Source organism: Eptatretus burgeri, chromosome 18, assembly GCF_056783735.1.
Source record: "Eptatretus burgeri isolate ZD-2024b chromosome 18, Ebu_testis_v1, whole genome shotgun sequence".
In the NCBI taxonomy this organism is placed as follows: domain Eukaryota; kingdom Metazoa; phylum Chordata; class Myxini; order Myxiniformes; family Myxinidae; genus Eptatretus; species Eptatretus burgeri.
This window is the reverse complement of record NC_140978.1, coordinates 12680350-12800349: the sequence shown is the minus strand read 5'-3', so window position 1 is coordinate 12800349 and position 120000 is coordinate 12680350. Positions and strand designations below refer to the sequence as shown.

The 120000-nt window shown below is 44.2% G+C and overlaps 2 protein-coding genes across 2 annotated transcripts; both read right to left on the bottom strand.

Moving 5' to 3' along the window:
• Positions 1-14901: 14901 nt before the first annotated feature.
• On the bottom strand, positions 14902-20029 carry LOC147008629 (uncharacterized). Its single transcript, XM_085863735.1, has 3 exons — positions 17217-20029; positions 16921-17121; positions 14902-16825 (listed from the first exon to the last, which is right to left on the bottom strand). The coding sequence occupies exons 1-3, from the start codon at positions 17316-17318 to the stop codon at positions 16676-16678; spliced, it is 453 nt and encodes a 150-aa protein (XP_085719861.1). The 5' UTR covers positions 17319-20029; the 3' UTR covers positions 14902-16675.
• A 2711-nt stretch (positions 20030-22740) lies between these two features.
• Positions 22741-76681, bottom strand: LOC147008628 (phosphatidylinositol-3,5-bisphosphate 3-phosphatase MTMR8-like). The gene is made up of 14 exons (XM_085864486.1): positions 76356-76681; positions 70033-70167; positions 65331-65493; positions 61506-61663; positions 59119-59247; positions 47062-47202; positions 45201-45333; positions 44913-45022; positions 38866-38991; positions 34386-34435; positions 34058-34258; positions 30028-30162; positions 28407-28518; positions 22741-25934 (listed from the first exon to the last, which is right to left on the bottom strand). Exons 1-14 carry the CDS (start codon positions 76377-76379, stop codon positions 25767-25769), a joined length of 1785 nt encoding a protein of 594 aa, XP_085720612.1. The 5' UTR covers positions 76380-76681; the 3' UTR covers positions 22741-25766.
• Positions 76682-120000: the final 43319 nt, after the last annotated feature.

Below are 120000 nucleotides of genomic sequence, written 5' to 3'. Positions count from 1 at the left end.
ACACACTGCAAAAATGCATTTAATCGTACAAGCCAAGCTGTTCTCGAAATTGACGAAAACCAATTTCAAGACGACTGCCGTGGCAGCCACACTGAAAATCGCAGCGCGCCCGTTTTCGAAAGGATCCTTCCTCTAGGCAACCCCAAAACACCCTGCAAAAATGGATTTCATCGGACCAGGCGTTCTCCTCGAAATCGACGGAAACCAATTTCAAGATGGCTGCCATGGAGGCCACATTGAAAATCGCAGCGTGCCCAATTTCGAAAGGAACCTTCCGCTACTCAACCCCAACACACCCTGCAAAAATGGATTTCATCGGATAAGGCGTTCTCCACGAAATCGACGGAAACCAATTTCAAGATGGCTGCCATGGAGGCCACATTGAAAATCGCAGCGTGCCCAATTTCGAAAGGAACCTTCCGCTACTCAACCCCAACACACCCTGCAAAAATGGATTTCATCGGATAAGGCGTTCTCCACGAAATCGACGGAAACCAATTTCAAGATGGCTGCCATGGAGGCCACATTGAAAATCGCAGCGCGCCCATTTTCGGAAGCACCCTTCCTCTACTCAACCCCAACATACCCTGCAAAAATGGATTCAATCGGACAAGGCGTTCTCCTCGAAATTGACGGAAACCAAAAGTTAACAGACAGACGCCCGCCCTGACGGACGCCCGGACAACGCCTATGACGACATTTCCCCTTAGCCAACGGGCTGAGGGGTAAAAAGGACTCTGTTGCAGTTTCAGTCTGAAGAGTTACTTTGCCAGTTCAAATTAGACCAAAGAAACTTGATTTCGATGGCTCCAAGAACACTTTGGAAATCCATGGACTGAAATGTATCTGACATTTTCCCAGTCCATTCTGAAAAAGTTTATCGACACCAATAATATTTTTCAACTCGAGGAACAGAAAATTAATTGCGTCAAGATGGAGTTGATGTTTCTGCACTGCTTGCTGGAGTCGTTTTCTGAAGGTGGAAGCTTATCATGGAATTGGTTAAGGAAATTGTGCGTACTGTATAACTTTCCATGTCAACCTCTGCCAAGGGGGGGGGGGGCACCGGGAGACTCGGCACAAGAGTGAGGGGAAGAGCGTTCATCGCCTCCCAAGGGGCGGAGCGATGAACGCCTTCAGGGGCGGAGTTTTAGATTCCTCCCAAGGGGGGAGGGGCAGAGCTTTGCCTGGAGAGAAGATGGAGGAGCCTGATCGTGCAGTTGGACGTCTGAGATGAAGTAGAACGTCAAGGTCTGAGGTAAAGTAGAACGTTGAAGCCTGAGGTAAAGTAGAATGTCAAAGCCTGAGGTAAAGTAGAATGTCGAGGTCTGAGGTAAAGTAGAACGTCGAGGTCTGAGGTAAAGTAGAACGTTGAAGCCTGAGGTAAAGTAGAACGTCGAAGCCTGAGGTAAAGTAGTACGTCGAGGTCTGAGATAAAGTAAAACGTTAGTAGGGTGAATATACTGATTCTGGCTCGCTTTTCTCCATGTAAGTGAATGGGGGATGTTCAGCGATTCATATTTTTTTCCCCTAAAAATAAACCCCCTTTTTATCCCAAGGTATATTTATTTGTCTCCCCTTTTAACCTAGGGGCACTCTTTTCAAATAACCAATGTAATAAGATAAAGATTTGTTCAAGTAGTAAGGTAGTAATGTGATTTGTTAAAGGTGATTCTAAAGAAATATCTGAAACATGTCAGCCTCGGGGCACTCTTTTTCAAATAACCGATGCATATTGTTTAGCTCACTCATTGAACCTATAAAGATTTGTTCATTCTCAAATTCCTTTGATAGTTTAATTTTCTTTGCACAATAATCCCCATCTAAATATTTAAAAATAAAACATTTGAATCTTTATATTTTTTGAGATACCCTTTTGTGTCATTATGAAATGATAAACTTCTCTTAATGCTCTTGTTTGACCACCTCCTGAGCCACATATCATTTTGAGATTATAGTAAATTGTTTTTCCATTGTTCAATTGATAATAACCATCAAAGTTTTCAGTCCATTCAAGGATAGTTATTTTTTCTTTACATCCTCTAACTTACTCGTTTTTAATTTGATTTGCTTATTTGTTTTATTTACCTTTGTTTTAGTTATTTTTTCAATAAGACTTATTTGATATTTTTCACATTCATTATGTTTTCAATTTATAAACCAAGACTGAGATTTTCTCCACTATTATATTTAGTTTGATTAATACTTTGTTTGACCATTTATATATTGTGAAAAAACATGGCGGTAACCCTTAAAAACCTTAACCCACCTTCCCATCGTTAAAACACAATCTATTCTATACCCTCTATTATACAATATCCATATGGAACACAAACTATTCCATTATCTAAAATAAATCTCTTATCATCAAAGGCTCCTAGTGCCTTTTTATTTACTTCTTCACTATATATCTTATGTTTATAACTTCTTATTGTATTCATTTTCCTATATTCTTCTTTCCTATTCATCAAACAATTATAATAATTTCTAAAAGTTATTGATTTCTTTATTACATATTTCTTTATTCCCTTTAACCTCTTATCAATCTGATCACCATAGTTATAAGCATATGCCTTTGCTCTCAATCCAATAAACTCACTCATTACTTTTCCACCCAACTCATCCTTAAAATTATCAAAAACCTTTTCATTCTTTTTTGAAAATAACTCACTCTTCTTACGAAAATTACTTGTATCATATACTCCAATATTTTTCTTCATATCTTTATAAACATCATCAGTTTTTATATCTAGGATAAAACTATCAGTGTCCATATACAACAATGAAACATTTTCACCATCCTCTTTCTTTAAGCCATTACACAAATAATCATACATCAATATCTTTGATAAGTCACGAACTGCTGTTCCAATATAAATTGGTTTATCCATTACAATACTTTCCTTTTCCATATGAATAGCAGAAAAGTTCTCTGAAAAAACCTCTTCTCTCTTAAAACTTGGTTTATTTATCAATCTACAAGCTTCTTTCCAAGATATTGCAAATCTAATGTTTTGCCTGTTTCTAACATTCTCCATTGTCTTTCCAAAGATAGCATTATTCATCAATTTATAGAATTCCCCTTCAAATTTTACTTTTGTATTTGTTCTCATATCTGTATTGAATTTAATATACTTTTTCATCCAAGGACTTTGTTTAAATTTTAAAACACTATGAATTTTAGCTACTCTCAATCCTTCTCTCAAAAACTGTTTCAAGCTTCTCTGATGCAAAACATATCCCTCTTTATCATAGAATGTTGTTAATAACTTTTCTGTTGATTTGCCTTTAATATTAAAACTTTTATGATAATCACTTAACCATTCTTTCTTTGGGGTTTCTTTCTCACATGCAAAAGGAAGGTCTTTATGCTTATTATGAAGATCACTCGGGTACCTCAAATCAACTTCAAAATAATAACCTTCTTCTTCCTCATTCAATTCCTCTTGAGAAGAAATAACAATATTCATCAAGGCCTTTTCATAATCCTTTTCTTCCACCCACTCAAATTTACCATAAGGCAGAGATTGAGACATTGCCCATCCACACAAATTATTAGCATCAAAATACATCAAATAATTACAATCTTTTTCACTATCATAATTTGGAAGATATTTATTATTTGCTTTAGCATATCTTTTTGAACATACTTGTGATATTCCACCTCTCTTAGACTTCTCAATCATCAAAAGCATATCTACATCACTACATCATCAAAAGCATATCTACATCCAAGCTAAACCAGGAGCTGTGAAATAGTGGGCAGGATCTAATCCATCACAATTTTTATGATGACAGAGTGATCTAAAAGCTTCAAACACATCAGCTAACAATAAAACATCTGTTTTTAGATACAAATCATGATATTCTCCATGGTTCTTTATCTTAAATATTTTCCAAATTTCTTGTGCGTGTTTATATTCCTTATCACTTATCTCTTCTTCATAAAGGTTATTATAGAAACTTTCTTTTGAAGGAAGTTTTATTTCTTTAAATGTCATAAATGAATCCATATAATCACAAGGATAAATTCCCTTACTTGTAAGAATTTTCTCTTGACTTGAATTTCCTCTCTAGTTAGAATTCCCTCTTTAATTAGAACTTCATCTTTAATCAGAATTTCCTCTTTAGTTGGAATTTCATTCATTGTTTGAATTTTCTTCATAATTAGAATTTCATCTACATTTAGAATTTCTTCATTAATTTCCTCATTAATTACAATTTCCTCTTTATTTTGAATTCGCTCTTTAATCTGAATTTCCTCTTTAGTTAGAATTTCCTCTTTTGGAAAGAATGAATTAAGATTTGGAAAAGACCCCGTGGAGCTTAGATTTGATGCTCGGTCGGCTAGTGGTGTTCCCATAAACTTGCAAGAATCTAGAAACCTAATACGAGTTAAAGGTTTTGTGAATATCATTTTTGTAAATGAAATATACTTTTGACTTGTGTTTGTTATGGCAGAAATATGCCTTGGTGTTTTTGAAAGTTCATTTATAAATAGATGTGTATCATAGTTGGTGCTGTTGTGAAGAAAGACTGGAATAAAAGAAGGGAATTTATAATTAAGATTACAACAGAAATGAGCGGGCCTCTATATTTATCGGTACAATGACAATGATCCCTAACTTTAGACTCCTCAATTTCCTCCTCACAAATATGACAGATATTGTTCTTTCTAAATTCTAATTTTTCTTCTTCGGTTAATTTCATCGGTTCATTTGTTTCTTTCATTAATTTAGTTAGTCTTATACAATCCTTTTCTAATCGTTTACAAACTTGTGAAGCTTTTTTTCCACTGTAATGTTCAAGTTTATTATACTTTTCTCCAACAGATGATTTGATATAATAACAGAAACCACAAGGAATATGTTTTTGATATTTATTTGTATATGATTCTGTTGGATTAGGAGAAGCAGTATTTATCTTTTTTACGATACATTCAAAATCAGCGTATATCACAAATGGTTGCATGATAGATTTATTATAATCTTCAAAAAAATCTTTTCACCAGGTTTAGGCATTGTAATTACAGCTGATTTATGATTACTACAATATTTTGAATGTTGTTCGAATCGTTCTTTTGTATGAAATGAATTAAGACATCGCTTACAAGGATATATTTTGTTTGCTGTTCTGAATACCTGAGAATAATCTTGATAAATTATTGATGTATGTATAATGTGAATTCCTTCCAACACTAAAATATAAAAGATAAATGTGTGTTTCATCATTTTTATAGTTGTTTGAAATTTTTAATATTTGAACTTTGTTTGTATCCATTATTCCACATATATTAATATAAAGATTTTTCTTTTTCTCAAACTTAGGAATATCTGTTAGTGGCATTGGGAATTTAAAATCTTTAATGTCCAAGGTATTCTCATATTTCAAATATTGTGTTACTCTTTCTGAATTACAATTTGGTGGATGCAAGTGAGCAAGAACAGACCAGAGAAAACATTTATTATCATTGTTCTTAATATTAACAACTGCCTTCTTTAGTTTTATTTCTTTTGGAAATTCAATACAAGAAAAAGCTTTAAGAGGGTTTGATTTTAGAATGTGTATATCTAAAAATATTATTTTTAAAATATTAAATCCACTTCCTCCCACTGTATTATCAACATCCCCCTTTTGTCTTGATAGTTCTTCATAAACCCCTCTATTCAAAAAATCTTGAAATGATGTTATAAAATGAAGATCTGTTCTCATATAAGGAGTTTGTTCTTCATCTTGTCTTTTCATATTCATTTTCACTCTCACATAAAACTTTGGAGTTTTCATTTCTTTTAATGTCTTTTTAATAACTTTGTCAACATCAGGTTTCACTATTTCAATTGATTCAGCTATTAATGATGGACCGGGTTCTCCAAATTGAAAAATCCTTATTTTTATATGCCCTTTAAAAATCAGTGTTTTCAATATAACATTCTCCCTTTACTTTAAACTCATTTTTCTTGTGTTTTTGTGATTGAAGGTAATTCTTATAACTACTCTTCAAAACATCCTTTTATCAGATATCACAATGTTTTCTTTCCAACTCAAGAGGAGATATTTGATGAAATAGATTAAATGCGTGTTTGTTGGTGCAAAGGTGTTTTTTATAATGTTTATATTCGTGATTACAAACATCGCAGTACGTTGTATTCACCATATTTATACAATAAAACTTTGCATAAACTAAAATTTTCTTGATGAAAATTTCGTTTAATTTATAGGTGAATCTGTGCTTAAAACCATTTTATCCTCCAACTTTTTTCACTTAATAAATACAATGTTTCAAGACACAAAAGACAAGTTTCAATCAATCTCTTCATTTGTAAAAGATACTGAGAAATATGTCAAGGATGTAAAATTGAACAAAGATAAATATAACAACTATTGGATAACAACAATTATGGTAAATAATGAGTTCTTCAATTTCTTTCAGTGGAAGGGCTTTTAGTATACCTGGAAGAACATCAATTAAAGTATCTCTAACAAAAGTTTCTCCTCTCCTTCTGGTAATATATTCAAAAGTAGAAAAAGCTATGAAACAAGAAAAAGTATCAAAAAATAAAAACCTTATGGATGAAGCTTTCGAAAGAAAAGATAAGACCATCTGTAATATGCAAGGAGAAATTTGTATTTTTTTCAACAACCCTAAAGATGTAAATCCTGATGAAATAAAAGATGTTAATATATCAGGTTTATGACATTTCGTTCAATAGTAGTTAAGGATCATTCTTAAATTACCTTTAATATAAAAAATGTTGTAGTTGAATCTGGTAATGAAAAAAAGTATATAGATATCAATGGTAATGTTGTCTACTAATTAAATATGAGTCAATATTCAACTGAAGATTTTGAAGATTATGAAAGTATAGATGATTCCGAACATGAATTTTAGTTTAAGTAAAGTTTTACGAAATAAATATGCAAGACTTCCCTGATTCTCCATATGACAAATTTGAGAATTGTCCTGCGTGTGAAAGACGTGGATTAAACACAGTCAAAAGCCTATAAACAATGTATATTCTGTGATTATCTTCTAATTAATGATAATAAAAATATAAAAAGGAAAATAATTCTTTTAGATTTACACCAAAAATGAATTACTTTACAAAATTGATTAGAGAAATGAATGTAAAGTATGAGGGTGATAACACACCTTTCCTTACAAGGGAAGAAACTGAATGTATTAGAGAAATGTTCAAAGGATTGTTGTTATATATTATTCATTGATGTGATTTTCAGGGAAATATCAACACAAGATATTTCATTAATAAAATAATGGATTATCTTGAAATTAAACCTGAACTTAGGCTAAAATATAGAGTTGCTAAAAAAGCAAATAATAAATTAAATAACCTGTTTTCCAAATATATAAATGAATGATTTTTCACCCATTTTGGAAAATAAGATAAAATTTAACAGTCATGAAAATCTTCCAAATTCATTAAGATGTCTCATAGTTGGTTCAAGCGGATGCGGAAAAACCTGCTTACTTTTGAAGATGCTCCTGACTCCCAACTTTTTAGATGATTTTCACAAATTTTCACAAAGTCGAGTTTATAACCAGAGTATCAACTACTCTCACAAGGTTTTAATGCTGGTCTTCAAAAAGAAGATATAATCGGTTTATTTAAACTTCAAAAAAACCTAAATGATTATAACATTGAAGATATAATACAACTATTTTGTGATACACAGAGATGTAAAAAGAAATCAAAACCGATAACTTGTATTCTTAGTGATAATACGGATGATATACTGTCTCCCCAAGATTTAGATAAATCAAAAAAGAACCTCGTTATCTTTGATGATTGTGTTTATGAGAGAAACCAAACGGTAATGGAAAGCTCCTACACAAGAGGGAGACATTCTTCTTGTAATTGTATTTATCTGAGTCAATCATACTTTCAACTTCCTCGTCGTTCCATCAGAAACAATGCTAATACTTTTATTTCATTCAAGTTAAATTCAATAGATATAAAGTTTTTGGAGAGATAATTGTTCTACATTATGTAGTAAAAAGGAATTTGTGGATTACATTAAGCACACGACTGAAAAATATAAATATATTGTTGTGAAAAAAGATGAGATATTAAATGATATTTTCCAATAAATAAATGGATGCGAAAGAAAGAGCAAGAAGATTTAAGGAACATCAAGAGTTGGTTTCAAAAGTTGTAAAACAACAGGAAGACATAAAGAAGAAACGCAGACAGAAACTAACAGGTGAAGAAGCATTTGAAAGAAAACAAGATAAATTTTTTAAACCAATTTTAAAAACTTCCAAAGAAAAAATTGTAGATGTTTCCACAGCTCCCACAATAGAATACACTCCTAAAAAACTTCAAATGATAAAAGATTTCAGTCAAATGACGGAGGAACAATTGGAGCATATAGGGGAATTGGAATATGATGCTGAAGGATTATTTCAACAACTGGAAGAGATTAATCACCCCCCTGCTTTTATTGTGAATGCTCTTCAAAACAATGAATATTCAGCAGAATCAAAAACCAAAGCAGGACTCATTCCAACAGAACAACCAGCAATATTTCATCTTGCTCAAGAAAAGGTATTGATATTTAATGATGAATTAAGGTTCTTGGGATCTGCTCAACCCCCTGTTAAACTAACCCCCAGATTAATGTTTCTTCTCACAAAAGATGGAAGACAAGCTTCAACTGTGAGGAATGAATCAAAGCATTTTGATAAACCATTGGATAAGGAAAATCATGAGGATAGAGAATATATTGATCTGCTGAACTCTGTTCATAAGAGTGAGTCTTTCTGGTAAACGTAGCAAGAAGGAGAAGGAGAAACACATTATTCAGGCTTTAAGTATCCTTGGTTCAGGTATTCGTTTTCTTCCAAATGACCCATCGCAATTAGTTAATGGACTGTTATTGTTGTTAGGTAGTAATAAGGCTGGAAATAACAATTGTTTTAATGAAGCATCAGCCATTTTCGATCAGTTGATGAACATGAAAATAATTAATAAATCTCAATATAAATACATTTTATCTCATATTAAATAAGATGAGAAGCACAATCCTGAGTTTTAATTTCACAACGAGCGACCACACATCTCCATTCCCATACCCAGTACAACTTGACGCAACAAAAGAATATGAGGCATCTTTATTGTCCATGGAAACTTATAATACCTCATTTAATATAACTGCGAAAAATGACAAATTTAGTTATAATCCGGGAAGTGGATACAAAACCATAACAGTCTCACCCGGAGCATATGAGAATTCTCAATTATCTTCCGAAATTGCTCGTCTTATGAAAGAACAGAGTGATGAACCAAAAAATATTGTTATAGACATTCAAAAACAGACTTCAAAATCAACGATAAACTTAAAAATAACTACAAGGTTGATTTCACAATAGATAATTCATTTAGAGAGTTATTGTGTTTCTCCTCAAAAAAGTTTGAAACTAATAGGACGTTTTACAGTGATAATATCATTCAAATATCCTCAGGAATAAATTCGATATTAATTCACTGTGATTTGATTGATGGTGCTTATAATGATGGAATAAAAACAAATACAATATTTTCATTCAGCGCATACTCAACCCTAATTGGTTATAAATTCAATATGGAACCCAAAAATTTGGTTTATCTCCTTGTGTCAGGAAAAACCAGACAAATAGTAAATTTTAGGATAACCGACCAAGATAATAGTATGATTTATTTTAATGGAGAAGTTATATCCATCAGAATTCACCTACGTGAAGTTTTCCAATAAATAAATACGATGGTTATTGTGAGGAAACACGAGTTGGGAAAATATAAAATAATTACAGGGGATGGGATGTTCCTTTCCCCATACTACAAGGGTGAAGGTATGTATCTTGGTCGAGGATATTATAAACCTAAGGGTCAAAGGGGTGTCGGGCATCAATTTAGAGGAGATGGGATAATTGGGTATCGGTTCAACTATTCTAAAACATAATGACCTAATCGGTTCAACTGCTTCTGCTGTGGGAAATGTAGCAGGTGCTATAAAGAGCATAAAAGATGCCCAAAAGGAATCTCATAAATTACAAGCAATTAAAGAAATTAAGAAAGGCAAAACTCAGTTGTCCCCCCAAGAACGACAGAAAATAATTCACATACTTGTGTCAGGGTTTCAAAAGTTTTAACATCTTTTTTCCTGAATAAATACAAGAATGGAAGCAATTGATAGTATCTATGATTTGCATGATACTATTATCATCTCAAACTCCACTAAAAAAGAAGATTACTTCAAGGTAAATGCAATAACTGGAACAGACTGGAACGCAAATGGAACAAAAAGTTTTGAAATAAATAATCAACAAACTTATTTGAATCTATCCGAAAGTTTCTTGTTGTGTAAATTTACATTCACTAAGGCTGGGAATAACACAAACACTACACTCGTAAATGATTTCTTCTGGAAAATGTTTGATAGCGTTCGTTTGTACATTGGAACACAAGAAGTTGAAGCGGTTGATTATGTCTCTGCTGTATCTGAAATGATGAAATTTACACTCTATACATTCAGTGATAGAATGGGAAAGGGGTCTGTCGAAGGTTTTATTCCTGATATGTGAACGGGAACAACCACAGACCCTGGATATATTCAAAGGAAAGGAGCGTATAATGATGATACAAAAGCAGTCAATAGTTTTACTGTGGCAGTTCCTCTTAAAGGTATATTTGTATTTTGTGATCATGATAAAGTTCTGTATGGTCTTAAAATTAGATTTCAACTGCAAAGGAATGATCATGAAAATAGATTACTTTTTGCTCTTGGTCGTGCTTTTGGTGATCAGAATAAATTTGTAATTGACGACATGAGTTAGTATCTTAGTGAATATACTCCTAATCTTAAAACAGAAGAGATGTTGAAAAGAAGACTTAACTCAAAGAAACCACTCAGTGTATCATACCTCAAAAGAATATGTCAATACGTTAAACTAAACCAAACCACTGACACGTGGAATTTGGGTGTTCTGGAAGGAAAGCCACGATATCTGTGGATCATTTTTTAAAAACCAGATGGTGATACTGCGACTGATAAGCATAATGCATTATCACAATAATGTGATAATGCTAAGGTGAAACAACTTCATGTTTCTCTAAATGGAACATTTTATCCACGAGATAAATTGGAAATTAATTGGGAAAAAAATGATTATGCTGAAGCATACAAGTCTTACCAAAAGGTGTCTGAAAGTAATGGAAATAAAGAACCTATTTTGGATATGACAGCATTTAAAAGTTTGAATACAATCTATGCATTTGAGCTGAGCGCTCAAAAGGAAACTATAAAGTCTAATCACGTGGATACTCCCCTATACATTGAAAGAGGAGAGAGTGAAGAAGTTGATACATATTGTTTGCTTTTGGAAGAAACAGAATTGCAGATTAATACAGATAATGGTGTTATGATTGGTCTCACATAATTTTTTGTTCAATAAATGAGTGGCAAAGTACCAACTGGGGTATATGTTAATCAAATCAATCTTCATAAACTATCATCTTGTGTTCAAAATCAAAAGCCTTGTACGATTAACGTTAATACAATTCAGAGAAAAGGAGCAGTAAGAATTGATGTTTTGCTCACAAGAGAACAGGTTAAAATATTGAACAATACTGGCTCACTTAAAATTAAAATGACAAAAACAATGTTGAAAAAATATTCAATAAGAGATGAGTGGAGGATTTCTTCCATTTCTAATTCCTTTATTTGCTGGTTTAAGTGCAGTTGGAGCATTGACGGGTGGTATTTCAACGGCGGTGAAAACTGCCAACGAAAGGAAGGCTCAACTCGGGCTCAAAAAGAATTGGAAAGACATAACAAAGAGTTGCAGAAACAAATTAGTGGAAGTGGTGTAATTGTAGATTTTGCTGAAAAACTTGAAAGTCTGCCTGATAAAGCGAGATTGTTAGTTGGAGATATGCTTTCTTCTATCGCACAAGCAGGTGTAAAATTAACTAAAAGAGGTAATGGATTATATCTTTCTAATAAATAAATGAGCATTGATGAGTGGTTTAAAGAATTTGGAAAGAATACAACATCAAATTTACAACTTGTCAAATATTGTAAGAAATTAAAAAGTCATAATGTGGTTATTTGTATGAGATTTGAATTAACAAACGTGCTGAAACATACAAAGAATATTATTATGAACTTAGAAGATAATAATGGGAACGGTTCTCATTGGGTTTGTATTTTTAATAGTCAAGACAAATATTATTTTGATAGTTTTGGTCTTCATCACCTGTTGAAGTCATAAAGTTCTTACAGAATGGTGTTTATCAAACATTTCAAGTCCAAGAATTAAATTCCAAGTGTTGTGGTCAATTATGTCTATATGTGTTATTTCAACTCAACAAAAATAATTTTTTATGACATTATTTTTAATCTAATATAAATGACTAATGTTGGTAAAGACGGTTCTATCATTGGTGTATCCCCAGAACTGGATATTGATTAATCAAATTATTACACAAAGGCACAGGCTGAACAACATAAATATAGTATAACCAAAAATATTAATATGAAAAATGCTTATGAATTAAAAAATTATCCAAGCCCGACTGACGCGAATGGGTGAGATTAAGTGATTTATCGCAATATATATCCTTAAATAAACGGCCGTGTATTCCAAAGATACAGAAGTGTTGATTTTATCTCCAGGTCATACAGAATTCACAGTTCGAATTAAAATAAATTTTTATAAAGAAGGGCATATCGTTTGTATGAGAATAGAACAATGGGGGCATGGTATGAATGATTTAGGGTATAATTGGTCATTTATAATTGACCTAAAAGACCTGGAACAATTAAATCAGTCTCGTAAGGAAGAATATTATCCACTTGGTATAGAGAATGAGTTTTGTGGAGCCACGATTAGTAAACAACAAATAAAAGAATTTAAAAAGAGTAAATATATTAATGGTTTTGCCCTCGTTTATATCATGAAAACAGAAAAAAACAAGATTATATATAATAAGTCAGGAAATACAAAATGATTTGACTATGGGAAGATGCGGAGGTGTTTCATGTCATAATATTATTCTAACAGATATTTCTAATACATAAATGACGGCAAGGCTTCAAGAAAATTATCATTTCTGTGTCCAATATACCTTCATGAAAAGGGTATTCGGTATTTTAATAAATATGTTCTACAACATAAGAAGAGGTATTTTCAATAAAAGATTGGCATTATGCTGATGTTGGTAAACCAACAACTTTGGATTTAATTAGAATGTTAAATAATGAAAAAATTATAAAGTTAAGAAAACGTAAGGCTCTTTGAGAAATTCAAAAGAAATTTTATTGGTTTCCTGTTGTAAAAAAAATTATTTTGGATACAGGAATAACAAGAAATCCTGATTAATATATGTGTGATATTCTATGGGGTGTAAGTGATTCAAGGATAGTAAGGGACGAGGAAGGAGTTGAAGAGAGAGAAGAGGAGGAAAAGGAGAAGAGAGATAAGGAGGAGAGGGAGAAGGATGAGGAGAGGGAGAAGGAGGAGAGGTAGAAGAGAGAGAAGGAGGAGAGGGAGAAGGAGGAGAGGGAGAAGAGAGAGAAGGAGGAGAGAGAAGAAAGAGAAGGAGGAGAGGGAGGAGAGGGAGGAAAGAGCGAGAATGAATAAATATGAAAATATGGAAACCAGTGAGATTAGAAAAAGATTGGTGGTATTACAGAAAATAACTCAACCCACCGAGGAAGAAAACAAAGAATTGACAAGTCTATTAGCAATATTTTCAACAAGACTGTTTTCAAGGACAAGATATCGATTTTAATTAAAGTTTTTCATTTTTTTCTTAAATAAATGGAGGAGAGAGTAAAGATGTTTTTAAGGATTATTTATGTTTTAAAAATTAAGATTCAAATGTGAATGTTGGAAAGTAAAAAGGTTTTCGCACTCTGTATGAATTTTTCTCAGAAATAAATGAGTTATTGTCTCAAATGTAAAAATAAAACTAATACTAAAAATATTTCATATTTTAAAATTAAAAATAACAGGGTTATACAAAAAGGTATATGTTCGGTGTGTGGTTCAAAAAAACATCAATTTATCTCCAAACACAAACTCGGAGGAGATATACAAAAGTTTTTATCAGGAAGTAAATTTACAACTACTGGAATAACAGGGGAATTACATCTACCAGGGTATTCTTTCTGTGGTCCAGGCACAAACTTGGATGAAAGATTAGATGAGGCAGACAATCCTAAATCATGGAGTAAGCCCATCAATAGGGTTGATGAAGTGTGCATGAGACATGATATTGATTATGGGAATACCACAACTTTGGAAGAAAAGCATGAAGCCGATATAGAAATGTTGTATAATTTGTCTCTGATACAAAATCCAACCTTGAGAGAAAAAGTTGATAGGTTCATCGTGAAGAAGATGATCAGTGCTAAATTGAAACTTAGACTTGGAAATTCAAAAAAACTTATAGGTTCTAATGATGTCATTAAGATTGAAGAGCAATGAGCTGATGAAGTACATAAACCAATATTCACAACATTTCAGAGAAGGAAGGTTTATTCCAAGGAAGTTGATTATATCTGGTCCGCTGATTTGATTGAACTCAATAATGATAAGGGGTGCAAGTATGCTTTAACCGTTATCGATTTGAGGAGTAGATATGCGTGGGTTATCCCTTTAAAAAACAAAACAGGTCATACTCTTATGTTAGCCTTTCAACAGATATTTAATAAAAGTAAGAGAAAACCTAAAAAAATGTGGACTGATGAGGGTAGAGAGTTTTATAAGACATTTACGAATTTTCTAAAAAATAACAGTATTACATTATACAGTACCTTTAATGAAGGAAAGGCCGTTGTTATTGAACGTTTTAATCGTACCTTAAAAGAAAGACTATATAAAAAATTTACACAACTCGGTTCACAACAATGGTCATTTTTTATTCAGGATATTGTGGATAAGTATAATGACACGATTCACACGTCAACGAATATGAAACCATCAGAAACATTTACAAAATTAAAATATGAAAAGAGATTAATGTCAGAAAACCTAAGTTCAAAGTTGGTGATATCGTAAGAATATATAGATGGAAATCTCATTTTGAAAAGGGTTATACTAAACGATGGATGAACGAACTTTTTAAAATTGTTGATGTAATAGATACGGTTCCTTGGACTTATAAGATATATGATTTAGAAGGGGAAGATATTTTAGGTTCATTTTATTCACAGGAATTACAAAAGACAAAACTAAGCAGACAATACCCATGGGAGCATTGGGTTGGCGCTTCACTCCCTCCTACTATATCTCCAAACACAAACCTTTGTGGACACTCCAAACACAAACCGTATACACCTTTGTGGACACTCGAGGGCCAAGTCCGAGGTGTATAACAGTATATAATGTGTGTCAAGGGGGGACGTTCTTAGATCTGTGAACCCAAAATACAGAATCCTCAAATGAATAGTCAAGGCTTAACTTTTGTGTGTGTGTGTGTGTGTGTGTGCGTGTGTGTGTGTGTGTGTGTAATGGGAGCAATGGGTTGTCGCTTCACTCCCTCCTTCTATACACCGTTGAGGACACTCGAGGGCCAAGTCCGAGGTGTATAACAGGTGGCATCTGCCGTATATAATGTGTGTCAAGGGGGGATGTTCTTAGATCTGTGAACCCAAAACACAGAATCCTCAAATGAATAGTCAAGGCTTAACTTGTGTGTGTGTGTGTGTGTGTGTGTGTGTGTGTGTGTGTGTGTGTGTGTGTGTGTGTGTGTGTGTGTGTGTGTGTGTGTGTGTGTGTGTGTGTGTGTGTGTGTGTGTGTGTGTGTGTGTGTGTGTGTGTGTGTGTGTGTGTGTGTGTGTGTGTGTGTGTGTGTGTGTGTGTGTGTGTGTGCATCCCAATCCTCACATTCAAAATCTCAACCCCAACCCTCACATTCAAAATCTCAACCTCAACCCTCACATTCAAAATCACAACCCCAACCCTCATTGAAAATCTCAACTCCAACCCTCACATTCAAAATCCCAACCTTCACCCCAACCCTCACATTCAAAATCTCAACCCCCACCCCAACCCTTGCCCAACACAATGTCTTTTTTTTCAATACGTATTTCAACAATATATATTTTTTATGTTTTTTTTTTTTTCTCTTCTTCCAATTCTGTCTTTTAAGACTTTCAGGTTTGATGAAGTAGAAAGGTAGAGTTAGAACCTTCCTGCACTTTCTTCCCAGAACTAACAATATATTTTTTATGTTTTTTTTTCTCTTCTTCCAATTCTGTCTTTAAAAGCTTTCAGGTTTGATGAAGTAGAAAGGGGGAGTAAGAACTTTCTTGATATTGCTCTCATCAAGCACCATCCAACAAAGAACTACATCGATAGGTTTCGATCCCAAAGAGTGGTAGCATTTCAAGTCTCCAAAATAAGCCCAACTTTACAAGTCTCCAAGGTATAACCACATTCCTGTTGCGTTTCCAAGATACGTATCACATTGTGAGTTATCAAGCCAGAACCCACATTTCAAGTCTCCAAGGTAGTTATTTAAACCATCAAGGCAGAACTCATTTACTGATTTTTTTTTTAATTTGTGGGTCTCCAAGGTAAAACTTGTATTCTGGCTCATCAAGGTATAACTTGTTCAGTGGGTATTGTCTTGATAACTCACAATGAGTACTATTGCTGTAAAACTCTTTTTCAGGATTTTGCTGGTCTCCAAGGTATAACTTTGGTTGGACCCTCAAGGTCGAGCTCGTTCTGTGGGTCTTGGTCACTCACAAGGTCTTCAACCGAGCCAACAATTTCACCCCAAGTTGTGGCAAAATTGGTATTTTCAGATACAATTTCCTGTGAGAGAAAATAATAATGTATTAATTAAGTGATTTAATTATTAAATGAGTCAATGCTTAATTCAAATTGAAAATAGGAAGATAAAATCTTACCTCAATAGATAAGAGGTTTGAATCCAGTTCATCAACTTGAAGGTTTTGTTCTATACAAGTAGTTGAGCTCCAAGGAATGCCAAAATCATCCCACTCAAGGTCAAGCTCGTTCTGTGGGTCTTGGTCTCTCAAAAGGTCTTCAACCAAGCCAAAAATTTCACCCCAAGTTGTGGCAAAATCGGTATTTTCAGATACTATTTCCTGTGAGAGAAAATAATAATGTATTAATTAAGTTATTTAATTATTAAATGAGTCTATGCTTAAATCAAACTGAAAATAGGAAAATAAAATCTTACCTCAATAGATAAGAGGTTTGAATCCAGTTCATCAACTTGAAGGTTTAGTTCCATACAAGTAGTAGAACTCCAAGGAACCCCAAAATCAGTACAGCACTCCATTGTCAGAATTTTTTTTTAAATGGAGTCTGGGTTGAACCTTTTATAGAGAAAGACTGGTTGCTATGGTTTCCTTTTTCAAAATGGAGAATTGTTTGAAAATTGCCTGGGCAAGCCCAGACAAGCCTTTGTTGGGAAATTTTTCAAAACCATAACATTCTAGAATTTTCTGGTGATTTCTTTGTGAGTCAGAGATGAACTGGAAATTATGTTAGAGTAGGCGGGGCTTAGTAAAAGTCGGCGTGGCTTATAAAATACCTCATGAAAAGTGGGCGGGGCTTATCGAAAGTGGTGGTGGCTTATGCAAAAAATAATCTGAGGCTCAGGAGGTGGTCAAACAAGAGCATTAAGACTAGTTTATCATTTCATAATGGCACAAAAGGGGTATCTTAAAAAATATAAAGATTCAAATGTTTTATTTTTAAATATTTTAGATGGGGATTATTGTGCAAAGAAAATTAAACTATTGAAGGAATTTGAGAATGAACAAATCTTTATAGGTTCAATGAGTGAGCTAAACAATATGCATTGGTTATTTGAAAAATAGTGTCCCGAGGCTTACATGTTTCAGATATTTCTTTCGAATCACCTTTAACAAATCCCATTACTACTTTACTACTTGAACAAATCTTTATCTTATTACATTGGTTGTTTGAAAAGAGTGCCCCAAGGTTAAAAGGGGAGACAAATAAATATACCTTGGGATAAAAAGGGGGTTTACTATTTAGGGGAAAAAAATATGAATCGCTGAAAATCCCCCATTCGCTTACATGGGGAAAAGTGAGCCAGAATCAGTATACTCACCCTACTAACGTTGAAGCCTGAGGTAAAGTAGTACATCGAAGCCTGAGGTAAAGTAGTACTTCGAAGCCTGAGGTAAAGTCGTACTTCGAAGCCTGAGGTAAAGTAGAACTTCGAGGAGTAAGGTAAAGTAGAACGTCGAGGTCTGAGGTAAAGTAGAACGTCGAGGTCTGAGGTAAAGTAGTACGTCGAGGTATGAGGAAAAGTAGAACGTTGAAGCCTGAGGTAAAGTATAACGTCGAGGTCTGAGCTAAAGTAGAACGTCGAAGCCTGACGTAAAGTAGAACGTCGAGGTCTGAGGTAAAGTAGAACGTCGAGGTCTGAGGTAAAGTAGAACGTCGAAGCCTGAGGTAAAGTAGAACGTCAAGGTCTGAGGAGAACATGACGAAGCGAGAACTGTGTTGGGCAGAGGAGAACTGACTGACGAAGAATTGTTTCAGAGGAGAGTTTTTTTGAAGGTCATCCTGCCTGTTTGTTTTCGTCACCCTTGTGTTGTGTTTGTTCGTTGTTCTGCCAGTCTCCCTGTCGTCTGCTCGTCTCGTAGTCATCGTCTTCATCCATCTTCATCGCCTGATCGTCCTCGCTACCACCAGAGTTGAGTCCCCAGATTTTTGTCCCTTTTCCCAGTCAGTGACTGAGTCTGGTGCTTGGTGCCATAGTTTTTATTCAGATTGTTCATGATTATTTATTATCGATTCCATGGCCCCCCTTTCTTCCCCACCATTACCCATTGTCATATCCCTCCGTCGGTCAATCGTCCCTGATTTTTTTGTTCGTGGGTTCGGAAATAAACCCGTTGGTATTGAAAGATTTAAGGTTTTCCTGTTTCTCCTCTTGACCCGCGCACGTGTTGTTCACCATAATTTGAAATGTCTCCATAGGAGTTAAGTCGCTCAGTACATTGCGAGATTTTACCTTCCTGCCGCAATGAACTCGGTGTTAGTTGAGCCGTCGATGCTACAATATGCACCAGGAGAAAATAATTCTTTTTCAGTCATTTATTGGCAAAATTAGGCTGCTCAGCGCTGAAGGTCACTTGAGAGTCGCATTGCCACAAGGTTTCCGCAAATCTTCCATGACACGTTGGAGGTGTTTCGATCGCAGTTTCTTTGAAGTCGGTGATAGTGGAGGGAGAAGTGTTAAATATTCCACTGTTTGATGAGGGAAAGAAGAAATATTTAATGATCGATATGGAATACCGTTGGCTTTTCTGAGCGGGAGGAGGGTGAAGAGGGGGGACAGAGTTGTGGTTGGGAGAGTGAAGATGGGCCCGAGTTTGGAAGGAGAGGTTTAGGCTTTCGGGGAGGGGGAGGTGAATTCAGGTCTTTTGGTGGGAAGGAAGGGGGTTGGGGAGGGAATTGATGCCTTCGGCTTTGGAGGGTGAGGATGAGGATCGGGGCTGGGAGACTGAGGGAGAAGACTTGGGGTTTGGGATGAGGAATTTATGATTTGGGGCTTGTGAGAGGACGGGGTAGAGTTGAGGTCTTGAAGTCATTATTTTACATTGCACAGATGTTGCGCTTGTCCTGTGGGGGGGGGGGTCATGTGTGGAGTCCTGATAGTATACAAAGTAACCTGCAAAAGTTTTCACCCCCACACCGATAATAACACATTTCGATGAATTATGAAGAAACAATTTTTCCAAATTAACTGGTTTTTTATTTATAACTGAAGAGATGTCTGTGGTTAATCAGTGCCCCCGACGAGATACACTTCTAGTCTTGGGGGATTTCAATGCATCGACTGGAACTGATAGAGATGGTTATGAGACATGTGTTTGTCCCCATAGGTCAGGAACTATGAATCAGAATAGCACTAAGTTCCATGACTTTGCAAGAAGTCATGGACTTAGGGTGGCCGGTTCATGGTTTCAGCGCCCACAAGCTCATCGCTGGACTTGGTATTCCAACGCTGGCGGTGTGACAAAGGAGATTGACCATGTCCTCATTGACGGTCGCTGGAGGATGATCCAGAACTGCAGGGTCTACCAGAGTGCTCAGTTGATCAATACTGACCACCGGCTTGTTGTAGCAACTCTAAAGCTGCACGTTAAATCCTGGAGAATAGTACCATCCCAGCCTAGGCTGGATGTTGGCAAGCTCAAGGATGAGAGAGTAGCTGAGGAGTTTGCGAACAGGCTGAGTGGACATTTGGGGTGTCTGGGTGCTTTGGGGAGTCCTGAAGAGTTATGGATTACCTTCAAGACCACCGTCCTTGATGTTGCCGGTGGATGCCTTGGAGCTCACCGCAGGGCAAAGAAGAATTTTGTCTCTCAAGGGACACTGGATACAATTGACCAGAGTCGCAGGGCCAGGCTGAATGGCAGAGCTGAGCTGTTCAAGGAGCTGAGGCGTAAATCTGTACATGCACTAAGGGTGGACAAGGAGGCCTATGTGCGAGGAATCTGTGAGGGGGTAGAGCATCACCTGTGGACAGGTGATTCTCGTCCCGCTTACAGGGGAATTCACACATTGCGTTCATCCAAGCCCATCCCTCGGAGCACTGCAGTTAGAGCAGAGAGTGGTAGGCTCTTAACAGAGGAGTCTGAAGTGAAGGCCCGCTGGGCCGGTTACTTTGAGCGGTTGTACCAGGCTGATCCCCCAGCTGTCGAGTTGGACATCAAGGGTGTTACAATCCATGTTGCTGACCCTCGAATCAACTGTGGTCCACCTTTACTTGTGGAAACAGGGGCTGCGGTGAACCGGTGAAACAGGGTAAAGTTCCAGGGATCTGTGGCATTCATGCTGAACTTCTCAAGACTGGTGGAAATGCTGCACTCGTGTCGTTGCATGCAGTTTTGTGCTCTGCCTGGAACACAGGCACCATCCCAACTGATTGGAAGAGGAGCCTTGTTGTCCCTCTCTGGAAAGGGAAGGGTGATCGCCAAGACTGCAACAACTACCGAGGGGTGACGCTGCTCTCAGTGCCGGGCAAGGTCTTTGCTCGGATAATTCTTGATAGGGTTCGGCACCATCTGCTTGAGCACCAGCGTCCAGAGCAGTCAGGCTTTACACCAAAGAGGTCAACGATTGACCGTATCCTTGCTCTTCGTGTCCTCACCTAACGCAGACGAGAGTTTCGGCAGGGGCTGCTTGCAGCCCATGTTGATCTCTGTAAAGCGTTCGATTCAGTGAATTGGGATGCCGTCTGGAGGATTCTTGGTCTTCGTGGGGTGCCACCAAAACTGATCGATCTGATGTCTGAACTCTACTCTGGTACTGAGAGTGCTGTGAAGTGTGGTGGTAGTACCATCTCCGACTTATTTCCAGTTGTTACTGGAGTTCGTCAGGGGTGCATACTGGCCCCCACACTTTTCAGCACTTGTATGGACTGGATTTTAGGGAGGACGTCGGAAAGATCAAGCTGCGGGACATCGATTGGGAATGTCAATATCTCTGACCTTGATTTCGCAGATGATGCAGTCATCTTTCTGGAGACTCCAGATATCGTTTTGGGAGCCCTCGAGGTGCTGAATGAGGAGTCGGAGCCGCTGGGATTACGGGTTTCCTGGGTCAAAATCAAATCCAGGCTTTCAATGATATCTTCGATGCTGCTTTCTTGTCTGTACCTGTTTGTGGTGAGGATGTTGAGGTCGTGGAGAGATTCACTTACCTTGTCAGAGATATTCATGTCTCTGCTGGCTGTAAGTCAGAGGTCAATAGACGTCTGGGTCGGGCCTGGGGAGTCATGGATTCACTGGATCATGTGGTGTGGCGCTGTCGGTACCTGTGTGGGAGGATGAAAGTCTGAGTGTTCAGGTTCTTGGTGCTTCCAGTCTTGCTCTACGGTTGTGAGACTTGGACTCTGATCAGGAATCTCAGACTGAGACTTCATTCCTTTTGTACCAGGTCTCTTCGGAGGATCCTTGATTATCCTCTCCTTGAGAGAGACACAAATGAGATTTGTTACGTGCATCGTCCGTGAGCGTATGGAGCATACAACTGCGGCTGTATGGACATGTGGCTCCTTTTCCTGATGCTGATCCTGCTCACGAGATTCTCTCAGCAAGGGAGCCTTGTGAGTGGAGGAGGCCAATGGGCTGACCACGTGCCTCGTGGTTGCATCTGGTTGATCAGCATCTCAAGGAGATAGGGATGGGCCAGGCATCTGCTTGGGCGATGGCCAGATGGAGGCCCCTGGAGTACCAGCGGAAAGTGGACGCAGTGACGCGCTGCTTCGGCAGATGCTCCCATACCTGACCTGAGCTTACCATGCACACTTACCTCTGAGCTGTCTAGCTTTGGTTCAAATGTCGACCCAACTAGAAACTGTCATCCTGGTGTTTCGCATGCAGGGCGAGGTGTCAATGTGTGTGCTGTCCCTCGGATGAACGTTCAACACAACAGCCTGTCGGCCCACATTACTTGTTGGACATTAAGCATCCCACGGTGTCCTTTTCAAAGAGTAAGCCAGTTACCGCTGGCACCCTGAACAAATTCCTGCCTGCTCTGGAAATAGTGGTCTGGTCTTCTTGGAGGTTTCTTGGTAGCAGGTGACACTGCTTGCTATCTTCGAGTTTGGTTGCTCTCTGGGCAGCAGTTTCTGCACGATTAACAAATTGACCAGGTGCTTCGCATGTTTCCTTTGAATGGCCTTCTTCAGAAATGAAGGACAACCAACACCATTATTCCATATCCAATGTCATTTAATCAATAATAAGCATTTCTTCCTCCTGTCAAAGCACTTACTTCTCCAGAAACAGTATTTTCATTACCATTTCTGAGCATTGTCTAATTTTCACCCACAAAGTGCTTTATCACAACAACAGAGAAGGAAAATCCTATTCTTATTGTTTGTACATAATAGGCTGACAGAATAGTGTTGAGGTAGGTGCACTCACCTCACATCGACTAGCATTTACTTGTAGACGTTACCAATTCCACAGTACCTTTTTGAAGAGTTGTCCATTTTGTGCTGGTACCCTGGCCAATCACTGAATATCTACCTTAATCGAAAAGCCACAACATCAGTGGCACAAATTTAGCCCAAAAAGGAATGTAAAACATGCAGGCAGGTTCTGGAATAAGCTGAATTATTATTATTTCATATGCAGCCTGAGGTTGCTGGTTGCATCATTGCTGAGAGCATAGCTGTGCCACTGATGCAGTTCCCCCTGTTTCCAGGAAGCTGGTACTCATTTTGCTAACCTATGAAGGATGACAGGCTGAGTCAACCCACCTGGTGTTATTTAACAGCACAAACAAGGGCTCAAACTCAAGACCCGGAGATTTTAAGCCAGCCACCTTCTCCATTAAGCCAACACCAGGCTTGCTTGACCGAATGAACTAGGATCACTATCCTTGTGGATTTTAAGGTCAAAATGATTTCTCTTACTACTTGTTTTATTATTTTTAATAGTGGATTCTCTGTTGTCACTGATATTTTATGACCAAAATGCATTGCCAGAGCATTTTGCCAGAGCATTTTGCCATTTTGCCAGAGCAAAATGCATTGCCACCCAGATATTGTTGTGAATTTGGAAACCATTAGCACACAAACAGACAGCAGTTCCAAAGCTTAGTTATTTCGATAAGTGTGTGTGTAGATAGATTCCTCCCTATGTCTACTGGGAATTACATGCGTGCGCTGCGAGTTTCTTTCTAGTTAGTTTTTACATCAGTTCTCCCCACCCCCAACCCCCCCCCCCCCATTCCTTAATTTCTACACATGCGACGCCATTACGCACATGTTCTGGGTTACAGACATAGGCGGAGCTTCCATCGCTCCAGATCGAGACCCTGCCCGGAAAGGCAAGGGCGTGTCATTTGCCCAATCGGGGACAGACGGCGATTTTCCCACGACAGCACCAAACCAATGAGGAATGAGATTACCTCAGACAGCGATTTTCCCACGACAACACCGAGCCAATGAGGAAGGAGATTACCCCAGACAGTGATTTCCCACGAATCCAGACCAATGAGAGGTAAAGTTACAACCGATCCACAACCCAACAGGAGGTATGATAAGAAACGTGAGGGGCCTCTGAATGTGGTCGGGCGGTCGGTCGATATGAGAAGGGTTCGTGCAGGTGATCGTCATTAATGGTGGTTGGTTCGTGTCTGGGCTCGTCGCCATTGCTCCTGTTTCACCCCACGTTGGGCGCCGTATCATCGTTGCCAAGCCTTGAGTCTCAGCTGCTCGCCATCCAAGCTCCCACAGACCATGGGTCCCGCACGTGAAGTCGCAGGCCTGACCACACGAGGCGGCCAGGTACTGACAGGACTCTGGTCCCCAGCTCGCCTTTCCCTTCTGGGCTGAGGGGCTGAATAAAGACCCACGGGGTCCATTTCTTTTTGGGTGTGCGTGTCTGTGTGTGGCCCATCCTTAAGTAGAATTGTTAAGTGCTTTTGCTCACTATACTTTGCCTGTCTGATAGTCGTGATAACTCTGCTCTGTGTCTCCCTCCCTATTATAAATAAACCCTGTGTTAAATGTTCCAGTTCGTTGTCCGTGTTTTCTTTCATTGGCCTACTATGGTTCGGGTTTGAGTTATAGTGAGGCTGATTCTGCCGTAAGTTGTTATTTGGACTGACACGGCTTTGGTAATTCCTGCTCGGTTACGCCGGATCCAAGTCGGTAACAGCGACTCGGTTCGGACAAAGCCGGCCGAGGGTGTGGCTTCCCTGGTAGTTAGATGGCGTGAGTACTTAGGTAAATTGGAATAGACAAGTGGACCCTACCTCATGCCGTCAAAATATTGGTGACCACGGTCCTTTAAGTTCAAGCGACCCGTCGACTCCGGAGTTATCCAGGGTGACGACCTTCAATGCCGGTGTTCGGTGGGAGACGGCCCAACTGCTCCATCTAGCGGTCGTCCTCGCTACTGAACCCCGGCCCACAACAAGATTACATTCATTTTCCAAGTTGCAAGTGCATATATTTCGCAACATTGCAAAGCAAACATGCTTGAAAATGGTGTGCAGCAGATACTCCCTTACGTTAGTGTGCAGTACGTGGCTACTGTTTAGCCTCATTTCTGGGAGCACAGCAATGCTGCTGAGGCCGTACACCAGTAGGTCGGAGCAGGAATTTGTAATTGGGCCACGGTGCTGGCGATAACTCACCTCCTCTTCACTAAAGGCTTCCAGTTTAATGTCCATCTATGGGAAGACGCATATGCATTGATGCATCACCCCTGCCTGTGAAACAGCAGAATGACAGTTCACAGCTGGGCGAAGATTCAAACCTCACTGAGACAACTCAGAGGCGAGTGCTCATACCTCTCTGATATCCTGCCAGCCGAAAGGTGATATAAGCACAAAATTCTCATTAAAAGAAAAAAATTGCAAAGGTGCAGTCTTGTATTCGAACCAAAAACATTCACTGTGTTTTCAAAACAAAACGCTCATGTTGAATGAATAAATACATTATCTACCATATTCTAAAACAACAAGTTAAACATACAGTATATGATCTTCGCCATCATGTCGCATGGATACAAACATATATATATATATATATATATATATATATATATATATATATATATATATATATATATATATATATATATATATATATATATGTATTCCTTACAGAGGGCAATTCATTTTTTCCATTTCCTCCAATAGCAAGCAAAGACACATCAGTAAGAAGGCAACAGATGCCAAAGAATCCAAATCCTCCTGCCGTAGTGTACCATGCTGTGATCTACAGTGCAAGTACTTTTTCATCTGATTCATTGCCATTTGGAGAGCTTTGATTGATGTCCGCGATGCCAGATTCTTGGTCGCTGTTGTAAAGAGAGCAATCGTCATTTTTTGCTGACCTCATGGCACCCTCTGCCGAATGTCTGTCCCTCCCACACTTGTGGAGATGCTGTGGGATGGGCACAAGGACTCCATCAAATTGAGGAATGACTTCTGGAAGTATGGTTTATTTTGTGGACAATATTTATGTTGACATCATTTAAATAGAGACGAGTGATTGTGTCACACACACACACACACACACACACACACACACACACACACACACACACACACACACACACACACACACACACACACACACACACACACACTTTTACTGTGAGTGAACTTATGTAATTCTGACAACTCTTCAATAAAAAGGCCTCAACCTCCGTCTTCCAAAGCTGTAAAATCGTTATTCTCTCCCTCCTCCCACTTGTAAAAGCAAACAGGCATTCCCACGTCGAAACAGCAGAATACGTAAGGCTTTCTGCTCCCCTATCATGCTCTCAACGACTTAACAGAAACCCATCGATCTTAAAAGAAGATAGTCTGAAATAATAGCAAAGCTGCACAACCTCCACAGTAAAAGTGCTGCTTGAGAGAAACGATGATAAAAGGTGAATGCTAAAGAGTTCTAAAAGGTAAATTATAAATGGTTGTAAAAAGTAAATTCAAGAGTTTTAAAGGGTAAAACATAAATTGTGGGTGGAGTCAGGGAAACTGTCCAACCAATGGGTGTAACACACACACACATAGGTCCATATATATTTATATATATATATATATATATATATATATATATATATATATATATGTATAAAAGAATGAAAGTTTATCCAGTGAACAGTCATTGAGTGTTTCATAAATATGCCAGCACTAAGTGGCTGAGATTACAAATCACTTGAATATTTTTACAACTGAAAATAATGTATGTATGACTTACTAATTGGATTAACATTTTGGGTCAGAGTTTTTATTCGCTCTATATGTCCAGTCCTAGCACAGCATTCACTCTACATGGCACTTACAACATTAACAAAACCTAACACAGCTCTGTTGATCACAGGCAGTTAGGAAGTGGTGAGAGGGGGTGAAGTCAGAGGTATGGTTCAGGCTTGAAAATTCATCTTTGTACAACAGGAGAGGAATACAAATATGTGAGCCTTTCATCAGATCTATTAGGATATAAACCAGTCAAGTAGGATATAAACCAGTCAGTGATAGATTTTTCGGCTACCCTAAGAGCTGTTACATTTCACATTAGGAGATTGCAGTGTTCCTGAATAATTGGTGCCACTGATTGCTCCTGTGAATTTTGGTTAAACCTTCTGGCTCCAGGCAGAGCACAATATTTGGACACGAGTATCGTATAAATCCTGTCGAGAGCAGAGCAAACGGATGGAATGGGAGAAGCTGAAAAGTGTGATAAAACGCAGTCAATGTTTTGGTAAAAAGCAGTCAAAGCCTGATGTACTACAATAATATGTAGACAAATCGAGGAAAAAATATATTTTATAACTTAGCGAATCAGAATAAATTTTCTACATCATGCAAGGAACACTATAGTCAACCCACATTATTTCTACAATATGTATGACAGACTTTTTTTTATTACAATTTTGATTCAAACTAAAATGAATTAAACTGATAACTACTAGAAGGAGCCAGCATGCAAAGAGTACTGTACAATTATGAATTACGTCTCGGAATGTTTCTGAGAATGAGTGCGAGGGATGAGAGGGCATATGCCAGATACAATGGTGAACCGAACTGGAAAGTTTACACTGTGACATTTGAATTTCGAGGGGATTGAGAGCAATTCGCATTGTCTGAAAAATAGGAGTATAGCAGTTGCAGATAACTGCGGAACATCGCTCCAGTGCTCAAATCTTTGTTGCCATTTCATGCCACAGTGAACCTCGGCAAATAATTGAAGCTCCCAGAAGAGAGTCGAAAGCATCGAAGATGTAATTCTGGCATTCATTTCATTGAATACGCTCCTGCCGGTTCAGCGCTACATCCTCTCTTTTGTCTTCTAAGCTTCCGATTCTGAGCCTTCGTCTCGAGGTGTTGGATTCCTTGCTGGTTCGCCATTTCTGTAATCCCATCCTTCCCTCTTCTCTTCGGCATTCCTCGAGGTCTCCTTCCATCCAGTATCCATCTCTCCTCCTTTCTGGCTATCCGATCTTCCCTGGGTGATGATCAGGCCAGCATCAAGACTCTTTGTGCTTGGATCCATATTTATAGGGGGTGATTGTGGTCTTGGTAGTCCAGGCAGCAACCACCCTCTCCCAGACAATGTTTCAGGGGACACCATTCCCTTGGATGGACGTCGGCCTATAAAGGCTCATTCGCCCTTTGAATGGTCTTGTTTTGTTTTTTCCCTGCTATCCACACACCCTCCTCACCAGGCAAGCTTTGTGAGGAAGCTGGTTGAATCACTGAATGATCGACCATGAAACAGGAAATACTGAACTATGTGGGATCAGGAGCAGGTATTAACCTGACCTGACAACTTTTCTGGCAGAAGCAAAAAATGACACATTCATCAGGAGCCTTCTCCTCACTTATTCTAAATCACTGGCAAGCAACTCACTTTGTCAAGCAAGGAAATCTCTTTTTCAAGCTCTTGATTCTTTTCTGAGAGCTCCAGTAACACATCTTCAGTTGTCCGCTTGCTCCGAGGCCAATACATCCCTTTCCAAAATCTGAGAACACATGTTGTGTTATTCACAATAACTTGCAATTCCTTTCAAAGCATTACTTCAGAAGGATCTCACAAATATTTTTCAAAAGTGATCCATATTTTGGCCCAAAAAATTCAACAACTAATTTAGCCACTGACTAACCACATAATGCTCTATCACAATGCATGTGCAATATTAAGTAACACACCAAAGGACAGACAGCAAAGGGTGTAATAAATGACACCGAATGGCTCACATTTACACAAAAAACAGGGAAACGATTAAGTGCAAAATAATTTGTTTGAAACAACAAAAGGAAGGAGACAATTAAAATATGGCACTACCGACTGACTGACTGACGGACAACGCAGTACAGGCTGAGAAAGGCAGCACAGCTCGAGGTTAATGAATATTATTTCGGATGTTAAACCATGCTGTCAGAGAAAGCACCAGACATCGAACAAAACCCTATTTTTAGGAAAATTGTTTCTTTTTTTTTGTGAACCTCTGCAAAAAGTCATTTTAGTCACAATGAAGTTCCCGGTTAGATTCATTTATTCCTTTGTGTGCAGCACCTGGCTGCTGATTGAATACTTTATGGGAATGTGGCTGCACCACTGATGCAGTGCCTCCTGTAGATTAGTGCAGCAATTTGAAACTTGGCCAGAGTGTTAGCGACAATCACCTATTCGTGAAAGATATCCTGTGATCTTTAAAGGCCACCGGCTTCCAAAAATTCTGGCAAACATGTCCCCAGCTTAATGTCTCATCAAATCGATGGCACAATTTTTGATACGATTCCCTAACTGCAAAACACTAGTTTAACAGTTGACAATTGTGCTGGAATCTAGCTCAAACTATACAGCTCAACGTTGAGTCCATAACTCCGAGATATTCTTCCAACATCCACTGAATGAGGTTAGAAAAGAAAAATCAGACTAGAACGGCACTCGGTCGAACGCATGCCACCAGGCTAATCAGTTTACATTTTGTATCCCACTTATAGGCCAGATCTGGACCTGAACCAAAAATCTAATCGGCTTGTTCTTGGCACCTATCCAACTCGTACACCAAGGTTTGTCATAACCCATCCATAACATTTTAAAATATCATGCTATATATCGTTTTGGCCCCATTTCTCAATGGTGAAGAATCACATCAAAATTTAAAGAAATCTCGCATCTGGATCCAGATTCGGATCTCCATCAAATTCAAATCAATTCGTCCTTCTCACACCTGTCCACCAGATTTCGTTTGAATCCGTCCTTAACTTTTTTGAGATATCCTACTCACAGACAAACAGACAGACAGACAGACAAGGATGAAAATATAACCTCCGTCCACCTTCAGTAGTGGTGGTAAAAATAAGTTTCTCATTTCTTACAATAAACCTTTTGTAACCATGTCATTCATTGATCGTAAATTAATTTCCTTTTTACCATAAACAGAGGAAAGGCCACCAATAGACAATGGGTACGAGATGTATTGGCAATGTTATTATGGGAATCCAATTTGTATAATATGGAGCACCTGAAGCATTGTGCTGTTGTGCTGGGTAGGAGTACAGTTGGGTTGCAGTTCTGCTTATTGTTGTACAGTGGATTCCGGAATTCAACACGCCGCTCCCACAGATGAGTCCACACCGTGTGTGTCTTCTCTAAAAGCCTGTTGGGTTGAAACGTGCAATGGTCAGAAACTCTGCAAGCATTAACAGTCATGCTGCTAAAACTATGTCCTGTAATCAATTAATGCAATGTGAAATTTAATAATGCCTGCTTCTTCATGTTTGAGACTTCATTCAGTGAAAACAGCTGTCCTGCTATCCCAAAATTACACCAAAATTCAGGTTGAAAGATGATTGGTTGGAAATACCACTGGTGCTTAAACATTTGTGAACAATACATTAAAATTATGAAAATAAAACCGGATTCTCTTTTTATTGGCCAAGTAAAATGAGCTGTATTGAAAGAGAATTCCCTTCGGAAAGTACTGAAAACTTGTGGGACTCCTCAGTTGATAGCAAAACAATTTGAATGAAAGTCATTAACAAGTGCGCAGATTCTTTAGACAGAAAAAATACATTATCCAGGTGATGAGTGAAGATGGGAGACCATAAGAGGACAGTTTGTAATATATAGCAGAATTGAAGACTTCACAAAGGCATTTAAAATGTCCAAGGCAACCAAGTAAAATGCTCCAAACTTGCTTCATGCCAAGTTAAATTCCTGTGTGAGATGAGAAAAAACGTATTTCGTGGAACAGTCAGGTCAAAAACAGTTTTGACAAACCGCACTCGGTAGCTTGCATACCTCTGCCAGGCTGAACAGTTTACGTTTTGTATCGCACTGATAGGTCGGATCTTGATCCGGACCCGAACCAAAATCGAATCGGCTGGTTCCTGTCACCTAACCAACTCATCCACCAAGTTTTGTCATAACTCATCCACGACTTTTTGAGATATCAGGCTATGGATCGGGTTTTTTTTTTTTGCCCCATCTCTCGATGGTGAAGAATCACTTTAAAATTCTCGTATTCTGAATCCGGATCCAGATCTTCACCAAAATCTAATTAATTCGTCATCGTCACACATCCAACCTGTGCACCAAATTTCGTCCAAATCCGTGCGAAACTTTTTGAGATCTCCTGCTCACAGACAGACAGACAAGGGTGAAATCATAACCTCCGTCCACCTCAGGTGGACGTCCACCTTAAATTTCCACAGCTTAAATTGTAAGTTAAGTTGATGATCTTCTAAATGATAGAGATGTATGTTTTGGATGGATTCCATGACTTCAGATTGAACTGATGTGAATGCAATGAGTGATGAGTGCAATGAGTGAATGCAATGAACTAATGTGAATGCAATTACATAATGAATAATTATTGATAGAGAACGATTTGTTCGGCTTTGGTCATTGTTTGTGGGTACATTGAGGATAACACTTAGGGAGGTCATATATTTATTACTTATGAGCTGGGGGTGATAATCCCACAATATTTAGGTATGTAATATACAGACGACCTCTTCCTACATAATCTATTTTCGTGCATTTCACACAGTTCTTGGAAGACCCTTGTTTGCATGCTTAAATGTATACACATACGCATACTGTCCAGCTTGTTATCTTTGGCCTGTGTTATTTGGATTGTTGGATGCCAATGTAGAGCATACCACACCCCTTTAGGTTCCAGTTTGAGCCAGAACTTGCCTCATTATCCCATTTAATCAACTTGTCTATTTCTTCAGAATGTTCTTGTCAAAATGAGCTTCACCCACTTTTTTTTCGATAGAGATCAACTAATAATTGTCCAAGACATTTGTAATACCCTCACTCAAGATTTTCTTATTGTCTTCTTTAGTATGCAGCACAAGGCTGCTGGGTGGCATCTGACTGGGAGCACAGCTGTGCCACTGATGCAATGCCCTCTGCTGGTTAAGGCAGGAATTTGGAATTTGTTCATGGTGCCGGCAATAGCTCACCAACTCTTTGCGAAGGACACCATGGGATCTTTAACGTCCACCAACTAATGCCAGCAGACGGAACGCCCGCTTAACGTCCACCAACTAATGCCAGCTGACAGGACGCCTGCTAATGTCCACCAACTAATGCCAGCTGACAGGACGCCTGCTAATGTCCACCAACTAATGCCAGCTGACAGGACGCCTGCTAATGTCCACCAACTAATGCCAGTAGCCCGCTTAACGTCCATCCGAGGGACGGCAAACACATTGCTGAATCACCCTGCCTGAGAAACACCGGGATTATAGTTCATAGCTTCGTCAGAATTAGTACATTGTACTGGAAAGGACATGGAAACTGCAGTTGTGAATTTAGAGAAATTTTAGATTTTTTTATTTTAGATTTAGATTTTTATTTTAGAGTTTTAGAATTTTAGATTTAGAGAAAGTTGTGGATTTAGAGAAAGCTTATGATAGGGTGCCAAGAGAGGAGTTGTGGCATTGTATGAGGAAGTCGGGAGTGGTGGAGAAGTATGTGAGAATTGTGCAGGATATGTACGAGGACAGTGTGACAGCGGTTTTGCTGATAGTATGGAAAAGCTGATAAGAAAATAAAAAATCATATATTTGCTGATAGGATGGAAAAGCTCAAAATATATTACCTTAAGGTCTCCCTCTCCTGTACATGATTTCCCAGAAAGTTTCCAAACTGACAGGAGTACACCAGCTCATGCAAGTACAAAAGGAAGTGCTCATTGTACTGGAAGGAACATGGAAACTGCAGTTGTGGATTTAGAGAAATTTTAGATTTTTTTATTTTAGATTTAGATTTTTATTTTAGAGTTTTAGAATTTTAGATTTAGAGAAAGTTGTGGATTTAGAGAAAGCTTATGATAGGGTGCCAAGAAAGGAGTTGTGGCATTGTATGAGGAAGTTGGGAGTGGTGGAGAAGTATGTGAGGATTGTGCAGGATATGTACGAGGACAGTGTGACAGCGGTGAGGTGTGCAGTAGGAATGACGGACCGGTTTAAAGTTAAAGTGGGATGCACTAAGGATCGACTCTGAGTCCTTTCCTGTTTGCAATGGTGATGGATAGGTTGACGGACGAGATCAGACTCGAGTCCCCATGGACTATGATGTTCGCGGATGACATCATGATCTGTAGGGAGAGTAGGGAGCAGGCTCAGGCGAGCCTTGAGAGGTGGAGGTACGCACTGGAGAGAAGGGGAATGTTAGTCAGTAGGAGTAAGACGGAGTACATGTACGTAAATGAGAGGGAGGGTGGTGGTATGGTGCGGTTGCAAGGAGTTGAGGTGGGGAAGGTGGATGGGTTTAAATACTTGGGATCAACTGTCCAAAGTAACGGAGAGTGTGGGAGAGAAGTGAAAAAGAGAGTGCAGGCAGGATGGAGTGGGTGGAGAAGAGTTGCAGGAGTGATTTGTGACAGAAGGGTAGCTGCAAGAGTGAAGGGGAAAGTATATAAGACGGTAGTGAGGCCAGCTGTGTTGTATGGTTTGGAGGCGGTGGCGCTAACAAAAAGACAGGAAGCTTCGCTGGAGGTGGCAGAGTTAAAGATGCTGCGATTCTCGTTGGGAGTGACAAGGATGGACAGGATAAGGAATGAGTATATTAGAGGGACTGCCCAGGTAGGACGGTTTGGAGACAAAGTGAGAGAGGCGAGAATGAGATTGTTTGGACATGTGCACAGGAGGGAAGCAGAGTATATCTGGAGAAGGATGCTGAAGATGGAGCCGCCAGGCAGGAGGAGAAGGGGAAGGCCAAAGAAGAGGTTCATGGATGCGGTGAGGGCAGACATGTGGGTGGTTGAAGTTTCAATGGAAGATGTAGAGGATAGAACGAAATGGAGACGGTTGATCCGCTGTGGCGACCCTTAACGGGAGCAGCCGAAAGAAGAAGAAGAAGAAGAAGAAGAAGAAGAAGAAGAAGAAGAAGAAGAAGAAGAAGAAGAAGCTTCGTCAGGATTAGAGCCCAGACTGGACAGCTTAGAGCGAGCATGCGTACTTCTCTACATCTCGGCCATTCTGCCATCCCATTATCATACTTTTGCTGATAGGATGAAAAAGCTCAAAATATATTACCTTAAGGTCTCCCTCTCCTGTACATGATTTCCCAGAAAGTTTCCAAACTGACAGGAGTACACCAGCTCATGCAAGTACAAAAGGAAGTGCTCATTGTACTGGAAGGAACATGGAAACTGCAGTTGTAATTGCCAAATGCACTCAAGAAACTGTGTGAAGACGGGAGACACCTCCCTTGGATCTCCCTCCAGAAAGCCGCATCTACATGACAGCAAGAGCAGTAAAGTGGCAAGGTGAGAAACACAATAGACAAAGGATATATGGCAATAATACTCAATAAGATACGTATAATGGACTTATTGGGATCACATTTTGACCAAGCACTCACCTGTGTGAAAACTTGTGTCCAAAGGAGAGCCATTCTTTCTCGACAAGCACCTGTGCAAACAGGTGAATACATTGTAATGATTGAAGCCCACATTTCGAATACAAATATGATTGATGACCAACTAAGCCACCAACTAATGTAACCAATGTAAAAAAAAAACTAATGTAAAAACCAACTAATGTAAAAAAATCAAAAAAAATTTCAGGGATGAAATCCTTCCCCTTCTCCAATGGCTTGATTTCCAATCATCAATTTGGTTTCAGACCAGGTCACTCTACCCTGGATATTCTGCTTCTGCTGTCCCAACAATGATGGAGGTGCTCAATGCCCGACATGAAATCAGAGCCATATCCCAAGACATATCGCGTGTTTTTGACACGGTCTGGCACCCTGCCCTACTCACCAAACTCTCTTCCTATGGTATCCAAGGCCATCTCCACTCATGGCTCACAGACTTCCTCTCATGTCGCAGGCAACGTGTGGCCCTTAATGGGAATTCTCTCATCCCCTCTTCCTGCCCAGGCTGAAGTTCCTCAAGGTAGCGTTCTGGGCCCTGTTCTTTTTCTGGTCTTCATCAATGATCTCTCCAACTCCCTGAAAAATCCTCTTTATCTCTTTGCTGGTGACTCCACCCTCTGTCGTACCATTTGTCATCCCTCAGACCAACATGCCACCGCTTCTTTGCTCTCTGCAGATCTGGATAAAATCACAAACTGGTCAAACACATGGAACATGTCATTCAATCCAGACAAATCTCACACTCTCACTGTGTCTCTCCGAAAGGACCGTTTAGAAAACCACCCCACCTACTTTCTCAACAATACTCTTGAAGAAGTCCTCTCATTCAAGATTCTAGGTCTCACTATCTGCCATGATCTTTCCTGGGAAAGCCACATTTCCAACATGGCCTCCAAAGCCAGTCGCTGATTGGGAATCCTCCGTCGTGCAAAGTCCTTCCTCTGCCCACCTGAGCTCCTGACCACGCACAAAGCTTTCGTCCACAGCCTGATGGAGTACTGCTCTCCCCTCTGGGCTGGTGCTCCTGCCTCTCACCTTTCTCAGCTTCATGCAGTGGAAACCAAGGCATTTCAGATCATTGATATCTTCCGCGATGAGGCTGAGTCTTTGGGCTTCTCACTCTCTCACCACAGGCAGGTCGGTGGTCTTTCTGTCTTCTTCCGTCTCCTCTCTGGTCTCACTCCCCATGCTTTGTCTGCGATATATCCCCACCATATTTCCGCAGAGCGCCCAAGGTCAGCCAACAACCCCCTTCTGGTATAACAACCAAAATCACGAATCACTGCTCACCTTCACTCTTTCATTCCTCTTTTTTCCCCGCCTTTGGAATAAACTCCCATACTCTCTTCAATCCCATTCTTCCCTCCAGGCCTTCAGAACAGCTGTTCACCACCACCTCTTATCATCCCCCATCCAAATCATCGATCTTTTCTACCCCCGTTAATCCACCCCAAGCCCACCTCCTTCAAATCCCCTGCTTTCCTTCCTGAAAGTCCCTGTAATGTCCATCTTGTATACTCAGTGTTCCCCGCCCCATCTCTCTCCCTTCCACAGATCTCCGAATGTCTCTGTTCCCCATTGTTTTGTTCTTCCCTCTTCCGCCCCTCTTGTCTCATGCCCCCCCCTTTTTTTTGCTGTGCGTTGTGTGTTAGCTCTCAAACTAGCCTCGACAATGTATACAAAAAAAAGCCAAGTACCAGCTTGAACATGCAGGAGTTGAAATTGTGCAAATATATAAAAAGTCGATTGAACATCGTTGCAAAAATAAACCTCCAGTTGTTGATCACTTTAAGGTGATTCAAACAATTGTCCACTGCAACTATCTTGTCCATACCCTTTGTTATCTTAAACATCTACATCAGATCCCCTTGTATTTGCCTCCTAGCTAATTTAGCATCTAAAATTTAGAGTCTATGTCCTCTTTTTTTGCCTCTTCTTTGTCTTTATCCCAATTAATCAACTCGTCTGTTTCTTCAGAATCGAGCCAGTAGTGTTCATTCAGAAGGAATACACGGTTAGCTGGCGGTGTAAGTAATTAATTGTCTCACGAGCGGTGTAAGCATACGAACCGTGCTTTCCCATTGTCTCAGGTCATTCACCTGCATTTGATTTTTCATGTATTGCTTTTCATTTTTATTTATTTATTTATTTGTATTTCCATTTACAGATTCTTTCTGACGGTTCTGTGATTTAGATTCAAACCCAGGTTAGACAGCTTCGAGGTGAGTCTGCATACCTCTCGGCCACCCAATCATCCCCATTTTCTTTCTAAACAGTGATCTTTACAAAAAATTTCAGCACTTAGTTAATGCAATGTTCTACAATGGAAACCACTGCTTGTGGCCACTTTACTATTGGTGAAGATCGTTGGTCTAACTATCTGTGAATGTTGCCAGGGGCAACATTATTATTACAATGCTGAACTTAACAGTTAATGCTAACGTTTGAATCTGGTGGCTTAAGTTCTGATTGCAATCCGTAGAGCCCATTTAAAATTGGAACACCAGTTTTAAAGACACTCTGCATGCCATGGAAGTGTTTACGAAATCATAACTATGTGCTGTGCAATGCATGTCTGAAAGTGATGTTTTGCACTGGAGCGGCTCACACATTCCTCGCACACAATTAAGATGTATATTCTAGCTCAAAAGTAATTAGGGGCCCATTCAAAGGACATGGGGGAAATTATCAGAACCATCTACATTCATTTTCAGATGCTGTTAGCAAACCTAAGGATGCTTCACAGGCTTATGGGAAAAAGATTGGACATTCATTCAGTTAAAACTATTATTAATTTGTTTGATATCAGTAAATTCATACATGCGATGTCAAAACAAATGCAGCATGCATTTTTGATTATTTTCACATTAAGTGACCACTTATATAGAAAAAGTTTATATCAGTAATTTTTGGTAATAATTTGAGGAAATTTTTGAGTTTGTGATTTGGTATTATTCATGTGATTTGAAAAGATACCAAAATGTAACGGATTCTGCAAAAACAGTGACTGAAGAGGGCAAACCATGCATGGACAAACGTGAAATGTGTGAACAAGCAAACTCCATGCTAGCAGGGTGTGGTGCTTCGAAACAAGTAAGGGCCTTCATTCATAATCTTTACGTAATAGTGCTCTCTTTTTGGGCTGGCAATCCTGCTTCACACCTTGCTCTTCATGATGGTGTGGAAAGCAAGGCCCTCAAAATCATTGGGATCTTCATTGACAAGGCAGAATGTCTAGATCTGTTACATTCACATCACAGACAGGTTGGTACCCTGTTTGTATTATACCACCTCATTTTTGGTCTTGCACCCTCTGCCCTTTTCTTGGCACATGGTCTGCCAGTAACCCTCTTCTTGTTAAACTCCAAAAATCCAGGGTCACTGCACACCTCCACTCATTTGTTCCTCTTTTCTCTCGCATGTGGAACCAACTTCCCCAGTCTGCTGTCCCATTCTTCCCTCCAAGGCTTCAAGGCAACTGTTCACCACAACCTCAGGTCACTCCCCGCCCCATCCATACTCGTAATCTCTTGCACCCAAAATGACCCCATTCCCAAGTACTTCCCTTTTCCAGGTTATTTTGATTCCCCCCCCCCCCTCTCTCTAATCTCTTTTCGTTTGTCAGTTTGTTCCTTTCTTGTTTCATGACCACTTTTCCCTTCCTCTTCTTGCTGTGTTTCAGCTTGTGTGAAGCTTCTTGTTGTTGTTTTGTATGCAGCCTGTGGCTGCTGGTTGCATCCTTTCTGGAAGTGCAGCTGTGCCACTGATGCAATGCCCCTGTTACCAGGAAACTGGTACCCATTTTGCCGACCTCAGAAGGATGACAGGCTGAGTCAACCCACCTGGTGTTGTTTCAACAGTACAACAGGGGCTCAACCTAAAGACCCAAATATCTCAAAGTAACCACCTTAACCATAAAGCCAACACCAGGCTTTGTGCAGCTTATTCACCCCATGTGTCCTTCTCCCCCTCCCTTGATATCACTCTCACTTATACTCTGCTGTTTCCATTTTGTTGCATTCCATTCTGCTCTCATTTTGTTCCATTCCATTCTCTAAATGTAACAATTGTCACAGAAAAAGATCTGAAGGATTTTAAAATTTCAAACATTCTAAAAACATAGGCTGGGACCTCCATACGGTAAGTATGCAGGAGGGCTACAGTGGCTAGAAAGAACCTTTGACAAAGTAAAATAAATAAGAAAAATTTAAAAAGTGAAATAAGTATATTTTTAAAAAGTAAAATAAGTAATTTTTTAACAGTTAAATAAGTAAAAAAATTTTAAAGTTAAATAAATAAGTACATTTTAAAATAAAGCACAAGTTGGTTTTCATTTTTGTCATAAAATAACAAACAAAAACTGCAATAGAAGGAAAGTGTAAAATGAAGGACAATTATTTTAAAAGTTCACACATTTATTTTAAAGATGACATTAGGTACACTGTGAGAAGAGCTTACTTACCATGAAACCCAGCATGGTGCGGTAGTGTGGGTCCAGCATGAGGCTCGCCAAGGCACAGGCTTGTGTAGTTCGGTCCCAGCCATCTGAACAGTGTACCAACACACTAATGCCTTCATCACTCACCGCCTGTCACAACAAAAACCTCCTTATTATTTTCTCTGCAACCATAATTTTCCACTTCAGGAGGTGACTTGGATTGTTGCAGAAAAATAACTCACAGGAGAAGAAAATATCGAATAAACACAGTTTTACTATTAAAACAAATAATTACTGTGAAGTCATAATCTCTCTCTCTATCGAGTGCAGCCTGTGGCTGCTGGTTGCATCATTGGTTGGGACGCGGCTTTTGCCGCTGATGCAGTGTCCCCCTTCCCCGTACACTGGTGCTCATTTTGCCGACCTCGGAAGGATGACAAGCTGAGTCAACCTCCTGGTGTGTATTAATTCAGCAGCCAACAGGGCTTGAACTCAGGACCCTAGGATCCCAAGCCGCCACCCTAACCACGAAGCCAACACCAGGCCACATGAAAACTCAGGACCCTAGGATCCCAAGCCGCCACCCTAACCACGAAGCCAACACCAGGCCACATGAAAACCCAGGATCCTAGGATCCCAAGCCGCCACCCTAACCACTAAGCCAACACCAGGCCATATGAAGTCATAATAATTAGGAGGTGAAGCAGGGAAAGAAGTAACCCTTTATAGTAATAACTATAGTCGTCTACCTGGAACATGTCTTTTAGTGAAAGAGTCATTTCCTCACTTTATTCCTTCATAATGACCAGAAGGCACATCCACATTTATTTACTACACAGTCTCTGGAGCTCCTAAGCCATTATATCTCCAAGCTCATCTCCATAGCCAGTCACTGCCTCAGAATTCTTGGTAGGGCCAAGTCCTTCCTCTGCCATCCTGAGCTAAAAACGGTCATCAAAGCCTGTCATGAAATATAGCTCCCCATTGTGGACTGGTGCTACTGCTTCCTCAGTTGACCCCCTTGAGGCCCTCAAATCTTAAGCCCTCAGCGTCATTGGAACCTCACGCCAGGAAGCTCATTATCAGGGTCTGCTTCTTTTTCATTGTAAGCTGGTGACCTTGCAGATTTTTTTTAACAGCTCGATTCTGGTCTTACTCGTGTCCTCTCACCTCTCCACCTGGCCCTTGTGAAAATGAGGTTCAACGCTTTCTGCCAGAAACAATTTCCTTGATATATATATATACTCCCAGCTAAATGACCGAAGGCTTCCTGAGGTTGGATTCATTTTCCATGATGAGAATGCAAGCTGCTTGATACCAGCTGTCTCACCATTGGAGTCAATGTGCCAGGGTCGAGAGGATGGATTGGATAGCTGACGAGATGGGATAAACCTTTCTTTGCATGAGAGAGAGAGAGCAGGCTTTTGTGAAAGCATAACCTCGGTGTAGTCAATAATTGATACAAAGGAGATTTAAGACGAGTCTTTTTTGTGAGAGGGTAGATTGCAGTCCTTGACAGGTGACCTGTCAGTGAAGTGCTGAGGCAGTTCTCTAACAACAGCAAGAGGAACTTGTTGCAATCATTTTTTTGAACTTAATGACTTGTCCCCATCAAACAAATCTTTTAAGTCTTCCAGCTCACAGACATGTTCATTTTTGAATGTTGACCACGCCATGTCCTCAAATATTCCGATTCGTATGTCATGCATGTTACATAAGAAATGGGTGTAAATGCATCAAATTACTTGGTTTTAAAAAGAGTGTCACGATCATTTTACAGTATAAGAACTCATGTTTATCAACAATATTTGTACTGGTACTTTTTGCAACTAATCAGGAAGGTTGCTTTTAAAAAGTTGTTTATATACACTTAGTTATGATGTGAAAAAAACTGATGGTCACACCATCAAAATCACCGGGACACAGTACTACCTGAGAGCCCGATTCAGGTACAGTAAAAATACTTTCCTACCTCCCATGGTAAAGGGGTTGAAGACAGAAGTTTGTATATTCAGGTATCAAGGCTCCGACATGTAAAAGCAGTGTTGCAGAGGGTAAAGGTTCAACAAACATAAATTGGGGCAAAGGGAAAACAGGAGCACAAAAACATGTTGTTACGTTTGGGGGAGGGGGGCATAATATATCACCTTCGAACAGATAGGAATGTATAGAGTAGCATGGTACATGTACAAGTAGTTAGCCAATCTCGATGTAAGAAGTAGGGACCTGCTCATCGTCCGTGACCATCCTCTCCCCCCCCCCCACCCTAACCACTAGAGCCGAGTCCCCCCCGTTTTGTCCATTTCCTGTCTGTGATTGAGTCTCGAGTGAGGCACCTCAGTTTCTTTAGATCTCTTTTATTCTCATTGTATATAATTATTTATTAATTGCATTTCTTCCCTTCCTTCCCAACCTGCTATGGTATTCCTTTTGTCATGTTAATCTTCCCCTGGTTGTTTGTGGTTAGGGGAATAAACCCGTTCGTTTTAAAAGAGCTAAATTTCTCGTGTTTCTCTTCACGACCCGCACTTGCATTGTCCGCGATAATTTGGAACATCACGTGCATTGTCCGCCATAATTTGGAACATAACAGGAGTTAAAACCATTCAGTGCATCATGGGGTTTTAACCTCCCGCCGCGACGACCTCAATGTTAGCTGGGCCATTGACGCTGCAACATTAATGTACCAAAGTATGAGAAGAGAAGTTGCAGGTAAAAGGGGAACTTGGTTGCAGTGACTATCATAAAGCTTTGAGTTGTAAATGGAAGAGAACATGGGGTGGTGGTAAAGAGTAGATTTAAACACCTGAAGAGAAGAGCATGAAACAACAGACTGTAATGGGAGATCTGCCAAGTCCATGATGAGGCCAAATGCAATGAGTGAGGGTAGAGATGCAAAGATTGTTCAAGCAGCGCACTTATTTTTCTTCTTTGCAGCAACTGTTGCCTGATATGACTGTAATGCACATGAAAGATGAGAATATTTCTGCCTTCATCAATTAACATAACTTGAGAAAATGTAAAGGAGGTGAACGACATCAGTAAACTCCAATGTCCTCGGAAGTAAGGTTGTGGCAGACTGCCAGAGCCAATGTCTCCATTTTCCTGTCATATTCTGAGCCAGCAACTCCCAGTATGATTGTGTCTCAAACTAATCTGAGGGTAAATGTAAGAGACTGAGTAATGATACATTACAATGGTGAGAAATTTCCTGGAGAAATGTTGTGTTGCTGGTGAAGAACCCATCACTATCTCTACCCACTTTACCCAGTCGCACCCAACTGTCCCTGGACTCTGTATCCTTTTCTCCTGACAAGGTGGAGAGCTTGCTTTCAAACCTCGAGTCAGATTCTGCAACCGGTCCAGACGGCATCAGCCCACGTGTCCTCAAAGCCTGCTCTTCTGCTCTTGCTCACCCACTCTCTGTTCTATTCACCCTCTCATTTTCCCAAGGTCATCTGCCATCTGCTTGGAAATCTGCTAACATTACTGCCCTGCATAAAAAAGGTGCAAAAACAGATCCCTATAACTACAGACCAATCAGCCTTCTCCCAATCATCAGCAAGGTGATGGAATCCATCATCGCCTCAGATATGAAATCCTTCCTCTTCTCCAATGGCTTGATTTCCAATCATCAATTTGGTTTCAGACCAGGTCACTCAACCCTGGATATGCTGCTTCTGCTCTCCCATCAATGGATGGAGGTCCTCAATGCCAGACAGGAAATCCGAGCCGTATCCCTGGACATATCACGTGCTTTTGACACAGTCTGGCACCCTGCACTACTCACCAAACTCTCTTCCCATGGTATTCAAGGCCATCTCCACTCATGGCTCGCAGACTTCCTCTCCTGTCGCAGTCAACGTGTGGCCCTAAATGGAGTTCTTTCATCCCCTCTTCCTGTGCAGGCTGGAGTTCCTCAAGGTAGCGTTCTGGGCCCTGTTCTTTTTCTGGTTTTCATCAATGATCTCTCGGACTCTCTGGAAAATCCTCTATTTCTCTTTGCCGACGACTCCACCCTCTGCCGTACCATCTGTCATCCCTCAGACCGGCAAGCAGCAGCTTCTTCGCTCACTGCAGATCTGGATAAAATCACAAACTGGTCCAACACGTGGAACATGTCTTTCAATCCAGACAAATCTCACACTCTCACTATGTCTCTTCGAAAGGACCGTTTACAAAACCCCCCATCCACTTTCTCAACAATCCTCTGGAAGAAGTCTTTTCTTTCAAGCTTCTAGGTCTCACTATCTGCCATGACCTTTCCTGGGAAAGTCACATTTCCAACCTCGCCTCAAAAGCCAGTCGCCGACTGGGAATCCTCCGTCGTGCTAAGTCCTTCCTTGGCCCTCTTGAGCTCCTGACCACTTACAAAGCTTTTGTCCGTAGCCTGATGGAGTACTGCTCTCCCCTCTGGGCTGGTGCTCCTGCCTCCCACCTTTCTCGGCTTCACGCTGTCGAAACCAGGGCATTTAAGATCATCGGCATCTCCCGCAATGAAGCTGAGTCTTTGGGCCTCTCACTCAATCACCGCAGGTTGGTCGGTGGTCTTTCTGTCTTCTACCGACTCCTCTCCAGCCTTGCCCCCCTGCTCTCTCTGCGATTTGTCCCCACCACATTTCCACAGGGCGCTCAAGGTCCGCCAACAACCCCCTTCTGGTAAAACTACCAAAATCACGAATCACTGCTCATCTCCACTCTTTCATTCCTCTTTTTTCCCGCCTTTGGAATAAACTTCCTCACTCTATTCTTTCCCATTCTTCCCTCCAGGCTTTCAAAACAGCTGTTCACCACCACCTCTTATCTTCCCCCATCCAAATCCTCGATCTTTTCTACCCCCGATAATCCACCCAAGCCCACTTCCTTCATTTCTCCTACTTTCCTCCCTGAAAGTCCCTGAAATGTCCATCTTCTCTTCGCCATGTTCCCCGTCCCATCCCCATCCCTCTCCCTTCCACAGTTCACCTAATGTGTCTGTTCCCCACTGTTTTGTCCCTTCCACTCCCGCCCCTCTTGTCTCATGCCTCCTTGCTGTGAGTTGTGTGTTAGCTCTCATACGAGCCTCGACCAAGGTATACAAAAAAAAAAAAATAAAAAAAAAAAAAAGGGTTTACTTTTTTGTTCATCACTGTGCTTTGTGGACCAGGAGTCAATTGCAAGTTTGGCCGACAGGTGTGCACTATTCTCTAAAGGCTGCAAATACAGTGCACCCTTTAAGTTAGTGCAGAGATTTTGGATTTGGTGACAGTGCTGGTGATGTCCAAGAACAAGGGAGAGTGCAATCAAGTCATCATCTCTGAAGACAGATCGTTACAGCCGATGCCACCGGCTACAAGGCAGAACATGTCCTCTTGAAGCCAGAGCCACACAACTTGGATTTGGTCATTATCAATTGAGCACTGGTATTTTACTTAATTGGTGCCATGTAACACATGTGATATGTCTGGTGTTGGCTTAATGGTTGGGGTGGTTGGTTTGGGATCTGAGGATCCTGAGTTCAAATCTCACTTGGCTGTTTAATTAATACCAGGTGTGGTTAACTCTGCCTGTCATCCTTCCAAGGTTGGCAAAATGAGTGCCAGCATGCTGGTATCCTGTGTTGGAATGGTGACCCATCCAGGATTGTGCCCAATAGCCAAGGAGTCTGCTTAGGCAGCACCAATGCTCTGCACAGAGTATGGTCCCAATGGATGGATGTAACACATGTGATGTGGAAATGTAGGAATCCTGGTGGGAATATACAAACGGAGCATCTGAGTACAACTCCAATGGCTATAATGGAGCAATTCAGCATGGGTTGCTACGTTTGCCTCCTGACTCATGAAATTTAAAAGGCAATGTCATTTCCTGTTTATCTTGTAGCGTTAACATTGTAAAGAAACAGTCATCATGATATAATTATTGTTGACAATTTTATTGGAAGCATTATAATTTCATGTCATTCGGAATATAGATAAGAAAAATAGTTCCAACTCTGGTGTTATTTGTCATTCGAGAAAAAAAACATCAATTTATCTTGCCAAGCCTCCTGACCTTCCCTCCCTGTATGCGCTGACGGATAAAGCACCCACCTTTGCAATGTAGGTAGCTGCCTGCATGATGGCTTGTATGTGGCGAAGCCAGCCTGACACTGCGAGACCAGATATGAACTCACGCACCGTTAGTGCCTTCCCCTGACAAACTGAGACAGCATATGAGGGGACAGATTTTTCATATCCTTACTTAAATATTTAGGATATTATAAGGCAACACTCAAAAGTATGGGAACCATCAGACAATATGGCAATATTGGCACAAACATGAAAAAGTGCTATAAAGTCATAAGATGGATAGAGCGCAGTCATGTGCTTTAGACCTACCTTCCAGTAACTTGGTTAGGCTGTTACGCATGACGTGAATATTCTCGATGCCGAGGAAGCGGAAACGAATGTTTGCATAGTTCTCTTCATTCTCATATCCTTTCCCCGCTGCTCGATTAGCAATGGCATTTAGCTGCAAAGCAAAGCAAAAAAAAAAACAAAGGGACATCAAATCAATTAAAATATACAGTGGTGAGAAAAAGTTTATGAACCCTTGAGAATTTTCTGCATTTCTGCATATATTTGACCTAAAATGTGCTCCGACCTTCATCTAAGTCTCTAAGTCCTAATATTAGATAAAGAGAACTCGATTAAACAAATAGTACACAAAAAAATCTACTTTTTCATTTATTAATTGAGCAAAATGATCTAACATTCAATTTCTTTGTCAGGAAAAGTATGTGAAGCTCTTGGTTAATCAGCTCAATTCAGAGGGTAATTATAGTCAGGTGTTTCACTCAATGGGATGATAATCAGGAGTGGGCTTGGGTGGTCCTGCCTTATATGAAAAACAAACTTTGTTCCTCACCATCAGAGTTTGTTCTTCACCACATAGGTTAGTGGAAGCATGTCATGCCCCGATCAAAAAAAAATTCTGAGGACCTCAGAAAAAGAGTTGTTGATGCTCATCGGTCTAGAAAGGGTTACAAAACCATTTCTAAAAATGTTGGGCTCCAGCAATCCACTGTCAGGCAGATACTCTACTCATGGAGAAAATTCATCACTCTATTACGTTTACCAGGAGCGGTCGGTCGTCCAACAAGAATCACTCCAAGAGCAAGGCGTACAATAATCCAGGTCACAAAGAACTCTGGGAAATGTCTAAGGATATGCAGGTCTCTCTTGCATTGGTTAATATCAGCGTTCATGAGTCCACCATCAGGAAAACACTGAACAAGAATGGTGTGCATGGGCCGATAGCAAGGAGGAAACCACCGCTCTCCAAGAAGAACATTGTCGCCAGTCTCAAGTTTGCCAAAGACCACTTGGATTATCCAGAAGGCCATTGGAAGAATGTTCTGTGGGCAAATGAGTCGAAAGTGGAACGTTTTGGCTAAAATGAGAAACGTGATGGTTGGAAAAAAAACCAAACACTGCATTCCAACATAAGAACCTCATCCCAACTGTGAGGAATGGTGGTGGGAGTATCGTGGTTTGGGGCTGCTTCGCTGCCTCGGGACTAGGATGGCTTGCCATCATTGATAGAACCATGAATTCTGAATTTTACCAGAAAATTATACAGGAGAATGTCAGGGCATCTGTCCATGAGCTGAAGCTCAACAGAAAGTGGGTCATGCAGCAAGACACCGATCCTAAGCACACAAGTAAATCAACAACAGAATGGCCAAAGAAGAGATTATGTGTTTTGGAATGGCCAAGTCAAAATCCAAACCTTAAACCAATTGAAATGTTGTGGCAGAACCTGAAGCAAGCAGTTCATGCAAGAAAGTCCAGAAATATCTCTTAGTTGAAGCAGTTCTGTAAGGAGGAACGGGCCCAAATTCCTCCAAGCCGATGTGCAGGACTGATCCAGAGTTGCAGGAAATGCTTGGTTGAAGTTCTTGCTGCTCAAGGGGGGTGTCACCAGATACTGAATGTAAAGGTTCACATACTTTTTCCAACAAATAAATTGAATGTTGGATCGTTTTCCTCAATAAATGAATGAAAAAGTACATTTTTTTGTGTGCTATTTGTTTAATCAGGTTCTCTTTATCTATTATTTTGACTTCGATGAAGATCTGATCACATTTTAGGTCAAATTTATTCAGAAATACAGAAAAATCAAAAGGGTTCACAAACTTTTTCTCATCACTGTAGGCACAAGCAAAAGGCAAGTAGGATTTAAGATGAAAATATGCACCTTTGGCCTTGTGTCTACAACACATAGTGCATTTTGTCCAGTTCCAGGGTTGGCTTGGCGAATCGCCTCAAGGAGACCTTCATCTTCAAGGCATCGGGCACTGAAACCAGCCAGTGGTTGACTACTGCGACAGATAGCTGCCTGTAGACAGATATAAGAAACCGAAAATTTCACAAGATCAATGCATCCTTCCGCCTCTGTATTGGTCTGTTTGCCGCTTAAGTAAATATTGTCATGGCTGTTTAACCATCATAGATTTTAGTGGGTATTACTCATCTCCTCTCTGGTATAGGTAGCTAAGGAAGGTATTGAGAATTTAGCAAGGAGTTTGCATATTATGGACTACACTTTTTGAAAGTCACCAAGACATTTTTAACAAGCACATGAATTTTTTTTTCTTGCACATGAAACAGCAAGCTTTGTGTTCCACCCCCCGAAAGGCCAGCATACTTTCTGATGCAATGCCCTCCCAATGAAGCACATGGTGACAGCATGTAGTCAGATGCTCTTCTATCAATAATTAAAGGGAAATGAAATATCTCAAAGGTGGGTGTAATAAAATTAGATTACACAAGTCCCTCCCTTTACCACTCATGCTCTATCTTTCTCCTCACTAGCACAACAACCCCTCCCCCCTTCCCCTTCCACTTATCCCTCTTCCACCACTCTCCTGTCGATTTTCTCACCATCTGCTCCTCCTTCCTGTCCCTTCCCCATGGTAACCCTCATCCTGCACTCCCACTCCTCCAGCACCCATTTCTCATCCACGCTAAACAGCGTCAACCTTCAATATCAAGGGGCTCCAGTCTAACATTACAGATCTCCCCGTAGAGGTTGCTGCTGCTTCTTCAGATATTGCTTGCTTTACAGAGATATAGCTCACCATTTCCAAGGCATAAGCCTTTGGCCAAAACAGTTCACACCAAGGATGCAGTTGCAGACGTCCTTGGGGTTTTTGGAACATATCAAACCAATTCAGTATCAGGAAGCATATTTGGAGCTGAATATGTCAAACACCATATATTTTTTTAGGATTTTGAGAGAAGTAAATCTTGATCCTTAAAGCTTCTCATTCTCAGGGAGCAACCTCTTCCTTCTCTGCAGACCTTGGAATATGTCAATCAACCCTGATAAATCTTACACTCTCACAGCCTGAAACTTTGCATGCACACTAAGAAAACTCCAAGGAAGTGCATGACTGAAAATTGGGTGTTTGGGTTAAGTAGAATACCCCTTTTGAAGATAATTAACGGCCTTATATAATTATACGCTTTGTCAGGCACATCCTCGGTCACCGCTCTCTATGGGGTCTGAAGCCGCCATGTTTTTTGGCCTGCTCAACCATGCCTTGACTTGGAAGAGGCCACAGCGAATTCTTAATGATAGTCTCTTCTTTTTTTCTGCACTTTCCTCACCCATATTACCGAGCTGTAAGTAATATTACCGCTTTTGTAAGTGTGATAGTTTTCAAATTAGGAGCTTGGAGCAATTTCATGCATTTTACGATGCAATTTTCCATGATATACTCTCATAGACAAATTAAAGTATATCATCGAAATGTTATTTCGGCTTTGATGATCGGATATCGTCCGGACTAAATAAGTGTCGAAATCTGGAATGAAATCTGATAATTTAATGAAATAATGAGTCTTATAACTAGCCTATGTACCTATTTACTTTAAGCAAGCAAGGCTATGGTCCCTCCTTCTCTATCTATACACAAGAAAACGTGAAATTTCCAAAGCATTAAATGTATCTTTTTCTACTGTTTGGAGAATTATACTGAGTGAACAAAATATTTAGGAATGTGCCAAAATTAACCAGCTTCATTGAGCGATATGATGATGCATTCACTGCTCGACATCGCGCTCTGTCCCCCAGAGGGACTGCTTATCCATAGCATCTGCCAGATGCGTGTCTATATTTGTGGATGTTTCACGAGGTGCTCTACAGGGAATCAAAGTAAATCTGGTGAAAAACAGACGTTTTAAAACAAAGTTATAACATTTGCGCAGACCACGAACTGATGTACCATGTGACGCATGCACAGATGAGCAGGTAACATAGAAGATTATCTGCAATGTTTATTTCACGGGTGATTAAACTTTGTGATGTCTCCAGGGTTGTTCTCCATTAAACATCAACTCTTTTGTGGATAAAGTTATAATTTGAACGAATTCATTTTATTTCTTTAACTGCTGCAGGCGCGGTGAAGACCGGCTTTAAAGCTAAAGGGATACTTTATGGTTTGCAGCCACAACCTGGCCAGCCATTCCTCATCAACCATTTAATTGGAGTGCTTGCTTGAGTGCTTAAGCCACTTGACAAGCACACTGCAGTCGATAGTGGTACCAGTTCGTGTCCAGATCAGGATGTACAGGATGGTGATTGTTTTCAGACTGCGTTTATCTCCTCACACGTCCGGATGGTGTTTGCCTCCGGGTGGTATTTATCGTATGACCGTTTTCAGACATTTTGTTTTTTCCGTCTTCACTGTTATTCTATGGAGAAGCATTTTGATGAGATGGTATGAATCGTAATTCATGCTTAACCACACGTCTGCCTTCCCTTCCTCTCACCTCTCGCTGCCTTCCCTTCCCCCACTCCTCCCTCCTCGCTCCCCCATCCCTCCTTGCTCCCCCATCCCTCCTTACTCTCCCTCCCTCCTCGCTCCTCCACCTTTCCTCACTCTCCCTCCCTCCACCTCCTCACTCTCCCCCCTCTCTTCCCCTCCCCTCTTTCCCTCCCCCATCCCTTTATTAGTCCTGTCAGTGAAGCGACGGGTGGTATTTGCTAGTTCATAAATATATAATCAATAACACTATTCTTGATTGTGTCTTGTTCGGTAATGAGGCAAATTTTCATTTTGAGAGCAGTGTGAACAAGCATGTCAGTCCATTTCTGGGGAAATAATACAAAATGCACTTTTTGACTTTCTACAATGTCGTATAAGAGTTATTCAATGAAGAGGCAGAAGAATTCAATAAACTTTCACACTTTTATGTCACTTCATAACAAACACATAAATGCTAACCCATGTTCATGGTTAATGCCTATTTTAATTGGAATCCTCTTTATTACCCGAGTTGTTGTACAGTAAAATATGCTTTCGTCTTATGTAGGACATCTTGAATCGAGAATTGAATCGAGAACACTAGTCTTCATGAAGACTAGTGTGTACTGTATATAAGGTAGCAGGTGCAATTGTCTGCTTATTGCTCATCACATCTACAGTTAATCTACATTTTAATTTCTATCTGGCAATCTAGAGGCTAATGTGCAAGTTCATGTTTCATGACAGACATTTCCTTGTGATACAGAAACGTTGATCGTGTTTGATTCTAATTAGAGGATTGTCACAGGATGAGAAGTGATTCTTGTGAAAGAAGATTCAACATAAATGAGTGTGCAGAAACGTATATAGATTGAATGCAATACAAGGTAAAAGCGCCAAATTGGAAGGATCAACATGACGAATGTGATATATAAATGATGCAACTTGGATCGGAATGTTCACTGATAAGTCATTTACCAATGTGAGTAGTGAACGAGAGACGGTCCCGCATTGAAATTTCGTAAAATTCGGTCAACCGAAAAGGTCTACACAGGCCAATAGGCCAATTTGAGCCAAATTTTCTGAAATCCTCAACTTTCATCCGATTGACTTGAAATTTGAACAGGATTTGCATATCACGTCAGTGAATTCAACCACCTATTACTTTTGAGGTTATATTAGGCCAAAACATCAACATAGGCTGTGGTGAATTAACGTGAATCAAGGGACATGACGCGGGATCACATGTTGTGCGTCTCGCGTATAAGGGGATGTCTCTCTGCGGCACGAGTGATTGTCCCCGGGGCATTGCTATTGACATCGGCTGTCCACTTGATGCTCGTTAACTGAAGGTGCTCATTGACTGGTGAGAATGGAGATTATATCGAACTCCGTGCTTACGCGGATTAGTCTGCAATGGTTAACTGCACATGTATACGTTTCTGCTTATGTACTCCTAGCTGAACCTGTATTTCCTGGTGTGTCCACAGAAGCGGCTCCAATCAAATGGAATAAAGCCTAAACTCTGAAGGTTCATCTCTCGCTCTCATTTCAATTTATTCCATTTGATTTTCTCGGCTCTCTCAACCAAAGATGGACAAGATCTACAAACCAGAGAGGTTCGACGCAGACCCAAACACGACTGACGCAGAAATGAAATGGTCACATTGGTTCTGCTCCTTCTCACACTATCTGACCATCATCGCGGAGGGAGCTGACAAATTTGCCGCTCTCGTGAATCATGTCTCGCCCGGCGTATACAGGCTCTTCTCGGGGTGCGACACTTACGAAGCAGCGATTGACGTACTGCAGGCGCTCTACGTGAAGCCCAAGAACGAGGTATACATACGACATCTTCTCAACACACGCAAGCAAGCAGCCGGGGAGACAATCGATCAGTTCCTGCAAGCTCTGAATCAGCTGGGAAAAGACGGCAGCTTCCGGGCCGTAAGCGCCGAGGAACACCGAAAGGAAGCGACACGGGAGGCATTCATCCAAGGACTCAGATCAGCCCACATACGGCAACGCTTACTAGAGAAAGCGCAACCCACTCTTGACAAGGTAGTCGATCAGGCTCGAGCGATGGATACGGCTCAGCAGCAATCTGAGTCATTTGGGACACCGATGCTGCTCATGAACGCTGCTACGATGGGAACCCAAGGAACCCCACTGGCACAGACTCAGCCAGACATGAGGGATGGAGAAACACCCGAGGAGCCGGATACCCAGACCTCGTCAAACTCCTCAGCAACTGCTCCGGTCGGTAAATGCTTCTTTGTGGGTACAAAAGGCATCCTCGTCAAAAATGTCCAGCCAGAGATGCCACATGCATGAATTGCGACAAGAAAGGGCATTATGCCAGGGTATGTAAATCTACTCTAAGGAGGAATAAACCCACTTCTGCGGCTCTCTACTCGCAAAATAAATTGACTGCAGCCTCTCCGGGGGAATCTATCCAAGGCTATCATCAACGTGCGAATTAACGGGCATATGGCTGAGGCACTGATTGATACCGGTAGCTCTGAAAGTTTCGTCAACAGCTCGCTAGTGAAGGGCAGGAAATGGGTAATCCACCCGACTGACAATACGGTATGCATGGCCGCCACCTCACTACAATCCCGCGTACGAGGGTACTGCAATGTTGAATTGGACGTAAAAGGGTACACGCATCGGGATGTAAAGGTGCTGGTGCTTCGTGATTTGTGCGCAGACGTAATTCTGGGTCATAATGTCCTCAAGCAGCACACGAGCATCGAAATACCCTTTGGAGGAAGCAAGCCTCGTCTAATTTTAAATGCGCTGACCACCGCGGAGGTGACGTCCCCCCAGCTGTTCGCTAACTTGTCGCCGGTCTGCAAACCGATAGCGATCAAATCGCGGCGATATACCACTGCTGACATGAATTTCATCACTTCAGAAACCAAGCGATTACTGGAGGAGGGAATTATAGAACCGAGCGATTCGCCATGGCGCGCACAGGTGTTAGTGACCAGCAGTCAGAACCATAAGAGACGGATGGTTGTCGATTATTCCCAAACGGTCAATCGCTTCACCCAACTCGACGCCTACCCCCTGCCGCGCATAGATGAGATGGTCGAACGCGTGGCCAATTATAAGGTATTCAGTACCATCGACTTGCGAAGCGCCTATCATCAAATTCCCATCCGAGAGGAAGACAAACCGTACACTGCATTCCAGGCAGGGCGGGGCCTCTACCAGTTCAGAAGGATACCATTCGGTGTCACGAATGGAGTAGCTTGCTTCCAACGGGTTATGGACGACATCATCTCAGATGAAAACCTCGAAGACACTTTTGTTTACGTGGATAATGTCACAGTGTGCGGTAGGGATCAGAGGGAACATGATAGGAATCTGGACAGATTCTTGAGCATTGCTGGAAAATATAATCTGACTCTCAACTACGAGAAATGCGTATTCTCGGCAAGGTCAATTGACCTTCTCGGCTACACGATAGCCAACGGCACAATTAAGCCTGATCCTGAGCGATTGCGCCCGCTCCGTGAGCTTCCACCACCTCAGGACTTGCAGACAATGCGCCGGGTGATCGGGATGTTCGCTTACTATGCAAGATGGATTTCGCAATACTCCGAGAAAATATATCCCCTAGTGCATTGCAAAAACTTTCCACCAGATGCCGCTGTCGTGAAAGCTTTCCACGATCTCAAGGATGATATCAGTAAGTCCGTGGTTTTATCGATCGACAGCTCGGTGCCCTTCGTGGTGGAAACCGACGCTTCAAATCACGCCATAGCTGCAACACTTAATCAGTCTGGGCGGCCGGTCGCTTTCTTCTCGAGAACTCTCTCTAGAAGCGAGCAGAGACACTCGGCAATAGAGAAGGAGGCGTACGCCATCGTCGAAGCGCTGCGTAAATGGAGACATTATTTACTGGGAAACCACTTCACGCTCGTTACGGACCAACGATCCGTGGCTTTCATGTTTGATGGGAAAAATAACGGGAAAATTAAGAATGAAAAAATTATGAGATGGCGGATAGACCTAGCCTGCTACAGGTACGACATTGTTTACCGGCCCGGGAAGGAAAACCCTGCTGCAGATACCTTCTCCCGGGTCTACAGTTCGGCAACAATCAGTCAGGCTTTGCAAGACCTCCATGTGTCTCTGTGCCACCCAGGGGTAACCAGGATGGCACATTTCGTACGCAGAACAAAATCTTCCCTATTCTGTTGAAGATATTAAACAAATGAATGCTTCATGCCCTGTTTGTGCTGAACTAAAACCCAGATTCTTTGGCGCGGCATCTGGGAGACTGATCAAGGCTACTTCCCCCTTCGACAGCCTAAACATCGCCTTCCACAGGCCCCTGCCCACCGAGACAGACAACAGATACATATTCACCGTTGTTGATGAATATTCAAGGTTCCCTTTCGCGTTTCCGTGCTCGGATATGACCTCGGGCACTGTCGTAAAATGTCTGTCTGACGTCTTCGCTATGTTTGGGAGACCTTCGTACATACATTCAGACAGAGGGCCGTGTTTCATGTCGGCCGGGCTAAAACAATTCCTATTAGAGCACGGCATAGCAACTAGTCGAACGACGGGTTACAACCCACAGGGGAACGGGCAGGTGGAAAGGTATAATGGAGTTATTTGGAAAGCCATAACTCTGGCGCTGAAATCGAGAGGACTGGGCCCCGAGCGATGGGAGGTTGCTCTTCCTGACGCAATGAATTCCATACGCTCTTTGCTCTGCACGTCCACAAATGCCACTCCTCACGAACGTATGTTTACTCACCAACGACGTTATGTTGACAGTCAAACGGTGCCCAACTGGCTGACCCACCCCGGTACAGTGTTCATGAAACGCCCGGTACGACAAAGCAAGTATGAACCGCTGGTGGAGGGGGTCGAACTCATTGACACTAATCCAGAGTATGCTCATGTCAGGCTCCCGGATGGCAGGGAGACCACTGTGTCGGTTCGCCATCTGGCTCCCGCCGGTACTCCTCCCGCCGGTACACCACCTCCTGGCTCTCCTCCTTCTGACATTTCCCCCCCAGGAACTCCGCCAGGCGACGGGGCTGCCGTGTTCCCCGAGGGCGATCGAGGAGTCATCCCCGGCACAAGTCGAGGCTCACCAAGAGGATCGGGAGTCTCCCTCAAGTGAAACTGCCGTTTACTCCCGGAGAGGTCGACGAATAAGGCCCCCTCGACGACTCAATCTGTAAAGGGGATTATCGGCATTCTCGCTGCTCATGCTCCTATATGCCCATTATATCATATATCGATGCTCATTTCCATGCTCCTACAACTCAAAATAATCACTGCTTGGCATGTATGCTCCTGTAGATCTATTAGTCCGCGTTGCTTGAAATGTATACTCCTATAGAGCTAAAGCAATCATGGTGTGTAAGATGGGCCCCTAGTTACATTTTAAAGGTGAGGAGAATGTGGTGAATTAACGTGAATCAAGGGACATGACGCGGGATCACATGTTGTGTGTCTCGCGTATAAGGGGAGGTCTCTCTGCGGCACGAGTGATTGTCCCCGGGGCATTGCTATTGACATCGGCTGTCCACTTGATGCTCGTTAACTGAAGGTGCTCATTGACTGGTGAGAATGGAGATTATATCGAACTCCGTGCTTACGCGGATTTAGTCTGCAATGGTTAACTGCACATGTATACGTTTCTGCTTATGTACTCCTAGCTGAACCTGTATTTCCTGGTGTGTCCACAGAAGCGGCTCCAATCAAATGGAATAAAGCCTAAACTCTGAAGGTTCATCTCTCGCTCTCATTTCATAGGCCATAAGGTCAACCCAAAATAGGTCCAATTTTTAAATTGTTGCTAAAATTGTCAATTTTCATCCGATTGACTTGAAATTTGAAGACCATTTGGATATCAGGTCGCTGAATTCAACCGCCTATTAATTTGGAGATCAACTTTGGCCAAAAGGCCAATTTAGGCCAAATTTTCTTTAAAAATCCTCAATTTTAATCCAATTGACTTGAAATTTGAAAACCATTTGCATATGAGGTCGCTAAACTCAACCACTTGTTAATTTTGAGGAAAACATAGGCCAAAAGGTCAACTTAGGCCAATTTGGGCCAAATTTTCTAAAATCCTCAATTTTAATCCGATTGGCTTGAAATTTGAAGAGCATTTTCATGTCAGGTCGCTGAATTCAAACATCGATTAATTTTGAGGAACACATAGGCCAAAAGGCTGCTGTTCTCATCAATGATCTCTCCGACTCTCTGGAAAATCCTCTTTATCTCTTTGCTGATGACTCCACCCTCTGCCGTACCATTTGGCATCCCTCAGACCAGCAAGCAGCAGCTTCTTCGCTCTCTGCAGATGTGGGTCAAATCACAAACTGGTTCAACACGTGGAACATGTCTTTCAATCCTGACAAATCTCGCAGTCTCACTACGTCTCTCCAAAAGGACCGTTTGGAACCCCCCCCCTCCCCCAATCTACTTTCTCACCAATCTTCTGGAAGAAGTCCTTTCTTTCAAGCTTCTGGGTCTCACTATCTGCCATGATCTTTCCTGGGAAAGCCACGTTTACAACCTGGCCTCCAAAGCCAGTCGCCGACTGGGAATCCTCCGTGGAGCAAAGTCCTCCCTCGGCCTACCTGAGCTTCTGACCACATGCAAAGCTTTCGTCCGCAGCCTGATTGAGTACTGCTCTCCCTCTGGGCTGGTGCTCCTGCCTCTCACCTTTCTTGGCTTCACGCAGTGGAAACCAAATCATTTCAGATCATTAGTATCTCCCACGATGAGGCAGGGTCTTTGGGCCTCTTACTCTCTCACCGCAGGCAGGTCAGTAGTCTTTCTTTCTTCCACTGTCTCTTCTCTGGCTTAGCCCCCCTCCCCACTTTGCTGAGATTTGTCCCCACCATATTTCCGCAGGGGGCTCAAGGTCTGCCAACAACTCCCTTCTGGTAAAACTACCAAAATCACGAATCACTGCTCACCTTCACTCTTTCATTCCTCTTTTTCCCCACCTTTGGAATAAACTCCCTCACTCTCTTCATTCCCATTCTTCCCTCCAGGCTTTCAAAACAGCTGTTCACCACCACCACCTCTTATCGTTCCCTATACAAATCCTCGATCTTTTCTACACCCGTTAATCCCCCCCAAACCCACCACCTTCAAATTCCCTGCTTTCCTTCCAGAAAGCCCCTGTAATGTCCATCTTCTCTTCCCCATGTTCCCTGCCCCATCCCTCTCCCTTCCACAGATCTAATGTCTCTGTTCCTCTAAACAGCTTGGATCTAAACAAACAGATCAAAACAAACAAACAGCTTGGTCAAACAAACAGATCCTCAAAACAAACAGATCTAAACAGCTTGGTTCCTCACTGTTTTGTCCTTCCCACGCCCCTCTTGTCTCATGCCTCCCTTGCTGTGCATTGTGTGTTATCTCTCATATGAGCCTTGACAAGGTATACATAACAAAACAAAAAAATGTCAAAATACACCAAAATGCCAATTTCGGCAAAATTTTCTCAATCCTCAATTTTCATCCGATTCAGTTGATGCCATTACTAAATCTATGCATGAAAGCTGCATGGCAATACAAATTCCAAGTTCATTAAAATAAAGATGAAGGAAAAAATTATTTACAGAGTAAAAAAATGTTTTGTCCAGAACATGCAGTTAACAAGAAAAAGAGCAATCAGATTGCAGACGCTTGTTTTATTGTGGTGTTTGTTTACTGGTGTGCTACGTAATGAATAAGAGACATAATTAGAACTGCCACTTTATAACTGCTGGCAGTGATGATCGGGTACCAAGACGTCCCACTTTGATGCATCCCCGCTTTGATCAGACACCTGACCCTGATCCATGACATTTATTATTATTAATTTGAATTCAGAATGGGATTAAAATACATTCAATTTACATCAAATGGAAGACCCAATCAGTACGGTCCTGCATTGGAGTAATCAGAAGGAATCCAAACAAGCAAAAAATAAAGATGAAGCCGTCAGGAGGAACTTGGATAGGATTTGCATTTCAGCTGCTACTCCTCTACCCTCAAACCCATCCAGGCACAGCCAAGTGAGCCTTATCTGTAAAAAAATTAATAAATAAATAAAAACACCCCAGATCAAAAAAATAATAATTCTTGCTGCACGACCATGTGTCTGATGAAGTTGAAATTTAAAAGTTGTATTCCCCATCACTACTAGATAATAATTGTGAAGTTTCACTTCGATTGATTAAGCAGTTCCCAGAGAAAACATGATTTAATATTATTCTTCAATCCAATATGGCTGCCAAACCATATGGCCTATCAATTATTCCTTAACAAACCTGAACACCCATAGCTTGGGGAACATTTGTGTGATGTTTCTCCTTCATCTGTCGAGCCGTTCTGGAGAATAATATTTTTTATACTATATAAATCTTTTTCATATATAAAATATATATATTTAAATTTTCTATTATATAAATCTTCTGGAGAAGAATATTTTTTATATAAATCCGATATGGCTGCCAAACCATGCGAACAATGACATCATATGTGTAAACCTTGTGTTCCTCATGCATATGCGATCATATGTGTAAAGTTTCACCTCATTGTGTTCAGCCACTTCAGAGAAGAAGATTTTTGAAGGTGTAAAAAAAAAACAATATGGCTGTCGAATCATGTGACTGATGATGTCATCAAAAATTTTTTGTTTGGACCATTTTATCCCGAGCGGACCCTCAAAAATTTTCATATTGGTCAGATGTAGCATTCTACATATGCAATTATGACATAACGAAGGCACATATGACGTCATAAAAATCACACTTATTCCGCATGAGGAGTACTTGTTATGTGCCAAGTTTGAATTTTTTTCTTGATGCGGTTTCAGAGATAGAGGTCCAAAATTTTTCCGTTTTTCCAATATGGCTACCACACCACTTGACCTATGACATAATTATCATTACAACATTCTACATGAGTAGTCGCTCCTACGGTGAAAATTTTGTCTCTATCCGACAAGTAATTACGGAGAAAAACACAAGTTCTGTGCGGACAAACATACAAACACAGAGGCAGACAAACAAGCAAACAGATGCAAATGCAATACCGTCCCCTTCGGTGATGGCAATAATCATTGTACACTTCTTTTCTAATCGCCCAAACCAATGCAGTTAGTTCAGGTTTTTGAGAAATTTAAATGATGCTTTATATTGTTAACAATTTGAAGTACCAGGTTTTAATTCAGCTTATTATTACCTTACAAAAAATGCTCAGCTTCCAATGCATTTTTGATCTGGATTGGTGAAAAAATAATTGGAGCAGTTAAGAATGCTTTGGAGGTAAATGGAAATAAGAAATCAAAAGTTGTAACATAATTGTTCTCCTGATAGATAAAAGCGATGTAAATAGCAATGACTCCAAGAGCTTCTCTCTCTCTGCCCATTGACTAAGTGGCTTCCTAACTGATTCCTAACCCTATCGCATGCTTCAATCCGAAAGGAAATTTGTAACGAGCAAAATATCCGGCACGTCCTCACCCCATTGTTGACGTGCAAGTACGAAAGAACAGGAAAGCGGCCCCTGCTACGAAAACGAGAGCTTCCAAGCAGTGTGATGTCAGACACTCCAACAGGAACATACAGCTTTGCAGGATAGGTTTCACATACCTGAAGAAGAACATAAAACACAAGCTGAGCATGCAATTATGATGCATTATAAAAACAAGTCAAAAAGGTCATCTTTTCCTGAAACAGCCTTCAAGATTGAATTTTTTTTCTCAAACAAGCTCGCCCTTCATTGATAATGCATCCATTAGATGTCATCCCACTCTTTTCCCTTTGTCTCATTTTGTCTTCGTTGACCCTTCCCTCTCCAACCCTCCTATTATTTCACTCTTTCATGAGTTTCAATACCTGTATTGAATGTCTTCATGAATATGCTTATTTTCAGCCATGGTTTGCAATCCGATATGTAGTGAACGGTAAGTCTCCCTGTATCCCAGCTCATTAATATGATCTTGTTAGATGTGTGTCAGATTTATTTTGATTTTTTGGGGGGTTTTTTAACGAATATGCACTAACAACAAAAATCAGTGCCCACTTATACCATGAAAATGGTACAAAAGTGGTTGAGGAAGAATTGGACCGCAGTGTCATTCAACAGACAAGGAACATGCCTTGCACAGCTTCAGCGACACTGTGGACCCACCCTCTTACCCACTGATGTAATTTTGTGATTGCCATTGGCTAAATACTAGCTCATCCGCCTTTTAATGGTTGCCGTTGGCTAATACTAGCTCATTCACCTCACATCAAGGGTTCCACTACCCCTCTCGGCTACCCGAGTTGTCGCAAATCGGTCCAATCGAGATGGATGTTTTTTTTCGGATCCAATCCATCTCTCTACTGAATGGCCATTGGCTTCTGAAGGGAGCTCATCCACCCTTTTGTCAGGTGGTGTTTTTAGTCCAGGCAGGGTGTCACTGTCATCCTCCCCACTAGTAAAGCCAGTGAGGGGTGTCTGTTTAGTTGCCAACAACGTGACCATGCAGCAGGTAGTAATGGGTTGTATATTACCAGTGGCAGTCCTAAAAGGCTAACCTCTCGTTACTTCTAGTATTTTGCTTACAGATAACTTCCTTGTTGTATAACTAAAATTAAGCATTTTTGAAGTGTTTTATAATTTAAATGCTGCCTCCAGTTTTTGTATGACTGCGTATATGCGCTATTCGACACATAAGTGGTAAAATCAAGTTTCCAAATTGCTAATTTTGGCTGACTCCAACTTATTTCAGAAACAGGTACGTTGTTACCATTCCTGGGAACGTTGAAGGAGAAACCCTATTTTATTTGAAGAAACCCATTCACATTGGAAACGTACGATGTCCCTGGTCGTCTGCTGTGCGTAACATGTTAATCATGCACTGTAGATGAAACGACCATTGTAATATGATCTCATCAGCTAATTCCAATGAAATGATAAAACATTGGCATGGGAAAGGCCCATCATCCACCTTGCATTCAGTATCAAAGTTGGTTCAGTGGCGCAATTTTTTGGCCAATGAGGAAGATCAAAAGGGTTGTTAAAGTGAACGACGGAATCGGTTCATTAAGATTTAAATAGTTTTAAATTATTTTAATTGCCTTTGGTCGAATTTTGTTGGAAACGAGACGACACCATCTCCTGCAAAAAAGTTTCTTCATCGGGTCAAATTGTTCATTTCATCGATGATTCACAACAATTAGAGACATGGCTTCACATTTAGCAAGATGCTTAATATTTAAACTCAAGATGTAGAAACACAGTTTGCTGTCATGTGCACAAGGGATATTCATTATGAGACCAAGATAAGTCTCGCTTCGATATTCTTAAGTGTTACGTGAAGGAAAATTAAATAATGTGTGTTCCGAGCTGCGTGGGACTTCCACAGTTGATTGCAATGAGCAGCACTTTTTTCAGTAACAAGCAAGTGAACGTGTGCCTCGTATCCATTCACAGGTCCATGCCAGTATATTTCCAGATGGGCTGCAATTCAAGTCAAGTTTCGAGAGTTTTTTAGTCTCGCCATAGCCCATGACTTGTACATGACTTGGACCAACAATATTTCCACGCAGCTCTCCAAAAGCAGACATCACCTCGTCATGCACTACAAGTCAAAATTGTTGCTTGGTACTCAACTTCATACAAGGTCCTTTTAGTTCCTCATTAATGAAGTATGTGTCCTTTTTTGGTCAGATGTGTTCCACCACCCTGCAGATGATTGAGCAAGTCACGCATTGGATTCTACCATTGGAAATTCTCTACACCTGTGGGACATTATGCACCATACTGTTTTTTCTATGTTTATGGAATATTTTGCGATGTGCTTTATCACAGATATCCATCACAAAACTTTTCATACTGATGGCATGCATGAGGCACCAACCTGGTAATTTTGATTGATATTCGTCAGTTGCCAGTGTTTATTGGGCAAACCAATGCGACCAAACTCCACACGTAGGTTGATGAAGTTCCAACCAGCCTGGCGCTCTGCGCTGCTTGCTTTCGCTTTGTAGGAGAAAGCATACAGGTCTTCATATTGACCTGCAATTGCACAAGTTTGGATTGGTCTTTTCAGTCTGTAAAACTGTTAGTGACTTTAGCAAGTAGAACAACCAGAAAAGATTTCGACATTACAACATTGTATTAATTCCCAAACGATCAGGCAATTTTAAAAAAAAAGAAATGCAGCATTTTCTGCAATTCTCGTTTTTTTTTTCTTTCTCCATCTTCACATCATGTTGTTCATTTTCAAGGCCCTGCCTATCACCTCTGTGCTGAAGACATGCAACTCCTCCTCTCCACTGCCGATTCTCTCCTGATATTCCCACAAAAGTCATATGCTTTAATGCCATTTCCGAATGGATAACCACCACCATACCTCCTCCCTCCATACTCGTCACACACTCAAAAACGGTCTTCACCCGTGCCTCTCATGCACGCAACGTAGGTGTCACTTTCAAGTTCTCTCCTCCACCGCTCTCCACATTCAACACATCACCAAATCCAGTCACAGCTTCTTGGGCGGATTTGGACGAAACTTGGTGGACAGGTTGGGTATGTGATAAAGATGAATCGATTCAATTTTGGTGAATTACCTACAATGAATAGGATATCAGGTCCAGGTACGAGAATTGAATTTTTTTTTTTTGAGTGATTCGTCACCATTGAAAGATAGGTTCAAAATGATGTATAGAATTATATTTCAAAAAGTTTTTGACAGAATAGGATGAAACTTGGTGGAAATGTTGGGTGTGTGACAAGAATGAATTGATTAGATTTTAGTGAAGATCCAGATCCAGATTCGAGAATGTATAATGCGTTTCTTCACAATTGAGAGATGGGCAAAAACTTGTATATAGCATAATATTTCAAAAAGTTGTGGACGGGTGATGATAAAACTTGGTGGATGAGTTGGTTAGGTGACAAGACAAAGCTGATTATATTTTGGTTCTGGTCCGGATCCAAATCCGGTCTATCAGTAAAATAGAAAACATAAACTGTTCAGCCTGGTGGAGGTATGTTCTCTACTTCATGCCGTTCTAGTTAACCTCCGCCATCGAAGATGGACGGAGGTTACTGTTTTCACCCCTGTCTGTTTTTTTGTTTGTTTGTTTGTTTGTGAACAGTATTACGGAAAAACTCCTGGACGGATTTCGACGAAACTTGGTGGGGGGATTAGGTATGGTCCAAGGATCATGCCATTAGATTTTGGACTTGGTCCAAAGTATAATATGGCCGCTATGGCGGCCATTTTGAAAAAATATTTGAATTTTTGTTTTTGCATTTCTACATGTTTTAAGTGATTTCAAACCAAAAAAAATAAATTTGTTAGAGAAAAAAAAACAAAATTTTGCAACTTTTTTTCAAAAAAAATTCGATTTTATTTGAAAAATATTTGAAATTTTTTTTGCATTTCTACATGTTTTAAGTGATTTCCAACCCCAAAAAAAAATTGTTAGAGATAAAAAAAAACAAATTTTGCACCTTTTTTTCAAAAAAATTTCGATTTTTTTTTTTGGCATTTCTACATGCGCGTCGATCTAGTTTAGTTTATTCAATCGTGGTTCAGTAGAATCTGATGCGTTTTGACCTACAATGAATAGGATATCAGGTTCACTTAAGTGACCCAGCAGTATTGGCGGCGGAGGTTTTGCACTCTACCGAGTGCTCCCCCTCTAGTTCTGCTCTGTCATTCCTCTTTCTTTATTCCTTTTCCTTCTCATTATGTCTGTCTCATTTATTACTTGCTTACAGAATGAGTGACTTATTACTTGAAATCAAAGCTTCTATTAAATATAAGCTTCAAAAACGTATTCTTCCTTTTCTGTCCTTTCCAAACACAGCATCACACAATTTCTTCTTCTCTTCCCACCCATGACCTTTCTGTTTGGCTCACAAATTTTTGACCCATGTCCCCTTGTGCAATTCTACAGCACTACTTTCCTGCATGATTTCAACAATCCTTCCCTTCAACCTGTTCTGCCTTTACTTTACAGAGCTTGAGATACAGAAGGGAAAAGCAATCTGCGGCAAGTGCGGGTAAATGGCCGTTAACCCTTTCATATATGTACCTCCCCCCTATCCACCCCCACATATTTTCCCACTACACATCCTGTAGGCCTGAACAAGTGACCTGCTATCCCCTCCCCCCCCCCAACAGGTCTTGCCACCCTCACCACATCGTACCCTGCCACCCCCACCACATCTCACCTTGCTGCCCCAGAACTTCTCCACCCTGCCAATTACTGCACCATATGATTGTATTTTTATTCCACTGCTGTGTATTTTGGTTTTCACGATTTTCTGTGTAAAGTCCGTGTTTTCACTGCTCCACTGCACGGGCATGAGTAGGACAATACTTAAAGAGCCCTATCGTAGAACATTAATGAGCTGTTTCATTACCTCCACCACATTACCTCCGCCATTACCTCCGACAGAGGTTATATAGTTACCTCCGCAAATGAAGGTGGATGGAAGTCAAGTTTTCATCCCTGCCTTTATGTCTGTCTGTCTGTCTGTCTGTCTGTGAGCAGGATGTCTGAAAACGTTATGGACTGATTCAAACGAAATTTGGTGGAAGTGTTGTGTGAGTAAGGCCTAAGTCACATTTGCTCTACGGCGAGGATACGCCGGCCGTACGCCCTCTGCATTGACAGAAACATGCGGCGGCCAAAGAGTTTCTGCGGTGGCCTCAGCTTGGCCCTACGCCGTTTGGCTATATTTTACAGGCCGTAGGGGTCGCCGTGGAATTATAACGTGGAGTTATAACTTTTTTTCATTTCTACGTTCGCCGTAGCAATTCGACAAGCCGAAAAAAAAACTGGAAAAAAAAATTAAAAAATGAACCCACTCGTTACCGTCCGTCTGGCCGCATGTTCGCCTTAGGGCCCCCCTGCGGTCGCCTTGCGGGCACTTTGAGGCTACCTTGCGTCTGCCTTGAAAATTCTATGGCCACCGCAGGGCCCCCTTTAGTTCACCGTGCGACATCAAATCAAAGACCGTACGGCAACCCCACGTTTTGGGTCTACACAATTTCTAAATATGCCGTACGGCTCCCCAAAAAAAAACATATGTGACTGCGACATTGTGTGACTGTGGAAATACTGCGGCCGTCCTATAATTGCTAGTGGCCGTAGATTTTGGAGACCCCACGGCCGCCGTGGCAAATGTGACAGGCCTAAAGGATGACTTGATTTGATTTTGGTGAAGAACCGGATCTTGATACGAGAATTTATTTTTTTTAAAATTCTCAGTAATTATTCACCATTGAGAGATGGGGTCAAAAAGAATATATAACAGGATATTTCAAAACAGTGTGGATGGATAATGACAAATCTTGGTGGATGAGTTGGGTCGGTGACAAGAACAACATGATTCGATTTTGGTCAAGGTCTGGATCCAAATCCGGCCTATCAGTTTTTTGGTTCTTTTGTATGCAATGTCGAGGCTCGTATAAAAACTAACATACAGAACATATAACAAAGGGAGCAGGAGATAAGAGGGGTGTGAGTGGGAAGCACAAAACGGTAAGGAACAGAACTAGTGACTTATTGCTTGAAATAAACCCAAAATTGTGGGATACAAAACGTAAACCATTCAGCCCGGGGGTGGTATGTGCTCTACCGAATCCCGTCTGACTTTTATCCGCGACAGTAAAACACGACCCAGCTCAGAGAACCAACAAGTGATGCTCATGAATCCATCTTACCAGGCTGCATCAGCTTGGTCAAGGACAACATGACGTCTTGGCAATCAGACTCATGTGGAATAAGTAGGTGCAGAACACGAAACGTCTTGCAGTAGATGACAAGTGGAAACCCGCCAGCATAACGTGGTTGCCGCTGAACTGAGGCGATGTGAGTATGTGCCAACTGCACAGAGAAAACACAGACGACATCATGCAATTTCCTCAGCCCATCCACACCCTTCTCAATTCTTCATTTTGTCAGCATTTTCAATAGTATAACAGCCATTGTACTACATCATTCCATACCCACATGATCAAAATATATCAGCCTCTTGTCACAATGAGCAGCTTAGTACATTATAAGAGGTTCAGTCTCAATGCCTATCCCTTTCTCTTTCTACAGAATGCATCTATGTGCCTTGTCCAAATTAAATCATGACTAGAAGACAGCGTCATGGTGTTCACCCTGACGCATTATCAAATTATTAAATAAATAGAATAAACTTTGAGGGAAACAACTCAGCTTGATGCAATATGCATTTTTCCAAAAGTGAAGTGTGACACTGTACTCAAGGAAATTATTTTTTCAAGATAGCAGACCGGGGCTTTCTAAAGGCAATTGCGGTTGGTTACCTAGTTATTCAAGCTAGAAATCCTGGTGTGGGTTCCAGAAAATTACATGAGAAGCAGGGATTTGTGGTGGACTGTTCTAATTTCTGACTTGTGTCCCCCAACAGGTAATAAAAGTGGAGTTTGTTCGATTTACGTTTGAACAGTTGACGATTTGGATATTTTGAAATAGTGGAATTGTAGTGGAGAAAGTTGATACACATCTCCAAAGCAACAATTTGGATAGGAATTGGCAATCTATATACTGTACTGTATGTGTACAGGATATGTTATTGTTCCTTCAGGAAGCATAAGTTTTTCAACTGATATTTTGGAACTCTCAGCATCTTGAAACAGGGGAAACTATCTTGATTTTCTGAGAACACAAAAAACTGTTTAAATTGTCACTATTCAAATATAATTGAGTTCAAACACTAGGATATGAAAAAAAATTGTCTGTTGTCCTTTTAAAGAATTATAACCTGAATTGCTGAATACTTGCAACCGTTTATTGTAGTATCCTGGAAGTCATTTTTATTTAATTTAGGAAGTCATTATTTAAGGAGTCATCATTTTAGAAATGATGGTGGGAGGGAATATCAATTTTCTTAATACTGAACAAGTATTTGGACATACAATGATTGATGACAAATTGAAATGGAACAGGAATTCTGAAGTGTTTGCCGGTACAGCAAACCAAGGAATGCACTGTTACAGCCATCAGGTTTGTCCGGTTGCCTGGTCCGAATCCTGATGAACCGCAACAAAACGGTCGTGGCGGCCAACTGATTTTGACATTCCCAGTCAGATCTCAGGCCTTTTTGCCACGATACGATACCGTCCTCCAATGGAACCACTGAGCCAATTGATGCATCGTGCTGATCGGTGCCATTCATCCGTTACTCTAATAGCTCCTGAGTGAAATCGCCAGACGCAGGCACAGTCCGAGTATTGGGTGCTATCCGCCCAAACACAATCTGTCCTTTAACAGACATGTATAATTAAACTAGTGATCCAAACACTCAAATTCACCTAGAAACCAAGTGGTTTTAAAGTGTGTTGACACACTGGGCCTCAGACATTCCTCAGTGGACAGACGATAGATAGAATTCCACAAGAGTGAATGCAGGCGGCTGCACCCGGCAGGACGTAGCAAGTCCAAAGTGGAGACACGGCTTGTTCAGGAACAGTCTCAGGCCGTGGAACAGAGCTAACATGAGGAACAGAGAGTGGGCGTAGCTTGCTTGGGTAGGCACATGACCATAAGTGGCTGCTTGTCCTGTGGAGGAACCGTGGTGCCGAGCTCCGCAGTGAGGCTCCCATGTCTTACCCCTCACTCAGCCCGAGATGCGTTTTATACCTTCGGCCCCCACTAGTATCCATGATGCACTTAGCCCCTCCCCACTCAGCTGATATTGGTTTCTCACATGGTCCATGTATGGGGCGAACCCCTGAGCTTTTACCCCTATGTTTTTCGTAATTTTAATTTTGTATACGTTCAGTGGTGAGAAAACGTTTGTGAACCCTTTAGAATTTTCTTTATTTCTGCATAAATTTGATCTACATGTGAACAGACCTTCATATAAGTCCAAATAATAGATAAAGAGAACCTGACGAAACAAACAGCACGCAAAAAAAAAATCTACTTTTTCATTTTAACATTATTTTTGATCAGCAGTTTGGATTTTGTCGTGATCACTCTACAGATATGGCTCTTATTCACATGACAGATTTAATTTCAAATTCCCTCTCTGACATTGTATACCACTGATGTTTTTATTTACTTGTCCAAAGCCTTTGATACGATTGATCTTATTAATATTCTTCTCTCCAAACTTGATTTTTATGATGTTAGAGGTTGTGCTCTTGAATGGTTTAAAGACTATCTTACTAATAGGAAACAACGTTCTTGGCAGGTCTGCTCGGCTGCGTCTGAACCAGAAAGGTAGTTGGTAGTTGGTCGTTGGTAGAGTGATCTGGTTCGAGCAAGGCGTACTGAGGGCGTGGTTCCCCGGTTGTCGAAACCGTGTGGTTTGATAAATTATTGATTTTCCAGATTCCAGAGGTAAATTGATTCCAGACAAAAAGAACCTATGCCACGCGGTGGAAGTATTGGCGTCCACGGTCGGTTAAGTGACCCGCCGCGTCACGGAATTATCCGTGAGTGATGGCCTACAATTCCGGGAGTCTGGTGGGAGACGACGTAACTTCGCCCACCACGTGGTCGTTCTCGCCACTGGACCCTGGCCCGCAACAATATGATCTGCACAAGAAAGATCATCGCCGATGGTGAGACCCAAAACTTTGAGTGACTTAACCTCTCCAAGTGGTTTGTTTCGGAAGTCGGTGAGAGGGTTTACCGGAAGATCCTTTTGGAGAGACAGGGTGAATGTGTGGGATTTATCGGGGTTGAAAGACCTATTCCAAGTGTTGGACCAGCTCCTAATTCTCTCAATAAAATAAACATGTTGTGCAATTAAATTCCAAGTAGTTGTCAGGGACGATGACAGCAATCGCTGCCCTGTGTGAACAACATTGTTGAAGTTACTCACATAGCCACTGTAAAGGATACACAAGGAAATACAAAGTACTGTGAGTAAATGCAGGAGGAGGTCATTCGGCCCATGTCCACAAATTTCTGCCAATGTTCAGGGACCTCTCTACCCCAATGATTCTTGGTTCCTAACTAATTCCAGTTTGAGCTGCCACTACACTTCCAGGGACACCATCCATCCATTGGGACCATACTCTGTTCAGAGCATTGTTGCTGCCAAAGCAGTCTCCTTGGCTATTGGACACAATCCTGGACGGGTCGCCACTCCGACACAGGATACCAGCATGCAGGCACTCATTTTGCTGACTTCGGAAGGATAACAGGCAGTCAACCCCACCTGGTATTAATTCAACAGCCTAGTGGGATTTGAACTCTCTATCCCTATCCCACCACCCTATCCATTAAGCCAACACCAGGCAGGGAGACCATTCCATGCATTAACCATTCTCTGAGTGAAAGACCCTTGCCTTCAATTTGGTGTTACTTTCCTTTCTTATTGACTCTCACGCTATGTCTATTCTGCTGAAAAACTTTTCCACACTTATTTTGTCTCTCCCCTTCATTATCTTAAAAATCTCCGTTACATTCCCTCGTAATGTAATGAGTCGAGCCCTGGCTACTTTGGCCATTCCTCGTAATTCAGTCAAGCTAGTCCCAGAATCAATGTAGTCATGATACGCTGGACTCTCTAAAAGTAACAGTAAACTTAACATTTTCCTTTTTGCTCATCAACATCAAGTTGCTTTATTTGTGTGTACAATAAAATGTGATAGCACACCATGCATTCACTTTTCTTTGTTAGCAATAACTGTGCACGCCAACACAGTCCTTCCACACATACACACCCTAAAACTCCTCACATCCCTGCATATATCATGGCGTGTTGTGCCTGCACTTTTATTTAGTCTGTGGGCACCACAGGTAGGAGGACTGCAGTAGGATTACTAATCATGGACTTTACCACTCCAAAGTGGGAAACTTCAAGCTGCTGTTATGGTTCAGGTAATTATGCAAGGAATTTGTAATTCAGATGTTTCCACGCTCCCCTATTCTCACGAGCCAAAAGTGCCAAAAAAAATTTGAATTGCACCATAGGATCCCTACATCAACAAATAGTATGCCAGCAGATGGGACTACCAGCTCAATGTCTCCGTTAAAGGACATCACACTCCACGGTTGCAGAGGCCACTGCTTGCACAGCATCAAAACGGCCATCATAGTGAGAATGGACCTCACCACAGATCAATCATGAAACCAGACAGCGTACACGTGAGCACACCGGAAACTGTCCACATTCCTTCTGTACCTCAAAAGTATTGAAAGAACAACGAGAAAATAGTTGTGCTTATTAAAAAAAAACAGCATCTAAAGGTCAGAGAACTGAGGTTACAATTAAGCTATGAAGGATAATGATGCATTTTGATGAAGGATTTCTGATATGAGGGCACAAAGAGAAAGAGAGAGTAGGATTTTCGCAGAATTAGCAGAAACACAAAGAAAAGATGTATGCTGGGAAAAACAATGTCATCTGTTGAAAAAAGGAAAATGAGAGTGAAATACCCAGGTTTCCTGAGGGCAGTTGGGGTCAGACCGACTGGTGTCCGATGTGAAGATAATGTGAGTAGCCGTCAGATACATGGTCCCCAGAGGGACGGGCCTGCCAGGTGAGCTGTGCAATAACTGTACACCCTCCACCTGCATCACACCATTCAACACAAACACCATTATGTACAATGACGTGCATGGCTTCTAAGCTCTGCTGATACAACTATCGTGCGGTCAGCAGATGCAACGATCGTGCGGTCAGCGGATGCAACGATCGTGCGGTCAGCGGATGCAACGATCGTGCGCTCCGGGGATGTGGCGATCGTGAGCTCCGGGGATGTGGCGATCGTGAGCTCCGGGGATGTGACGATCGTGCGCTCCGGGGATGTGGCAATCGTGCGCTCCGGGGATGTGGCGATCGTGCACTCTGTGGATGCGACGATCGTGCACTCTGTGGATGCGACGATCGTGCGCTCCGGGGATGTGACGATCGTGCGCTCCACGGATGTGACGATCGTGCGCTCCACGGATGTGACGATAGTTCGCTCCATGGATGTGACGATCGTGCGCTCCACGGATGTGACGATCGTGCGCTCCACAGATGTGACCATTGTGCGCTCCAGGGATGTGACGATCGTGCGCTCCGGGGATGTGACGATCGTGCGCTCCGGGGATGTGACGATCGTGCGCTCTGTGGATGTGACAATCATGTGCTCCGGGGATGTGACGATCATGTGCTCCTCGGATGCAACGATTGTGTGCTCCGGGGATGTGACGATCGTGCGCTCCATGGATGCGACGATCATGCGCTCCATGGATGCGACGATCATGCGCTCCATGGATGTGACGATCGTGCGCTCCGGGGATGTGACGATCGTGCGCTCCGGGGATGCAACGATCATGCGCTCTCTGGATGCGACGATCATGCGCTCCGGGGATGCGATGATCGTGTGCTCCGGGGATGTGACGATAGTGCGCTCCGGGGATGTGACGATCGTGCGCTCCAGGGATGTGACGATCATGCGCTCTGTGGATGCGACGATCGTGCGCTCTGTGGATGCGACGACGTGCGCTCTGTGGATGCGACGATAGTGCACTCCACGGATGTGATGATCGTGCGCTCCGGGGATGTGACGATCGTGCGCTCCGGGGATGTGGCGATCGTGTGCTCCAGGGATGTGACGATCATGCGCTCTCTGGATGCGACGATCATGCGCTCCGAGGATGCGACGATCGTGCGCTCAGGGGATGTGATGATCGTGCGCGCAGGGGATGTGACGATCGTGCGCTCCAGGGATGTGACGATCCTGCGCTCTGTGGATGCGACGATCGTGCGCTCTGTGGATGCGACGACGTGCGCTCTGTGGATGCGACGATAGTGTACTCCACGGATGTGATGATCGTGCGCTCCGGGGATGTGATGATCGTGCGCTCCACGGATGCGACGATGGTGCGCTCCGGGGATGTGAGGATCGTGCGCTGCGGGGATGTGACAATCGTGCGCTCCGGGGATGTGACGACCGTGGCTCTACGGATGCGACGCTCATGCGCTCTGTGGATGCGACGATCGTGCACTCGGCGGACGCGATGATCTCAATGTTGAGAGAGAAGGCCCTGAACTCATTTCTAAAATTGAGAGCCTCCATCCATTGTTGGAAGAGTATGAGCAGCATTCCAAGGTAGAGTGACTTGGTCTGAATCCGAGTTGGTGATCTGAGATGAAGCTGTTGGAAAAAAAGGGAAGGATATCATATCAACTGTGATGATGGATTCCATCTCGTTGCTGGTGATTGGAAGCAAGATGAAAGGTCTTTAGTTCAGGGGACCATTTTTGCACCTCATTATCCCCACCCATGCGAAGCAAACAGCGGGGTTGAGCAATTCTTTCATGTCTGTCTGTCTGTCCATCGACAAAGGTCAGTTTGTGTTCGAGGAACAACTTAATTTGAATTGAATGTTGTATTTTCAACACAAATCGGAACATGAATTAGAAAATGAACCTGCAGTTTAGAAGTAATTTTGTTCTGAATCCATCCTGATCGCACAAGCACAGAGAGGAGTGAGATAACATGTTTACTCTGTCTGCCTGTCTGGTAGCGGATGTGCATGATTGTCGCATCCGCGGAGGGCACCATCGTTCCATCTGCGGAGCGCACGATCGTTGCAACCGTGGAGCGCACTATCATCACATCCGCGGCGCGCACTATTGTCGCATCCGCAGAGCGGTGTCATCGCACCTGTGGTGCGCACTATCGTCGCATCCGCAGAGCGCATTATTGTCGCATCCTTGGAGCGCACTATCGACGCATCCGCGGAGTGCACGATCGTTGCAGCCACGGAGCGCACTATCGTCGCATCCACGGAGCGCATTATCGTCGCATCCGTGGAGTACACAATATTGTCGCATCCACGGAGCACACAATCATCGCATCCGCAGAGCGCCCTATTGTTCCATCCACGGAGCACATGATCGTCACATCCGCGAAGCGCACGATCATCGCATCTGCGGAGTGCACTATCGTCAGATCCGCGGTGTGCATTATCGTCGCATCTGCGGAGCACACGATCGTTGCATCCACGGAGCGCACTATCGTCGCATCCATAAAGCGCATAATCGTTGCACCTGTGGAGCGCACTATCGTCGCATCCGCGGAGCGCACAATCGTCGCATCCGCAGAGTGCACTATTGTTGCATCCACGGAGCACACGATCGTTGCATTCACGGAGCGCACTATCGTCGCATCCGTGGAGCGCACTATTGTCGCATCCGCGGAGCACACGATTGTCGCATCCACGGAGCACACAATCGTCGCACCCGCGGAGCGCACTATTGCCGCATCCGCGAAGCGCACAAAAATTGCATCTGCGGAGCGCACTATCGTCGCATCCACGGAGCACACGATCATCGCATCCGCGGAGCGCACTATCGTCGCATCCGCAGAGCGCACTATCGTCGCATCTACGGTGCGCACTATCGTCGCATCCGCAAAGCACATGATCGTCGCATCCACGGAGTGCACGATCATCGCATCTGCGGAGCGCACTATTGTCGCATCCGCGAAGCGCACGATCGTTGCACCCGCGGAGCGCACTATCATCGCATCTGCAAAGTGCATGATCGTCGCACCCGTGGAGCGCACGATCGTCGTATCTGCGGAGCGCACGATCGTCGCATCCGTGGAGTGCACAATCGTTGCATCCACAGAGCGCACTATTGTCGCATCCATGAGGCACACGATAGTAGCACCCGCGGAGCGCACGATCGTTGCATCCGCGGTGCGCACTGTCATCGCATCCGTGGAGTGTACTATCATCACATCCGCAGAGCGCACTATTGTCGCATCCACGGAGCACACGATAGTAGCACTCGCGGAGCACACGATCGTTGCATCCGCGGTGCGCACTGTCGTCGCATCCGTGGAGCGCACTATCATCACATCCGCGGCGCGCACTATCGTCGCATCCGCGGAGCGGTGTCATCGCACCTGTGGTGCGCACTATCGTCGCATCCGCGGAGCGCATTATTGTCACATCCTTGGAGCGCACTATCGTTGCATCCGCGGAGTGCACGATCGTTGCAGCCACGGAGCGCACTATCGTCGCATCCACGGAGCGCACTATTGTCGCATCCGCAAAGCGCATGATCGTTGCACCCGTGGAGCGCACTATCGTCGCATCTGCGGAGCGCACGATCATTGCATCCGTGGAGCGCACAATCGTTGCATCCGCGGAACGCACTATTGTTGCATCTGCAAAGCGCACGATCATCGCACCCGCGGAGCGCATTATCGTCAGATCCAACAAGCACATGATTGTTGCATCCGTGGAGCGCACTATCGTCGCATCCGCAAAGCGCATGATCGTCGCACCCGTTGAGCACACTATCATCGCATCCGTGGAGCGCACAATCGTTGCATCCGCGGAGCGCACTATTGTCGCATCCACGGAGCACAGGATCGTAGTACCTGCGGTGCGCACGATCGTTGCATCCGCGGTGCACACTATCGTCACATCCGTGGTGCGCACTATTGTTGCATCCGCAAAGCGCACGATCATCGCACCCGCGGAGCGCACTATCGTCGCATCCGCGGAGCGCACTATTGTTGCATCCATGGAGCGCACATTCGTTGCATCCACGGAGCGCACTCTTGTTGCATCCGCAAAGCGCACGATCATTGCACCCGCGGAGCGCACTATCGTCGGATCTGCCAAGCACATGATTGTCGCATCCGTGGAGCGCATTATCGTCGCATCCGCGGAGCGCACTATTGTCGCATCCGCGAAGCGCACTATCATCGCATCCGTGGAGCGCATGATCGTCGCATCTGCGGAGCGCACTATTGTCGCATCCGTGGAGCGCACTATCGTCACATCCGTGGAGTGCAGTATCGTCGTATCCGTGGAGCGCACGATCGTCGCATCCGCAGAGTGCACGATCGTCGCATCCGCGGGTGTGACGACACCGCTACGTGGATGCGACGATAGTGCAGTCCACGGATGTGACGAAAATCTGCTCTGCTGCTCTTGCACATCTTACTTCTGCTATTTTCACCCTCTCATTTGCCCGAGATCATCTTCCATCTGCTTGGAAATCAGCCAATATCACGACATTACATGAAGTAGAGTTCATAGAACACCTCAACCCACGCCGTGTTTAAATATATAATTCAATTGAAATAAAATAATGATTTTGAATGTCATATAAATAAACTACTCTGGAAGTGTACCGCCATTCTTGCAGTGCCTTACACACCGCCTTATTTAATATGTCCAAATACTGCAAAACTGGAGGTTTTCGGAAGCGGTAAAAAGGCGATTTGTGTTCTTCAGTGTTCTAATTTATGTAAAATTTAAATTGTATGAATAAACTAATCCGGAAGTTCACCACCATTGACGCAGTGTCTCTAATCACCACTTTATTTAACACAATACATTAGTTATTCATGCCTGTTGTTTGTGTTCTTTGTGACGTCCTTAAAACAGTAAGCTTCCTGTTTGGAATTATTTTCAATTTTGATTCACTCCCAGACAGGCAGAGAGTAAAAATGTTTTCTCACTCCTCTCTGTGCATGTGTGATCAGGTCGGATTCAGAACAAAAATATTGCTAAACTGCAGGTTCATTTTCCAATTCATGTTCCGATTTGCGTTGAAAATACAACATTCAATTCAAATTAAGTTGTTCCTCGAACATAAACTGACGTTTGTCGATGGACAGACAGACAGACAGACAGACAGACAGAAGTGAACCAATTGCTTAACCCCGCTGTTTCCTTGGCATGGGTGGGGGTAATGAGGTGCAAAAAAAATGATCCCCTTAACTAAAGACCTTTCAGTTTACTTCCAATCAGCAAGGACATGGAATCCATCATCACAGTTGATATGAAATCCTTCCCTTTTTTTTCCAACAGCTTCATCTCAGATCACCAATTCGGATATTGCATCCAAGACCAGCTCCACACGTGGCTAACTGACTTCCTCGACTCTCATAGCCAATGTGTGGGGCACTCAACAGACTCCTTTCACCTCTTCTCCCTGTCAAGGCTGGAGTGCCCCAAGGCAGTGTTCTGGGTCCAGTCCTATTCCCGATCTTCATGAATGATCCCTCTGACTCTATGGAAAATCCCCTTTATCTACTTGCTGATGACTCCACCCTCAGCCCTGACATCTCTCATCCTTCAGATAGTCAGACAGCAGCCTCTCCCCTCTCTTCAGATGTTGATAAATAAATAAAAAAAATCATAAGCTCATCAAGCAGTTGGAATGTTTTTCAATTCAGACAAATCTCACACTCTCCTCTCCGAAAGGACCTCATGGCAAACCCTCCCATCTACTCGGTTTTGTCCTTCACCCCTCCTGTTGATTTTCTTCTATCGCGCCCCGATCCATTCAATGGATCAAGGGGCCTGGACCTCTCCCTTGGCCATACTGCAGAGTGTGTAACGTCTCCACAAATACACCTTTCTACCTTTAATATTCCTTTCACTCAAAGCAATTTCTGCAACTCTCCATGCAACGCAGGACCCTCTTTCATTTCAAGGTATGTTTTGAGAATAATATTCGTTGCGAACCATGTTGCAACTTCTAAGGAGGTCGTGCGACGGTCCCACAATCTCGTGCGGCGTTGCGTCGTGAGGGCGAAGGGTCCCTTGCGCATCGCGTCCGAAATAGCGCTCTAATTCGCGAGGAGAAAGGGAGCCAGCGAGTCCCAGAAGGTTACATCGAGCCGGGAGGAGCTCCTGTCTAGGCCTGCTCTGCTTCTGCCCCCGCAAGCCGTGGGTGGGCGTCTCCTCATGCGGAGTCAATCGCGCAGGACCCTGCGAGGCAAGGGGTCGCCTACCTTGGGCGTCTTGATGTGCTCCATTGCGGTCCGCTAGGCCACCAGCACGGCACCATCACCCGCTCATCTCTCGCCGTGCCTCCTGCACCACCCTCCTGATGTTGCCGGGATTGCGTCACAGCGACTGCCCTCGAGAAAAATCTCCCATCATTGCTCCACTTCCTCTTTCTCTTGAAGATTTCGATGCTGTGGAAGGGGTGGCAGCGATCAGGAGGTCAGACGACCTCGCCTCCCTCAGTACACAGTTACGTGGCAATGGATGGATTTCTTCAAGAAGCACATTTTATCCTGTACTGTACTGCGTCTCTGTGTTCATGTTAGTTGCTGCGATAGTATACCTCCTCTTCCCACTGCGTTACCTCTTACCGGAGCACAAATGGACGATCCCCCTGTTGAGAAAATGTTGGATGCTTCCCTGAGAAAGGACACAACCAAATGAGAAAGGAATAGCTCGCTCGCTGTCATGCACAGCCTGTGGATGCTGGTTGCATCATTTTCTGGGGGCATGCTGGGCCACGGATGCAGTACACAGGTACTCATTTTGCCAACCTCGGAAGGATGACAGGCTGTCAACCCCACCTGGTGTTAATTCAACGGCTCAACAAAGGGGGTTTCAAACTCAAGAGCCTAACATTTTAAGACAGCCAGCTTAATCGTTAAGACAACACCTGCCTTGATATGAACGATAACTATAAATTAAAGATACCTGCAACACAAATCGTGCGACATTGAGGGGCGGGTAGAGGAGACGTCCTGGGTGTCTGGAAACCCTCCTCCTCCCCTCCGCTCCCCTCCTCTGCTCCTCACCTTTCAGCAACAACATCCGCTGGTCGATCCTCCCTCCCCCTGCATTCCACCCGGAGCAGTGACAGCTCAGTTTAATCTATTCCTTCGGAGAAAAAGGGGAGAGACATGTTCCGACAACACTCACTAATGTTGTTTGATCCGTTTGTGAATGAATAACGTGCAACTGTTAAACGATCAATGGAAACGCAAGAATCGTTTCCTTCCAACTGCGTAATTAGGGTTCGATTCCCGGACCCGGCCACATTTAAACCGTCTGATTGATGCTTCGCTGGCTGACCTTGCATTGCAAGGCGAGCTATCGCCGGCACCTTGGTCCGTGATCTCATACAAGTCTGCGTGCAGCCCCTGGTCACCCTGTTGCGTCTTTGGACAACTCGAGGGACGAGGACTCGCGCCGCAGACTCAATGATTCCATCGGTTGGTTCGAGGAAGTCCAAGGGCGAAGTGGACACTGATCGAGCTTTGTCTATGACAGATCTCCAAAGAATATCCTGTTTGTATTTCATCGAACAGGTGTAGTGGTAGTCGTCGTTGTAGTCGGAGTGGAAGAAGAGGCTTGCGCTCAGGGCACAGGAAATCTCAGCAGACATAAGTTTCCTGTTTCATGTCACTCAGCTTCCTCATCTCTGCAAGTCCATGGTTTGAACTGCAGTGGACAATGCAGAGCATTTTTAAAGAGAAAGCACGACCAAGCCAGATAAGGGAGAGAGATTCAAACAAAATGAAGAATTTAAAAAAATCATCTTCGTTCGTGTGCAGCACAAGGCTGCGGGGTAGCATCATTGGCCGAGGGAACGGCTGTACCGACTCCTGATGCCTTCTGAAGGTCAGGGCAGGAATTTGGAATTTGATGCCCCATCGTTCCGGCGATAGGTCGCCTACTCTTCGCAAAAGGACACCGTGGGTTCTTTGACATCCACCAACGAATGCAGGCAGACGGGCCGCCAGTTTAACATCCACGTGATTCGTGAACATAAAAAAGTTGTCAGACATGCAAACCGATGCTTCACCGCATCACTCTCATTGAGGAAGTCCAAAGGCGAAGTGGACACTGGTTTTGTACATTGCAAGTTTTGCAGAGGCCAAAATAACAACGACATCCCGTGATCTACTCTTTCCTTATTTACAAGGTGACCGAAAATAAAAAAAAAAATAAAAAGTGTTGGAAAAATGAAGAAATGTCCACCAGGAAAGTTTGTGATGTGTTAGAAGAGAGCTCCAGAATTCAGTTCCCCATAAAGCGATCTCCAACTTCGGTCCCCCCACCATCCTTGGTGTTGAGTAGAGATAAAAAGATTCCCAACTTGGATGGAGACTGGAGAGGCAAGGAAGGCAGAAGAACCTCGCGCCAGGGAGTGTCCCTCCGATTTACTAGCGCAACAGAGTGGAGTGACGGGATTACGAGCGCATACATTTCCTATCTTGACGGTCCACAGGAAGGACACTCCAGGTGTACCAGAGACCTTGCTATTATATGTGGGTGGTGGTTGGGAGAGATCACATCCACATGGTTTCATTTTTTTAAAAACCCATGGAAGTATGGGGGAAAACCTGCATAGCTTCATCGGCTTCACGAGCATTCTCCAGGTGAGCCAGGTAAGTCACAGCAAAGGTATACCGGCAGACAATCAGGAGGCAATGAGTTTTCAACCTCCTTGAGTATCGCAAAAGGAACTCTGTCTGCAGGTTTACCTTTACTGTGAGTTTCTCAGGTGAGAGAACGCCACTCTTCCTGTCCTTTAAGAGATCTCCCACGGTGGATATACCCTTCGACAAGTTTTCTCCTTATAGTGAGGGAAGCTTGCGTTAGGGCCTGTAGAAGTCAGTTCAAGATAAGTGGCTCTTCCAGCAGGACTTTCCCTGGATGACCATTTGCTCATTTCATATCAACTGTATACCTGGCCTTCACCATTACCTGATTAAAAAGAAGGCAATGGATCACTGGCAGGGTTTTTGGAGGTGATCATGAATATTTGCCTTTTATACCCGAGACTGAGCACTTTACTGAAAAAGTATGATGCCGGCATGCACCATTGTGCATTAGCATAAAGGTATTGCTGAGTGGTCTGTAGCCTGAAGGTATAAAATTGGTTACAAGGTCGGGAAAACCCTGTCCACCTTCAGCAAGGAGGCAAGCTCAGTATTCCGAAGGATACCCAATCGTTGCCATTCCAAAAGCAGTCGAACAACTTCCTTTGCATACCAGCCAGAAACTCACCTGGAATACTTATTCAAGAAAGCTTGACCAACAGCTTTGGAAGAACAACTTGTTTAAGAGAGTTCTTTCATGCAGACAGGATCTTAAATCATCCACTCCAGTCTCTCAGCTTCAGCTGTATCTTATCATCGACAGAGCTCCACTTGTGAATAATTGATGAGCATTTATGAGAGATGGACAAATATACCCCCAAATATTTAAGTTCAAGTGACTCCATGTCAATTGCTGAAACAGCAGGCTCAAAGCAAAATAAACCTCAGGCAGTCAGGAACTCTCCATTTAATATCACTCAAAAACCTCTCAACCACTGCAGGTACATAGTCTGAACTGCAGTGGACAGAAGTAGATAATTTTTAGAGATAAAGAATCGTCCAGACAGATACAGAGATAACTAGAGGGGGAGCACTCAGTGGAGTGCAAAACCTCCACCGCCAATACTGCTAGGTCACTCAAGTGAACCTGATATCCTATTCATTCAATTTGACGTCAACAGTGCTCACAGAGTTATAGTTTACAACTTTCCCTTTTACTTTTAACTTATACATACTCAATTCATTCGTCAAAGCCTGGTGTTGGCGCAGTGGTTAGGGCAGCGGCTTGGGATCCAAAAAGTCCTGAGTTCAAGCCCTGTTGGGACACTGAATTAATACACCAGGGGGTTGACAGCCTGTCATCCTTCCGAGGTCGGTGAAATGAGTACCAGTGTACTGGGCCGGTGTCTACCCCGGTTAAAATAGGTGTACCATATCCCTGTGTCGCAAGAGGCGACCAGGGTTGCATCAGGAAGGGCATCCGGTGTAAAACATGTGCCAAATCACGATATGGATCATATGGATGATCCGCTGTGGCGACCCCTAAGGGGAGCAGCCGAAAGAAGAAGAAGAAGATACTCAATTCATTCGTCATAACTAGATTCCTTGAGACAGAAATTAATTTTACGTGGGTATATCCACCTGAAGTTCCAAAATCAGCCGCAATTATAATTTTGGCATGTTTTTTTTTTGTTGGAAATCACTTATAACATGTAGAAATGCAAAAAAAAAAATCAAAATTTTGTTGAAAAAAAATTTGCAAACATTTTTTTTTCTCTAACAATTTTTTTTTAGTGGGGGGGGGGTTGGAAATCACTTAAAACATGTAGAAATGCAAAAAAAGAAATCGAAATTTTGTTGAAAAAAAAGTTGCAAATTTTTTTTTTTCTCTAACAATTTTTTTTTGGGGGGGGGGGTTGGAAATCACTTAAAACATGTAGAAATGCAAAAAAAAAAAAATTCAAATATTTTTTCAAATTGGCCGCCATAACGGCCATATTGGATTTTGGACTAAGTCCAAAATCTGATGGCATGATCCTTGGACCAGACCTAACCCCCCCCACCAAGTTTCGTCGAAATCCGTCGAGGAGTTTTTCCGTAATACTGTTCACAAACAAACAATCCGGTAGGCGGACATGGGTAGTCGCCAACCCAATAGAACCTGACGCGATGGGCCCGTTCGATGGGGGAATGACCTGAGGATTAAGCACAAAAAAATTCATGATTCTAGCTTCAAGGGTTAATGCTGCAGATTGTTTTTTCGTTAAAATACCCACACATTTTTTATTTTTTTTTTGTATACCTTGGTCGAGGCTCGTATGAGAGCTAACACACAACTCACAGCAAGGAGGCATGAGACAAGAGGGGCGGGAGTGGAAGGGACAAAACAGTGGGGAACAGACACATTAGGTGAACTGTGGAAGGGAGAGGGATGGGGATGGGACGGGGAACATGGCGAAGAGAAGATGGACATTTCAGGGACTTTCAGGAAGGAAAGTAGGAGAAATGAAGGAAGTGGGCTTGGGTGGATTATCGGGTTAGAAAAGATCGAGGATTTGGATGGGGGAAGATAAGAGGTGGTGGTGAACAGCTGTTTTGAAAGCCTGGAGGGAAGAATGGGAAAGAATAGAGTGAGGAAGTTTATTCCAAAGGCGGGAAAAAAGAGGAATGAAAGAGTGAAGATGAGCAGTGATTCGTGATTTTGGTAGTTTTACCAGAAGGGGGTTGTTGGCGGACCTTGAGCGCCCTGTGGAAATGTGGTGGGGACAAATCGCAGAGAGAGCAGGGGGGGCAAGGCTGGAGAGGAGTCGGTAGAAGACAGAAAGACCACCGACCAACCTGCGGTGATTGAGTGAGAGGCCCAAAGACTCAGCTTCATTGCGGGAGATGCCGATGATCTTAAATGCCCTGGTTTCAACAGCGTGAAGCCGAGAAAGGTGGGAGGCAGGAGCACCAGCCCAGAGGGGAGAGCAGTACTCCATCAGGCTACGGACAAAAGCTTTGTAAGTGGTCAGGAGCTCAAGAGGGCCAAGGAAGGACTTAGCACGACGGAGGATTCCCAGTCGGCGACTGGCTTTTGAGGCGAGGTTGGAAATGTGACTTTCCCAGGAAAGGTCATGGCAGATAGTGAGACCTAGAAGCTTGAAAGAAAAGACTTCTTCCAGAGGATTGTTGAGAAAGTGGATGGGGGGTTTTGTAAACGGTCCTTTCGAAGAGACATAGTGAGAGTGTGAGATTTGTCTGGATTGAAAGACATGTTCCACGTGTTGGACCAGTTTGTGATTTTATCCAGATCTGCAGTGAGCGAAGAAGCTGCTGCTTGCCGGTCTGAGGGATGACAGATGGTACGGCAGAGGGTGGAGTCGTCGGCAAAGAGAAATAGAGGATTTTCCAGAGAGTCCGAGAGATCATTGATGAAAACCAGAAAAAGAACAGGGCCCAGAACGCTACCTTGAGGAACTCCAGCCTGCACAGGAAGAGGGGATGAAAGAACTCCATTTAGGGCCACACGTTGACTGCGACAGGAGAGGAAGTCTGCGAGCCATGAGTGGAGATGGCCTTGAATACCATGGGAAGAGAGTTTGGTGAGTAGGGCAGGGTGCCAGACTGTGTCAAAAGCACGTGATATGTCCAGGGATACGGCTCGGATTTCCTGTCTGGCATTGAGGACCTCCATCCATTGATGGGAGAGCAGAAGCAGCATATCCAGGGTAGAGTGACCTTGTCTGAAACCAAATTGATGATTGGAAATCAAGCCATTGGAGAAGAGGAAGGATTTCATATCTGAAGCTATGATGGATTCCATCACCTTGCTGATGATTGGGAGAAGGCTGATTGGTCTGTAGTTATAGGGATCTGTTTTTGCACCTTTTTTATGCAGGGCAGTGATGTTAGCAGATTTCCAAGCAGATGGCAGATGACCTTGGGCAAATGAGAGGGTGAATAGAACAGAGATAGGGTGAGCAAGAGCAGAAGAGCAGGCTTTGAGGACACGTGGGCTGATGCCGTCTGGACCGGTTGCAGAATCTGACTCGAGGTTTGAAAGCAAGCTCTCCACCTTGTCAGGAGAAAAGGATACAGAGTCCAGGGACAGTTGGGTGCGACTGGGTAAAGTGGGTAGAGATAGTGATGGGTTTAGGACACAAGATTCAGCTTTATAACGTGTGGAATCTGCAGTGCAGCCATTTGAGGTAAGGGAGGGGATGAAGGGGGAACATACACCAGAAACAGATTTGATTAAACGCCACCAGGATTTTGAGGAGGGAGAGAGGTTTGAGAGTTCAGACTTGAGATGAGAAAGATGTTGTTTTCTGGCTCTCCTGAGGGTAGATACACACTTGTTCCGAGCTTTGTGGAAAGAACTGAGATTGCCCTCAGTTGGGTTTGCTTTCCATGAGGCAAAGGCAAGTTGTTTCAGGACAACTTCCTCGCCACAAGCTTCAGGAAACCAAGGGCGGGAGGAAGGGTAAGACAACTGAACATGAGAGGGGATAAATCTGTGCATGAGGGAGAGCAAGTTTCTTTGAAAGAATTCCCAGGACGAGTTGATGTTGGAGAAAGTAGTGATAGGAGACCAGTCTGTAAGTTTGATGGCTGTTTGGAGACCCTGCCAGTCGGCTTGAGTGAAATGCCAGACTCTACGGCGGTGAGGTGGTTCTCTGATAACAGCCAGAGAGATGTCCACTTTGACAAGGACATGGTCAGAAGAACCGATTGGAGCGAAGGAAGAGCAGCAGATATTGTCAGAGAAATTTGTCAAAATCAGATCCAGAAGAGATGGAGTACCATTGGTTGAGATCCGGGTCGGGAAGTTGACCGATTGAGTCAGTCCCAATGAGTCACAGAAAGCTTTTGCTGAGGTGCCATGGCAGGTGAGAGAGGTACCCACACCTAGCCAACTGGCGTGATGACAATTGAAGTCACCACATAAGAGGAAGAGAGAGTTTGGATGAGAAGATAGAAGATGGTCCATGTTTTCGGATAGTGAGGTGTAGATGGAGTCATCACTGTTCGGTGGACGGTACAGTACACATATAAACATGAGGTGGGAGTGGAGGGGAAGCCGAAGCCAGAGGTATTCCTGGGGGTGTGGGGGAGTGAGAGCAGTGCATGGAGAGTGAGGAATAGAGTCTTTGATGAAGAGAGCAACACCTCCACCAGGACGAGGCTCAAGTCTGTCATACCGTAAGAGGGAGTAACCAGGTAGAGATACTTGGGAGTCAGACACGTCTTGGGAGAGGAAAGTTTCTGTTTGGCAGATAATGTCTGGTTTGTCAGTGGCAACCTGTATGGAAAGATCTGAAATGTTTGAGCGAAGGCCCCGGATATTTGAGGTCCACACTTTTAATGAAGAGGAAGGGGAGGAGGCTTTGGGTGCAGGAGGTTTTGGGGGAGGGGGAGGGTAGGACAAGGGACGAGGGGGGCAGGTAAGGAGGGTTGCTGAAGGAGTGTGGGGTATTGCAGAATAGCGAGGGGAGGGGGCCGAATGAGGAGGAGAAAAGGCTCTGTGGTGCTGGGGGAGAGGGGGGACAAGAGATAAGGAAGAAGGCAGTTGAGGATTTGAGGAGGTGGAGTGAAGAGATGGGGGTGAGAGGGGAGTGGAGGGAGGCGGGTTGGGGGATGAGAGGGGGGGCAACTTTGAGAAGGAAGAGTGAGGGGGATGAAAGGTGGGAGAAAGGTGAGGGGGAATTTTTGAGAGAGGTGAGAGGGAGGCTTGGAGGGAGAAGAGTGGGATGGTTGCTTTGAGAGTGAGGGTGAGGGGTGAGGGGGGTGAGTTGGCACTGAAGTTGGAAAAAAAGAATGGTTGTTGGAAAGCGAGCATCCATGGCAAACTGTGGTTTTTAAAAGTTTTAGGTCAGAGATGCGATTTAACACAATTCTTGATGGATGCAATGAAGGCGAATTCAGAGCATGGAGAGAAGAAGCGCTGTAATAGTTGGATTTTTTAGGCAAGGAATGAAGGAGAGGTTGAAATGAGAGCAGTCTGTTAAAATAGCAGAAGAGTCGTGCATTGTGAAACAGTAAAGAGTACCACATGTGTGAGAGAGGAAGATGAAGCATTATAAGATCGTTTTTGTTATTAAAAATAATGTATGAGAGAGTTCAACAGATTAGGTCATGGAAGTGTAAAAAAAAAAAATCGAGGAAGAAGACGAGGAGGAAGTTAAGAGGAAGAAGAAGAAGAAGAAGCAGAATCGGGAGAAGGTGAGCGTGTTGTTGTTGTTGGGTGTATATGTGTATATGTGTATATGTGTATATGTGTATATGTGTATATGTGTATATGTGTATATGTGTATATGTGTATATGTGTATATGTGTATATGTATATATGTATATATGTATATATGTATATATGTATATATGTATATATGTATATATGTATATATGTATATATGTATATATATATATATATATATATATACATATATATATATACATATATATATACATATATATATATTTTTTGTTGTTGTTGTTGTTGTTGTTGTTAATATTAATGTATGAGAGAGTTCAACAGATTAGGTCATGGAAGTGTAAAAAAAAAATCGAGGAAGAAGAAGAAGCAGAATCGGGAGAAGGTGAGCGTGTTGTTGTTGTTGTAGGGTATTTTTTTATTTTTTTATTTTTTTTATTTTTGAGATAAGAAAGAGATTAGTTGGGAGAATGGGGGATGTTTGGAAAGTGGGTGAAATGAAAACGAGAGATGAACCTTCAGAGTTTAGGCTTTATTCCATTTGATTGAAGCCGCTTCTACGGGCACACCAGGGAATACAGGTGCAGCAAGGAGTACATAAGCAGTAAGGTATACACGTGCAACTAATCACCGCAAAATAAATCAGTATAAGCACGGAGTCCGATATACTCTCAATTCTCACCATTCAACGAGCACCAAGTGAACCGCCGCCGTAAACGACAATGCCCCTGGGACAATCCCCCCGACCGAGCGGAATCTTAGCTTTATCTATTCCATGCTCGAGCCGTGCAACATGTGATCACACGTCACGTCCTTCAATTCACCACATTCTCCCCATCTTTAAAATGTAACTAGAGGCCCAACTAACGCACCATGATTACTTCAGCACTACAGGAGTATACATTTCAAGCAACGCGAATTATCTAAACTACAGAAGCATACATGCCAAGCAGTGAGGATTATTTTGAGTTGTAGGAGCATGGTAATGAGCATCGATATATTATGTAACGAGCATATAGGAGCATGAGCATCGAGGATGCCGATAATCCCCTTTACAGATTGAGTCGGCGAGGGGGTATTATTCGTCGACCTCTCCGGGAGTAGATGGCGGTTTCGCTTGGTAACAGCTTGGTGAGCCTCGACTCGTGCCGGAGATGACTCCCCGATCGCTCTCGGGTGGAACGCGGCAGCTCCGTCGTCACCCTTCTCGGGTGGAGTCCCTGGGGGGGAAACACCTGGGGAGGGGATGTCAGAGGGAGGTGTGCCAGATGGTGGTGTACCTGCGGGAGGAGTACCTGAGGGAGCCAAATGGCGAACCGACACAGTGGTCTCCCTGCCATCCGGGAGTCTGACATGAGCATACTCTGGATTAGTATCGATGAGGTCGACCTCTTCCACCATGGGTTCATACTTGCTTTGTCGTACCGGGCGTTTCATGAACACTGTTCCGGGATGGGTTAGCCAGTTGGGCACCGATTGGCCGTCAACATAACGTCGTTGGTGAGTAAACATTCGTTCGTGAGGAGTTGCATTGGTGGACGTACAGAGCAAAGAGCGTATGGAATTCAGAGCGTCGAGAAGGGTAACCTCCCACCGCTCGGGGCCCAGTCCTCTCGATTTCAGCGCCAGAGTTACGGCTTTCCAAATAACCCCGTTATATCGTTCCACCTGCCCATTACCCTGTGGGTTGTAACCCGTCGTTAGACTAGTTGCTATGCCGTGCTCTAATAGGAATTGTTTTAGCCCGGCCGACATGAAACACGGCCCTCTGTCTGAATGTATGTACGAAGGTTTCCCAAACATAGCGAAGAGGTCAGACAGACATTTCATGACAGTGCCCGAGGTCATATCCGAGCACGGAAATGCGAAAGGGAACCTTGAATATTCATCAACAACAGTGAATATGTATCTGTTGTCTGTCTCGGTCGGCAGGGGCCCTTTGAAGTCAATGTTTAGTCTCTCGAAGGGAGAAGTGGCCTTGATCAATCTGCCAGAAGCCGCGCCATAGAATCTGGGTTTTAGTTCAGCACAAACAGGGCATGAAGCATTCATTTGTTTAATATCTTCGATAGAATAGGGAAGGTTCTGTCTGCACACGAAATGTGCCATTCTGGTTACCCCCGGGTGGCACAGAGACACATGGAGGTCTTGCAAAGCCCGACTGATTGTCGCCGAGCAGTAGACCTGAGAGAAGGTGTCTGCAGCAGGGTTTTCCCTCCCGGGCCGGTAGACTATGTCGTAACTATAGCAAGCTAGGTCTATCTGCCATCTCATAATTTTTTCATTCTTAATTTTCCCGTTATTTTTCCCATCAAACATGAATGCCACGGATCGTTGGTCCGTAACGAGCGTGAAGTGGTTTCCCAGTAAATAATGTCTCCATAAAGGATCAAAATTGAAGGTAATGGGGAGGATAGAAATTGAAGGTAATGGGGAGAAAAAACAAACAAAAAAAAAAAACGATCGAACACCGAGTGGAACCGGTAGGCCTCAAGCCTAGGCCTAGGCCTCAAGCACAGGTAAGAACGTCGACAAAAATACTCACAAAATAGCACGATTTTTGAAACAAACCGAACTAGCAACACACAGTAACATGTAGGTGAGAAAATTAAACAGTTAAAACGGGACAAATAACAACCGGAAACTTAGCTTTGAGAACGTCAGCAGGGAGCCCCGAAGGAGACCTCTCGCTGCTCCAAAACCCAAAAAAAACATTTAGAGGTTTTTCGGCCGTTGCTGGGCAACGGAGGGGTCCATAGCAACGGTTCTTTCTCACACATATGTAGGACATACCATGAACCTACCATACCAGTTTCATGTATATCTGACTCATAGTCTCTGAGATATAACGAACTTCGTTTTTTTATTGTTTTCGACTAGGGTTCATTCAAAGTCATCTTCTCCGACAGTTTTCATAGGATTCAGCTGGAAATATTTGACAATATGGCTGAATGTACTGCCCACAGTCGCTCGTGGCCCGATTTTTGATTTTCGAAAAAAATAATTTTTTGTATGATTTTTTTCAAAAAATTCAAAGTCCCGTTACTAGGCAACGGTGGTCTCCATAGCAACGCTTTTCATTTGCCCACAACTAGGTCATGGTATGAACCTACCCACCAAGTTTCATCGAAATGGCCATTGTATTAACGGAGCACTGGACTGAACAGACAGACATACAGACATACAGACAAACATATCGATGGAAAAAGTGATAATAAGGGTAGATCAAAAAAAATTTTTTTTTTCGACTTTATCGACTACCCAACAAACAAATCTTGCCAGAAGGTGACCACGTGTGACTTCTTTAAGGTCACACTGAGGTGAACAGAGCTGCTATCCACCAGGAGCGACTCCTTGAGGAATATCTGCCTACGAGAGATTCCGATGAGAATCATTCTACAGAGTAACCATGAAAAATATGCGTTTGCCTCATAACGTCACCAAATGACGTCATAATGTCTCAAGCTTGACATATCTAGAAAGCACTCATCGAGGTGTTCAATTTGAGGTACTACACGATATGGTTCCTAAAACTTGAAAATTTGACCTTGGGGTCAAATATGTTTGACCTCAGGCGCTAACCATGAAGGTCAAGGCCAATCGCCACCAAAAATTAATCAGCTGAGCGCCAGACCATGAACTATATTCCCATAAAGTTTGAAGACGATCCGATCAAAATTACTCAAAAAATAAGGGTTTCGTCGACTCCCCTGATTTGCGACAAAGTGACCTTGACCTTTGACCTTGACCTTCAAAGTTTTGTGCACTGAAAGGGACCTCTATAGGCCTCTAATATGCGAAGTTACAAAAATTTCCAATGATAACTGTGCTCTGCAGAATTTTTTTATACGTGATTACAGACAAACAAACAAACAAACAAACAAACAAACAAACAAACAAAAAACATACAAGCTGACTAACATATCTTGCAAAAACTTCGTTTTGGCAAGATAACAAACAGAAAGGGGTGAAAACAGTAACCACCATCCATCTTCGATGGCGGAGGTTAACTAGTAGGGCACTTGGTAGAGCGCATATCTCCGTCCCGTACTGCCTGATCCACGAGAACATATCTGGCCAAATACATTTGTGAGATATCGTGTTCAAAATCATTTTTGGCTCTATCTCTCAATGGTGAAGAATCACTTTAAAAATTATTGGATCCAGATCCGGATCTTCAACAAAATCTAATCAGTTCGTCCTTGTCACAACCCCAACCTTTCCACAAAATTTCATCCGAATCCGTCCACAACATTTTGAGATATCCAGTACACAAACAGACAGAAAAGGGTGAAAACATAACCACCTTCACCTTCGGTGGCAGAGGTAACGAGAACGGCACTCGGTGGAGGTCCATAATTCTTGACCGCCCTTACCAAAATGGAAGTGGAGACCTGGGAGGACTCCTTTCCACCTTCTGAAACCCGCATATGGAGATACAACCAATAACACACACACACACACACACACACACACACACACACACACACACACACACACACACACACACACACACACACACGGATACTTCAGACTCCTGGGGTGGGAGGATTTAAAACCCATACTATCTTCCTGGCAAAGGTCTGCCTGCATACATGCATGTATTCTCGTACATGCAATTTGCACCCCTCCCGTCGGCTCACTCAGAATCTGATTCGTACATGCTACAGTCCCCTCAATAGAGGGGGAGGGAGGGGAAGCAGTGAAAGGGGGGTTAGGGTTGGGAGGGAGAGAAAGGGGTGGGATAGGGGTGAAAGAGGCAGAGGGGTGAGGGAGGCAGAGGAGTGAGAGAGGGAGAGGGGGGAGAGAGGGGGAGGGAGAGAGGGATTCTGGCAGATGAAACGCCCAGTTTAACGTCCATTCGAGATTTGGCACACATTGATGAATCACCATGCCAGTGAAACACTGGGATGACAGTTTATAGCTGGGTCGGAATTCAAACCCAGGCTGGACAGCTTAGAGCGAGTGTGCGTACCTCTCGGCTTTCCTGCCATGATGTGGCGATTCATTACTTCATACCAACTGGAAACATACTTTACTCATTGTGATCATATAATTTATCTTGCCTTCCTACATTCGGTATAGAACCACAGTATTGCAAATAATTTAAACTTGAAGAACGAGCGCTAAGTGGCTTCACCAAGCAATCCATGAAATGGTTGAATAAACTTTTAAAAACGAAACATTTAATTTTCATTTGTATTTATCTTTGCAGAAGTGGCGGGTCGTGTAATGGAAGATTTCACATTTTCAGCGAGCCAGCCACTGCCTGTTGCACCGCAGAAGAACATGTGGCCAACGCATGCAAGTGACCTCTTAACTTTGTTAAAGTCGATCGATGTAGTATTCAGTGACAGGGCGAATATTATAGAGCACTCGCCAGGTGGCTTAAGCACTCCAACAAAACAGTTGATAAGAAACGGCTCTCTTGGCACGCGATTAGCAATCACCGAACCATCATATTAAACATATAGCTCCCGGAGACAACCAAAATGTCAAAGATGTCCAAATTGGACAAACGAACACATTTTCAGGAGTCGGGACTGATGCCAAGGTCTATTCTGGAGCTTCAATTTTGTAATTCTGCTTCGTTTAAGAGATTCTCGAGGTTATCGCATGGGCGGAAATTAAATAAAGCCATGAACGCTGGTGTCTCTGGGCGTTTATAAGTATTGCAACATACTCAACAATTTGTAGCTATGATGAACAGGCATTCGATGATATGAGGGAGGAAAGTAAAAAAAGAAAAACTTTATCGTGAATAAATCGTTGCGGCCTGTTCCAAGTCAAGGCATGGTTGAGCAGGCCAAAAAACATTGCAGTTTTAGACCCCAGCAAGGTAACCCAGGATATGCCTTAAGACCCCAGAGCAAGGTGGCCGAGGATGGTTCCAGATGAAGGATATAATTAAATAAAGTCGTTAATTATCTTCAAAAGGGTTTTTTTTTAATTAACCCAGACACCCAATTTTCACTCATGCACCACCATGGAGTTTTCCTCGTATGCATGCAAAGTTTCAGGCTGATAGGTTTCATGGTTTTGGAGTTATGAAGGAGACACATTGGCACACACACATAATTTATTAGCATTGATTAATAACTCTTTCATTCATTAAAATAAACAACACCAAAACAACACACAAACATGTTAATTAAGGGTACAGTTTGGACAAATTTTAAAGCTGAAGTCCCTCGGCCTATTTTCCCCATTACCCTATAAGTTTAAGGATTTGCCGTTTATGTGGATTTTCAAGAATGACGGGGAAGCAGTTTGATCAGAGAGGATGGGGAAACAGCTTGTAGCAAGGAGGAAGACACAAGTGCGGAGTGAGGGATGCACGCGGTCGAGAAAGAACATAGCTAGGAGATGGTGTGAAAGAACAGGGCTTCACGGCTGGCTTTCTTTCAATGCATGAAGATGATGGCACGATTGTCGTATTCGTGCTGAGGCGATTTGGCTCTCGTGGTGAAGCAAGATGATGGCTTGGCTTGTCATATGAGACGGGCCGAGAAGCCTCGTGTATGTCAGCGAAGGGGACGGCGGCATTCTAAGCTGCATGGGGTCTCTGAGCCTTGGTGTTGAATACCGCTCACAAACTGCCTGATGAACGTTCGCGCTGCGAGAGAGTGGCTCGGCACCATTTTGCGCATGTCTACACATGCGGGACGAAGTGCCTCGATTCCGTGTTCCATCTCTGGACCAAGCTAAGTGCCAGAATAAAGGAAGGATTTTCTTTTATTTCCCCTTATCTGTATTTGTCTTAGACCACAATCGTCCGCATCTAACTCTCTGTTTCGTGCAACATTACTGGGGGCGACTTTATTCTTGATCAATAATTCCAAAAATAGTATAAGCATTCAGAAAATGTGTGACCCCAATCCTCAAAATTGCTCTTAAAAGCGTAAAAAACGAATAATTTCGGTAAATAATGTCACATTAAATTTCACTGACCAGTCGATTCACGTGATAAAATAGGACAATCAGCATTACTGTATTTGACGCTCAGTGAAATTGATGACGTAGTTTCACAGAATAACCCAATCATGGTCGCCGTGCCATTGCACTGCGAACTAAAGATGGCGGCGCCCACGGAATGCAGTTCTACGGCGGATCGTAAATTTTCTTCAAAATTTTGAGTCATGCACGTAGATTTTACAACAAAAAGTAACTTCATCGTGTTCAATAATTAATCGTGGAAACGATTTGTCGATTTCGCTCGCAAATTTTCGCTAGAATTTTTTTCGCTATTTTTTTTCGCTAGATTTAGCAAATTTTTTCGCAAATTTTCGCAAGAATTACGACTGCAAAGAGAGTGATATAGTTACCGAGATTGCAACAAAGCTTGGTATTGATGTTCACGATACTGCTACATGCATTGCGGCTCAGCCCTCGCCGTTGAGTAACATTGACTACCACTACAATTGCAACAAGTGCTTCTGCGACATCAGTAAAATCAGAAGAAAAGAGAAATCATTTGCAAAGAAATCTAATTCTCAAGGACAAGGTTTGTGTAAACTGATCCACCATGCGTTGATAATGACTTTAAAATTAACTTATGTAACGTTAGATTGGACGTGTGAATGGTGCATCAATCATGATGATGATGATTTTGTGGAAGACTAAGTTAATGACTTTGTATCATGTTCAACTTGGTGTAGTAGTACAATTTTACTGTAATTTTAGAATCATGGTTATGCAGGGAATTATAACTGTCAATGATTTGATATTAAACCTAAAGCCATTATTGGAGGGGGCGGACATGGTCTATAGGAACTTTTGCAAATCTGTTAACTGGGGATCAGCGAAGCAGGTGCACACAACAGCCTTCCCTTCCATGTGTGTTTCATTCAAATTTACCTCATATCTCTTTGGAGCCTCCATAGTGAGGCTATATATACTTTTATGATATTGCAAGTATAAATTTCACGGAAAAAAAGTGAGGATATATTCGCTTGGTTACAAAGAAATCCTACGTAAACAAACATGGAAATACTGTTGTTTTAACGGCATAGCTTGTCCCTCTCTCACAAATGCGCAAAAATTACTTATGTCCGCCCCTCCTATAGCATGCTGGCTTGTATTGTAATCAAAAGAGTGAATGAAAAGATTTATTGGGAGATATTACAAAACAGAAAGTTCATTTTATCTAATTTCATCTAATTTCAGCCAGTTTTCCAGAAATTTATGGAAAATGTTCAATTTTGAAATGCCTGTCTAATAAAAGGCATACTATTGTTACGGGGCCGGGGGTCGACCGGGAGCACGACCGCTCCGATGGAGCCGCGAGCCGGCTCGAACGATCGCCCGGAATGTAAAGGTCATCGCCCCGGATAACTCCGGAACTGACAGGTCCCCTATCGGACCGATCTTCGCCAATGGATAGGCCACGTGGGGTAGGGTCGATTGCCAACTTCAATTTACTTAAGTACCCACGTGGTCCGACTACCGGGGAAGTTCACCCTCGGCCAACTTTGTCCGAATCGAGTCGCTATCGCCAACTCGGATCCGGTGTAACCGAGCGGAATTACCAAAGTCGGGCCGGACCAAATGAACAAGTTACGAACACTAATCCTCAAACACGCGTCATGTCGAGCCAATGAAAGAGACACAGAACGAGCTGTGACATTAAACAATGGGGGTATTTATTAATAATAATGGGGAACGAGGGAAAACGTAAGAACAGATTTAAACCGACTATACGAAATGCAATGCAATAATTTACAGCAAACAAAGCACTTAACAGTTCTCCACTTGTTAGACGGGCCCACAGACACACATACGCACACACACACATACACACACACACACACACACACACACACACACACACACACACACACCCAAGAAATGGTGGCTGATGCCTTTAATGTGGACTTCAACTCGGAGGGACAGACGAGCTGAAGCCCAGGGTCTGCCTCGGACCTTTCCACCTCGTGTGGTCTTCAAGCTGTTCGGACCGGGCACCAGCGTGGGCAAGCTGGATCCAATCACCACGAGCCGCGATCCTTTCTGAGCTCCGGCGGATCCCTCGCGCTCTGGACCACGTGCTGGTGAGACGAGGAGCCGATCCTTCCCGACCTGATGCATCGCTTCCCCGAAGAACCACTGACCAATATGAGGCCAAGGAGTCACACCAAGCTGGGAACCAAGCAGAGACCACGAAGAGCTCCACGTACCAAGAAGAGCCAGCCGAGCCAAACCACAAAGCAGAGCACCAGCCACCCGAAGAACAACCCCCCAACAAGAACCAACTCGAGCCAAGCAGAGGGTCCTTTTCTTATTCCTCTTCGCCCCATCTCGCTTTGCTTCGGCGTGACTCATGCGCCCTTGTGCGCCGCCCCCCACAACCGCGGGTGGGGCTGTTTACCTTGCTGAATCTCATGACGACCCGTCCCAACCCCGTCATTCCTGTTTACGCTGCTGAGTCATCTGTTGAATCACCGGATGTTGTTGAATGTTGAATCACGGGACGGGAGGGTTCTTCTTTGTTGTTCTGACCTGACTTTTAAAATAAATCACAGCACAATTACATAGATTTACCCATTAAACATTGGAAGGGAGCTATCTATAGAACACATACTTAATGAGATAACTGCAGAAGACCGAGCCCAGGAACTTGTTGATGACACTGACACTACTTCTGCAGAAAGTTCAACAGATGATGCAGAACCAATTGAAAGAGGTAGCAATGGGTCCCAGCCAAACAGTCTGCGAACGTTATTTAATGCTGCCTTAACATTGGAGTTATCAATTGACAACAAGAACCTCACAGTCCCATGTCCACCTGTGGCAGATGACTTGACGCTGAATAACGTTAAGACCCTTGTCCCATATCAACTGTTTAACTTCCTAGCATGGGTGGTTAGTGGTTCAGAGAGCCCCGAAGAAGAGCAATATATTGCGTTTACAGCAGACACTGAAAAAAAACTCCTGTCAATCGCCCAAGATATCATCAGTTTGGCAAAGAAAGGGAAAAAACCGATGCCAAAGCATTATGCCCTTGCCACTGCAGTGCACCATCTGACAGGGTCAGCACAAGTGATTGGTCTCCTCAACGGACTAGGGCATAACATTGCACACTCATATTTTTGTGTATACAGTGATCCTGATGTACAATACCCATAAAATAATACAAGGAAGATGATTATACAGATTTAAATACTTTGCATTATACTAACATTTTTGTTCTGTGTGAACACAAAATATTATGCAGTATATGTATGTCATATTTGTGTTTACATGTACTGGAAGATCAGGCTCTCACTGGGGTCTCTCATGTCCTGGGTCTGAACACCTGCAAATTGATCATTTGAGATGGATAAAGATTAGTATGTGAAACTTACAGTGCTGCAACATTACAACAGTGTACATTTAATTTACAATTTCTTTCTTAACATCCACTCAAAGTATGTAACACTCCCTGCCACCCCCGCCCCCCCCCCTGCATTTCAATAAAAAAAAAAATGAGGTTAGAATATTGAGAGCTTGTAACTATGGTAATATTTTACCAACATAAACTTTTTCATTTGGCCAGAGAAAATTAATATCACATTGTACATTTGGAGTATCATTTGTTAATGGGTTTTCATTAAATCTAAAACATATGTTCCAGTCAGGACTTTTCCAAATTTCTCTGCCTCTTTTTCTCTCGGTGTTGGTGTTGTGTGTGGTTTAGTTTGTGGTTTATTCAGTTTGTGTGGGTGCTTATGGCTCAAACGAGATAAAGCGCATAAATGTTAATAATAATAAGAAGAATAAATTCTTATCATTAATATTCTTAGTATTATTATGATTATTATAAATGGACATTATAAATTTATGAAGCCCAACAGATAATAACATGTTCACTGAACAATCTGATTAAAAAGCCAGGAAGGACCTGGCATCCAGGAAGGACATTGTCCCCAATCGGTCATCCACCATACACTTCATGCACCATTTGTTAATATGCATTTTCATCAACTGCTCGTTCTAAATTTCTGAGCACCACTTGTGCGTGGGGACATGGATATTCTTAATCAGTGACACATTTCCTACAAACCCATTAAAGTTTAAAGTTTCCCCCATCATTGGTGCACAAAAATTGAAAAATAAACATATTATATGTATATATATATATATATATATATATATATATGTATATATATATATATATATATATATATATATATATATATATATATATATATATATATATATATATATATATATACTGCATGCCCTATGGTCTATGTGTGTATAGAAGTGCCTCGACTTAGACTTTGCACGAAAATTGAAAGTAAAACACACATATATATATATATATATATATATATATATATATATATATATATATATATATATATATATATATATATATATGTATATATATATATATATATTGTTGCGGATTCGCGCCCGCCGGCGTGCGAACGGCCACGTAACTCGAATCGCGGCACGTCGCCCACCGGACGGACAATCCAGTCGTGACCCTCTCGGACTAACGCCGGGAACCAGTCACGGGTGGACCTTTCGGTCTCACCACGATCGTGCCAATCGGCCCCCGCGTGGGATAGGGTTGCTCGCCAAATTCGACCCACCTAAGTACCCACACGGAGGGTAGACCGGGCGATCGCACCTCGCCGCAGGTCGACTTCGGACACGGGCCACTTTAAGCGACCCGTTCCGTACTATCGGGATAACCGAGCGGTGTTATTTGTCGGCCTCGACGGTTCGATTAATTATCGGGCGTTTTTAGCCCACGACCAACCCTTTACGTGAAGCAAGATGGAGATTCAATGAAAGAAAAGACGAAGCGAAGCGGGAAAACAGTTCAACAATAAGCACATTTATTTCGCGATGAACGGAAAGCAAACATATACAATTCCACCAAAAGCACATGTAAAAGAAGAAGACAATGCAATATTACACAAAAAGCAAATGCAACAATGCAGATCTAACCGACTACCGGGCACACGGCAACACTTATACAATTTTACTTCACAGACGGCGCCGACAACACATATTCCCAAAGCAAAAGAAAAGAGAACCACCCTCAAGGATGAGGCGGGCCTGGGGCCGAGACCGGGTCGGGCCTACCATCTGATGATGAGACGCAGAGCGGCGGTGGCGCCTCAACTCCGCGGGCCTCGCGGACAGTGTCTGGTAGGGGGTGGGAAGGGGGCCTCCTTTGTCGCACTATCTCAGCGCGGGGGGAAACAGGAGGGGGTTGCTGATGCTTGGGGGAAGGAGGATTTCACCCTGTCTCGGGTCCCGCGGCGAGCGTCTCCTCCTCGACCTCGGTCGCGTTGCTGGCCTTTCCCTGTGCAGCTCCCGGCACCGACGCGAGCACCCCCTCGTCCGCCTTCGCCGCCGTCACCTCTCCACAGCTCCGTCCTCTTCACTCTGACTAGTACCACTTCTTTCCAGCTCCACCGACGACTCTCTTGAACTCCGCACACTCCACTTTACTGACGAACGCAGCCGTTTATATAAGCCCCGTGGCTTCGCTCTTTCACCCTTGACCCTCTGCCTCCGACCCTTCACCTCTCTTGCTGGCTCCCCATTGGCCCGAGGAAAAGTGGGCGTGAATGCTTTTTGATCCATGAATTTGCATATAGCGACCGCCCTCCAACGCCCTGGAGGCGGGGCCAAATCGCCCCTCGTTCACCGATTGGACGGAACAAAAGTGGGCGTGAGTCGTTTTTGATCCGTTTTCTGTGGAAAGTCCGTGATGTTTTTGAACACGCTGCTCGGTGCGCGCCCTACACGAGTCCAGCATCGGCGCCCACGAGTGGCGCGAGATGGTGTGGATGCGATGGTGGCGAGTTGTGACGGTAAAGGTCGTGGCGGTTGTGGTGAAGCGGCGTTGTGGTTGGTGGTTGTTGCTGTGAAGCGGCGTTGTGGTTGGTGGTTGTTGTTGTGAAGCGGCGTTGTGGTTGGTGGTTGTTGTTGTGAAGCGGCGTTGTGGTTGGTGGTTGTTGTGTGATGGCTGTTGAGACGTGGTTGGTGATGGTAATAATGGCGGCTGGTCCAAAATAAAGATAGTAAAAGAAAAACAGCTATCCTGAAGGGTCGCAGCCCGCATGAATGACATTTATTCCCTCTAGACAACGGGTTTGGGCCTAACTACACATATACTTACAGAGATATCTCACCTAAGGGACCTGAATGGTGGTTTGCGAATTTGGTCAACCACAACACTACCCCCTCCCCTTTTTACAGACTCGTCCCGAGTCGTCAAATTTTCGTGTGCCATCATGTGTAGTTTTCCCCTAGTACATTTTACCTACGGATCCCTGAGTGCGACATTCATGGTATTCGTGTCCCCAAAATAAATAACCTGAGGGCTGAGTAACTACCTAAACAAACTCACTCACACGGACGACTTAAATAAAATTGCCGGCGCTAAGACATACATGCCGGGGGCACACTCATATTTACAGTACATCTTACCTTAACTTACAAATTTTACACTAAACCATGGCCCAGGATCACTGAACTCTCCAAAAAGAAAGCAGTTAGCAGGGAGCCAGGCTGCTCACATGCAGTCTCTGGCTCAAACAATGCAGGTGACGGGGAACGTGGCCGGCTGCTCACACGCAGTCCAAGGCCTTCCCTTTTGAACTGAACGCAGTGAACCACAACGGTGCATGGGCTGCACAAACGTAGTCTCCGTGCCAGCTCAAGTGGCACACGCAATGAACACAACGAATGGATGCATGAATGGTTTGAACTGAACGCAGTGAACCACAACGGTGCATGGGCTGCACCAACGCAGTCTCCGTGCCAGCTCAAGTGGCACACGCAATGAGCACAACGGATGGATGGATGGACACAAACACGGTGCACGGGCCGCCACTGCAGGCCCGTGTTGTAGCTGCCAACAGGGCAGTTCTCGCAGCTTGCAAACTGTTGCCTTGCGGATCCTGGCGCACATGGAAATGAACAGGGGGGGGGGGGCAAAGCAAAAATTGAACGGGGCTGGTGAACAGGGGCAGTAGGCATGGCATGGCAAAGGCAGCAGGCAAACACAGCCCGCAGAAGAAGGCCGCTGCAGGCAAACACAGCCGGCAGATGAACTGGCCGGCACAGGCCTTGAGGTACCACAGCTGCAGATGATCCGGCCGGCACAGGCCTTGCAGCAACACAACAGCTGCCGATGAAGTGGGCCGGCACAGGCCTTGAAGAAAAACAGCCAGCCGGCAGATGAGGTGGGCCGGCACAGGCCTTACAGCAACACAGCCAGCAGATGAAGCTGGCCAGCCTTTGCCGTTCCGTGGCGGTTGGTGGAGGGAGTGCGGTGGTGCTGGCCACTTGGAAGGCAGGCTCGGACCTACCTACCTGTCTCCCTCCCACCTATCGCCTTTGCCTGTCACGGTCCATACCCACTCCCTTAATTTGTCAAACCCCAATTTAGCCCCAACTTATTTTTTTATTTTTACTTCCCCACTATAAATCGTCCCCTAACCCCCTTTATCGTCTTTGTTCGGCTAACCTATACTGTCACCTAGCCTACTCCCAACCCCTACGTTCCCTTCCCGGAGGGGAATAAGGGAGAGCTAACGTCCTGTGTCGAGGCCCAACGAAGCCTCAGAATGGCCTCCCCAGAGTTCAGCGATCTATAACACAAAGTGGGTCCAGCGGCCCACAACGAGAGCGAGGGGATGGATGGTGCGGAGGGGTACACTTCCTAATCTACCCTAACCATTTAACTGTTAAACTACCCCGGGGCTTTCAACAAGCGCCTCTCGCTTAAACTATTGGTTCTAACAACCCAGATTCCCGTCGCCTGTGTTGGTGTCCTCACAATTTCGGGCCTCACCCCCCAATTTTCTCTCCGTGCCCTCACACGGTCTCATGGCTGGGACACGTGGCTCCCTTTGGCAGGCACGACCCTCTGCCGAATCTCCCGCTATGGCACCCCCGGGCACTACACTGCCTCCGAGCCTACCAGCTCCCTAACACCGGGGAGTGCCCCCCATGGCACCTCCCCTGAAACGCACACGTGGCAGGCTGGCTTCCCAGGCCCCTTTCCGAGGGTCACCCGTGCCCACAACACTGCCCACGCGGCTAATGGCGCCCCGGGCCCCCGCACCAAGCAGGCGCACCCATGCCCACTACGCTATCCCGGCCCCCCATGGGCCCTTGGCCTACCACGGCCGACTAGCCTGGTGCCCGGGGTACCCACTCAGCGATACTCACCTTTCGCAGCCACGCTCCCAGCCCGTCAACAGGGCTCCTGCACCCCTCCAAATGGGTCTCGAGCCTACATTCACACCAACAACAAAACGACCTCCATTTTTGAATTTAACTAACCCCCTAACTCACTTTATACTGACCCCGGGGTCCCTTGGGCGGGAGTCACTCCTCCCCCCAATCACTCATCGCACCATGCATTCCAGACTCGCTCCACTCACACAGACCCGCTGGCCTCACTCACTCATCATGTACTCACCTCACAACTCACCAACTCTTCAACACACTCACCGCTGAACTCTGCCATTCTTCTGACTACCTCCCATAACTAACTCGTGCTCCCACGTCGTCCCTTACACTATAGCACGTTCCTTTTAACACTACGTAGCTAAACTACGTCCCCTCTACACATTCACAAGTCTGTCACGGTCTCCAAATAATCCCATAAATTATTTACCCAACCTAAATCTCGCTACAATCCCTCTAACTAATCCATTCCACGGACTCCATGAGGACTTACCCCTGCCCCATGAAGTCGGTCTAACTAAGCTAACCCTTCCGCCTAACTAGTTTCCATCCTGTGCCCCGGTAAGGGGGTCTTCCACCCCTTGCCCGGGAATCCTGTGCACCCGAAAGTGAGGCTTGTTGTTTTTTTGTTTTTTTTCCATGCGCAGCACCAGCGCGGCAACTCGCAGCTCGCGCACTTTGCAACTGCCCGTGACGTCATGCAGCTGCACGTGTACCTCGTCCCTCTTTGGACGGTACCATCCGGCAGGGATACCCCTCCTGCCGGATTCCAACTCCACGTGCAGCCATGGCGTCACCGTGCGCATAAAAAAAACACAAGCCCCACGTCTCGAGGGGTTCCCCACGCGAACACATGTGCTTTGCCCGTTGGAGCTTAACACACACGATCGCGTGGAGAACCCGTCCGGTCCAAATCCATAATCCTGCCTAAACTTTGTCCGTCCGCGGGATCGGCAAATCCACCGCGTGCGTTTCCGGACCGGGACTTCACTCTCGCAAGCGAGCACGTGGGGGCCTCGTGCGTTGCACAGCACGGACCTCGTGCTCACTGCTGGGTGAACCCGGCACGGTCCCCGAAACAACTACAGCCGCACTCGGCTTTCTTTCTTCTGTCGCCGTCGTCGTCGCCATTCAACACACGCACACCTGCGTGTTACGACGCTCACACTCCACACCATTAAACTCACACCGGGAGACGCGGCTGCGTGCTCCCGCATGCCAACCGACATCTCCCTCACATACCGCTCTCTCACACACACGGTCTCCCTTGCACTCGGCCGTTCACTCACGCATGCTACCTCTTTCGCACACGTGGCTCCACGCACTCGCGGCCTTCCACTCACTCGTGCCTCACTCATACACCGTGCCTCACTCACACACGCGGGGGCACTCATCCGCGGTGCCTCATCCACACTGGCCGTTTCATCCACACACACGGCCTCACTCACACACAGTGCCTCACCCACACACGCGGGGGAACTCACCCGCGGTGCCTCACTCACACACGCGGGGACACTCAACCGCGGTGTTTCATCCACACACCGTCCCTCACTCACACACGCGGGGGCACTCAACCGCGGTGCCTCATCCACACTGGCCGTTTCATCCACACACACGGCCTCTTCCACACACGGTGCCTCATCCACACACGGCGTGCTGGGAAGCACGTACTCTGGCACCATCGCCACCACACCACTCACACACGGGGTCGCTTCCACACACGGGGACGCACTCACGCCTTGCACCACACACACAGGGACAACCACACTGGGGATTCGTGTCCCCACAAGGGTCTCCGGGGCCTCTATACCCCCCAAGCTCTCCGTGCACCTGTCCACAGCACTCCTCCTCTCAACCTCGCAAAGCACGACCGAACTCACCTGGTCGTGACTCGCCTCAAGGGGGCATACTCCCTCCCCTCGTTCCTGGAGGAGGCCATCCAGCGACTCGCACTGGGTCTCTACCCAGTCCGCGAGCTCACCCCCATTATCCTCCACCACCTCCGTGTGTGTGTGCGTCACTTACCCCGTCTTCATCGTGCAGTCTCTCCTCTATTTTTTCTGTCTCCCGTGTCTCTGCCAACTCAGTCACCTCTTCACCCTTTACCTCCCTTGTCTCAACTATTATTTCCGTTGTCGTCACCTCGTGTCTCGTCTCGCACGTTTTGGTCTCCCCATTTAATTTTTCCCTTTCGGTCATCGTCACGACCCTCGCCCAACACGTCCCCCGAATTATTTTTTCACCCGCCTCCACCGCGGGCCCGACAGCCGTTGCACCCCCTTCCAGCTCGTTCGCTCCCACACGTGGAGTCGCCATTTTTATCTCCCTGGTCACGGCCTTCATGCCCGCCTGCAGGCATCGGCCCATGTTCTGCGTCTCACCCCGCAGCTTTTTCGTTTCTTCCTTCATTTGCTGTGTATTCGCATCAATCTTTTCGTTCATGCTTTTTATTTCGTTTATAAATTCAGTTGTGTTTGCATCCATCTTTTCGATCATTCCTTTTATTTCGTTTTTCACTTCGTTTGTCATTGCCGCCAGCATGGCGCATAGCTGGGCCATGTCGGGTGCGCTTGGGTGAGCCGTTTCGGCAGGGGTTGGGGAAGGGTTTTGGTGGAGAGGGGGAGGGGAGGTGTCATACACCGCGGCCGCTGCCGCACCCATTTCGGGCTCTGGGTTCAGTTGGGCGAGTTCGTTTTCCTGTACAACCAACATTTCCTGCACGGGGATTTCATCCTGAGCCATGGATTCTACACATTCTACATCCATTTCTAATACCCCCGGCTCCCGCTCGCCTTGAGACGCCATCTTGCTTCTCTTAAAGGGTTAATTTCGCTCGCTCGTAATTTGGAGGGAATCGGGGGTCGCTCCTCTCACCCCTGGACCGATTCCCGTGAATTTAGCCGGAGACAGGAGAGCCCGTTTTCCCGTTCTCCGATACAAGTGCCGCGAGGAGGGCGATGGGTTTATATCGCACGACCTGACACCAGTGTTGCGGATTCGCGCCCGCCGGCGTGCGAACGGCCACGTAACTCGAATCGCGGCACGTCGCCCACCGGACGGACATTCCAGTCGTGACCCTCTCGGACTAACGCCGGGAACCAGTCACGGGTGGACCTTTCAGTCTCACCACGATCGTGCCATCGGCCCCCGCGTGGGATAGGGTTGCTCGCCAAATTCGACCTACCTAAGTACCCACACGGAGGGTAGACCGGGCGATCGCACCTCGCCGCAGGTCGACTTCGGACTCGGGCCACTTTAAGCGACCCGTTCCGTACTATCGGGATAACCGAGCGGTGTTATTCGTCGGCCTCGACGGTTCGATTAATTATCGGGCGTTTTTAGCCCACGACCAACCCTTTACGTGAAGCAAGATGGAGATTCAATGAAAGAAAAGACGAAGCGAAGCGGGAAAACAGTTCAACAATAAGCACATTTATTTCGCGATGAACGGAAAGCACACATATACAATTCCACCAAAAGCACATGTAAAAGAAGAAGACAATGCAATATTACACAAAAAGCAAATGCAACAATGCAGATCTAACCGACTACCGGGCACACGGCAACACTTATACAATTTTACTTCACAGACGGCGCCGACAACACATATTCCCAAAGCAAAAGAAAAGAGAACCACCCTCAAGGATGAGGCGGGCCTGGGGCCGAGACCGGGTCGGGCCTACCCGTCTGATGATGAGACGCGGAGCGGCGGTGGTGCCTCAACTCCGCGGGCCTCGCGGACAGTGTCTGGTAGGGGGTGGGAAGGGAGCCCCCTTTGTCGCACTATCTCAGCGCGGGGGGGAACAGGAGGGGTTTGCTGATGCTCGGGGGAAGGAGGATTTCACCCTGTCTCGGGTCCCACGGCGAGCGTCTCCTCCTCCACCTCGGTCGCGTTGCTGGCCTCTCCCTGTGCAGCTCCCGGCACCGACGCGAGCACCCCCTCGTCCGCCTTCGCCGCCGTCACCTCTCCACAGCTCTGTCCTCTTCACTCTGACTAGTACCACTTCTTTCCAGCTCCACCGACGACTCTCTTGAACTCCGCACACTCCACTTTACTGACGAACGCAGCCGTTTATATAAGCCCCGTGGCTTCGCTCTTTCACCCTTGACCCTCTGCCTCCGACCCTTCACCTCTCTTGCTGGCTCCCCATTGGCCCGAGGAAAAGTGGGCGTGAATGCTTTTTGATCCATGAATTTGCATATAGCGACCGCCCTCCAACGCCCTGGAGGCGGGGCCAAATCGCCCCTCGTTCACCGATTGGACGGAACAAAAGTGGGCGTGAGTCGTTTTTGATCCGTTTTCTGTGGAAAGTCCGTGATGTTTTTGAACACGCTGCTCGGTGCGCGCCCTACACGAGTCCAGCATCGGCGCCCACGAGTGGCGCGAGATGGTGTGGATGCGATGGTGGCGAGTTGTGACGGTAAAGGTCGTGGCGGTTGTGGTGAAGCGGCGTTGTGGTTGGTGGTTGTTGTTGTGAAGCGGCGTTGTGGTTGGTGGTTGTTGTTGTGAAGCGGCGTTGTGGTTGGTGGTTGTTGTGTGATGGCTGTTGAGACGTGGTTGGTGGTGGTAATAATGGCGGCTGGTCCAAAATAAAGATAGTAAAAGAAAAACGGCTATCCTGAAGAGTCGCAGCCCGCATGAATGACATTTATTCCCTCTAGACAACGGGTTTGGGCCTAAATACACATATACTTACAGAGATATCTCACCTAAGGGACCTGAATGGTGGTTTGCGAATTTGGTCAACCAAAACAATATATATATATATATATATATATATATATATATATATATATATATATTTATATATATATATACACACACACACACACACACTGCATGCCTTATGGCCTGTGTGTAGAGGTGCCTCAACTTAGACTTTGCACGAAAATTGAAAATTAACCATATATATACTGCATGCGCTCTGGTCTATCTGTGTATAGAGGTGCCTCAACTTAGACTTTGCACGAAAATTGAAAATATATATATGTATATATATATATATATATATATATATATATATATATATATATATATATATATATATATATATATGTATATATATATATGTATATATATATATATATATATATATATATATATATATATATGTATATATATATATATATATATATATATATATATATATATATATATATATATATATATATATATATATATATATATATATACATATACATATATACATATATATATATATACATATATATATATATATATATATATATATATATATATATATATTGTTGCGAATTCGCACCCACCAGCATGCGAACGGCCATGTAACTCGAATCGCGGCACGTCGCCCACCGGACGGACAATTCAGTCGTGACCCTCTCGGAACAACGCCGGGAGCTAGTCACGGGTGGGGGTTTAACCTCACCACGATCGTGCCAATTGCCCACCCGCGCAGGATAGGGTTGCTCGCCAAATTCGATCTACCTAAGTACCTGTGTGAATGGTCGACCGGGCGATCGTACCACGCCACAGGTCGACTCCGGACAAGAACCGCTTAAGCGGTCCGTTCCGTGCTACAGTGATAACCGAGCAGTGTTATCATCGGCCTCGACGGTTCCGATTAATTACCGGACGTATTAAACCCACTATGAACCCCTTACATGATGCAGGATGGAGAATCAAATAACGGTAAGGATGCAGCGAACAGGGAAACAGTTCAACAAGCAAGCATTTTATTCATAGACACAGACACAAAGCACGTATATACAGCCATACAAAAATGCACATATAACAGTTAAAAACAAAAGAAATAATGCCGAGCGACAACAGAATAAGACTGACACACAGCAACACTTAAACAATACTACTTGTCGGACAGGCGCCACCCACAGTCACTTACACAAACCCAAAGAAAAGAAAAGTGGCGACTTCCCTTGTGGGCCGTCGAGTCCCTCTCCCACGTCCGTCGGCGTGGTCGCACCTGGCCCCGACTCCGTGCCCTGGCGTGGTCGGCGAGTCCTCTCCGGCGTGCTTCGTGCCGACACGTGTTGGCCACTCGATGCCACGGACGGGGTTTCCGGCGCTATCTCAGCGTGGATTAAAGGGGGGGGGGACCGTTGATGCTCGTGGTCGGGAGAGGGGAATGGCAGACGCTCCGTCCCGCCAGCGGGGTCTCGGGACCGCACCGATAGAAGACCAGACCAGACCAGCCAAGACAAAGAGGCGGAAGATGAAGAGGAAGAGGAAGCGCGCCCCACCCGTGTCCGTCTTTTATAGCGCGGGGCTCCGCCCTTCGCCCCGCCCCGTTTTCGGCTCCACCTTCCTTCGAGAGGGTTCTCGACGAGGGGCGTTCCCTCACCCTGACCGCCTCACGCTGGTCATCCACCAATCGGCGGCGAGCTGCCCTTCCCCCTTCCTTCACACCAAGCGCGGGGAAAAATGGCGGGAAAAACAGGCGGGGAAAACCCGTGCGTCCTCACAGTTCCTTCCTTGCCACCTTTGTTTGCCGTTCAGAAGCGGAAGTAGTGGCGAAGATGTGGGAGCGTAGATCGTGGCGGTGGCGTGGTTGTAGTGTGGTTGGCGCTGTGGTGGGGATGGCGTGGTTGTTGAGATGCTGTTTGTTTGAAATAAAAGATGGAACAGAAAAATGGCTAACTCAAAGCATCGCAGCCCGGATGGATCACATAAATTCCCTCTATACAACGGGTTTGGGCTAACTACACATGTACCTATCGAGATATCTCACCTAAGGGCCCTTTATGGTGTAACGCGAATTTCCACAGCCGTAACTGAAATGAAAACGAGAGAAGAACCTTCAGAGTGTAGGCTTTATTCCATTTGATTGAAGCCGCTTCTACGGGCACACCAGGGGATACAGGTGCAGCAAGGAGTACATAAGCAGGAAGGTATACACGTGCAACTAATCACCGCAAAATAAATCAGTATAAGCCCGGAGTCCGATATACTCTCAATTCTCACCATTCAACGAGCACCAAGTGAACTGCCGCCGTAAACGACAATGCCCCTGGGACAATCCCCCCGACCGAGCAGAACCTTAGCTTTATCTATTCCGTGCTCGAGCCGTGCAACATGTGATCGCACGTCACGACCTTCAATTCACCACATTTTCCCCGTCTTTAAAATGTAACTAGAGGCCCAACTAACGCACCATGATTACTTCAGCACTATAGGAGTATACATTTCAAGCAACGCGAACTATCTAAACTACAGAAGCATACATGCCAAGCAGTGAGGATTATTTTGAGTTGTAGGAGTATGGTAATGAGCATCGATATATTATGTAACGAGCATATAGGAGCATGAGCATCGAGGATGCCGATAATCCCCTTTACAGATTGAGTCGGCGAGGGGGTATTATCCGTCGACCTCTCCGGGAGTAAATGGCGGTTTCACTTGAGGGAGGCTTCCGATCCTCTTGGTGAGCCTCGACTCTTGCCGGGGATGACTCCCCGATCGCTCTCGGGTGGAACGCGGCAGCTCCGTCGCCACCATTCTCGGGTGGAGTTCCTGGGGGGGAACACCTGGGGAGGGGATGTCAGAGGGAGGAGTGCCAGATGGTGGTGTACCTGCGGGAGGAGTACCTGAGGGAGCCAAATGGCGAACCGACACAGTGGTCTCCCTGCCATCCGGGAGCCTGACATGAGCATACTCTGGATTAGTATCGATGAGTTCGACCTCTTCCACCATGGGTTCATACTTGCTTTGTCGTACCGGGCGTTTCATGAACACTGTTCCGGGATGGGTTAGCCAGTTGGGCACCGATTGGCCGTCAACATAACGCCGCTGGTGAGTAAACATTCGTTCGTGAGGAGTTGCATTGGTGGACGTGCAGAGCAAAGAGCGTATGGAATTCAGAGCGTCGAGAAGGGTAACCTCCCACCGCTCGGGGCCCAGTCCTCTCGATTTCAACGCCAGAGTTACGGCTTTCCAAATAACTCCATTATATCGTTCCACCTGCCCATTACCCTGTGGGTTGTAACCCGTCGTTCGACTAGTTGCTATGCCATGCTCTAATAGGAATTGTTTTAGCCCGGCCGACATGAAACACGGCCCTCTGTCTGAATGTATGTACGAAGGTTTCCCAAACATAGCGAAGAGGTCAGACAGACATTTCACGACAGTGCCCGAGGTCATATCCGAGCACGGAAATGCGAAAGGGAACCTTGAATATTCATCAACAACAGTGAATATGTATCTGTTGTCTGTCTCGGTCGGCAGGGGCCCTTTGAAGTCAATGTTTAGTCTCTCAAAGGGAGAAGTGGCCTTGATCAATCTGCCAGAAGCCACGCCATAGAATCTGGGTTTTAGTTCAGCACAAACAGGGCATGAAGCATTCATTTGTTTAATATCTTCAATAGAATAGGGAAGGTTTTGTCTGCGCACGAAATGTGCCATTCTGGTTACCCCCGGGTGGCACAGCGACACATGGAGGTCTTGCAAAGCCCGACTGATTGTCGCCGAACAGTAGACCCGAGAGAAGGTGTCTGCAGCAGGGTTTTCCCTCCCGGGCCGGTAAACTATGTCGTAACTGTAGCAGGCTAGGTCTATCCGCCATCTCATAATTTTTTCATTCTTCATTTTCCCGTTATTTTTCCCATCAAACATGAATGCCACGGATCGTTGGTCCGTAACGAGCGTGAAATGGTTTCCCAGTAAATGGTGTCTCCATTTACGCAGGGCTTCGACAATGGCGTACGCTTCTTTCTCTATTGCCGAGTGTCTCTGCTCGCTTCCAGAGAGAGTTCTCGAGAAGAACGCGACGGGTCGCCCAGACTGATTAAGCGTAGCATCTATCGCGTGATCAGAAGCATCTGTTTCCACCACGAAGGGCAACGAGCTATCGATCGATAATACCACGGAATTACTGATATCATCTTTGAGGCTGTGGAAAGCTTTTACAACAGCGGCATCTGGTGGGAAGTTCTTGCAATGCACTAGGGGATGTATTTTCTCGGAGTATTGGAAAATCCATCTTGCATAGTAAGCGAACATGCCGATCACCCGGCGCATTGTCTGCAGGTCCTGAGGTGGGGGTAGCTCACGAAGTGGGCGCAATCGTTCAGGATCAGGCTTAATCGTGCCGTCGGCTATCGTGTAGCCGAGAAGGTCAATTTACCTTGCTGAGAATACGCATTTCTCATAGTTGAGGGTCAGATTATATTTTCTAGCAATGCTCAAGAATCTGTCCAGATTCATATCATGTTCCCCCTGATCCCTACCGCACACTGTGACATTGTCCACGTAAACAAAAGTGTCTTTGAGGTTTTCATCTGAGATGATGTCGTCCATTACTCGTTGGAAGCAAGCTACTCCATTTGTGACACCGAACGGAATCCTCCTGAATTGGTAGAGGCGTCTACCTGCCTGGAATGCGGTGTAAGGTTTGTCTTCCTCTCGGATGGGAATTTGATGATAGGCGCTTCGCAAATCGATGGTGCTGAATATCTTATAATTGGCCACGCGTTCGACCATCTCGTCTATGCGCGGCAAAGGGTAGGCATCGAGTTGGGTGAAACGATTGACCGTTTGGGAATAATCGACAACCATTCGTTTCTTATGATTCTGATTGGCGGTGACCAACACCTGTGTGCGCCATGGCGAATCGCTCGGTTCTATAATTCCTTCCTCCAGTAATCGCTTGGTCTCTGAAGTGATGAAGTTCATATCAGCAGTGGTATATCGCCGCGATTTGATCGCTATCGGTTTACAGACCGGCGACAAGTTAGCAAACAGCTGGGGGGACGTTACCTCTGCGGTGGTCAAAGCATTTAAAATTAGACGAGGTTTGCTTCCTCCAAAGGGTATTTCGACGCTCGTGTGCTGCTTGAGGACATTATGACCCAGAATTACGTCTGCGCATAAATCACGAAGCACCAGTACCCTTACATCCCGATGCGTGTACCCTTTTATGTCCAATTCAACATTGCAGTACCCTCGTACGCGGGACTGTAGTGATGTGGCGGCCATGCATACCGTATTGTCTGTCGGGTGGATCTTCCATTTCCTGCCCTTCACTAGCGAGCTGTTGACGAAACTTTCAGAGCTACCGGTATCAATCAGAGCCTCAGCCATATGCCCGTTAATTCGTACGTTGATGATAGCCTTGGATAGATTCCCCGGTGAGGCTGCAGTTAGTTTCTTTTGTGAGTAGAGAGCCGCAGAAGTGGGTTTATTTCTCCTTAGAGTAGATTTACATACCCTGGCATAATGCCCTTTCTTGTCACAATTCATGCATGTGGCATCTCTGGCGGAGCATTTGTGGCGGGGGTGTCTTTTGTACCCACAAAAGAAGCATTTACCAACCGGAGTAGTTGCTGAGGAGTTTGACGAGGTCTGGGTATCCGGCTCCTCGGGTTTTTCTCCATCCCCTGTGTCAGGCTGTGTCTGTGTCTGTGGGGTTCCTTGAGTTTCCACCGTAGCGGCGTTCATTAGCAGCATCGGTGTCCCAAATGACTCAGATTGCTGCTGAGCCGTATCCATCGCTCGAGCCTGGTCGACTACCTTTTCAAGAGTGGGTTGCGCTTTCTCTAGTAAGCGTTGCCGTATGTGGGCTGATCTGAGTCCTTGGATAAATGCCTCCCGGGTCGCTTCATTTCGGTGTTCCTCGGCGTTTACGGCCCGGAAGCTGCCGTCTTTTCCCAGCTGTTTCAGAGCTTGCAGGAACTGATCGATTGTCTCCCCGGCTGCTTGCTTGTGTGTGTTGAGAAGATGTATGTATACCTCGTTCTTGTGCTTCACGTAGAGCGCCTGCAGTACGTCGATCACTGCTTTGTAGGTGTCACACTCCGAGAAGAGCCTGTATATGCTGGGCGAGACATGATTCACAAGGGCGGCCAATTTGTCGGCTCCCTCTTCGATGATGGTCAGATAGTGTGAGAAGGAACGGAAGCAATGCGACCATTTCATTTCTGAGTCAGTCGCGTTTGGGTCTGCGTCGAACCTCTCTGGTTTGTAGATCTTGTCCATCGTTGGTTGAGAGAGCCGAGAAAACCAAATGGAATAAATTGAAATGAAAACGAGAGAAGAACCTTCAGAGTGTAGGCTTTATTCCATTTGATTGAAGCCGCTTCTACGGGCACACCATGGGATACAGGTGCAGCAAGGAGTACATAAGCAGTAAGGTATACACGTGCAACTAATCACCGCAAAATAAATCAGTATAAGCCCGGAGTCCGATATACTCTCAATTCTCACCATTCATAGAGCACCAAGTGAACCGCCGCCGTAAACGACAATGCCCCTGGGACAATCCCCCCGACCGAGCGGAACCTTAGCTTTATCTATTCCGTGCTCGAGCCGTGCAACATGTGATCGCACGTCACGACCTTCAATTCACCACAGTAACTACCCCCTCCCCTTTTTACAGACTCGTCCCGAGTCGTCAAATTCTCGTGTGCCATCATGTGTAGTTCTCCCCTAGTACGTTTTACCTTCGGATCCCTGAGTGCGACATTCATGGTATTCATGTCCCCAAAATAAATAACCTACGGGCTGAGTAACTAACTAAACAAACCCACTCATATGGACGACTTAAATAAATTGCCGGCGCTAAGACAGACATGCCGGGGGTGCACTCGTATGCAATACACAACTTAACACCTTAACCTTACAATTTTTACAATACTCCATGGCCCAGGATCAATGGACTCTGCAGGGAGAAAAACAAAAGTGAACTGGTGCATGGGCCGCCACTGTAGGCCTGTGTTGTAGCTGCCAACAGGGCAGTCCTCGCAAACTGCGCGACGATCCTGGTGCACATGGCAATGAACAAGGGGGGGGGGGGGAAATGCAAAACAGAACGGGGGCAAAAGATGACGAGGGCAGTAGGCATGGATGGCAAAGGTAAAGGCAGGCAGGCAAGGCATGACAAGGCCGCTGTAGCGAACACAGCCGGCACTCGGAAGGCGGTCTCGGACCTACCTACTGTCTCCCTCCAACCTATCGCCTTTGCCTGTCACTGTACCTACCCACTCCCTTAATTTGTCAAAAACCAATTTAGCCCCCACTTATTTTTTGTTGTTATTATTTATTTTTTCTTTACTTCCCCACTCAAAATTCGTCCCCTAACCCCCTTTACTCTCTTTGTTCGGATAACCTAACCTGTCCTAGCCTACTCCCAACCCTTACGTTCCCTTCCTGGAGGGAAATAAGGGAGAGCTAGCGTCCTGTGTCGAGGCCCAACTCAAGCCTCAGGATGGCCTCCTCGGAGTTCAGCGATCTTTACCCAAAGTGGGTCCAGCGGCCCACAACGATAGTGAAGGGATGGATGGTGCGGAGGGGTACACTTCCTATCTACCCTATCCATTTAACTTTTGAACTTCCCCAGGGCTTTCAACAAGCACCTCTCGCTTCAACTATTGGTTCTAACAACCAGGATTCCTGTCGCCTGTGTTGGTGTCCTCGCAAATTCTGGGCCATGCCCTCCAATTTTCTTCCCATGCCCTCACACGGTCTCACGGCTGGGACGCGTGGCTCCCTTGGCAGGCACTACCTTCTGCCAATTCCCCAACGATGGCACCCCGGGCACTACACTGCCTCCGAGCCTACCAGCTCCCTAAACATCGGGGAGTGCCCTCCCTGGCGACTCCGCTGAAACGCTCACATGGCAGGCTGGCGCCCTGGGCCCCTTCCCTGGGTGCCCATGCCCAATGCACTGCCCACGCGGCTAATGGCGCCTCCGCATAATGCGGGCGCACCCGTGCCCACTACGCTATCCCGGCCCCCCTTGGGCCCTTGGCCTACCGCGGTCGACTCGCCCGGTGCCCGGGGTACCCACTCAGCGATACTCACCTTTTGCAGCCACGCTCCAGCCCATCAACAGGGCTCCTGCACCCCTCAAAAACAGGTTTCGAGCCTACTTCCCCACCAACAACAAAACGACCTCCATTTTGTCAATTTAACTAACCCAGCTAACTCACTCTACACTGACCCTGGGGTCACTTGGGCGGGAATCACTCCTCCCCCCCAATCACTCATCGCACCATGCATTCCCCATTCGCTCCATACACACAGGCTCGCTGGCCTCACTCACTCAACATGTACATTTTCCATTCCATTTCACTCCATCGCTGAACTCTGCCATTCCTCTCACTGCATCCCCTAATTATCTCGTGCTCCCATGTCATCCTTAAACTACAGCACGTTCCATTTAACACGATGTCACGAAGCTACGTCCCCTCGACACATCCAAAGTCTGTCTCTGTCTCCAAATATTCCATTTTTCCAACCTAAATCTCACCAAAAATCCCTCTACCTAATCCATTCCATGGGGCCCATGAGGACTTGCCACTGCCCCATGAGACCGGTCTCGCTATCACTAACCCTTCCCCCTAACTTGTGTTATCCTGTGCCCAGGCCAAGGGGATCTTCCACCCCTCGCCCAGGGAATCCTGTTCACCCGAAAGCGAGGCTTGCATTTTTTTTCTCTCTCGTGCAGCACTGGTGCGGCAACTCGCAACCTGCGCACCAGCGCGGCAATTCACAGCCGCGCACCTTTGGCGTGACATCATGGCAGCTGTTCGCGTCCATCGTCCCTCTTGCACGGTACCATACGGCAGGGATTCACCCTCCTGCCGGATTCCAACCCCACGTGCAGCCATGACGTCACCCTGCGCATTCAAAAAAAAAACAAGCCTCGCGTTTCAAGGGGTTCCCCACGCGAACACATGTGCTCTGCCCATTGGAGCTTAACACAAACTCGCGTGGAGAACCCATCCGGTCCAAATCCGTAATCCAGCCTAACCTTTGTCCGTCCGCGGGATCGGCAACATCCACCGCTGGCGTTTCCGGACCGGGTTTCACTCCCGCAAGCGCGCACGTGGCGGCCTCGTGCGTACCACAGCACGGACCTCGCGCTCGCCGCTAGGCAAACTCGGCGCGGTGCTCAAAATAGCTACGGCCGCTACCTGGCCTCTGTCCCTCTGTCGCCGTCGTCGTCGCCATTCGACCCACGCACACTTGCGTGTCACGACGCTCACACACCACTCCATTACATTCACACCGGGAGACGCGGCTGCGTGCTCCCGCATGCCGACCGTCATCGCCCTTACACACAGTGACCTTACACACGCTGTTCCTCTCACACTCGGCCGCTCACTCGCACACGCGGTGACACTCACACGCGGTGCCTCATCTACACACGGCGTGCTGGGAAGCACGCACTCCGGCACACTCGTGACCACACCACTCACACACGGGGGCGCACTCACACCTTTCACCACATACACCGGGACAATCACACTGGGGATTCGTGCCACCACAAGGGGTCCCAGGGCCTCTATACCCCCCAAGCTCCTCGTGCACCCGTCCACAGCACTCGCCCCCTCAACTCCGCAAAGCACGACCAGACCCACCTGGTCGTGACCAGCTTCAAGGGAGCACGGCGTCTCCCTCCGTTCCCGAAGGAGGCTATCCAGCTGCTCGCACCGGGTCCCCACAAGTTCTGCCAGCTCGCCCCTATTATCCTCCACTAACTCCGTGAGTGTGTGTGTGTGTGTGTGTGTGTGTGTGTGTGTGTGTGTGTGTGTGTGTGTGTGTGTGTGTGTGTGTGTGTGTGTGTGTGTGTGTGTGTGTGTGTGTGTGTGTGTGTTTAACCCCGTCTTTATCGTGCAGTCTCTCCCCTACTTTTTCTATCTCCCGAGTCTCTATACATTTTATTTCTGTTGCCTCTTCATGTTTATTTAATTCAGTCTCGACTCGGTTTATCTCCCGTGTCTCTGGCAACACTTCCTTTTCCTTCGTCCTTTCTGTTATTTCCATAGTCTCCATTTTTATTTGTGTCTCCTTTATTAGGGTAGGTCCTAACTGTTCCTTCATCCGACGAGTGGTGTCGATCAAGTCCTGCACCACCAACATTGCTCCTTGTGGTGATATCACACGTCCCACCTTATCGCGTTGTTCTACTTCCTGGCTCCTTTTGAGTCGTTCCTCCCCTCGGAACTTTTTGAGTTGTTCGTTCTCTTTCCGGAGTTTTTCAATCTCAGTGGACGCCAATTGTTTCCTCCTCGAGTTGGTTAACTTCAACCTCGTTTAGTTGTTGTTTTCTCTCCCACTGTTCCTCCTGCTCTTCATTTTCCAATCTCATTGTTTCTTTCAATTCGCTCATTTCCTTCCTGTGTTTCATTCGCTGTTCTCTCACAACTCTTCCTTGTTTCCTCTCCTGTCCTTCCTTCTCCAGTTTCATGGTTTGCTTCATTTGGTTAATTTCCCTTTTGTGTTTCATTCGCTGTTCTTTGTCTATGTCCTCGCACTCCAGCCTCGCCTTTTCTTCCAATTGGCCAACCTCGGCTTCATGTTCCTTTTGTTTTCTATCCCATTGTTCCTCTCGTTCTTCCCTCTCCAATCTCGTTGTGTCCTTCAATCGCGTCATTTCTCCTTCCTGCTTCAGTTGTTCTTCCCGCATCATCCTCAACTCGTTTTGTAGTTCCCTTTCTTTGTCTTCGTGTTTCTGTAACTCAGAAGCTTTCTTTTCAAATTCCTTTCTCATCTCCACACACTCCAACCTGTTTTTTTTTCCTTTTGTCGTTCATACTCTTTTTGTTTTTTATTCCACTGTCTTTCTTGTTCCTCATTCTTTAATCTGGCCTTTGCTTCCAGCTGTTCGATCTGTACAGTGTGGTTCCTTAACGTTTCATTCTCAGTTTTCGTTCTTTCCTCTTCCAAGATCCTCAGCTTGTCTTGTAATTTTCTCTCTTTGTTTTGATGTTTCTGTAACTCAGAAACTTTTTTCCATTTTTCCTCTCTCTGTCTCTGTTCCTCCTTACTTATTTCATCCATTTCCTTCCTCAATTGTTCCCGATATTCCTGTCCTCTTTTTACCTTCTCCTCCAAGCTTTTCCTTTTCCGAATGCCTTCTTCTACCTCTCGCTCGAGTTGCTTTATTTTTAAATCGTGTTCCTTTTGTTTCTTTTTGAGCTCGGTTTTCCATTCTTCCTCCCATTGTTTCCGAAGCCCGCCAATGACCGCCTGCCACGCCTGCCATGCCCACGTGGTTTGAAACGGTTGCTGGAAGCGCTCGCCTCGTGTTGCGCCATTCGCCGCACTATAAACAGCCGCTCGCTCCGTGCTGCGCTGAGGTGCGATCGCGCCACCATTATGCGACTCCGTTTGCCGGCAAAGTCCGTGCTCAGAATATGAGGGTGAGCGCCCCCACGGATTAAAATTACAAGAAGTACCATCCCGGGCCATGGATTCTACATTACTACACATATACATTTCTACCGCCGGCACTCGCTCGTCTTGAAACTCCATATTATTTCTCCTAAAGGATTTAATTTAATGTGCTCGAATTTGGTGGGAATCGAGGGTCGCTCCACTCACCCCTGGTCCGATTCCCGTGAATTTAGTTGGAGACCGAGGTGGATTCGAATCCCAGACTCCTGTACACCAGTTTTACGAATTGCTGTTGGAGGCGGGATGGATTGGAATCCCACTCCCGGACACCAGTGTTACGAATTTCGGCCCGCCCGGCATGCGATCGGCCATGTAACTCGAATCGCGACGCGTCGCCCACCAGAACGGACAATTCAGTCGTGACCCTCTGGGAACTACCCCCAGGAGCCAGTCACGGGTGGGGGTTTAACCTCACCACAATCGTGCCAATTGCCCACCCGTGCAGGATAGGGTTGCTCGCCAAATTCGACCTACCTAAGTACCTGCGCGAGTGGTTGACCGGGCGATCGTACCTCGCCGCAGGTCGACTTCGGACACGAACCGCTTAAGCGGCTCGTTCTGTGCTGCAGGGATAACCGAGCGGCATTATCGTCGACCTCGACGGTTCAGACTACTTATCGGGTGTTTCAACCCACTAACAATCCCTTACGTGATGCAGGATGAATCTTTCAAACAGAGGAAAGGACGCAACGAAACGGGAAACAGTTCAACGAGCAAGCACCTTTATTTGACACACGTGCACGTATGTACAGCCATGCAATCAATGCGGGAAAAGCAAAAAGGAAAATGCAACTGTTGTGGATTTTTTAAACCCACCTTGTTGTGATCGTTGTCCTCCTGAAGGATTCTAACTGGCTGATTGTGGAATCCTATTTGACTTCAGACAGAGTTTAACGTTTGTCCGATTTGGTTATAAAATCCTACAAAAACCCTATCGACACTGATAAAACCGATGTCCACACAAGTCCTTCCTTGTGAAACAATTTATTTTCTAATTATCCACCATACACTTCTCACCCTTGTACAATGAACTTAAGAATCCCCATTGATTGCAATATTATTTGGTTCTATTTCATTTATTCTTACTTTGGTTAACAGTTAGACCAACCCGATTCAATGCACTTCCACATTACATCAGAGAGTTTTATTCTAACTTGGTACTTGGTCAGTTCCAAGGAGTACAAGCCACTGAGATACTATAGTGATTTGGCACATGTTTTACGCCGGATGCCCAGTATACCGGATGCTCAAAGAAGCACTTCCTCACGTGCTGGCACTGAAACAATTTTAGATTTCAAAGCATTTTATACTTTCATGAGAGAGAAGTTGGGGGCTATCAACCCAGACTGCAGACGTGTCCTTTAGACAAGAATCCACTTCGTACATTTCTCGGCAAAGGTTCGTTTATCAGCTCGGTCACTCTGCTCCAGAACAACACATTTCTTATCATTTAGGGCAAAAGTCTTTTGGCCAGAAATGACAGCCAATTCAACTTGTAGCATAACAGTTACATTTTCTAAAACTCCATTTGTTACAATTTAGAATATATTAATATAATTTTTTCCCCCACACTCCCCCATTTTTTTTTAAAGGAAAATTTGAATAATTTTTCTTCTTACACATGATTACCATGTCCCGTTCCTGAAGGAGAAAAGATTTCCATTACTCAAGTTCAATCAACAATGGCAGTGAGTGCTCATATCAGAAAATGAGTGAGTTTCCATTTAATTTATGGCCTGTTCATCAGCATGTGTCACACATTGAAAACATGCTACCTGAAGTCAGAAGATAAACAGGTCATAAAGATAAACAGAAGAAGATAAACGGATAAACAGGTGTGGATAGAGCGGCACGCAACGGGAAACACAATCGAAGCACTCCTTGAGCTGAGGAGAAGGTAGATGTGGGCAAGTACAAGTTTGGGCCGGACACTGGGTTGAAGGAGACGAAAAGGAACACATGCTGTAAATGACTCGCAGTGTGGAACTCCAGGCCTGCTGTACATTGAAGCAACCACAGCAAGTTCATGATGTATTTGCAGAGCGGCAATCGAGAGTGTGGCTGAGAACATTCCTCCACGCAGGCACCACACAACGCCGACGTTAAGACTTTGCTCAACCTTCTCCTCAGTGGGTTTTTTCTTTCTTTTCCCACATTGCTCCATCTTATCTCCTCAGGAATGGGCATGATCACGTGTTGAATGCTCAATCACCCAAATCTGGGTTCTCCCATCGTCCAATCTTTGTGTGGAAGTTCTTTCCAAGCTTCATTTCGACGAAATCGTACATTGCTTCAAAGACTGCTTTCAACACTCCGAAACAAACAAAGCAGCAATTAAACACCAATCAATAAACGTCATGGGCACATGTATTTCAATAAGACTAACAAAGGTTGTTATAGAAGCATTTAACTTGCATTATGTGTCATATCAATATTTTAATCCCTTTCCTTGTTATTTCCCAAAACACATTGCTAAAATATACAGAAATCCCAGTTGTACGTATACTCAAAACATCCATCTCATTTGCTATTTCCATCGACATTTTAAATCTCTGACATTTCTCCATCTGTCCACTTCTCTCTCACCAAAACAGCAAACATGCTGCCATTTTCCCAACTCACATACACAAACCATCTATCACTTCCTCTGACCTCAATTACGAATCCATTTTACTTTATCAAAACAAATAAATCATTTTAAACAGTTGTACAAAAATTGTCAAATCACTTGTCAAATCTGTCATCACGTGAATGTCATTAAAATTGCAGCTCAAACACTCTGTCTACACATGTAGCTACACCCTCCCCTAATTTTATCCCAGTCTTGGAAAAGCATCTTAAACTTCAGACTAATAAACATCCAAACTCTCTTAAACAACTTTTTGGTCAAAACAATAAAATATTTCCTTTTAAAATCCATAAATCAAAAATTAAATCTTCAGCGTCTATCCAATTAAATCATGAATTTACCTTGACTGAATCGATCAAAGGGTTACACTGGGTTGTTTGCCATTGCCTTCCCGGCACAAGTTCAGGTAACCTCAACATTCGCAGTCGAATAAAACAATATTTCAACGTCCATCCGAGGGAATCATCAATTATCTGTGAATTCCCCACGTGCTAAACATCATCAAATCATTAAAATCATTCCAAATCACATCTTTTAAATACAATGGTTACAACTCAGATCAAATCTTAGAAACATTTCTGACACATCCTCAGAACTTGACCAGCACTTGAACCTGCCGGGTTGTGTAATTACAAATCATCACAATGCCAGCGAGAGCTCAACTCCCAAGACTTCACGTTCCGAATACAGTATAATCACATTCACAATTGTTATTTCACAATTTATTCAAAATCCCGATGGTTGTAAAATAAAACTTCAACACTTTTTCCTAAATGGACTTCACTTTGAACATTCAGTCGAGAGGGTGTGCCACAAACACCAAGGAACAAGGAACAGGAAGTTCTCTCCACATCCGGTGGGAAGAAAAAGGAAAAAACTCTGACAGGCAAAATCCATAGTTTTACATTACTCTGTCATGGCTTCAACACATACACTAAACAGCATTGCATATCATAGACTCGCGTGTGATCACGTGACAAATACCAATCACATTTCTATCTCATCCTCTTGAATCTGCATATGAATCGAATTTTCACACCTAAAACAAAGGCTCGAACAAAGACTCAGTGTAAAGACATGCCACCCCCCACAGATCGAGTGGAGGGGGGTC

What these genes read in the sequence shown, in the direction of transcription:
- LOC147008628 (XM_085864486.1), bottom strand. Translation starts at nt 76,379, where the DNA reads ATGGAGCACATCAAGACGCCCAAG. An exon ending in TTGTAGACACAAGGCCAAAG is followed by an intron (nt 45,334 to 47,061) that starts GTGCATATTTTC and finishes TTTGCTTTGCAG; the next exon opens with CTAAATGCCATTGCTAATCG. An exon ending in CCTAACCAAGTTACTGGAAG is followed by an intron (nt 45,023 to 45,200) that starts GTAGGTCTAAAG and finishes ATGCTGTCTCAG; the next exon opens with TTTGTCAGGGGAAGGCACTA.
- LOC147008629 (XM_085863735.1), bottom strand. Translation starts at nt 17,318, where the DNA reads ATGGAGTGCTGTACTGATTTTGGGGTTCCTTGGAGTTCTACTACTTGT. An exon ending in CAAACCTCTTATCTATTGAG is followed by an intron (nt 17,122 to 17,216) that starts GTAAGATTTTAT and finishes TTTCTCTCACAG; the next exon opens with GAAATAGTATCTGAAAATAC. An exon ending in CAAACCTCTTATCTATTGAG is followed by an intron (nt 16,826 to 16,920) that starts GTAAGATTTTAT and finishes TTTCTCTCACAG; the next exon opens with GAAATTGTATCTGAAAATAC.